Source organism: Melanerpes formicivorus, unplaced genomic scaffold (genome assembly GCF_026170545.1).
Source record: "Melanerpes formicivorus ecotype bairdi unplaced genomic scaffold, bMelFor1.0.p_v2 SCAF_14, whole genome shotgun sequence".
Taxonomy (NCBI): domain Eukaryota; kingdom Metazoa; phylum Chordata; class Aves; order Piciformes; family Picidae; genus Melanerpes; species Melanerpes formicivorus.
Window position 1 is genome coordinate 18,992,480 of NW_027142366.1, and position 114,598 is coordinate 19,107,077.

At 64.3% G+C, this 114,598-nt stretch overlaps 5 protein-coding genes across 10 annotated transcripts; 1 reads left to right on the plus strand and 4 right to left on the minus strand.

The window, feature by feature from the left end:
* Positions 1–10,132: 10,132 nt before the first annotated feature.
* UBN1 (ubinuclein 1) lies at positions 10,133–56,665 on the minus strand. Its single transcript, XM_068147281.1, is given in 19 exon segments — positions 10,133–10,352; positions 18,665–18,754; positions 19,062–19,314; positions 22,452–22,622; positions 22,624–23,670; positions 24,389–24,431; positions 25,685–25,735; positions 29,469–29,612; positions 30,854–30,976; positions 32,825–32,943; positions 34,202–34,331; positions 36,694–36,764; positions 46,294–46,726; positions 47,743–47,846; positions 49,512–49,646; positions 49,899–49,994; positions 52,175–52,261; positions 55,496–55,914; positions 56,589–56,665. Coding segments are annotated over 18 exon segments (3,393 nt in total). The 5' UTR covers positions 55,739–55,914; positions 56,589–56,665; the 3' UTR covers positions 10,133–10,299.
* Positions 56,666–59,675: 3,010 nt separating this feature from the next.
* NME3 (NME/NM23 nucleoside diphosphate kinase 3) lies at positions 59,676–68,370 on the minus strand. The gene is made up of 5 exons (XM_068147322.1): positions 68,292–68,370; positions 67,715–67,845; positions 67,221–67,322; positions 63,477–63,589; positions 59,676–61,798 (listed from the first exon to the last, which is right to left on the minus strand). The coding sequence occupies exons 1-5, from the start codon at positions 68,335–68,337 to the stop codon at positions 61,681–61,683; spliced, it is 510 nt and encodes a 169-aa protein (XP_068003423.1). The 5' UTR covers positions 68,338–68,370; the 3' UTR covers positions 59,676–61,680.
* Positions 68,371–71,463: 3,093 nt separating this feature from the next.
* SPSB3 (splA/ryanodine receptor domain and SOCS box containing 3) lies at positions 71,464–87,675 on the minus strand. 3 transcript variants are annotated; one of them, XM_068147308.1, is made up of 7 exons: positions 87,623–87,675; positions 84,319–84,461; positions 83,058–83,235; positions 78,999–79,186; positions 75,219–75,321; positions 74,421–74,546; positions 71,464–72,444 (listed from the first exon to the last, which is right to left on the minus strand). In XM_068147308.1, the coding sequence occupies exons 1-7, from the start codon at positions 87,672–87,674 to the stop codon at positions 72,107–72,109; spliced, it is 1,128 nt and encodes a 375-aa protein (XP_068003409.1). In that variant the 5' UTR covers position 87,675; the 3' UTR covers positions 71,464–72,106. The 3 variants fall into 3 exon arrangements, with proteins under 3 accessions (XP_068003409.1, XP_068003408.1, XP_068003407.1); XM_068147307.1 differs by having other exon boundaries at positions 87,566–87,669; XM_068147306.1 differs by lacking the exon at positions 87,623–87,675 and adding an exon at positions 85,047–86,158.
* A 65-nt stretch (positions 87,676–87,740) lies between these two features.
* NUBP2 (NUBP iron-sulfur cluster assembly factor 2, cytosolic) lies at positions 87,741–94,669 on the plus strand. 4 transcript variants are annotated; one of them, XM_068147318.1, is made up of 7 exons: positions 87,741–87,820; positions 89,313–89,431; positions 90,666–90,864; positions 91,308–91,462; positions 91,663–91,773; positions 93,306–93,375; positions 93,907–94,669. In XM_068147318.1, exons 3-7 carry the CDS (start codon positions 90,711–90,713, stop codon positions 94,050–94,052), a joined length of 636 nt encoding a protein of 211 aa, XP_068003419.1. In that variant the 5' UTR covers positions 87,741–87,820; positions 89,313–89,431; positions 90,666–90,710; the 3' UTR covers positions 94,053–94,669. The 4 variants fall into 4 exon arrangements, with proteins under 4 accessions (XP_068003419.1, XP_068003416.1, XP_068003417.1 ...); XM_068147315.1 differs by lacking the exon at positions 87,741–87,820 and adding an exon at positions 87,990–88,041; XM_068147317.1 differs by lacking the exon at positions 87,741–87,820 and adding an exon at positions 88,058–88,148.
* A 1,768-nt stretch (positions 94,670–96,437) lies between these two features.
* On the minus strand, positions 96,438–99,199 carry IGFALS (insulin like growth factor binding protein acid labile subunit). The gene is made up of 2 exons (XM_068147300.1): positions 99,081–99,199; positions 96,438–98,485 (listed from the first exon to the last, which is right to left on the minus strand). The coding sequence occupies exons 1-2, from the start codon at positions 99,094–99,096 to the stop codon at positions 96,672–96,674; spliced, it is 1,830 nt and encodes a 609-aa protein (XP_068003401.1). The 5' UTR covers positions 99,097–99,199; the 3' UTR covers positions 96,438–96,671.
* Positions 99,200–114,598: the final 15,399 nt, after the last annotated feature.

Consider the following 114,598-nt stretch of genomic DNA (forward strand, 5'->3'; position numbering starts at 1 on the left):
GACGAGTGGGGCAGGTGGCATTTGATGGCCTCAGCCCTGGACCTGGGCTGGAGGAGCATCCCCATGGCACAGAGGGCAGCGGGAAGTCCTTGAAGAGATTGGTCCAAGAGGGCAGAGTGAAGCAGGCAGCTGTGACCCACAGCAGAGAGCCTTCAAAACACAGCTTGCTCACCTGGTGGCTCCAAGCCATCCCTGCGGGTTTTCACTGGTGGGAGCTCCGTGGAGCTCCAGGGCTGCCTCCAGGGGGCGAGGGGTGGGCAGTGGAGGGGAATTCCATTTACAGCACCCAATAAAGGCACAGAGGGTCCGGGCAGCAGGTGGGAGACTCGTTATTGCTTGCAGCACCCTCCTGAGCCTTGCCTGGAGGAGGAGGAGGCCACCAAGATGATCCTAGAGGGCTGGAGAAGCTCCTCTGTGGGGACAGGCTGGGAGAGTTGGGGCTGTGCAGCCTGAAGAAAGGAAGGCTCCAGGGAGACCTCAGAGCAGCCTCCCAGTGCCTGAAGGGCTCCAGGAGAGCTGGGGAGGGACTTGGGACAAGGGCTGGGGGTGCCAGGACAGGGGTGATGGCTTCAGGCTTGAAGAAGGTGAATTGAAATGAGACATTGGGAAGAAATTCTTTGCAGTGAGGCTGGGGAGACTCTGGCACAGATGTTCAAGGCCAGGATGGATGAAGAGCAGAAGGCTCCAGGGGCTCCTCAGAGCTGCTGCCAGGAGCTGAAGGGATCCTGCAGGAAGGCTGCAGAGAAACTTTTGCTGAGGGGGTCTGAGGCAGGCCCAGGGGGAAGGGTTTGGAGCTGAGGCAGAGCAGGGGTAGAGTGGAGCTGAGGAAGAAGTTGTTGAGTGTGAGGCTGCTGAGGCTCTGGCCCAGGCTGCCCAGGTAGGCTGTGGCTGCCTCCTGCCTGGGGGTGTTCCAGGCCAGGCTGGATGAGGCCTTGAGCAGCTAACTCCAGCTGAGAGCTGTCCCTGCTCTTCACTGGGAGCTGAAATCATTCCCCAGTGGGCTCTGTGCCATGGCAGAGATCTCAGGTGGCATCCAGGGCCACACCAAACTTTGGTGTCTTGAGTTGTCAGCAGAGATGTGGTGACCAAGGTGAGTAGGAAGCTTCCTCCTTGGAGCTCCCAGGCAGTGTGTGAGCTGCTCCTGGGCTGAGTGGAGGCACACTTCCAGAGCAAGGGACTAACAGCAGCACATGCAGGGTGGTCAGGTTGCTTGGTCCAGCAGCCTGATGTGCCTCATGAGAACCTCCAGAGGGCCTCAAGAGTTGGCAGCTCCTGGATGCTTCTTGCAAGGAGGAATTCATTGATTCACAGAAGGGGTTGGAAGGGAGCTTCAGGATCATCCAGCTCCAAGCCCCTGCCATGGGCAGGGACCCCTCCCACCAGCACAGGCTGGTCCTGAACACCTCCAGGCAGGAGGCAGCCAAGCCTCCCTGAGCAGCCTGTGCTGGTGGGAGGGGTCCCTGCCCATGGCAGGGGGTTGGAGCTGGAGGAGCTTGAAGCTCCCTTCCAACCCAAACCAGCCTGGGCACTGTGGATTCAGAGCCAAGGCTAAGGAAGGAGCCTCCTGGCTTTGCCTGGTTGCTGTTTTCCAGGAGGAAAAAGGCTGGAGCAGTGCTGGGGCTGATGTGCAGCATGGGATGGGAGTGACCTGCACTGAAGTGACTGCAGCTGCAGGGAAACAGCAAATCATGCTGGGATGGTGCCAGGGGAGGCCATATCTGGAGCATGCTCAGTGCCTTCTTCCCAGATTTTGGCTGATGCCTGGATCCCAGGAAATCCTGACTCCAACAGCAGCTCTGAGCACTCCCTGGTACCCATCCTGGCCCTGGGGACTGGCACCAGCATTGCACCCTGGTGAGCAGCAGGATCCCACAGGGTCACACCATTGCTCCAGGGTGCCAAGGGGCAGGGCTGGGCACTAAATGAGTGCCAGATGCCCTCTGGGAGCCCTCTGCTTCCCAGGGGGAAGAGAAGGGCAGAGAGACTCATGGGGTGGGAAGGGAAGTGAACCAGCTGGGCTGGGAAGAAGAACAATGCCAGGGGAGGGAGACAGAGACACAAACCCATACAGAGCCCAAGCCCTGAGGGCACCACTGGCACCACTGATGCTGGGGGCAGGCACTGGGCAAGTCCCAGAAGGGATCCAGCACCAGATGGGAACCAGACTCAGGAGCTCCTGGGCTGGGCTCAAAGGCAGAGCATTCAGAGCCCTCCTGGGACACTGATCTCTGAAGAAGAGGCTTGGCCCTGGGGATCCCTCAGCTCTCTCCTGAGGATGCCCTCCACAGGCTGCAGTCCCTGGGTGGGCAGCTGAGGGTCCCTGTGCTGTCTGCTCCTCCCCACAGCTGCCACCTCCTGCCCCCCAAGGTGTGGCACAAGCTGTGGCAGTGCCCTTGGTGTGCCAGGAGCAAGTCTCAGGCAGAGCCCTTCTGCCCCCCAGGCCTTGGCAGGAGCTCTGCCCCTCAGCTCCTCCCTGCCAGCAGCAGCCCCTGGCTGTGCCAAGCTGCCCTGAGCTGCAGGAGCCTCAGTGAGCAGGGCCTGAGCTGGGCAGGGCCAGCCCTGAGCAGGATCAGCTCTGCTCTAGGTCAGGGCAGCACACAGGGCCTGTTCCTTCCAGCAGGGGCACAGGGAGTGAGGAGATGCAATTCTGCCCCCACAGCAGAGCCAGGGAATCATTCAGGTTGGAAAAGATCTTCAAGCTCATGGAGCCCAACCATCTACCCCACTCTACCAAGTCCACCACTGAGCCACAGCCTCAAGCTCCACAGGTTCACAGAACCATCACATTGGAAGGGACCTTCAAGATCACCCAGTTCCAAGCCCCTGCCCTGGGCAGGGACACCTCCCACCAGCCCAGGTGGCTCAAGGCCTCATCCAGCCTGGCCCTGAACACCTCCAGGCTGGATCTACACCTCCAAGGCTTTTAAACACGAGCAGGGATGGTGACTCAGCCTCCCTGCCACAGCTTGGAACCAGCTGTGGTTTGCTCCCCGTGCCAGAGCTTCCAGTGAAGACAGTCAAGAGCTCATTGCCTCCTCCCCAGGGGATGATCCCCCACAGCTGAAGCCACAACCAAGGCCATGGGAGCAGAGGGAAGGAGAGGGAGGAGAAGCAGTTCTGGAAACTGTGAAACCATTTATTCAGTTGCTTTGTACAAGGTGAAGAGTCCTCATCCCACCCCCCCCAGCCGCACAAGGCAGCCCCACCACACACCAGACCAAACCCACGGGGACCCAGCAGTGCAGGGCAGCTCTGACAGCCACAAGGACTGGGCCCAGGGCGGGAGGGGGATGTCCTCTGCTCCCCACACCACCACCAAGCTCCTGGGGGGGGGCAGAGGTGCCAGCTCCCAGCTCCTCAGCAAGCTGCTGCTGTGGCCCTGCCTTGCTGCCACTCCACCTCACTCACTCACTCCTTAGAGCACACAGAGACACCAGAGGAAAAGAAACAACAACCCCAAAGCAAACAAACATCCCACAGAATTCCCACCAAAGAAACGTTTCCCTGAGGCAAGAGGCTTTGCTAAACTCCTAGGAGGAGGGCATTCTGCTCTGGGTGCTGCCCAGCAGCAGCATTTCAAGTTGAAAGCAAAGAGAGGGAGGAGAAGCAGCGACCTCCAGTCACCCACTGGGAGTCCCCTGTCCTGCCAGGGCTTGGGAGGCTCTTGCTCAGCTACCACAGGCAAGGGGAAGGTTGCCAAGGACCCTCTGGAGGTCCTCAAAGCAGCCTCTCCTTTCCAGAAGACTACCATGGGCAAGGGGAAGGTTGCCAAGGACCCTTAGGAGGTCCTCAAAGCAGCCTCTCCTTTCCAGGAGAAGGTTGCCAAGGACCCTTTGGAGGTCCTCAAAGCAGCCTCTCCCTTCCAGGAGACTACCATGGGCAAGGGGAAGGTTGCCAAGGGCCCTTTGGAGGTCCTCAAAGCAGCCTCTCCCTGCCAGGAGACTACCATGGGCAAGGGGAAGGTTGCCAAGCACCCTTTGGAGGTCCCCAAAGCAGCCTCTCCCTTCCAGGAGACTACCATGGGCAAGGGGAAGGTTGCCAAGCACCCTTTGGAGGTCCTCAAAGCAGCCTCTCCCTGCCAGAAGACTACCACGGGCAAGGGGAAGGTTGCCAAGCACCCTTTGGAGGTCCTCAAAGCAGCCTCTGCCTCCCAGGAGACTACCATGGGCAAGGGGAAGGTTGCCAAGGACCCTTTGGAGGTCCTCAAAGCAGCCTCTCCCTGCCAGGAGAAGGTTGCCAAGGACCCTTTGGAGGTCCTCAAAGCAGCTTCTGCCTCCCAGGAGACTACCATGGGCAAGGGGAAGGTTGCCAAGGACCCTCTGGAGGTCCTCAAAGCAGCCTCTCCCTGCCAGGAGACTACCACGGGCAAGGGGAAGGTTGCCAAGGACCCTTTGGAGGCCTTCAAAGCAGCCTCTCCCTTCCAGGAGACTACCACAGGCAAGAGGAAGGTTGCCAAGGACCCTTTGGAGGTCCCCAAAGCAGCCTCTCCCTTCCAGGAGACTACCACGGGCAAGGGGGAGGTTGCCAAGGACCCTTTGGAGGTCTTCAAAGCAGCCTCTCCCTTCCAGGAGACTACCACAGGCAAGAGGAAGGTTGCCAAGGACCCTTTGGAGGTCCCCAAAGCAGCCTCTCCCTGCCAGGAGACCCCCACCCACTGCTGAGAGGCCACCAGTAACTGCTGTGCTGGGTTTCAGTACCACAAGTTCTGTCTTTGGCTCTTTTGCTACACCCTAGGGATTCATTTAGTGACTGACTTCTTTCTTTCTCTGTAAACAGAAGGTTGCAGCTGGGCTGCTTCCTTCAGAGGCCAAAAGCAAGGATCAAACACCAGAAAAGAAACCAAACCAGAATGCACTGGGCTTGGGAGATGATCATCTGGCAGCTCCCAGGCTGGGGGAGGGGAGGAACTGAAAGCAGCTCTTTGCTGGGAGGCTCAGGGGCAGCAGCAGCCTCCCCCCCAGGCAGCTCCTCCCTTGGATCACCAGGAAAGGCCACGAGGAGCAGGGCTGAAGCTGCCAGGCTGGGATGGGGTTTGGAGGAAGGGAGGCTCTGAGGACAGGCAGGATGGGGCTGGGGAAGAGCTGGAAAACCCAAATCAAAGCCCACAAGAGTCAGCTGGAAGCCAGCTCAGTGTGGTGGTGGTGGCCAGGGGGTGCTCAGGGGCAGTGCTTCAGGCCTAAGGGCTCAACAGCCACAGAGCACCCCCAGGGCTGGGTGGTCCCTGGTCCTTCAGCTGCCACAAGCACAGCACCCTGCTGCAGAGGTCAGCCAGGAGAGGGAGCCTGGGCTCTGGAATTCCTTCCCCTTGCTTCACCTAAATCCTTCCATCCTCTGAGGGTGTCAGGGAGGGATAGGACTGGGGGGGATGGAGCAGAACTAGAAGTGGGGAGATTGAGATTGGCTGTGAGGAAGAAGTTGTTGCCCAGGAGGGTGGTGAGAGCCTGGCACAGGCTGCCCAGGGAGGTGGTGGAAGCCTCCTGCCTGGAGGTGTTTGCAGCCAGGCTGGAGGTGGCTGTGAGCAACCTGCTGTGGTGTGAGGTGTTCCTGCCCATGGCTGAGCCTCAAGGCCCCCTCCAGCCCTGACCATTCTGTGACTCTCTGATTCCCTCTGCCCAGCACAGGGCTCCTGACTGATGGCCCTGGGAAAGAATGGCTTTAAGGGGAGGGTCTGGACCCCACCTGCACAAGCTGGGACAGGACTTGGTGCTCCTGCTGGATTTGGTGCTGTGTTGGCAGCCACCAAGACACCACTTGAAGTGCAGCCAAGTGCAGCTCTGCTGCTGGGTTTGTTGGTTGGGTTGGGTTTTTTTTTTTGCTGTGCAACCATCCAAAGCTCTGTTAAATAACCCAGGACACATCTTAAACACAGGAGGATTAAAAACCACACCAGCTTGAGGAGCACACCAAGGAGGGGCTGAAGGCTGTCCTCACTACAGGTCCATTCTTGCTCCACCAGGGAAAAAAAGGCACTGGGATTTTGTCTTCCTCTAGCTGTGGCATGCTGAGAAGTGTCCCCTGCAACCCACTGCACTGGATGGCAATGAGGGCAAAAGGGAGCAGGGAGGGGGGAGGGGGAACAAAGAAAGAAAGAAAATCATCCAAAAGAAGTCAAACTCTCCAAAAAGAAGTCAATGTCTGCATCGAAAAGGGTCACTCTGAAACGTCTCCTCTCCCCCTGAGGGGAACAGCAGGGGGCTGCCTCCAGCCAGCACACAGGAAATGGGAAGTCCTCCAATGAAGGGGAGCAGAGCCAGAGAGTACAAGAGAGCCAAATGCCTTCAGAGAGCACAGCCAGGGCTGGCAGCCCCCAGGTAAGACCCAAGCAGAAGCAGGAAGCCTCTTCCATCCCCACCACCGGGAGACCAAGCAGGTGCTCAGCCCTGAGCGGCTTGGCAGGTGCAGATCCGGATGGGATGGGATCAGTCCAAGCAGACAGAGCCCTCCTGAGTCTCCCAGCAAGCTGCAGGGGCTGCCAGTGCCAGGGAGAGCTCCAGGGGCTGCTCCAGGGGCTGCCAGTGCCAGGGAGAGCTCCAGGGGCTGCTCCAGGGGCTGCCAGTGCCAGGGAGAGCTCCAGGGGCTGCCAGTGCCAGGGAGAGCTCCAGGGGCTGCTCCAGGGGATGCCAGTGCCAGGGAGAGCTCCAGGGGCTGCTCCAGGGGCTGCCAGTGCCAGGCAGTGCTCCAGGGGCTGCTCCAGGGGCTGCCAGTGCCAGGCAGTGCTCCAGGGGCAGCAGCAGAACAAGGGTGCTACAGAATGCTTCTCTCCTTAGAACACAGCCCAAGATGCCTCTTGCTGTGCAGCTCAGCCCAGGCACGGCCCAAGGTGCCTCTTGCTGTGCAGCTCAGCCCAGACACAGCCCAAGGTGCCTCTTGGTGTGCAGCTCAGCCCAGGCACAGCCCAAGGTGCCTCTTGGCGTGCAGCTCAGCCCAGACACAGCCCAAGGTGCCTCTTGGTGTGCAGCTCAGCCCAGACACAGCCCAAGGTGCCTCTTGGTGTGCAGCTCAGCCCAGACACAGCCCAAGGTGCCTCTTGGCGTGCAGCTCAGCCCAGACACAGCCCAAGGTGCCTCTTGGTGTGCAGCTCAGCCCAGACACGGCCCAAGGTGCCTCTTGGTGTGCAGCTCAGCCCAGGCACGGCCCAAGGTGCCTCTTGGTGTGCAGCTCAGCCCAGGCACGGCCCAAGGTGCCTCTTGGCGTGCAGCTCAGCCCAGACACAGCCCAAGGTGCCTCTTGGTGTGCAGCTCAGCCCAGACACAGCCCAAGGTGCCTCTTGGTGTGCAGCTTAGCCCAGACACAGCCCAAGGTGCCTCTTGCTGTGCAGCTCAGCCCAGGCACGGCTCAAGGTGCCTCTTGGTGTGCAGCTCAGCCCAGACACAGCCCAAGGTGCCTCTTGGTGTGCAGCTCAGCCCAGACACAGCCCAAGGTGGCCTCTTAGTGTGCAGCTTAGCCCAGACACGGCTCAAGGTGGCCTCTTGGTGTGCAGCTTAGCCCAGACACGGCACAAGGTGGCCTCTTGGTGTGCAGCTCAGCCCAGACACGGCTCAAGGTGGCCTCTTGCTATCCAGCTCAGCCCAGACACGCCTCAAGGTGGCCTCTTGGTGTGCAGCTTAGCCCAGACACGGCACAAGGTGGCCTCTTGGTGTGCAGCTCAGCCCAGACACAGCACAAGGTGGCCTCTTGGTGTGCAGCTTAGCCCAGACACAGCCCAAGGTGCCTCTTGGTGTGCAGCTCAGCCCAGGTACAGCCCAAGGTGCCTCTTGGTGTGCAGCTCAGCCCAGACACAGCCCAAGGTGGCCTCTTGGTGTGCAGCTCAGCCCAGGCACGGTTCAAGGTGCCTCTTGGTGTGCAGCTCAGCCCAGGCACGGCTCAAGGTGGCCTCTTCGTGTGCAGCTCAGCCCAGACACAGCCCAAGGTGCCTCTTGGTGTGCAGCTTAGCCCAGACACGGCCCAAGGTGGCCTCTTGGTGTGCAGCTTAGCCCAGACACGGCTCAAGGTGGCCTCTTGCTATCCAGCTCAGCCCAGACACGGCTCAAGGTGGCCTCTTGCTATCCAGCTCAGCCCAGACACGCCTCAAGGTGGCCTCTTGGTGTACAGCTCAGCGTAGACAGAGCTCAAGGTGGCCTCTTGGTGTGGGGCTCAGCCTAGGCACAGCTCCAGGTGCCCCTCCCGGCATGGCTGTGCACTGCTGCTGCTGCTCCCCTCCTGGCCCGGCTCTGTGCTGCTGCTGCTGCTCCCCTCCTGGCCCGGCTGTGCGCTGCTGCTGCTGCTCCCCTCCTGGCCCGGCTCTGTGCTGCTGCTGCTGCTGCTCTGCTCCCAGGCCGCCTGTGTGCTGCTGCTGCTGCTGCTCCCCTCCCAGGCCGGCTGTGTGCTGCTGCTGCTGCTGCTCCCCTCCCAGGCCGGCTGTGTGCTGCTGCTGCTGCTCTGCTCCCAGGCCGGCTGTGTGCTGCTGCTGCTGCTGCTCCCCTCCCGGGCCGGCTGTGTGCTGCTGCTGCTGCTGCTCCCCTCCCGGGCCGGCTGTGTGCTGCTGCTGCTGCTGCTCCCCTCCCGGGCCGGCTGTGTGCTGCTGCTGCTGCTGCTCCCCTCCTGGCCCGGCTGTGTGCTGCTGCTGCTGCTGCTCCCCTCCCGGGCCGGCTGTGCGCTGCTGCTGCTGCTGCTCCCCTCCCGGGCCGGCTGTGTGCTGCTGCTGCTGCTCCCCTCCTGGCCCGGCTGTGTGCTGCTGCTGCTGCTCCCCTCCTGGCCCGGCTGTGTGCTGCTGCTGCTGCTCCCCTCCTGGCCCGGCTGTGTGCTGCTGCTGCAGCTCCCCTCCCAGGCCGGCTGTGTGCTGCTGCTGCTGCTGCTCCCCTCCTGGCCCGGCTGTGTGCTGCTGCTGCTGCTGCTCCCCTCCCGGGCCGGCTGTGTGCTGCTGCTGCTGCTGCTCCCCTCCTGGCCCGGCTGTGTGCTGCTGCTGCTGCTGCTCCCCTCCTGGCCCGGCTGTGTGCTGCTGCTGCTGCTGCTCCCCTCCCGGGCCGGCTGTGCACTGCTGCTGCTGCTGCTGCTCCCCTCCTGGCCCGGCTGTGTGCTGCTGCTGCTGCTGCTCCCCTCCCGGGCCGGCTGTGTGCTGCTGCTGCTGCTGCTCCCCTCCCGGGCCGGCTGTGTGCTGCTGCTGCTGCTCCCCTCCCGGGCCGGCTGTGCACTGCTGCTGCTGCTGCTGCTCCCCTCCTGGCCCGGCTGTGTGCTGCTGCTGCTGCTCCCCTCCTGGCCCGGCTGTGTGCTGCTGCTGCTCCCCTCCTGGCCCGGCTGTGTGCTGCTGCTGCTGCTGCTGCTCCCCTCCCGGGCCGGCTGTGTGCTGCTGCTGCTCCCCTCCCGGGCCGGCTGTGTGCTGCTGCTGCTGCTGCTCCCCTCCTGGCCCGGCTGTGTGCTGCTGCTGCTGCTGCTCCCCTCCTGGCCCGGCTGTGTGCTACTGCTGCTGCTGCTCCCCTCCCGGGCCGGCTGTGTGCTACTGCTGCTGCTGCTCCCCTCCCGGGCCGGCTGTGTGCTGCTGCTGCTGCTGCTCCCCTCCCGGGCCGGCTGTGTGCTGCTGCTGCTGCTGCTCCCCTCCCGGGCCTGCTGTGTGCTGCTGCTGCTGCTGCTCCCCTCCTGGCCCGGCTGTGCACTGCTGCTGCTGCTGCTCCCCTCCTGGCCCGGCTGTGTGCTACTGCTGCTGCTGCTCCCCTCCCGGGCCGGCTGTGTGCTGCTGCTGCTGCTGCTGCTCCCCTCCTGGCCCGGCTGTGTGCTGCTGCTGCTGCTGCTCCCCTCCTGGTCCGGCTGTGTGCTGCTGCTGCTGCTGCTCCCCTCCCGGGCCTGCTGTGTGCTGCTGCTGCTGCTCCCCTCCTGGCCCGGCTGTGTGCTGCTGCTGCTCCCCTCCCGGGCCGGCTGTGTGCTGCTGCTGCTGCTCCCCTCCTGGCCCGGCTGTGCGCTGCTGCTGCTGCTGCTCCCCTCCTGGCCTGGCTGTGTGCTGCTGCTGCTCCCCTCCTGGCCCGGCTGTGCACTGCTGCTGCTGCTGCTCCCCTCCTGGCCCGGCTGTGTGCTGCTGCTGCTGCTGCTGCTCCCCTCCTGGCCCGGCTGTGTGCTGCTGCTGCTGCTGCTCCCCTCCCGGGCCGGCTGTGTGCTGCTGCTGCTCCCCTCCTGGCCCGGCTGTGTGCTGCTGCTGCTGCTGCTCCCCTCCCGGGCCGGCTGTGTGCTGCTGCTGCTGCTCCCCTCCTGGCCTGGCTGTGTGCTGCTGCTGCTGCTGCTCCCCTCCCGGGCCTGCTGTGCGCTGCTGCTGCCCTCCCTGGCCGGCAGATGTCACAACTTGCGCTGCTGGGCGCCGGAGCCTTTGCCGTGCAGCTGAGGAGCGTCTGCAAGAAACCAAAAGCAAGTGGGAAGGGGTTTGGGGGGCTGCAGGCAGCTGCAGGGCCGGGGGCAAATCTCTCTGCTCCTCTCTTGCAGCACCAAGGGATCAGGGAGGAAGGGAGCTGATGGGAGACAGGGCTGGGAGCAGCCTGGCTTCTGCACCGAGAGGTAGGGAGTGAAGGGACAGGGGAAGCCTTGAGTTGGGTTTTACCCTGAAGAGGGAGGTGGTTCCCAGAGCAGGTGAGAAAGGGCCTGGAGTCTGAGCAGCCGAGGCAAGTTCTTCCCAGTGGGAAATGATTGAGTGCTGATGTGAAGACCTACAGGTTCATGTGCAAAGCTACACCAGAGAGAAAGCCACAGCAGCATCAGAGTGGCACTAGCAGAGAATGGTTTGGGCTGGAAAAGGCCTCCCAGAGCCTCCAGTCCAGCAACACCATGGCCACACCTTTCTGGAACACTTCTAGGCATGGGGACTCCACCACCTCCCTGGGCAGCCTCTGCCAGGCTCTGAGAACCCTTGCAGCAAAGACATTTGGCCTCCTCTCCAACCTCACCCTCCCCTGGCACAGTTTCAGGCCATTGCCTCTCCTTCTCTCCCCTGAGCCTAGGGAGCAGAGCCCAAGCCCCAGCTGGCTGCAGCCTCCTCTCAGGGAGCTGCAGAGAGCAAGGAGGTCTCCCTCAGCCTCCTCTGCTCCAGGCTCAACACCCCCAGCTCCCTCAGCTGCTCCTCCCCAGCCCTCTTCCCCAGACCCTTCCCCAGCTCTCTTGCCCTTCTCTGGCCCTGCTCCAGCTCCTCAATCTCCTTCCTGCAGTGAGGAGCCCAGAGCTGAACCCAGCACTCAAGCTGTGGCCTCCCCAGTGCCCAGCCCAGCGGCACAATCCCTGCCCTGCTCCTGCTGCCACCCCACTGCTGCTCCAGCCCAGGCTGCTGCTGCCCTTCTTGCCCCCCTGGGCACCCCCTGGCTCCTCTCCAGCTGCTGGCACCCAGCACCCCCAGGGCCTTCTCTGCTGGGCACTTTGCAGCCACTCTGCCCCCAGCCTGGAGCCTTCCTGGGGTTGTTGTGACCCAAGGGCTGGACCCAGCCCTTGGCCTTGTTGAACCTCATCCCCTTGGCCTCAGCCATGGCTGCAGCCTGTCCAGGGCCCTCTGCACAGCCTCCTGCCCTGCAGCAGATGGAATGGAATGGAATGGAATGGAATGGAATGGAATGGAATGGAATGGAATGGAATGGAATGGAATGGAATGGAATGGAATGGAATGGAATGGAATGGAATGGAATGGAACAGACCAGGTTGGAAGAGACCTTCAGGATCATCGTGTCCAACCCATCAACCAATCCAACACCACCTAAACAACTAACCCATGGCACCAAGCACCCCATTAAGTCTCCTCCTGAACACCTCCAGGGATGGTGACTCCACCACCCATTCCAGCCCATTCCAATGGGCAATCACTCTCTCTGTGTAGAATTTCCTCCTAACCTCCAGCCTAAACCTCCCCTGGCACAGCTTGAGCCTGTGTCCCCTTGTTCTAGTGCTGGTTGCCTGGGAGAAGAGCCCAACCCCCACCTGGCTCCAACCTCCCTTCAGGGAGTTGGAGAGAGTCTCCCCTGAGCCTCCTCTTCTCCAGGCTAAGCAACCCCAGCTCCCTCAGCCTCTCCTCACAGGACTGTGCTCCAGACCCCTCCCCAGCTTTGTTGCCCTTCTCTGGACTCATTCCAGCAAGTCAACCTCCTTCCTAAACTGAGGGGCCCAGAACTGGACACAGGACTCAAGGTGTGGCCTAACCAGTGCAGTGTACAGGGGCAGAATGACCTCCCTGCTCCTGCTGGCCACACTCTTCCTGATGCAGGCCAGGATGCCCTTGGCCTTCTTGGCCCCCTGGGCACACTGCTGGCTCCTGTTCAGCTGCTGCCAACCAGCACCCCCAGGTCCCTCTCTGCCTGGCTGCTCTCAGCCACTCTGCCCCCAGCCTGTAGCACTGCATGGGGTTGTTGTGGCCAAAGTGCAGCCCCTGGCACTTGGATGTGTTCAATCTCCTGCCCTTGGCCTCTGCCCATCTGTCCAGCCTGTCCAGGTCCCTCTGCAGAGCCTCTCTACCCTCCAGCAGATCAACTCCTGCCCCCAGCTTGGTGTTGTCTGCAAATTTACTGCTGGTGGACTCAATGCCCTCATCCAGATCATCAATGAAGATGTTAAAGAGCACAGGGCCCAGCACTGATCCTTGGGGCACACCACTGGGGCCTGGCTGCCAGCTGGATGTGGCACCATTCACCACCACTCTCTGGGCTCAGCCTCCAGCCAGTTCCTAACCCAATGCAGTGTGCTCCCATCCAAGCCAGGGGCTGACAGCTTGGCCAGCAGTTTGCTGTGGGGCACAGTGTCAAAGGCCTTGCTGAGGTCCAGGCAGACCACATCCACAGCCTGCCCCACATCCACCAGGCAGTCACCTGGGCTTGGAAGGAGCTCAGGTCGGTCAGGCAGGACCTGCCCTTCCTAAATCCCTGCTGGCTGGGCCTGATCCCTTGGCCATCCTCTAAGTGCTGTGTGATTGCACTCAGGATGTCCTGTTCCATGATCTTGCCTGGCACTGAGGTCCTGGCTCATCCAACTGGCCCTGCTTATGGATGGGCACCACACTGGCCAGCTTCCAGTCTTCTGGGACCTCTCCAGTGAGCCAGGACTGATGAAAAATGATGGAGAGTGGCTTGGCCAGCTCATCTGCCAGCTCTCTCAGCACCCTAGAATGGATCCCATCCGGTCCCATGGACTTGTGGGGATCCAAGCGGCTGAGGAGATCTCTAACTACCTGCTCCTGGATCAGAGGGAAACTATGCAGCTCCCTGGCTCCTTCTGCCAGCTCTGCAGGCCAGCGGTCTGGAAGACATTCTGTCCTGCTAGTAAAAATTGAGGCAAAGAAGGTGTTAAGTATCTCTGCCTTTTCCTCATCCTTTGATACAGTGTTCCCCTCCGTGTCCACCAAGGAGTGGAGGTTGTCCTTGCCCTTCTTCTATAAATATATTAATAGCAAGAAGGACTTTTTGTTGTCCTTCACAGCAGAGGCCAGGCTAAGCTCCAAATGTGCTTTTGCCTCCCTAATTTTCTTCCTACAAGACCTAGCAACATCCTTAAACATTCCATGGGTTGCCTCCCCTTTCTTCCAAAGATGATGCACCCTCTTTTTTTCCCTTAGTTCTATTAAGAGTTCATTGCCCATCCAGGCTGGCCGTCTGCCCTGGCGGCTCATCTTCCGGCACATTGGCACAGCCTGTCCCTGTGCCTTCAACAGTTCTTCCTTGAAGCAGGTCCAGCTCTCCTGGAGTCCTTTATTTTTAAGGGCTTTATCCCAAGGAACCCTCTGAATTAGTTCCTTGAGTAGCCTGAAGTCTGCCCTCTGGCAGTCCAGAGTGGAGGTCTTCTTGCTGTCCCTCTTGGCTTGGCTGCATATTGAACACTCAATTATCTCGTGGTCACTGGCCCCTAAGCACCCTCCGACCACCACATCCCCACCAGCCCTTCCCTGTTGGTGAAGAGGAGGTCAAGCAGAGCCTTGCCCCTGGTAGGCTCACACAGCACCTGGGATAAGAAGCTGTCCTCCATGCACTCTAAGAACCTCCTAGACTGCCGCCTCTCTGCTGTGTTGAGATCCCAGCAGATGTCAGGCAGGTTGAAGTCGCCCATGAGAACAAGGTCTGGAGATCTTGAGACAGCCCTAAGCTGCCTATAGAATGCTTCATCAACATCTTCCTCCTGGTTGGGTGGTCTACAACAGACTCCAACCAGGATGTCAGCCCTGCTGGCCTTCCCTCTAATTCTCACCTACAGGCACTCAACCTGATGGTCCCTGATCTCCAGCTCAATGGCATCTAGTGCCTCCCTGATGTCCAGGGCCACCCCTTCACCCCTTCTTCCTTGCCTGTCTCTCCTGAAGAGGCTGGAGCCGTCAATTGCAGCGCTCCAGTCATGTGAGTCATCCCACCACATCTCTGTGATGGTGACTACATCATAACCTTCCTGCTGCAGCAAGGCTTCCAGCTCCTCTTGCTTGTTGCCCATGCTTCGTGCATTAGTGTACATGCACTGCAGCTGGGCTGCCGGTTTCACCCCTGGCTCCAGCTTATCACCCCCAGACTCCTGTCTGGGGGGACTGGTTCCAGCCCCTTCCCCCTTCAAATCTGGTTTAAAGCCCTATCAATGAGACCTGCCAATTCCCTTCCTAGAATCTTTTTCCCCTTGAGGGATAGGCCATTCTTGTACACTCTGATCTTTCCCCTCCTCTGGGACAGATGTACTCCATCTGTTGCCAGCTGACCTGCTGCAGTAGAAAGTTCTTCAAGATCGAAAAACCCAAAATTCTTTTGACTGCCCCAGCCTCTGAGCCACTTGTTAACTCTAGCTGCTGACCTGTTCCTCATGGTGTTCCCTCCTGCAACTAAGGGTATTGATGAAAAAATTATTTGTGCCCCTGACCCCTCAACCAGGTCCCCCAGGGCCTTAAAGTCATTCTTGATAGCCCTGGGACCCCTGGTTGCAACATCATCATTCCCTAACTGCATAACTACTAAGGGATAGTAGTCAGAGGGCTGCACCAGGCTAGGCAGCCTTCTGGTAACATCATTAACTTGGGCTCCTGGGAGGCAGCAAACTTCCCTTTGAGAAGGGTCTGGCTGACATGGGCCCTTCTGTTCCCCTCAGGAGGGAATCACCAATAACAGTTACCCTCCTCTTTTTTTGGAGGGAGCAGGTCCTGATGCCAGGGGAAGGCTGTTTAACCGTAGGCTGTTTAACCTTAGGCTGTTTTGCCTTAGGCTGTTTAAGTGTAGGCTGTTTAGCCTTAGGCTGTTTAGCCTCAGGGAAAACCCCAGATGGTGTGTCCTCCGGCATCAGAATCACCTCACCCTCGACCTCCAATGCCCCATACTTGTTTTCCAAAGGCAGTGGGGGGGGTGAGGGGAGGCAAGGAGGTTTAACCTTGCGTCTTTTGAGAGGAACCTGCGCCCATTCCCCTCTGCTTTTTGGATAGCCAGCCTCTGCTGGGGGGGCCTGCAGAGCCTGCTTACTCAAGTTTGTCTCCCTTCTACAATCCCTTACATCTCTAAGTCTAGCAACCTTGTCCTTCAGTCTGGCCAGCAGGGCAAGTAGACAGTCGATCTGCTCACAGCTAATGCAGGAGTTGTCCCCGCTACCATCCATCCCAAGTGCCAGGCTCCAGCACTCTCTGCAGCCAGATGCCTGGACACCTACCTCTTGCTTATGACACCTACCTACCTGCTTATGTTCTGCCCCAGTCTGAGGCGAGACTGATGTTTTGAAGGAGTTATTGCGAGGAGTTACCACCATGCCCAGCCCTGCCCACGGGACCTAATGGACAAAGCTTTAGACAAAGCACAGCGCAGCCAAGAGAGAGCACAGGGGCTGGAACGGAACCGCCCACGAGGGGCCACTGGCTTTTAAACGTGCCGCCGGTGACGCGGCAAGCCCGAGCAATCCCCAGCAGCAAGCATGGGGAGAACGGCAAGCACCGATTCCAGCTGAGGGCTGAAAGACCGCACAGGGCCTGCTGTGCCTGTAAGCTGAAAAGGAAAGCAGTTGGTGCTCTCTGAGGCTGCTGGTCGCGGTGTGTTCCCGAGAGAGAGCACATGGGCTGGAACGGAACTGCCTGCGAGGTGCTGCTGGCTTTTAAACGTGCCGCCAGTGACACAGCGAGCCCGAGCGATCCCCAGCAGCAAGCATGTGGAGAACGGCAAGCGCCGATCCCAGCCAAGTGCCAAGAGACCGCGCGGGGCCTGCCGTTCCCGTAGGTTGGAAAGGAAAGCAGTTGGCACTCTCCAAGGCTGCTGGTCGCAGTGTGTTCCCAAGAGAGCTTCCCGCTGGAACGGAACCGCCTGCGAGGTGCCACCGGCTTTTAAACGTGCTGCCGGTGACACAGCGAGCCCGAGCGATCGCCAGCAGCAAGCACGTGGAGAACGGCAAGCGCCGATTCCAGCCGAGGGCCGAGAGACCACGCGGGGCCTGCCGGTCCCGTAGGCTGAAAGGAAAGCAGTTGGTGCTCTCCGAGGCTGCTGGTCGCGGTGTGCTCCCAAGAGAGCTTCCCGCTGAAACAGAACTCTGAGCAACTCAAGATCAAATCAATGGAACTCTGATCAACTCAAGGATCGACTCAATGGAACTCTGATCAACTCAATGGAACACTGATCAGCTCAAGATCAACTCAATGGAACGCTGATCCGCTCAAGATCAACTCAATGGAACGCTGATCCGCTCAAGATCAACTCAAGATCAACTCAATGGAACGCTGATCCACTCAAGATCAACTCAATGGAACACTGATCCGCTCAAGATCAACTCAATGGAACGCTGATCTGCTCAAGATCGACTCAATGGAATGCTGATCCGCTCAAGATCAACTCAAGATCAACTCAATGGAACGCTGATCCACTCAAGATCAACTCAAGATCAACTCAATGGAACGCTGATCCACTCAAGATCAACTCAAGATCAACTCAATGGAACGCTGATCCACTCAAGATCAACTCAAGATCAACTCAATGAAATGCTGATCCACTCAAGATCAACTCAAGATCAACTCAATGGAACGCTGATCCACTCAAGATCAACTCAAGATCAACTCAAGGGAACGCTGATCCACTCAAGATCAACTCAAGATCAACTCAAGGGAATGCTGATCCACTCAAGATCAACTCAAGATCAACTCAAGGGAATGCTGATCCACTCAAGATCAACTCAAGAACAACTCAAGGGAATGCTGATCCACTCAAGATCAACTCAAGATCAACTCAAGGGAATGCTGATCAACTCAAGATCAACTCAACAGAACTCGGATCAACTCAAGATCAACTCAACGAACTGATCAAATCAATGGAACTCTGATCAACCCATGGATCAACTCAATGGAACTCTGATCAACTCAATGGAACTCTGATCAACTCAAGATCAACTCTGGGACCCAGCTTAGTGCCATCTGCAGAAAGTCAGCACAAAATATCCTTTGTCCCATACAGGGCTGCTGGGAGCTCTCCTGCCATCGAAGAGAGGCCTTCAGCCCTGCCCTCCCTTCTCACTCTGCACAGCCCAGGGCCAGCTCCCCTGCAGCCTCCAGGGCCAAATCCCCTGCAGCCCTCAGGGCCAAATCCCCTGCAGCCTCCAGGGCCAGCTCCCCTGCAGCCCCCAGGGCCAGCTCCCCTGCAGCCCCCAGCTTAGTACCATCTGCAGGCTGCCCAAGGCTGCCTCCATGCCCTCACCCAGATCATTGCTGAAGGCATCAAAGAGAACTGTGCCCAGTGCTGAGCCCTGGGGAACACCACTGGGGAGTGGCCACCAGCTGGAGCTAACTTAGTTCCCCACTCTCTAGGCCCAGCCAACCAGTCTGGTTTTGTACCCAGTGAAATGTGCACCTAACCATGCCATGAGCAGCCAGCTTCATCCCCAGCCTGGGGGCCACCCCTCCCCAGCCTGGATGCTTCCTACCACAACACAGCCTGCAAAGCTGAGCACCTCCAGGAACCCACACTTGTGGTAGGCCCTGCTCATCATTCCCCAACACAGCAGTTTGGCCTGGTTGGCTTAACCACTACAGGACAGGGAGGGCTGCACCTCCCTGGGTACCTCAGGGAGGGCTTTAGTGACAGCCAAGGTTGGGCAGTGTGAACAATGATCTTGCTTTGCCTGCTCAAGGAAGAAGCACCTGGGGTGCACTAAGAGCAGTGTGGCCAGCAGGGCCAGGGAGGTTCTGCTCCCCCTCTGTCCTGCCCTGCTGAGACCACACCTGGGATATTGCATCCAGCTCTGGGCTCCCCAGCTCAGGAGGGACAGGGATCTGTTGGAGAGAGTCCAGGGGAGGCTATGAGGATGATGAAGGGGCTGGAACATCTCTGCTGTGAAGAAGGGCTGAGAGCCTTGGGGCTGCTTTTATCTGGAGAGGAGAAGACTGAGAGAGGATCTGATCAATGCCTATCAATAGCTGAGAGGTGGGGTCAAGAAGAGGCCTGGCTCTTTGCAGGGGTACCCAGTGACAGGTCAAGAGGCAGTGGGCACAAACTGGAACACAGGAAGTTCTACCTCAACATGAGGAGAAAGTTGTTTGGTGTGAGGGTGCTGGAGGCCTGGAGCAGGCTGCCCAGAGAGGTCTCCTTGTGAGGAGACTTTCAAGCCCCACCTGGATGTGCTCCTGTGTGACCTGCCCTGGGTGCCCCTGCCTTGGCGGCGGGGGGTGGACTGGATGCTCTCCAGAGGCCATTCTGCTGCTCCAGGGGACAAGTGAGAAGGCAAAGAGAGAGAGGGCTGAGTGGGAAGTTACCTGGCAGAGGCTGTGGTAAGTGAGTGGAGAGGGCAGGGTGTGGGAGCGGCGTGGCGTGGTGGGGGCTGGAGTGCAAGCCAGCCAGGAGACCTAGAGAGAGAAAACACAGAGAGAGGACAGGGGACAACAAAACAGGGGGGAAAATCCACATCAGGCACAGAACCTAGAGCAGAGCAGCTGCAGCAGTCAGCCTGTAGCTCAGCTTCCAGCCAGAGGGAATTCTGGGCTAGCTCTCAGGGCTGTGGCCAAGGTCTAAAGGTAGGAAGCAGAGCAGGAAGCAGGAGCAAGGGGGAGGGAGGTGGTGTGCAAGGGGTGAACACAGCACAGCCTTGGCAGGGTGGGGGCTGCCAGCACAGACACAGGCAGCACCCAGGGGGAGCAGCAGCAGGATACTCACTGTGGCCCAGGCCGTGGTGGAAAGTTCCTGGAGCAGGTCCTGTAACTATTGCATCCTTGGAGACTCCTGCCTTGGGGGAGGAGTCAGAGCTGAAGGAGATGACATGGAGAGGGAAGGAATGAATGGGAGAGATGATCCCCAAGGGGGTGGAGCTGAGGGCAGCTGGCAGCTTTGGGCTGTTGGACTTGTAGGATGGAGCCAGCACGCTCAAGGAGGAAGAGCTGGTCAGCAGCACAGCTCCACTGGTTACTTTCTGCAAAGCAATGGAACAGGGCAGTCAGGAGGGGGAAAATCAGAGTCTCTGGCACTGAAAGCTCTGCAGAGCAAGGAGAGCTCAGCAGTTCTGGCCTGGCAGCCCAGAGCCAGCTGAGTGCTGAGCTGCAGCCAGAGCAGGGAGAGCAGCACCACAGGGAGGGGATTCTGCCCCTCTGCTCTGCTCTGCTCAGCCCCCACCTGCAGCACTGCCTCCAGCTCTGAGCCCCCAGCACAGGAAGGACCTGGAGCTGCTGGAGAGGCTCCAGAGGAGGCCACAGAGATGAGCAGAGGCTGCAGAACCTCCCCTGTGGGGCCAGGCTGGGAGAGCTGGGGCTGTGCAGCCTGGAGAAGAGAAGGCTCCAGGGAGACCTCAGAGCAGCCTCCCAGTAGCTGAAGGGCTCCAGGAGAGCTGGGGAGGGACTTGGGACAAGGGCTGGGAGGGCCAGGCCCAGGGCCAATGGCTTTGAGCTGGGAGAGAGGAGACTGAGAGTGGAGAGGAGGAAGAAATCCTTTGCAGTGAGGCTGGGGAGACTCTGGCCCAGGCTGCCCAGGGAGGCTGTGGCTGCCTCCTGCCTGGAGGTGTTCAGGGCCAGGCTGGATGAGGCCTTGAGCAGCCTGTGCTGGTGGGAGGGGTCCCTGCCCATGGCAGGGGCTTGGAGCTGGATGATCCTGAAGCTCCCTTCCAACCCCTTCTGTGAATCAATGAATTCCTCCTTGCAAGAAGCATCCAGGAGCTGCCAACTCTTGAGGCCCTCTGGAGGTTCTCAGCACATCAGGCTGCTGGACCAAGCAACCTGACCACCCTGCATGTGCTGCTGTTAGTCCCTTGCTCTGGAAGTGTGCCTCCACTCAGCCCAGGAGCAGCTCACACACTGCCTGGGAGCTCCAAGGAGGAAGCTTCCTACTCACCTTGGTCACCACATCTCTGCTGACAACTCAAGACACCGAAGTTTGGTGTGGCCCTGGATGCCACCTGAGATCTCTGCCATGGCACAGAGCCCACTGGGGAATGATTTCAGCTCCCACCGACCAGCAGGGACACCTCTCAGCTGGACTTGGCTGCTTGAGGCCTCATCCAGCCTGGCCTTCAGCACCCCCAGGCAGGAGGCAGCCACAGCCTCCCTGGGCAGCCTGGGCCAGAGCCTCAGCAGCCTCACACTCAACAACTTCTTCCTCAGCTCCACTCTAACCCTGCTCTGCCTCAGCTCCAAACCCTTCCCACTGGGCCTGCCTCAGACCCCCTCAGCCAAAGTTCCTCTGCAGCCTTCCTGCAGGATCCCTTCAGCTCCTGGCAGCAGCTCTGAGGAGCCCCTGGAGCCTTCTCCTCTGCAGGCTGCACAGCCCCAGCTCCCTCAGCCTGTGCTCCCAGCAGAGCTGCTCCAGCCCTGGCAGCACCTTTGTGGCCTCCTCTGGCCTCTCTCCAGCAGCTCTGTGTCCTTCTGCTGCTGGGGAGAGCAGAGCTGGAGGCAGGATTGGAGGGGAGGGCTGAGCAGAGCAGAGCCCAGGGGCAGGATCCCCTCTGCTGCCCTCTGCCCAGCCTGCTCTGGCTGCAGCCCAGCACACAGCTGCCTGAGGGCTGCAGGAGGCTCTGCTGGCTCCTGGGGAGCTGCTCAGCACCCAGCACCCCCAAGGCTCTTTCTCCAGGGCTGCTCTCAACCCACACTGAGGGGCTCAGAGCCTCAGCTCCATGCTGTGTCCTTCAGCTGGGCTCCAGACATTACCTCAGGAGGTTACTAGAAACTGGGAGCAAGAGAAGGGAGTCAGAGAGAATCACCCAAGCAAGCAGGGCAGGAAGGTGGAGGCAACAACCTCCTGCAAGGGGTACTTGTTCCATAGTTCAGCTGTGGAGAAAAGGACTAACAGGCCTCTGGAATCACAGAAACACTGCAGCTGGCAAAGCCTTTCAAGCCCATCCAGCCCAACCATTCTCTAGCTGCACCAAGGCTGGGGCTGAGCCCTGGCCCTCAGCACCACAGCTCTGCCTCTGGGAAACACCTCCAGGGCTGGGGATTCAGCCACCCCCCTGGCAGCCTGGGCCAGGCACTGAGAACCCTTCCAGGGAAGAAGTTTCTTCTCATGTCCAACCTAAACCTTCCCAGAGGCAGCTTGAGGTCATTGACTCTTGTTCCTAGGGAGCAGAGCCCAAGCCCCAGCTGGCTGCAGCCTCCTCTCAGGGAGCTGCAGAGAGCAAGGAGGTCTCCCTCAGCCTCCTCTTCTCCAGGCTCAACCCCCCCAGCTCCCTCAGCTGCTCCTCCCCAGCCCTCTTCCCCAGACCCTTCCCCAGCTCTCTTGCCCTTCTCTGGCCCTGCTCCAGCCCTCAGTGTTCTTCCTGCAGTGAGGAGCCCAGAGCTGAACCCAGCACTCAAGCTGTGGCCTGCCCAGTGCCCAGCCCAGAGGCACAATCCCTGCCCTGCTCCTGCTGCCACCCCACTGCTGCTCCAGGCCAGGCTGCTGCTGCCCTTCTTGCCCCCCTGGGCACCCCCTGGCTCCTCTCCAGCTGCTGGCACCCAGCACCCCCAGGGCCTTCTCTGCTGGGCACTTTGCAGCCACTCTGCCCCCAGCCTGGAGCCTTCCTGGGGTAGTTGTAACCCAAGGGCAGGACCCAGACCTTGGCCTTGCTGAACCTCATCCCCTTGGCCACAGCCATGGCTCCAGCCTGGCTCCTCAATGTCCTTCTTGCAGTGAGGAGCCCAGAACTGAACCCAGCACTCAAGCTGTGGCCTGAGCAGTACTGATCCAAGGGCACAATCCCTGTCCTGCTGCTGCTGCCACCCCAGTGCTGCTCCAGGCCAGGCTGCTGTCAGTCTGGGCAGTGATTTTTAGCTCTCCTGCCAGCCTGCCCCACTGACCTCCCTCCTGCTGTGGCCATGTCACAAAGCCAGGGCAGGAGGCACCAAGCCCCACAGGCTGGCAGCTGCCCTGCCACGGCCATGGCTCCCAGCTGGCAAGGGAAGCTGGAATCTCAGAGCAGGACCCCATGGCCAAAGCCAGCACCTCCTGAGGGCCAACCAAGACTCTGAGGACACTGTTGTTGAAGCCCTCACTTCATGGCAGGTCTGGAGGGGTGAGGAGATGGCCTGGCACCACCCCACTCCTTTCCCCAGCGCCAGGCCAGGCCAGCACCCCGCTGCTTACCGGCACAGAGGTAGAAGAGGCAGTGCTGCTCACAACAGTTGGCTTTAGGGAGGAGGTCAGCAGCTTGGCCACCCCTTGAGTGCCCCCACTGGAATCTCCATTGGAACCTCCAGGAGGTGCCACCAGAGTCAGCTTCTGGGGGACAGGAGGCTTCTTCAGCGCGGCGCCGGGGGGCCGGGCGGCCAGGGGCCGGGGCAGGGGGCTGCACGGGGGGCAGCAGGCTCCCAGAGGAGCAGCCCTGGGCTGCAGCAGCTCCAGCTGAGGAGGAGCTGCTGGCAGAAGCTCCGTGCTTGGAGAGGGAACCAGCCACAAAGGGGGACTTGTAAGCCTGTCCTGAAGAGCTGGAGCCGCTCGAGTGCTTTCCTGCGTAGCCGAGGGACGAGGAGGAGGAGGAGGAGGAAGAGCCTGGGCTCTTGTGGGAGCTGCTGGAGTTCTGGGAGCTGCCTGAAGCTGAGGAGGAGGAGTGGAAGCTCTGAGCTTTGGCTGAGGACTTGACCTGGGGGAGCAGGGAGCGCTGGGGCAGGGGGGAGGAGGATTTGGGGCTCTGCAGCTTGACGAAGGGAGCAGGGGAGGCGAAGGCCTTCTGCAGCTGGCTGCCCGAGTGGAAGACCTTCACCTGAGGAGCTGCCACCGGGCTGGAGCTGGGCCTGGCCAGGCTGTGGTGCTTCTGCTTAGCCTGGTGGCCATCAGGGAGGGTTTTGCTGGGAGAGGCCTGGCAGGAGACCTCTTTGTAGTTGGAGCTCTCTGCCTTTTTGTCTTGAGAGGACTGGCCCAGTGCCAGGGCCTGCTCGGCCAGGAAGTTCAGAGGGGACTGGAGGGAGCCAGAGGATGGTGCAGGGGAAGGACTGGACTTTGGAAATGTCCTCTTCTCCTCTGAGGAGGCAAGGGGTGGGATCTTCTCGGGGGGGGCTTTTGGAGCTGCAGGAAGAGTGAAGTCAGGGCTGGCTGCTGCTCTGCTGTTCAGCACAGCCAGCTCCTTGGAGACTGCTTCCAGGGAGGAGGTTGGGTTCCGGATCAAATCCTCGTCCAGGGAGTCCTCCTTGAAGGTGGCAGGAGTGCTGCCTGCCTGGGCTGCCCCGAGGGACAGGAGCTCTCTGCCCTGGGCACTGATGCCCACAGCTGCCCCCTGGGGCTCTGAAGACAGAGCTAAGGAGCTGCTGGAGTGCACAGAAGGGACAGAAGCAGAGATCTTCTTGTCTGGCTTGGAGGAGGAAGAGTCCTGGAAGGAAACCATGGGAGAAGGCAGTCAGAGCAGAGGCAGTGTCTGGGGAGTGGCAGAAGGGAGGGCAGGCAAGGGGAGGAGGGAGGGCAGGCAAGGGGAGGAGGGAGGGCAGGCAAGGGGAGGAGGGAGGGCAGGCAAGGGGAGGAGGGAGGGCAGGCAAGGGGAGGAGGGAGGGCTGGCAAGGGGAGGAGGGAGGGCTGGCAAGGGAAGGAGGGAGGGCAGGCAAGGGGAGGAGGGAGGGCAGGCAAGGGGAGAAGGGAGGGCAGGCAAGGGGAGGAGGGAGGGCAGGCAAGGGGAGGAGGGAGGGCAGGCAAGGGGAGAAGGGAGGGCAGGCAAGGGGAGGAGGGAGGGCTGGCAAGGGGAGGAGGGAGGGCTGGCAAGGGGAGGAGGGAGGGCTGGCAAGGGGAGGAGGGAGGGCTGGCAAGGGGAGAAGGGAGGGCTGGCAAGGGGAGGAGGGAGGGCTGGCAAGGGGAGGAGGGAGGGCAGGCAAGGGGAGGAGGGAGGGCAGGCAAGGGGAGGAGGGCAGAATGCTGCCATCCATTCCAGCTGCAGTTCCAGCTGCAGTTCCAGCTGCAGTTCCAGCTGTTCTCCCCAGCCCAGCACTGCCTCCTCCACTGCACAGCTTCCTTGTGGTTGCAGAAGGAAAGGATTGCAGGTGGCAGCCACTTGCCCCTTGGCTTCTGTCAGCCAGGAGGAGCAGGGCTCAAGGACTCACCTTCACCTTCACCTTGGCAGGAGCCAGAGCTTTCTTCTTCACCCTGTTTGGAGGGAGACAAAAGGAACAGAGCTCACTGGGGGGCCCCAGGGAAGGCAGCAGTTAGGGAGCAGACTGCTGATGGTGATCCACTGAGTCTGTGCAAAGGACCCAGGGCAGAGAGGCAGCAACTCAGGTTGCTGGGATCCAAAACCATGCCACACTCAGCTGCTGCTCTGGGAAGCCCCAGCAGCCACCCAGGGGGAGTGGAGCAGAGGCTGGAAAGAGAGGCAGAGCAGGGAAGGCACTCAGCAGGCTGGGGAGCTGCCAGGGGAGCCCCACTGCCGACCCAAGCAGGGCAATACCCAGAGAGAAACCACCCCAGGGGCTGGCAGAAAAGCCCCAACACTTCTCCCAGGTCCTCAGAAGAAGTCCAGGCTGCAGCAGCATCTGCCAGAGGCACAGCTGAGATCCTTCAGCCTGCTCTGAGACAAATCCTGGAGTGCTGAGGCCGAGGTGAGGATGGCTCTGAGCTCTGGGTCCTACTCTCCCACACCTCACAGCTTGCCCTGGCCTGGCAGGGACCCTTCAAAGCTCATCCTGCCAGGGACACCTCCAGCTAGGTCAGGGCCCTTTCCTTTGCCCTCCTCTGCTCACCTGCAAGCATCCTGTCTGCAGTCACCTGTCTCAGAGACTCTTCTCACCAGGGGCTCTCAGGATGTGCTTTGCCCCAGGGAGCAGCAAGCCCCAGCCATGGCCATTACTGCTTTGGGTCTTGCCCTGGGCAGAGATGATCTCCTGGGCAACCTCAGCCCCTCTGGGGGCTTTGAGAAGTGCCCAGGTGACTGCCAATGCCCAGGGCAGGACCATCTGTGAGGCACCAGCCTGACCCTGCACCATCCAGCCCACAGCCAGGGGGATCCATGAGAGCCTCTGGCTGTGGAGCAGCTGCCCAGCTGCATCCTGCCAGCTCTCCTGCTCAGCCCCCCACAAGCCTGCTGCACCTATCTTCACCAGCCTGAGTTCACTGTGTCCCTCCTTTAAGCAGGCAACAAGAAAGAAGCAACCCAGAAGCCAGGGAGGAGCAAGTGAACCTGGCTGGCATCAGACTGCAGCCTGCTTCCAGCCTGGCTTCCCAGCTCTGAGCTCTCTGGAAGGCTAAAGCACCTCTGGAAGGCTGCTGTTGGGAGCTGTCCCCCACAGAGCTCCTCTCCCTGGAGCTCCCCAGGTGAAGCAGTGCTGAAGCAGCTGCTGGGAGCCAAGCTGGGGTGCTCCTGCCTGCTCCACCCAGCAGCTGTCAGGCCAGAGGATACTCACAGGGCTGGCGGGAGGGGTCCGTGTGCTCGCCTGCTCTCCTTAAACAGAGTCCTGAGAAGGGAAGAGAGCAATCAGAAGGGACACCCAGCAAGGCCCAGGAGAGCAGCTGGCATCACTGGAGACAAGAGCTGCCTGGGGCAGCAGGGGGCTTGGAAGTGGGAACCACAGAGAGCAAAGGAAGCCTGATCCCCTCCGCAGGAGGCGCCTCCTGAGCTCCCCCCAGGCAGTGCCCTCTGCTCAGAGGCACTGGGGAGGCCATGGAGGCAGCTGCTGGCACAGGGAGGGGGGAGAAGGCTCTGGAGGGGCAGGGAAGCAGCCCAGCTGGGTGCTGCTGCTGCTGCCAAGAGCTGGCAGCTCAGCCAAGAGCTATCCAAGGACTGGAGAGAGGAGAAAGGTGACCTCCCCCTGCCTCAAACACAGCAGCACAGAGGAGCAGCCTGGGCAGCTCACACCTCCCACACCATCAACCAGAGTGGAAAAGGCCTCAGAGATCAGCAAGTCCAACCTGTCACCCAGCACCTCCTGCCAGCTAAAGCATGGCTCCCAGTGCCACATCCAAGCCTTTCCTGTGCACCTCCCTGCCCCCAGCAAGCAGCTGAGGGGGCTTCTTCCCCCAGCAGCACAACCTCTCCTCTCACAGCTACCTAACCACAGGCAGAACCTCAGCCAAGGAAAGAAACCAAAGCTGTCACCCTGCTGCAGCTCAAGAGGCCTCCAGCTTCCAGGGCAGGGTGAGGAGGTGGCAGACACAGCTGCAGGGCTGGCTCCTGGCACACACTCCCCAGCAGCTGCACAAAGACTTCTGCCCCCCTCCTCCTCTGCCTTGTCTCCTCCTCAGGCACTGGGAGCCACCTTTCAGTGCTGCTTGAGAGAGCAGACTCAAGGCAGGAGCTCTCTGAACTCAGGCCCAAAGCTGGTGCTCTGCTCACCCAGCTGGATTGCTGTGGGCAGGGTGGCTGAACCAAGCTGAGTTGGCCATCAGTCTGCCTACAGCTCTGCCCCTGCTGTCAAGCCCTTCCTCCTCTGCTGTGGGCTGTCTTCTGCACCTTCAGCCTTTGAACCACACAAATCAGAGGATACTGCAGGGTGGGAGGGACCCATAATGATCAGAGAGTGCTCTGGGCTGGGAGGGAGCTCCAGAGCTCACCCAGCCCAAGCCCTGCACCCAGCAGGGACATCCTCCACCAGCTCAGGCTGCCCAGAGCCCTCTCCAGCCTCACCTTGAATCTCTCCAGGGCTGGAGCCTCAGCCACCTCCCTGGGCAGCCTGCTGCAGTGTTCCAGCAGCCTCCTGCTGCAGAACTTGTTCGTCACACCCAAGCTCAATCTGCTCTGCTCTAGCTTGAAGCCATTGCCCCTGGTGCTGTCCCTGCAGGCCTTTGGGAGCAGTCCCTCTGCAGCCTGCTTGTAGCCTTCTTCAGGTCCTGGCAGGCTGCTCTGAGGCCTCCCTGCAATCTTCTCCAGGCTGAAGACCCCCAGCTCCCTCAGCTTGTCCTCACAGCAGAGGCTCTGCAGCCCTCTCTGATCACCTTTGTGTCCTCCTCTGGAGCCTCTCCAGCAGGGCCAGGTCCTTCTTCCTTGGAGGGCTGCAGAGCTGGAGGCAGCACTCCAGGTGAGGCCTTACCAGAGATGATCTCAAAGACCATCAAATGCAACTCCACCAAGAGCCAGAGGGAAAAACCCTTGGGCCTGAGCCCCTGGCAAGCAAGCAGCAGGCCTGGCTCTGATGCAGCCACTCTGCAGCTGGCTGCACTGGAAGCCTCTCCTGCAGTGAGCCTTAGGGCCCCCTGCATGCCTCAGAACTGCTTCACCTAACACAGCAGGAGGGCAGACTTCCATTGCCTGCTGGCAAGCCCAGGCCCTCCAAAGCTGCTGAGGCCTTGATGAGCTCAGCAGGCAGCTGCAGCACCTCCTGATGGCATCATCCAAGCCCTGGACACCAGCACCATGCACTGCCACCTGCTCCCTCTGCACAGGCAGCAGCCACAGGCAGCCAGACACCTCTCCAAATGGAGCTGGGACCTGCTGCTCATACTCACCACTCCTCCAGGGCTGCCACCTCCTTCCTCCTTCATCAAACACACCCCCAAATAAACCCCAATTCAGCTCTTTAAATGCCAGAGAACAGCCCCCAGCAGTGGGGCTGCAGAGCTGAGCCTCCTTGCCAAAGCAAAACCTTGGTGGCAGTGCCAGGGAAGGACTCTCTGCACTTAGCAGCTCAGTGCCTTGGCTGATGGAGGGCATGGAAGAGCAGGAAACAGCAGGGAAGGCACCAGCTGAGGGCAGGAAAACCAACCCCCTGGGCCCCTGCAAGCTCCTGCCTTGCCTCCTTTGGGGAATGCTCCAGGCAAGACTTCCCAAAGGGCCTGAACTTTGTCAGACAGATCAAAGGGATCCTCTGGCAAACAAGATCCAGGGAGCCACAGGGCTGCCAGCCTCACCCCAGCCCCACCTCTGCCTTGTGCCTGCCCACTGCCAGAGGTCAGTGTGGGGCCAGGAGTGCTCAGCAGGGACATTCCCTACCTGGCTGACAGCACAGACTCCATGAGATTGAGGGGCAAGGGAAAGCAGAAGTAGGGAGAACACCCTGGAGGGCAGGGCTGGCACTGCCAGGGACCTTGGCAGGCTGCAGACAGGGGCTGGAGGGCAGGGCTGGCACTGCCAGGCTGCAGACAGGGGCTGGAGGGCAGGGCTGGCACTGTCAGGCTGCAGACAGGGGCTGGAGGGCAGGGCTGGCACTGCCAGGCTGCTGAAAGGGGCTGGAGGACAGGGCTGGCACTGCCAGGCTGCAGACAGGGGCTGGAGGGCAGGGCTGGCACTGCCAGGGACCTTGGCAAGCTGCTGAAAGGGGTTGGAGGGCAGGGCTGGCACTGCCAGGCTGCAGAAAGGGGCTGGAGGACAGGGCTGGCACTGCCAGGCTGCAGACAGGGGCTGGAGGACAGGGCTGGCACTGCCAGGCTGCAGACAGGGGCTGGAGGGCAGGGCTGGCACTGCCAGGCTGCAGACAGGGGCTGGAGGGCAGGGCTGGCAGTGCCAGGCTGCAGACAGGGGCTGGAGGGCAGGGCTGGCAGTGCCAGGGCCCTTGGCAGGCTGCAGAAAGAAGCCAGCACAAAGCCTGTGTGGCCCAACACCAAGGAAGGCAAAGCCCTGAGGCTGGGAGGGAAGCTCCTCACCCAGCAGCAGGGGCTGGGCACCCAGTGAGGTGCAGCAGCCTTGAGAGATGCAGCTGGGGGGCATGCTGGGCAAGGTGACCCCACACCAGGGCTGGGAGCTAAGAGACTGGCAGGAATTAACCAGAGCAGAGCTCAGGGGCTCTGTTCAGCGCTGGAGAGGTCACAGCTGGAGGCAGCAGCCAGTCCCAGGGTCCCCAGAGCAGAGAGGCAGCCCAGAGCCACCATGGAGGCTGAGCAAGAGGCCCACAGCACAGGCAAGGAAGGGCTGAGGGACCTGGGGAGGCTGAGCCTGGAAAATGAGAAGAGCAGAGAGGGATCTGAGAGCAGCCTTCCACCCCCTGAAGAGTGGGAGGGAGCTGGGAAGAAGATGGAAGCAAAAGCTTGGAGGTGCAGAGTGAAGAGCAAAGAGCTCAGCGCAGCAAGGGCAGCTGTGATGGGCAGGAAGGGGAAGAGGCTCCCTGAGGAGTGCCCAGGCCCCAGCACAGGGGCCTGGAGATGCTGTGGTGAGCTCCAGCCTGGGAGAGGACAAGGCCCTGAGCACTCTGACCTAGCCCTGCAGCAGGGGGAGGACCAAAGCCCTTCCAGGCCCCTCAGGACAAGGTTCTTGCTCACCTGGCCTGCATCCAGCCTTTTGGCCAAAGGGGCTTCACCTCTCCAGCTAGGAAGGTCTTCACATAATCCTCTAGAGACTGAGCCTGATTCCTGGCAAGGTCATAACCATCCAGCTTAATCTTCACCAAATGGCAAAGCAGCTCCCTGAAGACAGGAGAAGGTCAGAGAGGGTCATGTGGATCCCTTGCCCCAGCTGGAGGCCAGGCCCAGCTGCAGGCCAGGCTGGATCAGAGAGCCCTGCAGGAGCCCTCTGCTAACAGCCCTGAGCCTGCTCTGCCTCTGCAGGGCAAAGCAGGGCAGGCTGCTGGCACACACAGCAAAGTGCCAGCAGGGAAGTCTCCTCACCCCTTCCCATTTCAACCTCCTGAAGCAGCAGAGGAGGGGAAGCAGTGCCAGGACTCCAGGCAGAACTGAAGCACTCTGCAGGAGCTTCCTGCTGAGGCAAGGAGAAGACAGGAGGGGAAGCTTGCTCTGACCTAAAGGAACCATCTGTGGAGCAGCAGCCCAGCCTCTGATGGACCAAGGTGAAGAAGACAACAGGAGTGGCTCTCATTTTGCCCTCACCCCTTCTCCCCAGGCCCTGCTCCTTGTCAGAGCCCTGGGGGCCAGGGGCAGCAGCCCCCAGGAGTGTTAACTGCTCCCACAACCAGAAGCTGGCTTCATGGCTTCATAGAATGCTTGAGGTTGGAAGGGACCTTCAAGATCATCCAGTTCCTGGGCAGGGACCCCTCCCACCAGCACAGGCTGCTCAGGGCCTCATCCAGCCTGGTCCTGAACACCTCCAGGCAGGAGGCAGCCACAGCCTCCCTGGGCAGCCTGGGCCAGAGTCTCCCCAGCCTCACTGCCGAGGATTTCTTCCTCCTCTCCACTCTCAGTCTCCTCTCTCCCAGCTCAAAGCCATTGGCCCTGGGCCTGGCACTCCAAGTCTTTATCAGATGTCTCTGCCCAGCTCTCCTGGAGGCACCTTCAAACACTGCAAGGCTGCTTTAAGGCCTGAGCTGGGCAGCCCCCAGCCCCAGGTCCTGCCCAGCAGCAGGTTCTGACTCAGGAGTGGCAAACTGCAGGAGAGCAGCCTGGAGGTCCAGTCTGTAGGACCTGAGCAGTTCAGCTGACCTCCTCCTTTTCCCTTCCACCCAGCCCTCCCTTTTACACCCTGCAGAGAGCTTCAGGAGCTGCTCTCAGGGCTGGGCTGACACAGCCTGGTTTTGCTGAGCTGTCCCAGGTGCCAGAGCAGCCTCCACGGAGAGCAGAGCTGAGCCACAGAGCTCACTGCAGGCCACCCAACCGCTCTGCCTGCCAGGGCCTGACCCCAGAGGGCTCCTGCACTTCCAGCTGCACAGGAGGAGGCAGGGCCCAGGGGCTCTGAGGAGCTCAAGCCTGCAAACCTGATCTCATCATTCCACTGGAACTTCTTGCGTGGCCCTGCAGGGCGCTTCCCTCCCTTCTCCTCCTCCTCCTCCTCCTCGGAGCAGGCTCGCTCACGCTGCTCCTTCTCCTCCTCCAGCAGCCTGCAAGGAGACACACAGGGGACAGGAGGGTCACAGAGGCCCTCCCAGCAACTCCAGCCCAACCCTTCTGCAGCTCTGCCCAGGCTGGGGCTGAGCCCTGGCCCTCAGCACCACAGCTCTGCCCCTGGGAGACACCTCCAGGGCTGGGCACTCAGCCACCCCCTGGCAGCCTGGGCCAGGCACTGAGAACCCTTCCAGGGAAGAAGTTTCTTCTCATCTCCAACCTGAACCTTCCCTGGGGCAGCTTGAAGGCATTTCCCTCATCCTATTGCTTGCTCCTGGGGAGCAGAGCCCAAGCCCCAGCTGGCTCCAGCCTCCCCTCAGGGAGCTGCAGAGAGCAATGAGTTCTCCCTCAGCCTCCTCTGCTCCAGGCTCAGCACAGCTTCACAGCTTGCACCAGGTTGGAAGGGACACTCAAAGGTCATCTTGCCCAACCCCCCTGCACTCAGCAGGGACACAGAATCACAGAGCTGGCAGGGGGGAAGGGAGCTCAAGGAACCCCCTGCCATGGCCAGGGACACCTCACACCACAGCAGCTTGCTCACAGCCACCTCCAGCCTGGCTGCAAACACCTCCAGGCAGGAGGCTTCCACCACCTCTCTGGGCAGCCTGTGCCAGGCTCTCACCACCCTCCTGGGCAACAACTTCTTCCTCACAGCCAATCTCAATCTCCCCACTTCTAGTTCTGCTCCATCCCCCCCAGTCCTATCCTTCCCTGACCCCCTCCAAAGTCCCTCCCCAGCTTTCCTGGAGCCCCCTGCAGATCCTGGAAGGCCACAAGGAGGTCTCCTGGGAGCCTTCTCCTCTCCAGCCTGCACAACCCCAACTCTCTCAGGCTGTGCTCACAGCAGAGCAGCTCCAGCTCTCTGCTCCTCCTCCTGGCCCTGCTCTGGACACCTTCCAGCCCCTCCAGCTCCTTCCTGGCTCAGAGGCTCCAGCACTGGATGCAGGGCCCCCAGCTGCTCCTCCCCAGCCCTGTGCTCAGGGCCTTTCCCCAGCCTTGCTGCTCTCCTTAGATCCAGCCCTGGCCCAGGTCAGTGCAGTTCCCCTCCAGCACCAACACCCTGAGCTGGGTCAGGCTCCTGCCCTGCTTGAGGAGCTCCTGGCTACCCAGGCCCAGCTGCCCTGAAGCAAGGGCAGGGTTCAGAGGGCTGGGAGCTCTTGCTCTGGGTGTCTGAGCTCTTCCCAAGGGTTCCAGGGTAAGAATTCTCCCAGTTTTGTGTTAAAGGACCCAGGGGTTCAACCCAGCCCCCTTGCTCTCAGCCTGCCACCTTCCCCAAGCCAGGCCCACCCAGAAGAGGAAGGCCTCAGCCAAGCCCTGCTGCCATCAGTGCTGCTGCAGCTGGCATCACCAGAGGCAGCTCAGGCAGCTCAATCAGGCCAAGCAATCATGGAGTGGCTTGGAAAGGACCCTCAGGACCATCCAGCTCCAAGCCCCTGCCATGGGCAGGGACCCCTCCCACCAGCACAGGCTGCTCAGTGCCTCATCCAGCCTGGTCCTCAACACCTCCAGGCAGGAGGCAGCCACAGCCTCCCTGGGCAGCCTGGGCCAGAGTCTCCCCAGCCTCACTGCAAAGGATTTCTTCCTCCTCTCCACTCTCAGTCTCCTCTCTCCCAGCTCAAAGCCATTGGCCCTGGGCCTGGCACTCCCAGCCCTTGGCCCAAGTCCCTCCCCAGCTCTCCTGGAGCCACCTTCAAACACTGCAGGGCTGCTCTGAGGTCTCCTTGAAGGCTTTTCTCAGCTGAGCTGAACAGAGCCAACCCCCCCAGTGCCCACCAGCAGGGCTGGACTCAGAAGGAGGAGGCAGACTGCCTGGGAGCAGCCACCAGGGCAAACCAGAAGCTTACTTGGCAAACTTGGCCTGAGAATGGAGCTGGCACTCCTCCTGGTACCTGGCCAGCTGCTCGGGCATGGCTCTGCCAATGGCTTCCCTCAGCTTCTGCAGAGGCTCCTTCAGGCGACCGCCCTGCAGCAAGCACACCGCAGGCTGCCGCCCAGCTGCCCCCCAGCTGGCACACCCAGCTGGCACCCAGCTGGCACCTCCAGCCCTGCCCCCCAGCTGGCACACCCAGCCCTGACCCCCAGCTGGCACCCCCAGCCCTGACCCCCAGCTGGCACCTCCAGCCCTGACCCCCAGCTGAGACCCCCCTGAGACCCCCAGCCCTGACCCCCAGCTGAGACCCCCAGCCCTGACCCAAGCTGGCACCCCCAGCCCTGACCCCCAGCTGAGACCCCCCTGAGACCCCCAGCTGGCACCCCCCAGCCCTGCCCCCCAGCTGAGACCCCCCTGAGACCCCCAGCTGGCACCCAGCTGGCACCCCCAGCCCTGCCCCCCAGCTGGCACCCCCAGCTGGCACCCCCAGCCCTGACCCCCAGCCCTGACCCCCAGCTGGCACCCCCCCAACCCTGACCCCCCAGCTGACACCCCCCCTGAGACCCCCAGCTGAGACCCCCAGCCCTGACCCCCAGCTGAGACCCCCCTGAGACCCCCAGCCCTGACCCCAGCTGGCACCCCCCTGCGACCCCCAGCTGGCATCCCCCAGCCCTGACCCCCCAGCTGAGACCCCCCCAAGACCCCCAGCTGAGACCCCCAGCCCTGACCCCCCAGCTGAGACCCCCAGCCCTGACCCCAGCTGGCACCCCCCTGCGACCCCCAGCTGGCATCCCCCAGCCCTGACCCCCCAGCTGAGACCCCCCCAAGACCCCCAGCTGAGACCCCCAGCCCTGACCCCCCAGCTGAGACCCCCCTGAGACCCCCAGCTGGCATCCCCCAGCCCTGACCCCAGCTGGCACCCCCCCTGCGACCCCCAGCTGGCATCCCCCAGCCCTGCCCCCCAGCTGAGACCCCCCCGAGACCGCCAGCTGAGACCCCCAGCCCTGAACCCCCCCGAGACCCCCAACGCTGCCCCCCCAAGACCCTCGGCCCTGCCCCCCCCTGAGACCCCCAATCTTGCCCCCCTCCAAGACCCCCAACGCTGCCCCCCCCCGAGACCCCCGGCCCTGCCCCCTCCAGCCCTGCCCCCCAAGACCCCCAGCCCTGTCCCTCCTGAGACCCCCAGCCCTGCACCCCAGCTGAGACCCCCCTGAGACCCCCAGCTGAAACCCCCAGCTGGCATCCCCCAGCCCTGCCCCCCCTGAGACCCCCGACCCCCCCCCCGCCATGGGCAGAGAGCTGTGCCCTGGGGGCAGGGAGGGCCCTGGGCCCGGCCCCGGCTGGCACTGACCTGCTCCCAGAGGTGGAGCCTCCTGGCCCGCTTGAGCAGGGAGTCCTTGGTGCAGGGGAAGCAGGCAGCCAGGTGAGCATAGACCCCCGAGCGCAGCTGGCTGCTCAGCTCCCGTGTCTGCAGCTCCAGCCTGGGGCAGGGCAGACAGACACAGCACTCAGCAGGGCCTGCAGCCCCCCCTGACAGCAGGGACCTGCAGCCCTCCCCTGACAGCAGGGACCTGCAGCCCTCCCCTGACAGCAGGGACCTGCAGCCCCCCCTGCCCAGCAGGGCCTGCAGCCCTCCCCCTGACAGCAGGCAGCTGCAGCCCTCCCCTGCCCAGCAGGCACCTGCAGCCCTCCCCTGCCCAGCAGGCATCTGCAGCCCTCCCCTGCCAGCAGGCACCTGCAGCCCTCCCCTGACAGCAGGGACCTGCAGCCCTCCCCTGCCAGCAGGCACCTGCAGCCCTCCCCTGACAGCAGGGCCTGCAGCCCTCCCCTGCCCAGCAGGCATCTGCAGCCCTCCCCTGCCAGCAGGCACCTGCAGCCCTCCCCTGACAGCAGGGCCTGCAGCCCTCCCCTGACCAGCAGGCACCTGCAGCCCTCCCCTGCCAGCAGGAACCTGCAGCCCCCCCCCTGCCCAGCAGGCACCTGCAGCCCTCCCCTGCCCAGCAGGGACCTGCAGCCCTCCCCTGACAGCAGGGACCTGCAGCCCTCCCCTGCCAGCAGGGACCTGCAGCCCTCCCCTGCCAACAGGGCCTGCAGCCCTCCCCTGCCCAGCTGCAAGGCCACCCAGCTGCAGCCTGGGCAGCTGCAGGACACAGCCACGGAGGCCAGGCTGGGAGGGTTGGGGTTGTGCAGCCTGCAGAGGAGAAGGCTCCAGGGAGACCTCCTGGGGGCCTTGCAGAGCTTCAAGAGGCCAGAAGAGACCTGGGGACAGACTGCTGAGCAGGGCCTGTTGGGCCAGGCCAAGGGGGGATGGTTTGAAGGGCAAGAGGGAGGCTGAGAGTGGAGAGAAGGAGAAATGTTTGGTGCTGAGGGTGGGGAGAGCCTGTGCCAGGCTGCCCAGAGAGGTGGAGCTGCCCCATGGCTGGCAGCAGTGCAGGGCAGGTTGGTTGGGGCTGGGAGCAGCCTGCTGTGGCTGCAGCTGTCCCTGCTGGCTGCAGGGCTTGCCCTGGGTGAGCTCTAAAGGCCTCCTGCAACCCAAACCTGTCCATCCCTTCATGATTCCTTACATTCAGCAGACTCAAACCCTTTATCCCCAGCCAGAGCAGGCTGCCCAGGGACACAGCCAGGCTGAGCTTCAATGGCTCCAGGGATGGAGCCTGCACCACCTCCCTGGGCAGCCTGTGCCAGAGTCTCCCCAGCCTCCCTCTGCAGAGCTCCCTCCTGGTGTCCAACCTAACTCTGCCCTGCTCCAGTTCCAAACCATTGCCTCTGGGCCTATCCCCACAGCCCCTTCTGAGCAGTCCCTCCCCAGCTGCCTGCAGCTGCCCTGCAGATACTGAACTGCAGCTCTGAGGTCTGCCTGCAGCCTTCTCCTCTCCAGGCTGCACAGCCCCAGCTCTCCCAGCCTGGCCCCACAGGGGAGGTTCTGCAGCCTCTGATCATCTCTGTGGCCTCCTCTGGCCCCTCTCCAGCAGCTCCAGGTCCCTCTTGTGCTGGGGGTCCCATACCTGGCCCCAGCCCTGCAGGGGAGGTCTCCCCAGAGCAGAGGGCAGGATCCTCTCACAGCTCTGGCAATGGGCACTGGCAGCACAGGAGGCCAAGGGCAGCCCCAGGCTGTGCTGCCAGTGCCCATTGCTGGCTCCTGCCCAGCTCCTCCCCCCCAGCACCCCCAGGGCCTTCCCTGCAGGGCTGCTCTCAGTCTCATCCCCCCCTAGCCTGGGTTGATGTCAAGGACTGCAGGACCTTGCAGTTGGCCTTGTTGCACCTCCTGAGGCTCTCCTCAGCCACCCCTGCAGCCTGCCCAGGTCCCTCTGGCTGCCTTCCCCTCCCTCAGCCTCACCAACAGCACTCAGCCTGCTGTGCCCTGCAGACTCCAGGGTGCCTCAGGCTCTGTGGCACTGAGGGAGATGCTGCACAGCTCTGGTCCCAGTGCAGGCCCCTGAGGGTCACCTCCTGTCCCCCATCCCCATCTGAGGGTCACCTCCTGTCCCCCATCCCCATCTCAGGACACCATTTGTCCCCTGCATGACCATGGCTGACACCTGCCAGGGAGAGACCTCCTCTCCTGTATCAAGCTGCAGTCCCTGCTCAGGAGCCCAACCCTGAGTGCATGGAGATGAAGCTTGAGAAGAGGAGGCCTGGATGTGTCCCCTCCATGCTCCTCCTACTCCAGTGAACCATCAGAGCTCCACTGCAGGCATCTGCAGGAGGCCTTCCTGCTGCCCTGGCCATGCTCTGTGGGGAGAAGCTGCACAGGGACAGCCTCCCAGCTCCTCCTCCCAGCTCCTCCTCAGCTGCCCAAAGCTGCTCAGCCTCAGCAGCTCCTCCCCTGCTGGGGGCACTTACTCCAGGATGATGTTGTTGATGTCCTGAGTGAAGAATCTCTGCTTGCCTTCCCCCTCTGCAGCTCTGGCAGCCTGGAAAGGGAGCAGAGAACACAACTCACCAGCAGCACCACACAGGCACCAGGGGTAAAGCACTCCACAGACATCACAAACCAAGGGCCAGCCTCCCTCCACCCAGACTCCCTCCACCCAGCCCCAGCCTCCTCCCACCATCTCCAGCCTTCCTCCACCCAGCCCCAGGCCTCTTCCTGCTGCAGCTGGGCTCACAGCAGCCACCTGGGGGATTGTGTCCTCTCCTCTTACACCTCCTCAGCTCCAGCCCAGCCTCCCCCCTGAGCTGGTGAGACCCTGTCCTGCCCATTGACCTTCCCCTGTGGACTCTCCTGCTGAGTCCCTTGGACTTCCTGCACTGAGTACTCCACACCTAAGGGGGCCAAGGAGCTCCTGGGGGGGCCATGGGGTGCTTTGAGCTGGGGAGAGGGCCAGGTGTGGGGCACAGGTTCAACCTCACAGTGGAGCTGAGCCAGAAGAGAGCCTGGAGCAGCCCAGCTCAGCCCCAGCCCTGCAGTGAGGGGCAGGCAGGCTTCTCAGCAGGCTGCCAAGACCAGTGTGGACACCAAGCCAAGAGCAGCAGCCCCAGGGGCTGGGTCAGTCCCAGCCAGCACCATGGAAACCAGGAGGGGCAAAAAAAACAACCAGGAAGCTTCCTGAGGCATGACTGCAGCACACAGAGTGCTGCCCAAGGCCTCCCCCCAGGAGAAGTGTCCAGCAGGAAGAGAGCTCCAGGAGAAGACAACTGCCAAGGGCTGTCAGTGTCTGCTGGCTGGGGAGGGAACCAAGGCTGGGATTCACCAGCAGGCACCACAGCAGGAGAGAGGTTCCCTGTGTGGGGAAGGGGAGCAGGAGAAGGCCATTAAGGCTGCTCTGCCCTGCTCAGGCCACAGCTGGAGTCCTCCTGGGGCCAGCCCTGGGCTCCCCAGTTCCAGAGGGACAGAAAACTGCTGGAGAGAGCCCAGGGCAGGCTGCAGAGCTGCTGAGGGGCCTGGAGCAGCTCTGGCAGCAGCAAAGGCTGAGAGCCCTGGGGCTGAGAGCCTGCAGAAGAGCAGCCCCAGAGGGCAGCTGAGCAATGCTCAGCAAGAGCTAAAGGAGCTGTGGGGGGCAAGAGGCTGGGGCCAGGCTCTGCTGAGTGCTGCCCAGGGCCAGCAGAAGGGACAGCAAGGGGCAGAAAGTGTCAGGCAGGAGGTTGGAGCTGAGCAGGAGGAGAAAGTTGTTTGGGGTGAGGCTGCTGGAGGCCTGGAGCAGGCTGCCCAGAGAGGTTGTGGAGTCTGCTGGTGTGGAGAGCTTCCAACCCCCCTGGGCACTGTGCTGCTGGGCAGGGTGCTGGGGGTGCCCTGCTGGAGCAGGGCTGGGCTGGGGGAATTCCAGAGCTCCCTTCCAGCCCTGCTGGGGCTGTTTGTGATTCTGTCACCCTGCCATCCCCTCTCAGGGCAGAAGCTGCCTCCACCCCTGCCAGCAGAGCTGCTGACATGGGAGGGTGAAAGGAAGACACTGCAGAGAATCCTGAACAGCAAAGTCCTTTGAGGGAGGGGAGGATAAAGTCAAATTAGTTCAGAGAGCCTCCATCTAACCCAGGAGATGCTCCCAGCTCTGGGATCACAGACCCACAGAGTGCTCTGGGCTGGAAGGGAGCTGCACAGCTCACCCAGCCCAAGCCCTGCACCCAGCAGGGACATCCTCCACCAGCTCAGGGTGCCCAGAGCCCTCTCCAGCCTCACCTGGAATCTCTCCAGGGCTGGAGCCTCAGCCACCTCCCTGGGCAGCCTGCTGCAGTGTCCAGCAGCCTCCTGCTGCAGAACTTACTCCTCACACCCAGACCTGGTCTCTGGAAGCCTTCAGTCCTCCCTGCCACAGAGCTCATGCCCCAGCTGGTTACACCTGCTGCTCCTCCTGCTCCACCTCTGCCCTTCCCACCCACAGCCCAGCAGCAGGAGCCAGAGCAGCAGGAGGATCTGTGGGCAGGCTGCTCCTGCCCAACCTTGTAGCAACATAAGCCTGGAGCTGGCACCATGGCAGCCTCCAGAACCCTCTGCTTTAGCTCACAGCTGCCCAGGGCCTGCTGGGAACAGCAGGGAGACAACCATGGAGAGCCCCTTCCCTTCATCAGCTGCAGCTCCTCCTCCATCTGCTGCTCCCCCCACACCTCACACTGCTCAGCAGCACTCAGACATCTCTAGCAGAAGCTCTCCTTCAGCACCAGGAGTCAGGAAGCAAGAGCTGCTCCAGTGAGAAGTGAACTGTTGTGCCCAGGAGGCAGAACACAAACCAGCAGCAGAGCTCCAAGGGCTGATGGCTTCAGGTCCTAGGTTCATAGAACCCCAGCAGGGGTTGGGCTGGAAGGGAGCTCCAAGATCATCCAGCTCCAACCCCCCTGCCATGGGCAGGGACCCCTCCCACCAGCACAGGCTGCTCAGGGCCTCATCCAGCCTGGTCCTGAACACCTCCAGGCAGGAGGCAGCCACAGCCTCCCTGGGCAGCCTGTGCCAGAGTCTCCCCAGCCTCACTGCAAACAATTTCTTCCTCCTCTCCACTCTCAGTCTCCTCTCTCCCAGCTCAAAGCCATTGGCCCTGGGCCTGGCACTCCCAGCCCTTGGCCCAAGTCCCTCCCCAGCTCTCCTGGAGCCCTTCAGGTACTGGGAGGCTGCTCTGAGGTCTCCCTGGAGCCTTCTCCTCTCCAGGCTGCACAGCCCCAGCTCTCCCAGCCTGCCCCACAGGGGAGGTTCTGCAGTCTCCATCTGCCCTCCTCAAGCTTCAATGTTTAAACCAAGATGTGCCCCAAGACACTGCTGCTCCTCCTTCACTGCTTCCCTCTGCCTTCCTTGGTTGGTCTTGATGCTCTCAAAGGCCTTTTCCAACCTAAATGACCCTATGAAGAGCAGCCAAGGGACCCAGTGATGTTCAGCCTTCAGAAGAGGAGGCTGAGGGAGACCTCATTGCTCTCTGCAGCTCCCTGAGAGGAGGCTGCAGCCAGCTGGGGCTTGGGCTCTGCTCCCTAGGAACAAGGGACAGGACAAGAGTACACAGCCTCAGGTTGCCCCAGGGCAGGTTCAGGTTGGACAAGAGGAACAATTTCTTCCCAGCAAGGGTTCTCAGGCCCTGTCCCAGGCTGCCCAGGGAGGTGGTGGAGTCCCCATCTGGGGGAGGAGGTTTGGTGGCAGTGGCTGAGCAGCAGTGCTGGGCTGTGAGCTCTGGGTGAGTGTTGGGCTGGATGGGCTCCAAGGTCCCTTCCATCCCAACACCTTCCATCAATCTCAGGGCTTTCCACTCCTCCTCACACTTTGGGTCATGCTTTCTGCCTGCACCCAGTTCTCCTCCACACAGAAGCCTCCCTGCCCCCTCACAGGCTCTGTCCTGGCCCCTGTGACACATCCAGAGCACTGTGGTGGCCTTTGGCCTTCAGGCTGCTCAGTTCCCACTTCAACCCCATTCACACTGCAGTGGCTTTGGAAACCACCTGCCTCACACCTGCACTCAGCCAGGAGAGGTCAGGAAGCCATCCCAAGAGCTGTGACCCTGTGGCACTCAGGAGATGGAAGGACTCTGAGCCTCCCTGGCACCCAGCTCTGCCCCAGCTGGGAGGCAGAACTTGGTGACACCAGAGAGGGATCCCACATGGCACCATGAGGCTCCCCTGCTCCTGCCTGCCCTGGCTGAGGCTCCCCTGCTCCAGCCTGCCCTGGCTGAGGCTCCCCTGCACCTGCCTGCCCTGGCTGAGGCTCCCCTGCTCCTGCCTGCCCTAGGGGAGGCTCCCCTGCTCCTGCCTGTCCTGGGCTGAGGCTCCCCTGCACCTGCCTGCCCTGGGGGAGGCTCCCCTGCACCTGCCTGCCCTGGCTGAGGCTCCCCTGCTCCTGCCTGCCCTGGCTGAGGCTCCCCTGCACCTGCCTGCCCTGGCTGAGGCTCCCCTGCTCCTGCCTGCCCTGGGCTGAGGCTCCCCTGCACCTGCCTGCCCTGGCTGAGGCTCCCCTGCACCTGCCTGCCCTGGCTGAGGCTCCCCTGCTCCTGCCTGCCCTGGGCTGAGGCTCCCCTGCTCCTGCCTGCCCTGGCTGAGGCTCCCCTGCACCTGCCTGCCCTGGCTGAGGCTCCCCTGCACCTGCCTGCCCTGGCTGAGGCTCCCCTGCTCCTGCCTGCCCTGGCTGAGGCTCCCCTGCTCCTGCCTGCCCTGGGGGAGGCTCCCCTGCTCCTGCCTGCCCTGGCTGAGGCTCCCCTGCACCTGCCTGCCCTGGCTGAGGCTCCCCTGCTCCAGCCTGCCCTGGCTGAGGCTCCCCTGCTCCTGCCTGCCCTGGGCTGAGGCTCCCCTGCTCCTGCCTGCCCTGGGGGAGGCTCCCCTGCTCCTGCCTGCCCTGGCTGAGGCTCCCCTGCTCCTGCCTGCCCTGGCTGAGGCTCCCCTGCTCCTGCCTGCCCTGGCTGAGGCTCCCCTGCACCTGCCTGCCCTGGGGGAGGCTCCCCTGCTCCTGCCTGCCCTGGGCTGAGGCTCCCCTGCTCCTGCCTGCCCTGGCTGAGGCTCCCCTGCACCTGCCTGCCCTGGCTGAGGCTCCCCTGCTCCAGCCTGCCCTGGCTGAGGCTCCCCTGCTCCTGCCTGCCCTGGGCTGAGGCTCCCCTGCTCCTGCCTGCCCTGGGGGAGGCTCCCCTGCTCCTGCCTGCCCTGGCTGAAGCTCCCCTGCTCCTGCCTGCCCTGGGTGGAGCTCCCCTGCTCCTGCCTGCCCTGGCTGAGGCTCCCCTGCTCCTGCCTGCCCTGGGTGGAGCTCCCCTGCTCCTGCCTGCCCTGGCTGAGGCTCCCCTGCTCCTGCCTGCCCTGGCTGAGGCTCCCCTGCTCCTGCCTGCCCTGGCTGAGGCTCCCCTGCTCCTGCCTGTCCTGGGTGGAGCTCCCCTGCTCCTGCCTGCCCTGGGGGAGGCTCCCCTGCTCCTGCCTGCCCTGGCTGAGGCTCCCCTGCTCCTGCCTGCCCTGGGCTGAGGCTCCCCTGCTCCTGCCTGCCCTGGGGGAGGCTCCCCTGCTCCTGCCTGCCCTGGGTGGAGCTCCCCTGCTCCTGCCTGCCCTGGGGGAGGCTCCCCTGCTCCTGCCTGCCCTGGCTGAGGCTCCCCTGCTCCTGCCTGCCCTGGGTGGAGCTCCCCTGCTCCTGCCTGCCCTGGCTGAGGCTCCCCTGCTCCTGCCTGCCCTGGCTGAGGCTCCCCTGCTCCTGCCTGCCCTGGGCTGAGGCTCCCCTGCTCCTGCCTGCCCTGGGGGAGGCTCCCCTGCTCCTGCCTGCCCTGGGGGAGGCTCCCCTGCTCCTGCCTGCCCTGGCTGAGGCTCCCCTGCTCCTGCCTGCCCTGGGGGAGGCTCCCCTGCTCCTGCCTGCCCTGGCTGAGGCTCCCCTGCTCCTGCCTGCCCTGGGGGAGGCTCCCCTGCTCCTGCCTGCCCTGGCTGAGGCTCCCCTGCTCCTGCCTGCCCTGGGGGAGGCTCCCCTGCTCCTGCCTGCCCTGGGGGAGGCTCCCCTGCTCCTGCCTGCCCTGGCTGAGGCTCCCCTGCTCCTGCCTGCCCCGGGTGAATCTCCCCTGCTCCTGCCTGCCCTGGCTGAGGCTCCCCTGCTCCTGCCTGCCCTGGCTGAGGCTCCCCTGCTCCTGCCTGCCCTGGGGGAGGCTCCCCTGCTCCAGCCTGCCCTGGCTGAGGCTCCCCTGCTCCTGCCTGCCCTGGGGGAGGCTCCCCTGCTCCTGCCTGCCCCGGGTGAATCTCCCCTGCTCCTGCCTGCCCTGGGGGAGGCTCCCCTGCTCCTGCCTGCCCTGGCTGAGGCTCCCCTGCTCCTGCCTGCCCTGGGGGAGGCTCCCCTGCTCCTGCCTGCCCTGGCTGAGGCTCCCCTGCTCCTGCCTGCCCTGGCTGAGGCTCCCCTGCTCCTGCCTGCCCCGGGTGAATCTCCCCTGCTCCTGCCTGCCCTGGCTGAGGCTCCCCTGCTCCTGCCTGCCCTGGCTGAGGCTCCCCTGCTCCTGCCTGCCCTGGGTGGAGCTCCCCTGCTCCTGCCTGCCCTGGCTGAGGCTCCCCTGCACCTGCCTGCCCTGGCTGAGGCTCCCCTGCTCCTGCCTGTCCTGGGTGGAGCTCCCCTGCTCCTGCCTGCCCTGGGGGAGGCTCCCCTGCTCCTGCCTGCCCTGGCTGAGGCTCCCCTGCTCCTGCCTGTCCTGGGTGGAGCTCCCCTGCTCCTGCCTGCCCTCGGGGAGGCTCCCCTGCTCCTGCCTGCCCTGGGGGAGGCTCCCCTGCTCCTGCCTGCCCTGGGGGAGGCTCCCCTGCTCCTGCCTGCCCTGGGGGAGGCTCCCCTGCTCCTGCCTGCCCTGGCTGAGGCTCCCCTGCTCCTGCCTGCCCTGGGGGAGGCTCCCCTGCTCCTGCCTGCCCTGGCTGAGGCTCCCCTGCTCCTGCCTGCCCTGGGGGAGGCTCCCCTGCTCCTGCCTGCCCTGGGGGAGGCTCCCCTGCTCCTGCCTGCCCTGGGGGAGGCTCCCCTGCTCCTGCCTGCCCTGGCTGAGGCTCCCCTGCTCCTGCCTGCCCTGGGGGAGGCTCCCCTGCTCCTGCCTGCCCTGGCTGAGGCTCCCCTGCTCCTGCCTGCCCTGGCTGAGGCTCCCCTGCTCCTGCCTGCCCCGGGTGAATCTCCCCTGCTCCTGCCTGCCCTGGCTGAGGCTCCCCTGCTCCTGCCTGCCCTGGCTGAGGCTCCCCTGCTCCTGCCTGCCCTGGCTGAGGCTCCCCTGCTCCTGCCTGCCCTGGCTGAGGCTCCCCTGCTCCTGCCTGCCCTGGGTGGAGCTCCCCTGCTCCTGCCTGCCCTGGGGGAGGCTCCCCTGCTCCTGCCTGCCCTGGGTGGAGCTCCCCTGCTCCTGCCTGCCCTGGGGGAGGCTCCCCTGCTCCTGCCTGCCCTGGCTGAGGCTCCCCTGCTCCTGCCTGCCCTGGGGGAGGCTCCCCTGCTCCTGCCTGCCCTGGCTGAGGCTCCCCTGCTCCTGCCTGCCCTGGCTGAGGCTCCCCTGCTCCAGCCTGCCCTGGGGGAGGCTCCCCTGCTCCTGCCTGCCCTGGCTGAGGCTCCCCTGCTCCTGCCTGCCCTGGCTGAGGCTCCCCTGCTCCAGCCTGCCCTGGCTGAGGCTCCCCTGCTCCTGCCTGCCCTGGCTGAGGCTCCCCTGCTCCTGCCTGCCCTGGCTGAGGCTCCCCTGCTCCTGCCTGCCCTGGGTGGAGCTCCCCTGCTCCTGCCTGTCCTGGGTGGAGCTCCCCTGCTCCTGCCTGCCCTGGGCTGAGGCTCCCCTGCTCCTGCCTGCCCTGGGGGAGGCTCCACAAGCCCTGCAGAGCTGTGCCCACACCAGCAATCTGCTGGAGGGACACACAGCTGGGTACCAGCAGCATGCCAGGATGCTCCTGGAATGCAGAGGTGACAACTTCCTCCTCCAAGTGGAGGAGGAACCAAGGAGAAAAGGCTGTGCTGGACCTTGTGCTCACCAACAGGGAAGGGCTGGTGAGGCTCAGGGACAGCCTTGGCTGCAGTGACCATGAAGCAAAAGCATTTCAGATCCAGGAAGGGGCTGCTGGAATGCTCTGACACAGAGGCCACTACTGACAGCTGGGAGGATGGTTCCCACGACTGGAAGGCAGGGATGGGTACAGGCTCTCTAGGAAGGACAGGCAGGGCAGGAGGGGAGGAGCTGTTGCTCTCTGCATCAGTGACCAGCTGGGATCAGTGGAGCTCCACCTGGGCAAGCATGAAGAGCTGGTGGGGAGCATGGGGGTGAAGCTGAAGGGGAAGCCAGGGGAAGGTGATGTGACTGTAGGGCTCTGCTACAGGCCCCCTGAGCAGCAGAACCAAGCAGAGGAGGCACGCCCCGGGCAAACAGAAGAGGCTCCAGGGTCACAGGGCCCTGCTCCTCGTGGGGGATTTCAACCACCCTGACCTCCGCTGGAGGGACAACGCAGCCAGGTACCAGCAGGGACAGTGCAGCCAGGCACCAGCGGGGACAGCGAGGCCGGGTACCAGCGGGGACAGCGAGGCCGGGTACCAGCGGGGACAGCACAGCTGGGCACCAGCGGGGACAGCGAGGCCGGGTACCAGCGGGGACAGCACAGCTGGGCACCAGCGGGGACAGCGAGGCCGGGTACCAGCGGGGACTGTGCAGCCAGGCACCAGCGGGGACAGCGAGGCCGGGTACCAGCGGGGACAGCGCAGCTGGGTACCAGCAGCCGGGCACCAGCAGGGACAGTGCAGCCGGGTGGGGACAGTACGGCCAGGTACCAGCAGCTGGGTACCGGCAGGGACGGCACGGCAGGGCACCAGCAGGGACAGTGCAGCCAGGTACCAGTGGGGACGGCACGGCCAGGCACCAGCAGCTGGGTACCAGCGGGGACGGTGCGGCCGGACACCAGCAGGGACAGCGCGGCCAGGTAGCAGCAGGGACAGCGCGGCCGGGTAGCAGCAGCCGGGCACCAGCAGGGACAGTGCAGCTGGGTACCAGAGGGGACAGCACGGCCGGGTACCAGCAGCCGGGCACCAGCGGAGACAGTGCAGCTGGGTACCAGAGGGGACAGCACGGCCAGGCACCAGCAGCCGGGCACCAGCGGGGACAGCGCAGCTGGGTACCAGCAGGGACAGCACGGCCAGGTACCAGCAGCCAGGCACCAGTGGGGACAGCGCAGCTGGGTACCAGCAGCCGGGCACCAGCGGGGACAGTGCAGCCGGGTGGGGACAGCACAGCCGGGTACCAGCAGCCGGGAACCACCAGGGACAGCGCGGCCAGGCGCCAGCAGAGATGGCACAGGCGGGCACCAGCAGCTGGGTACCAGCAGGGACGGTGCAGTGGGGCACCAGCAGCCAGGCACCAGTGGGGACATCGCAGCCAGGTACCAGCAGGCACAGTGCGGCTGGGTACCAGCAGCCGGGAACCACCAGGGACAGCGCGGCCAGGTGCCAGCAGAGATGGCATAGGCGGGCACCAGCAGCTGGGTACCAGCAGGGACGGTGCAGTGGGGCACCAGCAGCCAGGCACCAGTGGGGACATCGCAGCCAGGTACCAGCAGGCACAGTGCGGCTGGGTACCAGCAGCTGGGCACCAGCGGGGACAGCGCGGCCGGGTACCAGCAGGCACAGTGCGGCCGGGTACCAGCGGGGACATCGCAGCTGGGTACCAGCAGCCGGGCACCAGCGGGGACAGCGCGGCCGGGCACCAGCAGCTGGGTACCAGCAGGGACAGCGTGGTCAGGTACTAGCGGGGACGGTGCAGCCGGGTCCCAGGGGGGACGGCGTGGCCAGGCACCAGCAGCCGGGCACCAGCGGGCACAATGCGGCCAAGTCCCAGCAGCGGGGTCCCAGGGGGGATGGCGCGGCTGGGCACCAGCATGCCAGGATGCTCCTGGAATGCAGAGGTGACAACTTCCTCCTCCATGTGGTGGAGGAACCAAGGAGAAAAGGCTGTGCTGGACTTCGTGCTCACCAACAGGCAAGGGCTGGTGAGGCTCAGGGACAGCCTTGGCTGCAGTGACCACGAAGCAAAACATTTCAGATGCTCAGGGCAACCAGGAGGACGTAAGGCAAGCTTGCAGCCAGGGCTGCAGGGGCCATACCTGGGCCAGCTCCTTGATGCGCTTCTCCAGGGGGGCCGGCAGCCCCTCGGGCAGGGAGGGAGGCTGCCGGAACTCCTGCTCCGGCCCCGCCGGATCGCTGCCGTCCTCCGCCTCCGCAAACGGACTGCCCTCGGGGGACTCGCTGAGGAGCCTCTCCAGGTCCAGCTCAGTTAAGGAGTCCATGGCTGTGGCTGCCTGAAGCAGGTCACTGTCACTGGCGTGGCCAAAGAGCGAGAGCAGAGGGTCGGGCACGGCCTCTGCCTCCCTGGGGGCTGGAGGCTCTGCTGGCGAGGGAGTCGCCGCCTTCTGCTCCTCATCCTTTTTCTTCTGAGCATCCTTCTCCTTCTGAAACTTCTTCAGCATCTCCTTGACACTAAGAGCCCCAGAGTATTTCTTCTTCTTCTTCTCCTTGCTTGCATTTAATGCTGTAAAGCTGCAAACAGAGGGATGGTGGAGGAAAGGCAACGGAAGTGAGTCCAGGAGGAAGGGACGAGGATGCCTTCACCCCAGCTCACTGCAGCCACGGCTTGCAGCCTGCTAAGCCTTAGCTCCTTGGCCAGTTACGGCAGGAAGACTCCTCCATGGTCTCTTCAGCTCTCTTATGCTTGTGCTCCTTGCTCAGGCTGGAGGAGAGGCTGACCTCCCTCACTGCTGGAGCTCAAAAGTGCCTCCAGCAAGTTCTGCTCTTGGTCAGCCACCTGCACTTCTCCTGCAAGGAAGGTTGGGCAATGCACCAAGCAGAGCAGATTAGGAGGAGACCTCCTTGTGGCCTTCCAGGATGTGCAGGGGGCTCCAGGAAAGCTGGGGAGGGACTTTGGAGGGGGTCAGGGAGGGATGGGACTGGGGGGGATGGAGCAGAACTAGAAGTGGGGAGATTGAGATTGGCTGTGAGGAAGAAGTTGTTGCCCATAGAGGGTGGTGAGAGCCTGGCCCAGGCTGCCCAGGGAGGTGGTGGAAGCCTCCTGCCTGGAGGTGTTTGCAGCCAGGCTGGAGGTGGCTCTGAGCAACCTGCTGTAGTGTGAGGTGTCCCTGCCCATGGCAGGGGGTTGGAACTGGCTGAGCCTTGAGCTCCCTTCCAGCCCTGTTCAATGATTCCAACTGAGGCAAGGCAGAGCTTGCATGACAGCAGCTGGAAGCTCTTTGCCTGTTGGAGCCAGGAGAGCAAATTCCTTTCCCATCTCTTCAGGCTCTCCAATAACTGCCTCCATCATGGGGGCACAAACAGAGCTCCAACAGTGGGGCCAGCCCTGCCCCTCCTCCCCTTGCTGTGGAGCTCTGCTCCTTCCCTAACCCCCAGCTGCCTTTGTTCTCCCTCTTCACAAGCCAGAGGGGTTGGTCCCCTGGGGTTTCTGCAGCACACCCTCAAGCCAGCCTCCCCTGGCAGCAGCTCTGACAAATGCCAGCTGTGAGCCCAAGAGGAGGCAGTCAGCATTCCCTCCCCCTCCTTACCCAGCCTTTGGAAACTTGGACTTCTTGGATTTCTTTTCCTTGTCATAGGAATCATCTTTCTTCTTCTTCTTGACTTTTTCACCTCCATCTTTCAACTTCCTCTTCTGGAGAGAGGTCACAAAGCAAAATCACCACCAGAGCACCACCACAGCACCTCCTGCAGCACTGCCTCTGGGCCCTCTACCCACTGCACACAGGAGCCCCCAGCCAGCTGTCTGTGCCCATGGCTCTGGCACACAGAGCCTGCTTCAATTCACAGCAGTGCTGGTGCCACCCAGAAAGCTGATGCCACCTCCTGACACCCAGCCTTGAGTGCTGCTCAGCACTGCTCAGATCCCCTGCTCCCATCCTCCTGACACCCAGCCTTGAGTGCTGCTCAGCACTGATCAGATCCCCTGCTCCCATCCTCCTGACACCCTCCCTTGAGTGCTGCTCAGCACTGCTCAGACCCCCTGCTCCCATCCTCCTGACACCCTCGAGTGCTGCTCAGCACTGATCAGATCCCCTGCTCCCATCCTCCTGGCACCCAGCCTTGAGTGCTGCTCAGCACTGATCAGATCCCCTGCTCCCATCCTGCTAACACCCAGCCTTGAGTGCTGCTCAGCACTGATCAGATCCCCTGCTCCCATCCTCCTGGTACCCAGCCTTGAGTGCTGCTCAGCACTGCTCAGACTCCCTGCTCCCATCCTCCTGACACCAACCCTTGAGTGCTGCTCAGCACTGATCAGATCCCCTGCTCCCATCCTCCTGACACCCTCCCTTGAGTGCTGCTCAGCACTGCTCAGATCCCCTGCTCCCATCCTCCTAACACCCAGCCTTGAGTGCTGCTCAGCACTGCTCAGATCCCCTGCTCCCATCCTCCTAACACCCAGCCTTGAGTGCTGCTCAGCACTGCTCAGATCCCCTGCTCCCATCCTCCTGACACCCTCCCTTGAGTGCTGCTCAGTACTGCTCAGACTCCCTGCTCCCATCCTCCTGACACCAACCCTTGAGTGCTGCTCAGCACTGATCAGATCCCCTGCTCCCATCCTCCTGGCATCCTCCCTTGAGTGCTGCTCAGCACTGATCAGATCCCCTGCTCCCATCCTCCTAACACCCTCCCTTGAGTGCTGCTCAGCACTGCTCAGATGCCCTCTCAGGCTGCTCTCCTCCAGCCCCAAGCCTCTCAGCCTTTCCCTCCAAGGGAGGTTAATTCCCAGCAGGCTCCCAGGGATCTCAGGACAAAGTAAATTCACTTCTAGGCCTTTTCCCATGGAAGCCCAGCCTGGTGCAGCCCAATGGAGCAGAGGCTGAGCTGCCAGCCAGGCTGGCTCTGTGTCTCCAGAGGTGATGCTGGATGAGGTCTGCAGGGATGCCCAGGGGCTGCTGCTGCCTCCCCTTTGAGCCACTTCCCTGCAGCACCACACAAACAAGGCTGGCTCCAGCAGAGATTGCCACCAAAGGGCAGAACCTGATCTCCCAGCAGGGTCCCCAGCACCACTCAGGTGAGGAAGAGAAGGATCCTGGAACAAACCTTCCCCCCCCCATGATGCTAAGTGGCTTTTCAGGGTGGCAAGCAGCTCTGGCCCCTCTGCTCCAGGAAGCAGGCAGTGCCACCACAGCCTCTTCTGTGGCAGCCATGCTCCACTCCCCAGCCCTGGGACAGGAGGACATTTCTGTCCACACCAAGTCCCAGGTCTCTCTCTGCCTCCCATGGCAAGCCATCTTTCATGCCTCAACCCCACTGAGCTGCAGGAGAGGGAGGAAGAGAGGCCAGCTGGCTCGCTGACCTTGGGGCACTTCTTCTTCTTCTCCTTCACGTAGTCGTCTTCCGACTCGGAGGCCTGCCGGAACTGCAGCGTCCCTGAGTTGATGTAGAAGCCTCCATACTTGGTGGTGAGAGAAGCTGGCACCAGCTCATCATACTGCAAACAACAGAGAACACCTCACTGGGAGGGAGAGCTGTGATGCTCCACCCTGGGGGGCAGCTGCACAGGGAGTGGAGAGGGAGTTGTGCTCCCCCAGGAGCGAGGCAGGGCCACGGACACTGCCGCTAACCATGCTCCTGCCCTGAGCTCGCCCCAGGAGCCCTCATTCCCCAGCCCTGCAGGCTGCTGGCTCTCCCCCAGCTCAGGCTGTCCCCAGGCAGCTGTTTGTGAGCTGCTGCCAGGACTCACAGCTTCGGAGTTGTCGATGAAGGAGTCGGACTCGTCGTAGCCGTAGCCCATGTCGATCAGGTCCTGGATGCGGTCCTTGCGGCGCCTCTTCCCGCCCTGAGCGACACAACAGGGACCTCCCTCAGCTGCTCCTCCTCTGACCAGGGGGGCAGCCCTGGCACAGGGCCCTGGCACTGCCCCTGCACAGAAAGGGGGCTGAGATCTTTCAGCTCCCAGCAGCAGCAGCGGACCCTGAGCAGTGCTGACACAGAGCGGCAGGGGCTGGAAGGGACCTCTGGAGAGCAACCGCTCCAAGCCCTGCCAGAGCAGCACCAGGAGCTCACCCAGGGACACAGCCAGGGGGCTGTGGGAAGTCTCCAGGGAAGGAGACCCCACCACCCCTCTGGGCAGTCTGCTCCAGGGCTCCAGTGAAAGCAGTTCCTCCTCAGGATCAGATGCAGCTTCTGTTCCAGTTTGTTCTCACTGCCCCTGGCCCTGGCACTGCCCCTGGGCACCACTGACCCTCTGCTCCCATTCTCCTGACACCCTCCCTTGAGTGCTGCTCAGCACTGATCAGATCCCCTGCTCCCATCCTCCTGACACCCAGCCTTGAGTGCTGCTCAGCACTGCTCAGATCCCCTGCTCCCATCCTCCTGACACCCAGCCTTGAGTGCTGCTCAGCACAGCTCAGATCCCCTGCTCCCATCCTCCTGGCAACCTCCCTTGAGTGCTGCTCAGCACTGCTCAGATCCCCTGCTCCCATCCTCCTGGCAACCTCCCTTGAGTGCTGCTCAGCACAGCTCAGATCCCCTGCTCCCATCCTCCTGGCAACCTCCCTTGAGTGCTGCTCAGCTCTGATCAGATTCCCTGCTCCCATCCTCCTGGCAACCTCCCTTGAGTGCTGCTCAGCTCTGATCAGATCCCCTGCTCCCATCCTCCTGGCAACCTCCCTTGAGTGCTGCTCAGCTCTGATCAGATCCCCTGCTCCCATCCTCCTGGCAACCTCCCTTGAGTGCTGCTCAGCACTGATCAGATCCCCTGCTCCCATCCTCCTGGCAACCTCCCTTGAGTGCTGCTCAGCACTGATCAGATCCCCTGCTCCCATCCTCCTGGCAACCTCCCTTGAGTGCTGCTCAGCTCTGATCAGATCCCCTGCTCCCATCCTCCTGGCAACCTCCCTTGAGTGCTGCTCAGCTCTGATCAGATCCCCTGCTCCCATCCTCCTGGCAACCTCCCTTGAGTGCTGCTCAGCTCTGATCAGATCCCCTGCTCCCATCCTCCTGACACCCTCCCTTGAGTGCTGCTCAGCTCTGATCAGATCCCCTGCTCCCATCCTCCTGACACCCAGCCTTGAGTGCTGCTCAGCACTGCTCAGATCCCCTGCTCCCATCCTCCTGGCACCCAGCCTTGAGTGCTGCTCAGCTCTGATCAGATCCCCTGCTCCCATCGTCCTGACACCCTCCCTTGAGTGCCCAGTGCCCAGCCCAGAGGCACAATCCCTGCCCTGCTCCTGCTGCCACCCCACTGCTGCTCCAGCCCAGGCTGCTGCTGCCCTTCTTGCCCCCCTGGGCACCCCCTGGCTCCTCTCCAGCTGCTGGCACCCAGCACCCCCAGGGCCTTCTCTGCTGGGCACTTTGCAGCCACTCTGCCCCCAGCCTGGAGCCTTCCTGGGGTGATTGCGACCCAAGGGCAGGACCCAGCCCTTGGCCTTTCAAGCCTGCTGCCAGTGCAGGGGAGGATTGCTCTGCACAGCTGCTACATGGTCACTACAAACTCTTCCCTCCATGCCCCACACACAAACCCAGAGCATGAAGGAGACCCAGAGGTCAAATCCTTATCATAAGGCAGGACACCAACCCAGCCTCCAGAGGTGCCCATGGCCAAACCTCACAGAGCTGCTTTGCTGCCTGTGGAAATCAAGAGACTGAGGCAGAGCAGTGCCCCTGCCCCTGCCTGTCCCCAGGGCTCAGGCTGCTGGCAGAGTCCATGGCCTCCACATCAACTCTGGCTGCAGAAAATGAAGGGCTGCAAATGACAGCAACTTCTGTGGCAGCCCAGTGAGAGGAGCACTGCCCTCCAGCAGACTCCTCTGACCCAAGGGCACAGCTGAGCCCTTTGCATGGCCCCACTGCCTCCAGGTGGGAAAGGAAGAGAGAAACCAGCACCTTCCAGCGAGGATAAAGGACTGAGAGCGAGAAAGCAAAGCCCAAGGGCAGCAGCTGGTGCTGGCTGAGCTGATCAGCAGTGCCTCTGCCAGGGGCTGGGGCAGAACCAGAGGCACTGCAAGACAAACTCACATATTTTTCTTCAAACTTCCTAGCAAGAGCTTCCACTTTATGCCTCTCCTTCTCCTCATCATTGAAGGGATCAGCAGGGTCTTTCTTCTGGGGAAACAAGAGAGGCAAACACAAGTCAAAGGCAGTTCTGTCACCTTCCCAATCAGCAGGGCTGCAGCAGCCAGGCAGCAGCTCAGAGTGACCAAAATCTTCACCAGTGACACAAGGCAGAGGATCACAGTCTCACAGTCTCAGAGTCTCACTAAGGTTAGAAGAGACCTCGAGGATCACCAAGTCCAAGCTGTCACCACAGACCTCATGGCTAACCCATGGCTCCAAGTGCCACATCCAATCCCCTCTGGAACACCTCCAGAGATGGGGACTCCACCACCTCCCTGGGCAGCACAGCCCAATGGCCAACAACTCTCTCTGTGTAGAACTTCCTCCTCACCTCCAGCCTGAACCTCCCCTGGCACAGCTTGAGACTGTGTCCTCTTGTTCTGCTGCTGGCTGCCTGGGAGCAGAGCCCAACCCCCACCTGGCTCCAACCTCCCTGCAGGGAGTTGCAGAGAGCAAGAAGGTCTCCCCTGAGCCTCCTCTTCTCCAGGCTAAGCAACCCCAGCTCCCTCAGCCTCTCCTCACAGGGCTGTGCTCCAGACCCCTCCCCAGCTCTGTTGCCCTTCTCTGGACACCTTCAAGTCTCTCAATGTCCTTCTTGAGCTGAGGAGCCCAGAGCTGGACACAGGACTCAAGGGGTGGCCTGAGCAGTGCTGAGCACAGGGCACAAGGACTTCCCTGCTCCTGCTGGCCACACTCTTCCTGATGCAGGCCAGGATGCCCTTGGCCTTCTTGGCCCCCTGGGCACACTGCTGGCTCATGTTCAGGCAGCTGTCAATCAGCACCCCCAGGTCCCTCTCTGCCTGGCTGCTCTCAGCCACTCTGACCCCAGCCTGTAGCTCTGCCTGGGGTTGCTGTGGCCAGAGGGCAGCCCCTGGCACTTGGACTTGTTGAATGCCATCCTGTTGGCCTCTGCCCATCTGTCCAGCCTGGCAAGGTCGCTGCCAGCTGGCTGTGGCACCATTCACCACTACTCTCTGGGCTCAGCCTCCAGCCAGTTCCTCACCCAGCTCAGAGAGCTGCTGTCCCAGCCAGGGGCTGACAGCTTGGCCAGGAGTTTGCTGTGGGGGATGGTGGCAAAGGCCTTGCTGCAGTCCAGGCAGACCACATCCACAGCCTGCCCCACAGTCACCAGGCAGTCACCTGGGCATGGAAGGAGCTCAGGTTGGTCAGGCAGGACCTGCCCCTCCTAACTCCATGCTGGCTGGGCCTGAGCCCTTGGCCATCCTTCAGGTGTGCAGTGATTGCCCCCAGGATAATCTGCTCCATCACTTTCCCTGGCACTGAGGTCAGGCTGCCAGGCCTGGAGCTTCCATCCGACCCTTCTCGTGCATGGGGACCACCTTGGCCAGTTTCAGTCACCTGGGACCTCTCCAGTGAGCCAGGACTGGAGGAAAGTGATGGAGAGCAGCTTGGCAGCTCATCTGCCAGCCAAGGCAGCCTCAGCACATCTGCAGATGACCCCCAGCTGAGTGATGCAGCTGATGTGCCTGAGGGGCAGGATCCATCCAGAGGGCCCTGGAGAAGCAGGGCCCTGTGAGCTCTGATCAGAGAGCTGGGGACTGAGTTTTGAGCAGGGCCTGCTGGGACAGGCCAAAGGGGCTTGGCTGGACTCAGAGAGGGAGATTGAGGGTGGAGAGAAGGGAGAAATGTTTGACACTGAGGGTGAGGAGAGCCTGGCCCAGGCTGCCCTGAGAGGTGGGAGCTGCCCTGCCCTTGGAGGCATTCAAGCTGAAGCTTGATAGGGCTCTGAGCAACCTGCTCTGGCTGCAGGGGTGGGACTGGATGAGCTTCAAAGGTCCCTTCCAACCCAAGCAGTCCATGACTCTGAGAGCTTCTGTGCTTCAGGGGCTCTCCCAGCTGCTTTGGTACTTCTGCCTCTGCTTCTCCTGACTCCAAACAACAACACAAAGCCTCAGCTGACCTCTCAACCCCTGGGACAGTCAAACATCAGCAGAGGCCAACCAGCTTCCTCTTGAGAGCAAACCAGCCCTGGCACAGAGCTCAGATGTGACAGCAGCTGGGATGCCACTGTACCCTGTACAGCCAAGCAGCTCTGGCAGCAGCCCACACAGCACTGAGGGGGAAATGTTGAGCTGCAGCAGAGCAAGGGCCACATGCTGCAGGAGCATCTCTCCTTCTGATGCTCTTTGGCAGAGAGCCCCTGGGAAAGGTCTCCTCACCACTGCCAGGTACCAAACACCACTTCAGATCCAGCACTTGCAAACTAAACAAGCTGCACAGCCCACCCCTGCCACCAACCCTCCCTGCTGATGTGCAATTCCACCCAGGGCACATCACAGAACCACAGAATGCAGCAGGGTGGAAGGGACCTTCAAAGCTCATCCTGTCCCTGCCCCCTGCAGGCAGCAGGGACATCTCCAACTGGAGCAGGTTGCTCAGAGCCACATCAAGCCTGACCTTGAGGGTCTTCAGCACCTCCCTGGGCAGCCTGTGCCAGAGTCTCCCCAGCCTCCCTGTGCAGAGCTTCCCCCTGATGCCCAACCTAACCCAGCCCTGCTCCAGGTCCAAACCATTGCCTCTGGCCCTGTCACTGCAAGCTCTGAGTGAGACAGCATGGCCCTGACAAGAAGAACCCCTGCCTGGATGCCACTCTTCTTGCCCAGGGGATGCCACATCACTCTCCTTCCACCTCTCAGCCCCTCACAACCAGCTCCCAAACCAGCAATGGAACAGCAACCCTGGAGAAGCCTTTGGAACAGACTCACAGCATGGTCTGGGCTGGAAGGGAGCTCCAAAGCTCACCCAGCCCAACCCCCTGCACCCAGCAGGGACATCCTCCACCAGCTCAGCTTGCCCAGAGCCCTCTCCAGCCTCACCTTCAATGTCTCCAGGGCTGGAGCCTCAGCCACCTCCCTGGGCAGCCTGCTGCAGTGTTCCAGCAGCCTCCTGCTGCAGAACTTGTTCCTCACATCCAATCTCAATCTGCTCTGCTCTCATCTCAAACCATTGCCCCTGGTGCTGTCCCTGCAGCCCTTTGGGAACAGTCTCTCTCCATCCTTCTTGTAGCCTCCTTCAGGTCCTGGCAGGCTGCTCTGAGGTCTGCCTGGAGCCTTCTCTTCCCCAGGCTGAACACCCCCAGCCCCCTCAGCCTGTCCTTGTGGCAGAGCTGCTCCAGCCCCCCAGATGCATTCATGACACTGAGCTACAACACAGGCTGCCCAGGGGGACACCCAGCTTGTCCCCTGCAGAGCCACCACCCACCTTGTCCCCTGCAGAGCCACCACCCTTCCCTCTGCCTCGAGAGCTCTTCAGCAGGTCTGGGTAGAAGAACTCTGGGCAGCGCTTGTGGTCGGGCTCGAAGAGGGTGAGGGTGATGCGCACGGCCGTGGCCGCCGGCTCCGCCTCCGGGGGCTGCTCTCCGTCCTCCTTCCGAGACCTCTTCAGGAAGCTGCTGCTGAGCGGGCCGTGGAGGGTGGTGAAGGGAACCCTGTGGGGCTCCGCCATGGCTGCGCTCCAGTCTTACCAGTCCTCATGGCACAGTTCCCATCGCATCGGACCGGCTGGGCCCCGGGTGCGCAGCCGCGGACTTCCCCTGCGGGCTACGGGAGAGCCGGGGCCCGCGGCAGGGGTTGGAGTCCGGGGCTCTGCCGGGAAACGACAAAGGGCTGCGCTGCCAGCGCCTGTGCAACCAGCAGAGAAAGAAAGAAAGGAGAAAGGAAGTCAGACAGCCAGGCCTGGGGCCGGCAGCCCCCGCCAGGCCGGCAGCCCCCCAGCCAGGCCGGCAGCCCCCCAGCCAGGCCGGCAGCCCCCCCCGCCAGGCCGGCAGCCCCCCAGCCAGGCCGGCAGCCCCCCGCGCTGTCACTGCTCTCCACCCCCGGGGCTCTGTCTTTGTACCGCAGGCTGCACGGCCGCGGGCAGTACAGCTACCGCAGAAAGCAAGCGGCCCCGCCGGACTCGCCGGGACGCGGCCAGCAGCCCCGGGGCAGGGCTCCGCTCCCCCCGGCAGGCTCCGCCGCTGCACCGCGGCCCGGACACCCCTGTCCCGGGCAAAGCGACCCGGCTGCCGGCCCCCGCGGGGCGCCGAGGGGAACCCACGGGCCCGGCCGAGCTTTGGAGGGAGCTTCGGCCGCGGGGCTGTGGGGAAGCGGAGCCGCGGGGCGGAGAGGGAGACGGGGGCCGCGGAGAGACAGAGGCCGGGCGCGCCGAGGGGAGCGGGCCGCGGGGCTGAGGGGAACCGGGCCGGCGCCAGGGCCGCAAGGGGAGCGCGGAGCGGCGGTGGCCGGGCAGGGCCGGTGGCGGAGCGGCGGGCAGGGGCCGGGGCAGGGGCCGGGGCCGGCGCCGGGGCCGCACTCACCGCTGCCGCCGGCGCTGCGGGACGCGGCCGCCGCCGGCTGAGTCCCGGCCCGACTCCGGGCCCCGCTCCCGCGTCACGTGCAGGGGGCGCTGCCCTCGCGCGCCGGAGCCGCGCGCCCCGCGCCCAATCGGCGCCGCCGCCGCGGTCACGCCCCGGGGGAGCGGCGCCCTGACGGCCGACCCGGACCACGTGACGAAGGCCGACCTATCCCCGCAGCCGCCGGCGGCACATCCCGGCAGCCCCCGCGCGGCTGTGGCGGGTCAAGATGGCGGCGTGTGAGGACCCGGGGGGACGGTCTGGCGCTAAGGGACGGCCACGGGCCCGCGCAGCCTTGGGGGGCTCTTGGGAAGAGCCTGGGGAGGTGCGCCGCGGGCAGGCACTGGAGGTTGAGAGGTAGCAGGCGGTGGCTTGTTGGGGCTGTCAGGAGCGGCTGCCTGCGGCCACGGCGTTCCTAGAGCAGCGTTCGTTGGAGCCTGGGAGACATTAAGGAGGTGAACGCCGCTGGCCGCGGGAAGTCAGCGCTCCTCCTGCCCCGGCTGGGCCCGGGAGCGCTTATCAGAGAGCTCAGATTTGTATCGGGGAATTAACTGCAGGAGCGTCGCTAACAATGAGGGGCACCAGAAGGGGGAAAAGGTTCAGGGTCAGGTTGTTTCGGGCCCTGAGCAGCCTGCGGCGGTTGCAGATGTCCCTGCTGGGGGTGGGCTACCTGACCTTTAACGGCTGCTGTCAGCTCGAAGCAGGCTATGAAAGCCTATGGAAGTTTGAGGCACTGAGCCCTGCACTGGATGACTCTGGGAGGGATCAACTCCCAGCTGCCCCTGAACTTGCTTGGATTCATCTGTTGGAGCTGGAGGCATATCGAGCTGGGAGTCACGACAGGATCCATCCCAAGGCGCTGGAGGAGTTTGTGAAGTGTCAGCATGGGACTTGGGAGTGTGGAGAGGTCTCCAGCAGCTGGAAACCACCCCAATTTTCAAGCAGAATAACGAAAGAAGAGCCTGGTAATTAAAGGCTTGACATTCTCACCTCCTTGCCTGCTAAAATCCTGGAGAAGGTTACCCTGGGAGCCACTGAAAAGCACTTGGGAGACAACTCAGTTCCTGGTCACAGTCCTGCTTAACCAAGTTAATTCCTTCTAATGGCCAGCTCACCCCTCAGGCTGACCCAAGGGAGGGTTTTAGCAGCACTTTTGCTGTTGGTTTTAACAGCATCCTCCTGGACAGGGTGAGGGAAGTCCATCGTGCATCGAGTGGAGGTGGTGAGGGAGCTGAGCGAGGAGTTGGAAGATGGAGGATCTCAGAACCACTGCTGGACCAAAGCCTGGGGGGGATTCTCCCTTTTGGGGTCCCTCTCAGGAGGCCCCCACCTCAGGCTGAGCATGCCCTGGTACCACCCTGTACAATTATTTACTGCTAGGAGGTTACCAGCCTGCTAACTCTGCTTGGAGGCACAGGGGGCTGGGGCTGTAGAGTGACTGACACCAGACACCAGGACCTGACTGTGCTGCTTTAACGTGGGGCATGGCCCCGCGCCAGGGCTGTGCTCTGCCTGCAGCTGTCCTGGTGCAGCGAGGCCTGGGCAGCCCTGTCCCTGCCCCGGGCCGTGCAGGGCACATCCTCTCCCTGCCCCACCTGAAATACCGTTCGACCAGCGAGCCCTGGAGTGGGCGGTGGGGCCGGCCTGGGGGGCAGCCCGCGCCCCCTCGGGGCTGCCTCTGGGGGCCCCGGCAGCCGCGGGGGAGTGGAGCAGCCAGCAGAAGGGGCGCGGGGGGTGCTCTGCGCTCATCGCCGCCGGCCTGCAGGGGGCGCTGCGTTCGCGCGCAAGTCGGCAGCGTCACAGGGCGGCGAGCGCGAAGGCCGCCGGGCGGCACCACGTGACCCGGGCGGCCTATCCCCGCTGGGCGCGTGCGCGGTCTCGCGCGGAGGTGGGAGGGGGAAGGGGAAGGGGAAGGAGGAGCCAGCGGCAGAGGGGGGGCGGAGCCAGGGCGGAGCCGGGACCGGGACCGGGACCGCGCCGGGAGCCTCAGCACCGCAGCTCTGCCTCTGGGAAACGCCTCCAGGCAGGAGCAGTCACTGCCCCTCACCCCGGGCAGCCTGGGCCTGAGAAGGCTTTCAGTGGGGAGGTTCCTTATGACCAACCTGCACCTCCCCTGGCACCGCTTCAGCTCATTGCCTCTTGTCCTGTCCCTTGCTCCTGGGAGCAGAGCCCAAGCCCCAGCTGGCTGCAGCCTCCTCTGCAGAGAGCAAGGAGGTCTCCCTCAGCCTCCTCTTCTCCAGGCTCAACACCCCCAGCTCCCTCAGCTGCTCCTCCCCAGCCCTCTTCCCCAGACCCTTCCCCAGCTCTCTTGCCCTTCTCTGGCCCTGCTCCAGCTCCTCAAGGTCCTTCCTGCAGTGAGGAGCCCAGAGCTGAGCCCAGCACTCAAGCTGTGGCCTCCCCAGTGCCCAGCCCAGAGGCACAATCCCTGCCCTGCTCCTGCTGCCACCCCACTGCTGCTCCAGGCCAGGCTGCTGCTGCCCTTCTTGCCCCCCTGGGCACCCCCTGGCTCCTCTCCAGCTGCTGGCACCCAGCACCCCCAGGGCCTTCTCTGCTGGGCACTTTGCAGCCACTCTGCCCCCAGCCTGGAGCCTTCCTGGGCTGGTTGTGACCCAAGGGCAGGACCCAGCCCTTGGCCCTGTTGAACCTCATCCCCTTGGCCTCAGCCATGGCTGCAGCCTGGCCAGGGCCCCCTGCACAGCCTCCTGCCCTGCAGCAGATCAGCTCTGGCACCCAATGGGATCACTGATGGTGCTTCAGTTCCCTCACCCAGATCATTGGTAAAGACACTGAGGAGAACTGGCCCAGCCCTGAGCCCTGGGGATCACCACCAACTGCAGTTAACTCTCTTCTCCTCCACTCTTTGGACTCAACCTTCAGCCAGTTTTTTATCCAGGCAACCATCCACCCCCCCAGCCCTGAGCAGCCAGCTGCTGCAGGAGGCTGCTGTGGGAGGCAGGGGTGGCAGGCAGGGACAGGTGAAGACTGCATCCACCTCACATACCAAAAGCCACCCAGGCAGTGCCTGGGGAAACCAAGCAGCAGGAGAGAGGCTGGCACTGCAGAGTTTATTCACAGCCCCAGCAAAGGGAGGCATTCTGGGAAGAAAGGGAATCTCTCCTCTCCCTGGGGCTGTGAACAGCCACCTGGAGAAGGGCCTGCAGGCAGGAGCAGCCTGGGCAGCTGGGGGAACCCAAGGTCTCCCTCCATCCCCAGCACCCATTGCTGTGTCACTGGGGGTAGGTCCCTGCTCAGCCACACCACACTCAGGGCCAGCCTGCAGCAGGGAGCCAGGGCAAGCTTCCTGTGTCCCCAGAGAGCTGCAGCTGTTCCCCAGCAGCTGTCACTGCCAGCAGCTCTCACTGGGGATCCAGAGGGAGGACTCGGGAATGGTTGAGCATTTTGCTCTACCTGCCCTGGCAGACCTTGGTGCCCAGGTCCAGTGGTGCCCCTGGCCCATGGCAGGAAGCCACATCCCTGCCTGGCAAGGCTGCCCAGGCAGTTCAGGCACCACCTGAGTCTGATGGCCCAAGGCAAGCTCACAGCAGGTTCAAGGTGGCAGCAAAGGGGGGGTCCCAGAAACACCCCCAGCAGAGCAGCTCCACCAGCAGCCAAGAAGCATCTCAGGGTCTCCCAGAGCTGTGCCCTGGGCTGGGGAGCCCTCCCCAGCCTGCCCTGTGCACCAGAGAGGATTGAAGAGCCCTCCCCAGTCCTTCCTGAGCCCCAGAGCTAGAAGCCCTTCCCAGCTCCCCCTTCTGCTGCTGTGCTTGGCCCAGGGCTGCTGCTTCCCACCCCTGGGCTCCTCACAGCACGGGAGGGACTGTGCTATGGTGGCCAAGAGCCCTGCAGCCCCCCTGGAGCCCTGCAGAGAGCCAGAGCAGGCCTGGAGAAGCTGCTTCCCTGCAGGTCACAGCACCTGGTGAACCTCCCTCCCATGGCCTCCTCCAGCTGGAGCTGGGGAGCCTGGGGCAGCCCTGACAGGCAGAGCTCCCAGCAAGAGGCAGAGCAGAGAGTCCTCCCCTTCAGGCCTTAGAAGGGACTCTTAGCCCAGGAGGACCTTTCCCTTTTGTCCCACAGCAGCTTGGTGCTTTTAAAAGCTTTGCTGAAGACCTTCCAGATGCACAGAGAAATTTTATCCACCACACAGTCATGGGATGGGTCAGGAGGGACCTTGGCTCATCCAGCTCCAGCCCCTGCCATGGGCAGGGACCCCTCCCACCAGCACAGGCTGCTCAGGGCCTCATCCAGCCTGGTCCTGAACACCTCCAGGCAGGAGGCAGCCACAGCCTCCCTGGGCAGCCTGGGCCAGAGTCTCCCCAGCCTCACTGCCAAGGATTTCTTCCTCCTCTCCACTCTCAGTCTCCTCTCTCCCAGCTCAAAGCCATTGGCCCTGGGCCTGGCACTCCCAGCGCTTGGCCCAAGTCCCTCCCCAGCTCTCCTGGAGCCCTCCAGGCACTGGGAGGCTGCTCTGAGGTCTGCCTGGAGCCTTCTCCAAGTTCAGCAGCCCCCACTCTCTCAGCTTGTGCCCATAGCAGAGGTCCTGCAGCCTCTGATCATCTCTGTGGCCTCCTCTGGAGCCTCTCCAGCAGCTCCAGGTCCTTCCTGTGCTGGGGGCCCAGAGCTGGAGGCAGTGCTGCAGGTGGGGGCAGGACAGAGCAGAGGCAGAATCCCCTCAGACCTCCATGCAGTGAGCAGAGCATCCCCCAGCAGCAGGGAGCAGAGCATCCCCCAGCAGCAGGGAGCTCATCTGCTGCTGTCCCAGGCAGGGCTGAGCAGACACAGGAGGAGGCACAGAGCCTCCCACAGATCCCCCTGAGCCACCTGGGGTTTCAGGTGCTGCAGCAGAGAGGGACAGCAGAGAGCAGGCAGCAGAGCAGGGGGAAGCAGCTGCTATTGCAGGGAGCTGAGCTGCAGGGCTGCAGCACACAGCAGCTGCCCCAGGCAGAGCAGGAGCCACACAGAGCTGCCCCTGCAGCAGGCCCCGGCCCAGGCAGCCAGGATGCAGTGGGTGGGAAGTCCTGGTGCCCAGGGGGGAAGGGAGCTCCCTGCAGGCTGCTCCTCAGGCATAGATCCAGTGCTCAGCTGTGTCCTGCCAGCAGGTCAGCTCCTCCGGGTGGAACCAGAGAGAGATCTCCTGCTGGGCACTCTCCACCGAGTCGCTGCCGTGGATGACGTTCCTGCAGGGGGAGGGGAGCAGAGGATCAGCTGGCAGCCAGCAGGGAGAGGAGGCAGAGGGAAGCTGCAGCCTGGAGAGGGCTCCTCAGCCGAGTCAGTTACAGCAGTGTGCAGCTGTCTGGGTTGGAAAAGGCTTTGGAGAGCTTTGAGCCCAACTTCAGCACACCCAGAGGAGGCCACAGAGATGCTCAGAGGCTGCAGAACCTCCCCTGTGGGGCCAGGCTGGGAGAGCTGGGGCTGTGCAGCCTGCAGAAGAGAAGGCTCCAGGCAGACCTCAGAGCAGCCTCCCAGCACCTGAAGGGCTCCAGGAGAGCTGGGGAGGGACTTGGGCCAAGGGCTGGGAGTGCCAGGCCCAGGGCCAATGGCTTTGAGCTGGGAGAGAGGAGACTTGAGAGTGGAGAGGAGGAAGAAATCCTTTGCAGTGAGGCTGGGGAGACTCTGGCCCAGGCTGCCCAGGGAGGCTGTGGCTGCCTCCTGCCTGGAGGTGTTCAGGACCAGGCTGGATGAGGCCCTGAGCAGGCTGTGCTGGTGGGAGGGGTCCCTGCCCATGGCAGGGGGTGGGTTAGATGAGCTCTGAGGTCCCTTGCAGCCCAGGCCATGACTCTATGATCAGCCCAGCAGTGCCAGGGCACCATGGATCCATATCCTGCAGCTGCAGAGGTTTGAAACCCCTCCAGGCATGGGCACTCCACCACCACTCTGGGCCAGGCTTTAGCAACCCTCTCAGGGAAGAAATTGTTCCTCATGTCCAACCCAAACCTCCCTTGGTGCAGCTTGAGGCCACCTCCTCTTCTCCCAGGGAAGAAGTGACAGGACAAGAGCCCAGCCCCCTCCTGGCTTCCAGGAGCTGCAGTGAGGCAGGAGGTCTCCCTTCAGCCTCCTCTCCCCCAGGCTACACAAAGACTCCTCAGCTGCTGCTCACCAGCCCTGCTCTCCAGAGCCTTCACAGCTCCACTGCCCTCCTCTGCACCTGCTCCAGCCCCACTTGAGTCAATGGAGCCAGCTCCATCCTATAATACTCTTTCCCATCACAGAGCCCTCCCCCTTCCAGCTCAGGGGCTGCTCCTGGGCACCCCCAGCCTGGCTCAGGGGCTGCCAGTTCCCCTCCTTCCTCTTCTGCTGCTGCCATTGGCCGTGGGTCTGTGATGTGCTTTGGGTCCACAGCAGGAATCTGAGTTTTGCCTCCAGCTTTCTCCAGCCAGGGGAGGTCCTGCAGAGCAGGTTGGGCATCAGACAGCACAGACCAGGAGGGGCTCAGCAAGGGTCCACCCAAGGTTGGCTTCTTCAGCAGTGAAGAGCCCCAGCCCAGGCAGAGCTCCCACCTGGCCTCCATCCCAGAGCTGCCCGAGGGAGCTGCAGCAGCTCTCCAGGTGCCCTGCTCCACCAGGCAAGCACTGGGAGGGCTTCTCCCTCCCTCTTCACCCCCTGGCCAGTCCTGGCTCTCCAGGGGCAAGGGCAAGCAAACCCCAGCTGCTCTCAAGAGAAAGCTTCAGAGGGCAGGAAAGACAAAGCCAGGTTCCTCCTGCTGGCAAAACCAACCCCAGGGGGCAGAGGGCAGCTCGTCCTGCCAGGGCTGCCAGAGGGGCAGCTCTGCCCTGGGGATGCAGGCTGCTGTGGCTCAGGCAGGCCTGGCACAGGAGTCCCTGGACAAGCAAGGGAAGGGAAAGGCAAAGGCCTCACTTGCTGACTTCCAGGCAGAGGTCCCCCCGGATGGTGCCAGGCCTGGCCTCCGCCGGGTCGGTCTCCCCGATCATGGTGCGAACCGTCTTGACCACATCCAGCCCCTGCCAGACCTGCAGGGCAGCAAAGCAAGGGTCAGCTCCCACCAGGGCCCCAGGAGGGCATCTTCCCTTCTCCCCACTCCCAGCCTGATGGCCCTGGCCCTCCCTCAGGAGCCTTCGGGAGGCGAGGCCGGGAGCAGTGGGAGCGGTGAGCCGCAGGAACCATCGCTGCAGCTCGGCACAGCCTCGGGAGGGGCTCTGAGAAGAGAGGTCACCTGCTCTCCATCACACCACAGCCACACACCGGCAGGGCTGCTCCAGGGGGCTCCAAACCCCCCTCCCCCCTCCCCACCAGCAGAGGTTGGAATGGGGGAAGACAAAGGCTCGAAATTGCCTTCCCCTCCCACTGGGGGCACAGGCCCAAGGCTGCATCCTTCCCACCAGGAGCTGAAGCCCCTCACATGCCTTCACCTGTGGGGTTTGGAGCTGGGCTGGGCTGGGCTCTTCGTGCCCAGGATGCATTGGCACTGGACACACTGTCTAGGGAGAGTGACCAGAAAGCAGCCTGGGCTCAGGTTTGGCCTCACTCTGCATTCGTGGTGGAATCAGAAAGATCAGCCCTGGGCCCTGGCTTCTCCCTGGCCCTGCCTGCCCTGGGGTCCTGCTGCCTGCCTGCTGCTGGAGTCCTGCTCCCTGCCTGCTGCTGGAGGCACCCTGCCTGCTGCTGGGGTCCTGCTCCCTGCCTGCTGCTGGAGGCACCCTGCCTGCCCTGGGGTCCTGCTCCCTGCCTGCTGCTGGAGGCACCCTGCCTGCCCTGGGGTCCTGCTCCCTGCCTGCTGCTGGAGGCACCCTGCCTGCCCTGGGGTCCTGCTCCCTGCCTGCTGCTGGAGGCACCCTGCCTGCCCTGGGGTCCTGCTCCCTGCCTGCTGCTGGAGGCACCCTGCCTGCCCTGGGGTCCTGCTCCCTGCCTGCTGCTGGAGGCACCCTGCCTGCCCTGGGGTCCTGCTCCCTGCCTGCTGCTGGAGGCACCCTGCCTGCCTGCCCTGGGGTCCTGCTCCCTGCCAGCTGCTGGAGGCACCCTGCCTGCCCTGGGGTCCTGCTCCCTGCCTGCCCTGGGGTCCTGCTCCCTGCCAGCTGCTGGAGGCACCCTGCCTGCCCTGGGGTCCTGCTCCCTGCCTGCTGCTGGGGTCCTGCTCCCTGCCTGCTGCTGGGGGCACCCTGCCTGCCCTGGGGTCCTGCTCCCTGCCTGCTGCTGGAGGCACCCTGCCTGCTGCTGGGGTCCTGTTCCCTGCCTGCTGCTGGAGGCACCCTGCCTGCCCTGGGGTCCTGCTCCCTGCCTGCCCTGGGGTCCTGTTCCCTGCCTGCTGCTGGAGGCACCCTGCCTGCCCTGGGGTCCTGCTCCCTGCCTGCTGCTGGAGGCACCCTGCCTGCCCTGGGGTCCTGCTCCCTGCCTGCCCTGGGGTCCTGCTCCCTGCCTGCTGCTGGGGGCACCCTGCCTGCCACCACACTGCAGCTGTTGGCTGGCACAGGCTGGCAGTGAGGCTTCCCTGGCACTGCTCAGACAGTGCTGCTGCAGGAGTTCTGCCTGGGGGCAGCTCTGCCCAGGGACACTTGGGGCCCGAGGGGGGGCAGCTCTGCCCAGGGACACTTGGGGCCCGAGGGGGGGGCAGCTCTGCCCAGGGACACTTGGGGGCCCCGGGGGAGGGCAGCTCTGCCCAGGGACACTTGGGGGCCCCGGGGGAGGGCAGCTCTGCCCAGGGACACTTGGGGGCCCCGGGGGGGGGCAGCTCTGCCCAGGGACACTTGGGGGCCCCGGGGGGGGGGCAGCTCTGCCCAGGGACACTTGGGGGCCCCGGGCGGGGGGCAGCTCTGCCCAGGGACACTTGGGGGCCCCGGGGGGGGGGGCAGCTCTGCCCAGGGACACTTGGGGGCCCCGGGGGGGGGGGCAGCTCTGCCCAGGGACACTTGGGGGCCCCGGGGGGGGCAGCTCCCTTTTCCTTCGGGTTTGTGCCACTCCATCCACACCTTGGCTCATAACCCTGTGTCCTGGTTTGAGGCCACGCAGATCGTCTCTCACCCCTGAGAGGGGCAGGAGGATGCCACTCCTCACACCACTGGATTGCAGGAGGGATGGAAAGCAGTCAGTGTTGTACAGGAGCTACAAAGCAGTGACCAAAGAATGCCCTGCAGCACGCCCCAAAGCCTCCCAGCACTCCCCTTCTCCCCACCTGAGGGGGTACCCAAACCCCCCAGGGCTCTTTCTTCCCTCCCCCCACTGCTAGGCTGCTCTCAGCTGGCCAGGTCTGAGACTGCCTCCCCCCTTCTCCTCCTGGCATTAGGCCTGGCCAGGCCTAGGAGGCCTTGAGACACTCCCCCAGCATTACCTGACAGGGAGCATCTCCCACGGGAGCAGAGAGGGAAGGAAGAGGCAGAGAAGGACTTTGCAGAGGGATTTATAGGGCACAGGATATTATGGGTATGAAACAGGCTGTTTCCTGTGTCCACCTCCTGGGCTGCACACTCAGGCTACTGGAGGTGTGACTGATGTGGCAGGAACAGGAGGCAGCTCAGCCTAAACTGCCACAACCTGCAGTTGTGCAGCCTGCCACCACAGAGGGACCTGGGGACCATCTCCCAGGCCCTGCTCCAGCCCCCTGAGTACAACCTGCCCTCTCAGCTTCCCCTGGGGGCCTGGCTTCCCTCCATTTATAAGTGGGGTGAAGCTACTTTGTGGCTTCCTGAAGTCCCTGAATTGTACTAAGGTTGCCCAGAAGCATCCTGGTAGAATCACAGCTGAGTAGAACCTGTCAGAGGACACCAAGCTGGGGCAGGAGAGCTCTGCAGAGGGACCTGGACAGGCTGGGCAGATGGGCAGAGCCCAAGGGCAGGAGACTGAACACATCCAAGTGCCAGGGGCTGCACATTGGCCACAACAACCCCAGGCAGAGCTACAGGCTGGGGGCAGAGTGGCTGAGAGCAGCCAGGTAGAAAGGGACCTGGGGGTGCTGGTTGGCAGCAGCTGAACAGGAGCCAGCAGTGTGCCCAGGGGGCCAAGAAGGCCAAGGGCATCCTGGCCTGCAGCAGGAAGAGTGTGGCCAGCAGGAGCAGGGAAGTCCTTGTGCCCTGTGCTCAGCACTGCTCAGGCCACCCCTTGAGTCCTGTGTCCAGCTCTGGGCTCCTCAGCTCAAGAAGGACATTGAGAGACTTGAAGGTGTCCAGAGAAGGGCAACAAAGCTGGGGAGGGGTCTGGGGCACAGCCCTGTGAGGAGAGGCTGAGGGAGCTGGGGTTGCTTAGCCTGGAGAAGAGGAGGCTCAGGGGAGACCTTCTTGCTCTCTGCAACTCCCTGCAGGGAGGTTGGAGCCAGTGGGGGTTGGGCTCTGCTCCCAGGCAGCCAGCAGCAGAACAAGAGGACACAGTCTCAAGCTGTGCCAGGTGAGTTTCAGGCTGGAGGTGAGGAGAAAGTTCTTCCCAGCCAGAGAGATTGGCCACTGGGATGTGCTGCCCAGGGAGGTGGTGGAGTCCCCATCCCTGGAGGTGTTCAGGAGGGGATTGGATGTGGCCCTTGGAGCCATGGGTTAGCTGTCAGGAGGTGTTGGGTGGCATCTGGGACTGGATGACCTCTGAGGTCCTTTCCAGCCTTGCTGACTCTATGAGCTGTGCAGCCACGTTGTGAAGGCAGAGCCCAGCGCTGCCCCGACTCACCATGGCCACCACGGGCCCGGAGCTCATGTACTTGACCAGGCGGCTGTAGAAGGGTCTGTCCCGGAGGGCGCCGTAGTGCTGCTTCAGCAGCTCCTCTGAGGCCTGGGCACAAAGAGCACACAGCTGAGGCTGCTCTGAGCACAGCCCAGCTCGGGGGCCGAGGGGCAGGGCAGGCTGGGGGCTGCGCCTGGAGCTGCTGCAGGGACAGGCAGATGGCTGCGAGCCAGACCTGCCAGCTCCCCACAGCCCTGTGCCAGGGGCAGCCAAGGGCAGGCAGCCTCCCCCCGGCACAGCCAGCCCTCCGCTGGCACCCGGCTGCCAACACCGCCCTCCCACCCGAGCGGGTTTGGTGCCCAGGTGGCCACAGCAGGCTGCAGAAGCCGTGAGGCAGGCGGAACCCCCTCCCCCGCCCCGGCATTCACCGGCAGAGGTAAGGCCAGCAGGACCCCAGGGGACTCGCTCCAGCCCCACGGGCCCCCCACGCCATGGTTCACCTGCAGGAGCTTCAGCCCCACCAGCTGCAGCCCCTTCCTCTCGAAGCGCCGGATGATCTCCCCGACCAGGTGCCGCTGGACCCCGTCCGGTTTGATGGCCACGAAGGTTCGCTCGTTGGCGCCGCTGCAGGCTGCGAGGAGAGGACAGAGTCAGCCCAGGATGGGGGAGACAGACCGCGGCCCCTCAGCCGCGGGGGGCGCGGGGCAGGAGCGTCCTGGCCACGGGGTCCCACGGGGAGTGGGGGGTCCCTCGTGGGGCCAGCAGCCGCGGGGGGTGCCGAGCTCTCAGCCCCGGGGGGTGCCGAGCCTTCAGCCCCGGGGGCACGGCGGCAGCGGAGTCCTGGGCCCTTAGCCGAGGGGACACGGAGGAACCTGACCCCAGGACCCAAGCCGCAGGGATAGAGGGGGTGCGGGGCTCGGCCCCGCAGCTGCAGGGGCACAGGGAGAGCGAGACCCGGCCCTGCGGCCGCGGGGACGCGCAGAGCACGGGAACGCGCAGCGCACCGGGACCCGGCGCCGGCCCTGCGGCCATAGCGGGAGAGGGGAGCGAGGCATAACATGCAGGGGGGGCCCGCACCGCTGTGGAAGAGGCTGGCGAAGACTCCCAGCACCAGGCAGATCATGGCGGCGCCGCTCTTGACAGGTCCCAGAGCACCCCCCCCCCGCTCCCGGCACCGCCCCCTCCCCCGCTCCCGGCACCGCCTCCCCCCCCGCTCCCGGCACCGCCTCCCCGCTCCCGGCACCGCCCCCCCCCCGCTCCGGGCACCGCCTCCCCCCTGCTCCCGGCACCGCCTCCCCCCCCCGCTCCCGGCACCGCCTCCCCCCCGCTCCCGGCACCGCCTCCCCGCTCCCGGCACCGCCCCCTCGCTCCCGGCACCGCCCCCTCGCTCCCGGCACCGCCCCCCCAGCTCCCGGCACCGCCCCCTCCCCGCTCCCGGCACCGCCTCCCCCCCCCCCGCTCCCGGCACCGCCCCCTCGCTCCCGGCACCGCCCCCCCAGCTCCCGGCACCGCCCCCTCCGCTCCCGGCACCGCCCCCCCCGCTCCCGGCACCGCCCTCCCCGCTCCCGGCACCGCCCCCTCCACGCTCCCGGCACCGCCCCCCTCCCCGCTCCCGGCACCGCCTCCCCGCTCCCGGCACCGCCCCCTCCCCGCTCCCGGCACCGCCTCCCTCCCGGCACCGCCTCCCCCCCGCTCCCGGCACCGCCTCCCCCCCGCTCCCGGCACCGCCTCCTCCCCGCTCCCGGCACCGCCCCTCCCCTCTCCCGGCGCCGCCCTCCCCCCCAGCTCCCGGCGCCGCCGCAGGCGGAACCACGTGTCGGGGAGCGGCGGGAGCTCTGGAGCGCAGCGCCGCCGCCCGTCCCATGGCAGGGGGGGTGGGGGATGGAGCTGGCGCTCTGCCGCCGCCAGCTTCGCTGTGCCAGAGTCACGGAGCCGCTGCGGCTGGACAAGCCTTCAAGCCCATCCCGTCCGACCCTTCCGGAGCTCGCTAAGGCCCTCAGCACCACAGCTCTGCCGCCCGAAAGCGCCTCCCGCGCTGGGCATTCAGCCACCCCGCCGGGCGGCCTGGGCCGGGCTTGGAGAAACCTTTTGCTGTAGAAGTTCTCCCTCGTGCCCAAGCTAAACCTCCCCTGGGGCAGCTTGAGACCATTTCCTTGTCCTGTCCCTTGCTCCTAGGGAGCAGAGCCCAAGGCCCAGCTGGCTGCAGCCTCCTCTCAGGGAGCTGCAGAGAGCAATGAGGTTTCCCTCAGCCTCCTCTTCTCCAGGCTCAACACCCCCAGCTCCCTCAGCTGCTCCTCCCCAGCCCTCTTCTCCAGACCCTTCCCCAGCTCTCTTGCCCTCCTCTGGCCCTGCTCCAGCTCCTCAGTGTCCTTACAGCAAAGGGTCCAGAACTGAACTCGGTGCTCGAGCTGTGGCCTCCCCAGTGCTGAGTGCAGAGGCACCATCCCTGCCCAGCTTGGTCACCCCAAGTCCTGCACAGAGCTGCTCTCCAGCCTGGGTCTGTGCTTGGGGTTGCCCTGACACAGGTGCAGGACCTTGCCCTTGGCCTTGCTGAACCTCATGAGGATCATGAGCTGCCCACTCCCCAAGCCTGTCCTGGTCCCAGCTCTGGGTGGGTTGAGCCTGGCCTGGTCCTCTTCACCAGGCAGCAGCCCTGAGGTGTGAGTGTAGAGGCTGTGTGTGAGTGGTGTACCCTGCTTGTAGGTGCAGGCAGGAGCAGGCCAGGCAGCAGAGCCCCAGCTGCCACTGGCTGTGACTCAGGAGGAGATAATGGAGGGAAAACTTCATACAGCCCTTGAGGTTTCACGTTGCCTGTGGCTGTGCTGGGTGGAAAGGGCTGCTGCTGCTGAGCTCCTGTGTGCATGGACACTTTGCCAGGGCAGGTGGTGGCAGGCTTGGCTCAGGTGGCATCTCCACACTCTCCTTCGCCCTGGCTAGCAATGGAAAGGGGCTGCAGGCCTCAGGGCAGCGTTTGGAGCCTCCTGCTCTTTACCCTGAGGGGGATGAGGCACTGGAGCAGGCTGCCTGGAGAAGCTGTGGAGGCTCCAAGCCTGGAAGTGCTCAAAGCCAGGTTGGATGAGGCCTTGAGCAGCCTGGGCTCGTAAGAGACATCCCTGCCCATGGCAGCAGGGGGGGGAGAACTGAATGATCCTTAAGGTCCTTTCCAACCCAAGCCCTGCTGTGATCCCTGAGACCATGGTTCAGAGGTGACCTCCCCAGCCCCACCAGGAGCTGCTCAGGGAGCTGTGGTTGTCACTCAGGTCTCTGCCTTGCAGAGCGTGTCCCACAGCACTGCTCCCTGGGATGCCACAGCAGCCACAAACTAGGTCAAACACCATCTAAAGCCTTGCTTGATAGCCCTTGGACTGAACTGCTGCCCTGCCTGAGGGGGGCTGTGACTCACTGGCTTACAGGGAGCTAAGAGGGATGAGCAGGCTTTGCTGTGCTGCTGTGTAAACACAGCCAGCACCACCCCAGCCCCAGCCCAGCTTCATCCTGCCAGGGCTGTGTCCTGCCCCTCTCAGTCACTTTGGTCACTGCAGCTGACCCCAGGGCTCCTGCCTGGAAGTGGGCAAGGGTGAGGCCTCTGCTTGGCCTGCCTCACAGTGGCCCAGCCCAGCCTGCCCTTGTCCCACTGCTCAGCCTGCTGGCTGCTTGTCACTTCATAGTATAGTATCATAGTATCAGTCAGGGTTGGAAGGGACCACAAGGATCATCCAGTTCCAACCCCCCTGCCATGGGCAGGGACACCCCACACTAGATCAGCCTGGCCAGAACCTCATCCAGCCTGGGCTGAAACACCTCCAGGGACGGGGCCCCAACCACCTCCCTGGACAACCCATTCACTTCTCCTCCAGGTGCTGCTGCAGCTGTGGGGTGACATCCAAGGGCTGCTCCTAGCCCTGTGGCAGTCACTCACCAGCTCCTCCTCTCTGGCCCTCCTCAGCAGTCAGAACATTCTGGCCTCTCTTTGCCAGTTGTGCAGACCCAGAACTTGCTGCCTCCTGCAGCCTGCTATGGTCCTGCTGTTGGCCACCAGGCAGCACAGATGCCCAGGGGCAGCAGGAGGTGCTTCACTCCCAGGTGGCAGGAAAGCAGGGCCCAGCACACCTGGGAGACTCTGCTCTGCTCTGTCAACCCATGCCTGCTGATCCCTGCCCTGGTCCTGCTGGCCACACCCCTGCTGGTCTGAGCCAGGATGCTGCTGGCCTTTTCTTGGCCAACTTCAAGGGCCTGGAGAGGAACAAAAGCCACTTTCTACTTTTATTCTTACAGCTGGATACAGTCTTTATGGTACAGCAGAAGCAGCAGGAGCCAACATGCAAAGCAATTAAAGTCATCAGACTGGAGGAAGATCACCAACAGCTCAACCCCACCTCAGGAACTGTGCCACAGAGGCTTCTCTGGAGCCCCTTCCCCTGTGTGCTGCTGCTCAGTCATGCCCCACAGCGTGAGGAGTCCATGGCAGGCACCCAAGCAACACCCAACAGGCAGCAGGAGAGGACTGCTCCTGCATTTTGTCTCTTGAGGAGTCCAAGTCAGTTCCCTGACCGGAGCCTGGCACGCCCTGGAGCCAGGAGGCCACCTCACACCTTGTCTGTGCTGACAGAGAGAAAAGAGCTGCTTGAGGAGGAGGTGCTGGCAAGGCAGGGGCAGCTGAAGCTCAGGTGGGTTTTGGCTGCTTCACAGGGCTGGGATCTCTTGGGCTCAGCAGCTCCCCACCCAACGCAGGCCCAAAGATCTCTGAGAGCCCGAAGAGAAATCTTGGCCAAGCAGCAGAAATGGAAGTCCCCATGAAGAGCAGAGGAGCTGCAGGCCTGGCTGCCCCTCACAGCTGGGGAGGGGAAGACCACCCCCAGCCCAGCTGCCCCCCAGCAGTCCGGCTGCAGACACTATGTCCTCCTGCACCTCTTCCTTTGGCAGGCCTCTGCGTCCGAGCCCTCTGAGTCGCTTCCCGAGGAGGAGGAGGAGGAAGGCTTCGAGGTGCTATAGTTCATGCTCAAGACCCACCCCAGTTTGTTGTGGAGCACCTGCTTGAGGCCCGGGGGCAGGGGCAGGACCTCCAGCGTGTCGACGCAGGCGGGGAGGAGCTGGCGCAGGCGGAAGCAGCAGAGGTACTGCAGGGAGGTGCAGCTGGCGCAGGAGCGAATCACCTTCATGCTGCTCTTGGCCGCCGTGGAGCACACCATGGGGTAGAACCTCTTGTTCTGCAGCTTGGTGGCTGCAACTCCTGAGGGGGGAGAGCAGCAGGGCATCACACAAACAGCCAGGTGGGAAGGGAGCCTCAGGAGCACCCAGTCCGACCCAGAGCCCTGCTCTGCAAGGCTCAGCCCTAAACCACAGCCCCAAGCACCACAGCCCCAAGCACCACAGCCAAACCACCCTGAAACACAGCCAGGCCTGGGGGCTCCACCACCTCCCTGGGCAGCACAGTCCAGTCCCTGACCACTCTTGCCCTGAAGAAATGTTTCCTACTGCCCAGTCTAAACCTCCCCAGGGGCAGCTTGAGGCTGCTCCCTCTTGTTCCATCACTGGGAGCAGAGACCAGCAGCAGCCTCTCCACAGCCTCCTTTCAGGGAGCTGTAGGCAGCCAGGAGGTCTCCCCTCAGCCTCCTCTCTTTCACACTAACCATCCCCAGCTCCTTCAGTCTCTCTCCATCAGATTTCTTCTCCAGGCCCTTCCCAGCTTCCTTGCCCTGCTCTGCCCTGGCTCCAGCACCTCCACAGCTCTCTGGCATTGAGCTGCCCAGAATTGGACACAAGCCTCCAGGTGTGGCCTGCCCAGAGCTGAGTCCCAGGGCACAATCCCCTCCCTGCTCCTCTGGACACAGCATTGCTGACCCCAACCAGGAGGCCTTTGGCTTTCTTGGCCCCCTGGGCACACTGCTGCCTCCTGTTCAGCTGCTTGTCCATCAGCACCCCCAGGTCCCATCCTGCCAGCAGCTTTCCAGCCACACTGCCCCAGGCCTGGAGCCTTGCTTGGGGTTGTTCTGCCCCAAGGGCAGGCCCTGGCACTAGGCCTTGCTGAAGCTCCTCCTGGGAACCTTGGCCATGGATCCAACCTGTCCAAGTGCCTCTGCAGAGCCTCCCTGCCCTGGTGCAGATCAACCCTGCCACCACCTTGGGGTCACCTGTGGCCTCACTGCTGACACACTCTGTGCCTTCATCGAGGTCATCAGCACAGGTGTGAACCAGGAGCAGGCACACCACTGGGGCCTGGCCACCAGCTGGGTGAGGTGAGCTTGCTCCTCCCAGCTGCCTGGAGCTCAGGAACTGCAGGGATGATGGAAAGCAGCTCCTGGGAATCCCAACAGATGGCACAGCCAGAGGAACCTTCCTCCCCCTGCCTGCACTCCCCTGGAGGACAGGAGGAGATGGCCTCCAACTGCCCCAGGGGAGGCTCAGGTTGGACAGGAGAAGAAACTTCTTCACTGAGAAGGTTCTCAAGCCCTGGCCCAGGCTGCCAGGGGGGTGGCTGAATCCCCACCCCTGGAGGGGAGTTCCCAGAGCTGTGGTGCTGAGGGCCAGGGCTCAGCCCCAGCCTGGGCTGAGTTGGAGAATGGTTGTGCTGGAGGCTCTGCAAGGGCTCAGCCAGCCAGAGCCACTCTGACTCACAGCTTGCTGCTCTGCTTTGCTAGGGCTGTCTGCTCCAGCCAGGCCTGAGCTCAGGCAGCCCTGCCCTGCTCCTCCGAGGTACTGCCCTGCTGCCCCCAGCCCCAGCCCCTGCCCTGCTCCCCCAGCCCCTGCCCTGCTCCCCCAGGCCCTGCCCCCCACCAGCCCAGGCCCTGCTGCCCCCCAGCCCAGCCCCTGCCCTGCTGCCCCCCAGGCCCAGGCCCTGCCCTGCTGCCCCCCAGGCCCTGCCCTGCTGCCCCCCAGGCCCAGGCCCTGCCCTGCTGCCCCCCAGGCCCAGGCCCTGCTCCCCCAGCCCCTGCCCTGCCGTCCCCCAGCCCAGGCCCTGCCCTGCTGCCCCCCAACCCCACCCCCTGCCCTGCTGCCCCCCAGCCCCAGGCCCTGCTGCCCCCCAGCCCCAGCCGCTGCCCCCAGGCCCTGCCCTGCTCCCCAGCCCAGCCCCTGCCCTGCCCTGCTCCCCCCCAGCCCAGGCACTGCCCTGCTGCTGCCCAGCCCCAGGCCCTGCCCTGCTCCCCCCAGCCCCAGCCCCTGCCCTGCTGCCCCCAGCCCCTGCCCTGCTGCCCCTGCCCTGCTGACCGATGCACTTTCTGTTCTTGAAGAAGGTGAGGGTGCCGTGCCAGGTGTCCAGGTGCACCCCGATGATGGAGCCCTGCCCGAAGCGGGAGGAGAAGCTCATCTTGTCCCCCTTGTGGTGCAGCAGGCCTGCAGGACACAGCCCAGCAGCTGGGGGAAGCCAGGGCTGCTCAAACCCCCCCAGGGCTGCTCAAATCCCACCCAGGGCTGCTCTGACCCTCCCCAGGGCTGCTCCCATCCCCCCAGGGCTGCTCCCATCCCCCCCAGGGCTGCTCCCATCCCCCCCAGGGCTGCTCCAACCCTCCCCAGGGCTCCACAAAATCCACCCCAGGGCTCCACAAATGTCTGCCACCCGAGGCCCCCCTGTACAGCCTCACTCCCTGCCCAGTGGCAGGCCAGAGCAGGCAGTGGGAAGGGGAATGTTGAGGCTGTGCAGTGCCAGGGCACAGCCAGCAGCACTGACCCCCACGGGTGATGTCCCAGCACAGCCCTGGTGCCCTGAACGCTCACCCAGAGCTTCTGAGGGCTCTGCCAAGCCAGGCAGGATGCTCCCAGAGGCAAGAGCTGCAGCCAGCCCCTGCTGCTGCCTTTCCTGAGGGCCAGGCTGGCTGAGGCCTTGAGCAGCCAGGTGCAGGGGGAGGAGTCCCTGCCCAGGGCAGAGGCTGGGGGCTCCCTCCCGACCCAGCCAGGCTGCGAAGGGGCTGGGCTCTGCTGGCCCTCCCAGCCTCAGCTGCAGGCAGCTGCTGCAGCTCCCGAGGCAGCAGCTGTGCCCCTGCAGGCCCTGCAGCCAGGCTGTGGTACCTGTGTAGGAGAGCCCCCAGCTGTCCTCGTCCTTGCCCAGCAGGCTGCAGAAGCTGTGCCGGTACTTGTCCAGGTTCACCTCCGAGGTGCCGATGCCGACCATCTGGGGGCAAGGCCAGGGAGAGCAGGGCTTGGGGGCCTGGCAGGCACCAAACCACCACCAACAGCACCCCCCCAGCTCTCCCCCCCCCCACCTCCTGAAACAGAGGTTTTGCTGAAGCCACAGCAGAGCTCTCAGGCCAGAGCTGAAGCCTCCCCAGCTCCGGTTCCCCAAGAGCAAGGCCCAGCTGGCCCTCTGGAGCAGCTCTGCTCTGCAGGGAGCCAAGGCCTGGATAGGGCTGGAAGGGACCTGCCCAGCTCCCCCAGCCCGAGCCCTGCAGCCACAGCAGGCTGCTCCCAGCCCCAACCAACCTGCCCTGCACTGCTGCCAGCCATGGGGCAGCTCCACCTCTCTGGGCAGCCTGGCACAGGCTCTCCCCACCCTCAGCACCAAACATTTCTCCTTCTCTCCACTCTCAGCCTCCCTCTTGCACTTCAAACCATCCCCCCTTGGCCTGGCCCAACAGGCCCTGCTCAGCACTCTGTCCCCAGCTCTCTTCTGGCCTCTTGAAGCTCTGCCAGGCCAGCAGGAGGTCTCCCTGGAGCCTTCTCCTCTGCAGGCTGCACAAGCCCAACCTTCCCAGCCTGGCCTCCCAGCAGAGGGCTTCCAGCCTCCCAGCACTGCTGTGGCCTTCTCTGGCCCTGCTCCAGCAGCTCCCTGCTTGTGCTGTGCTGAGGGCTCCAGAGCTGCCCCAGCCCTGCAGGGAGGTCTCAGCAGGCACAGCAGAGGGGCAGAATCCCCTCCCTGCCCCTGCTCCCCCTCTGCTCAGCTCTGGGGAGACCCCACCTGGAGTACTGCCTCCAGTCTGGAGCCCCTAGCACAAGAGGGATCTGGAGGTGCTGGAAGGTGTCCAGAGCAGGGCCAGGAGGATGAGCAGAGGGCTGGAGCACCTCTCCTGTGAGGACAGACTGAAGGAGTTGGGGCTGTTCAGTCTGCAGAAGAGAAGGCTCCCAGGTGACCTCATTGTGGCCTTCCAGGATCTGCAGGGGGCTACAGGAAGGCTGGGGAGGGACTGCTCAGGATCTCAGGCAGTGATAGGACTAGGGGGGGTGGAATGAAGCTGGAGGTGGGGAGATTCAGGCTGGAGGGGAGGAGGAAGTTCTTCCCCAGGAGAGTGGTGAAGCCCTGGAATGGGTTGTGCAGGGAGGTGGTTGGGGCCCTGTCCCTGGAGGTGTTTAAGGCCAGGCTGGATGAGGCTCTGGGCAGCCTGATCTAGTGTGGGGTGTCCCTGCCCATGGCAGGGGGGTTGGAACTGGATGATCCTTGTGGTCCCTTCCAACCCTGACTGATTCTATGATCCTATCCTGTGGTCCTGGCAGGCACAGAGGTGGCACTGAGCAGCCCTGCCCCTCCCTGGGGCCTCCCTTTCAAAAGCGGTTCTCAAGTTTCCCTTCCCCAGCCCCTGGCAACTTCTCTGCACTGCCAAAACAGCTCAGAGATGCTCAGCTGCTTCATCCACCACTCCCCTCAGGCCCCATGGATGCATCTCAGCAGGTCCCATGGACGTGGGCACTGTCAGGTGTACCTTTAGGACAAGAGGCAATGGCCTCAAGCTGCCCCAGGGGAGGTTCAGGTTGGAGATGAGAAGAAACTTCTTCCCTGGAAGGGTTCTCAGGGCCTGGCCCAGGCTGCCAGGGGGTTTCTGAGTGCCCAGCCCTGGAGGTGTTTCCCAGAGGCAGAGCTGTGGTGCTGAGGGCCATGGCTCAGCCCCAGAGGTAGAGAAGGGTTGGACTGGAGGAGCTGAAAGGGCTTTGCCAGCCAGAGGAATCCTAAAGCTCTCTCAATTGAAGTTCCTTAGGTGGCCTCAAGTTTGATCATCTGTGGTGGGCAGCTCTGGCTTCTCCCAGCCCCTGCTCAGAGCCCCAGACTTCTGAGGAGGAAGTTGTTCAGCAGCAGGGTGGTGGTGAGACACTGGAACAGGCTGCCCAGAGGCTCTGGATGCCTCCTTTGTGGGGGTGGTCAAGGCCAGGTTGGGTGAAGCCTGGAGCAGCCAAGTCTGCTTGAGAGAGAAAGAGCTGCTGGGCAGCAAGATCTGCATGGCACAGCAGAGTGCCCTTGGGGCCAGGAGGGGCAGTGGGATCTGGGGGGGCAGCAAGAACAGTGTGGCCAGCAGGGCTGGGGAGGGTCTGCTGCCCCTCTGCTCTGCCCTGCTGGAGTACTGCATCCAGTGCTGGGCTCCCCAGCTCAGGGCAGACAGAGACCTGCTGGGGAGAGCCCAAGGCAGAGCCAATAGGATGCTCAGGGGACTTGAGCATCAACCCTGGGAAGGGAGGCTGAGAGCCCTGGGGCTGGTTAGTCTGGAGAGGAGAAGGCTGAGAGGGATCTGATCAATGCCTGTCAATAGAATAGAATAGAATAGATCATGTTGGAAGAGACCTTCAAGATCATCCAGTCCAACCTATCATCCAACACCACCTAATCAACTAACCCATGGCACCAAGCACCCTGTCAAGTCTCCTCCTGAACACCTCCAGGGATGGGGACTCCACCACCTCCCTGGGCAGCACATCCCAGTGGCCAATCTCTCTTGCTGGGAAGAACTTTATCCTCACCTCCAGCCTGAACCTCCCCTGGCACAGCTTGAGACTGTGTCCTCTTGTTCTGCTGCTGGCTGCCTGGGAGCAGAGCCCAACCCCCAGCTGGCTCCAACCTCCCTGCAGGGAGTTGCAGAGAGCAAGAAGGTCTCCCCTGAGCCTCCTCTTCTGCAGGCTAAGCAACCCCAGCTCCCTCAGCCTCTCCTCACAGGGCTGTGCCCCAGACCCCTCCCCAGCTTTGTTGCCCTTCTCTGGACACCTTCAAGTCTCTCAATGTCCTTCTTGAGCTGAGGAGCCCAGAGCTGGACACAGGACTCAAGGGGTGGCCTGAGCAGTGCTGAGCACAGGGCACAAGGACTTCCCTGCTCCTGCTGGCCACACTCTTCCTGCTGCAGGCCAGGATGCCCTTGGCCTTCTTGGCCCCCTGGGCACACTGCAGGCTCATGTTCAGCCTACCATTGACCAGTACCCCCAGGTCCCTCTCTGCCTGGCTGCTCTAAGCCACTCTGACCCCAGCCTGTAGCTCTGCCTGGGGTTGCTGTGGCCAATGTGCAGCCCCTGGCACTTGGATGTGTTCAGTCTCCTGCCCTTGGCCTCTGCCCATCTGCCCAGCCTGGCCAGGTCCCTCTGCAGAGCTCTCCTACCCTCTAACAGCTCAACTCCTGCCCCCAGCTTGGTGTCAACTGCACATTTACTGCTGATGGACTCAATGCCCTCATCCAGATCATCAATAGCTGAGGGCTGGAGCGGGCCAAGCTCTTTGGGTGGTGTGCAGTGGTAAGCCAAGGACCAAGGGGAGTGGGCTAAGGTCTTTGGGTAGTGTGCAGTGATAAGTCAAGGACCAATGGGTTCAAGCTGGAACAGAGAAGTTTTCAGCTCAACATGAAGAGAAACTATTTTGTTGTGAGGCTGACAGAGCCCTGGAGCAGGCTGCCCAGGGGGGTTTGTGGAGCCTCCTTCCCTGGACACATTCAACCCCCCCTGGATGCATTCCTGTGCAGACTGCCCTGGGTGCTGCTGCTCTGGCAGGGAGCTTGGACCCAAAGGGCTCTGGAGGTCCCTGCCAGCCTCTGCTGCTTGACAGGGGAGTCTCTGAGGAGCAAATCCCTGCTGCCTGTGTGCCCACAACCCCTCTGGGCCACCTACCATGTCTGTGCCATAGACTGGAGAGGTCATCTTGATCTCCCAGAAGTGCTGCCCCTCGGCCAGCTCCTTGGTGCCGCGGACGGCGGCGGTGCCGCAGCTGTACTCCGTGTGGAAGTTCACCTTGCGGTTGTCGCAGCTCAGCTGCGTGGCCGTGGACTTGTGCAGCTCGTCCCACACCCACTCAAAGTCTGCTCAGGGGGCACAGAGAGTACAGGGCTGGGCAGAGGGCCTGGGGCAGCCAGCCCCCCAGCAGGCACCTGCCCTGCTGCCAGGGTTAAGGGGTTCAGGGGGAGCGGACAGGAGGAGCGAGGCCGAGTGGCGCGCCGCCGGCAGCGAGGGGAGGCAGGGAGCAGCCTGCAGGGCCCCCAGGGCTCTGGGCACACACTGCAGGCACTGCAGGGCTCTGCATACACACTGCCGGCACTGCAGGGCCCTGCACACACACTGCCGGCACTGCAGGGCCCCCAGGGCTCTGCACACACACTGCCAGCACTGCAGGGCTCTGCACACACACTGCCGGCACTGCAGGGCTCTGCGCACACACTGCCGGCACTGCAGGGCTCTGCGCACACACTGCCGGCGCCGCAGGACTCTGCACACACACTGCCGGCACCGCAGGGCTCTGCACACACACTGCAGGCACTGCAGAGCCCCCCAGGGCTCTGCGCACACACTGCCGGCACTGCAGGGCTCTGCGCACACACTGCAGGCACTGCAGAGCCCCCCAGGGCTCTGCACACACACTGCCAGCGCCGCAGGGCTCTGCGCACACACTGCCAGCGCCGCAGGGCTCTGCGCACACACTGCCGGCGCCGCAGGGCTCTGCGCACACACTGCAGGCACTGCAGGGCTCTGCGCACACACTGCCGGCACTGCAGGGCTCTGCGCACACACTGCCAGCGCCGCAGGGCTCTGCACACACACTGCCGGCACCGCAGGGCTCTGCACACACACTGCCGGCACCGCAGGGCTCTGCACACACACTGCCGGCACCGCAGGGCTCTGCACACACACTGCCGGCGCCGCAGGGCTCTGCGCACACACTGCAGGCACCGCAGGGCTCTGCGCACACACTGCCGGCGCCGCAGGGCTCTGCGCACACACTGCAGGCACTGCAGGGCTCTGCGCACACACTGCCGGCGCCGCAGGGCTCTGCGCACACACTGCAGGCACCGCAGGGCTCTGCACACACACTGCCGGCACTGCAGAGCCCCCCAGGGCTCTGCGCACACACTGCAGGCACTGCAGAGCCCCCCAGGGCTCTGCGCACACACTGCCGGCACTGCAGGGCTCTGCGCACACACTGCCGGCACTGCAGGGCTCTGCACACACACTGCCGGCACTGCAGGGCTCTGCGCACACACTGCCGGCGCCGCAGGGCTCTGCGCACACACTGCAGAGCCCCCCAGGGCTCTGCACACACACTGCCGGCGCCGCAGGGCTCTGCGCACACACTGCAGGCACTGCAGGGCTCTGCACACACACTGCCAGCGCCGCAGGGCTCTGCACACACACTGCCGGCACTGCAGGGCTCTGCGCACACACTGCCGGCACTGCAGGGCTCTGCACACACACTGCCAGCGCCGCAGGGCTCTGCACACACACTGCCGGCACCGCAGGGCTCTGCACACACACTGCCGGCACCGCAGGGCTCTGCACACACACTGCCGGCGCCGCAGGGCTCTGCGCACACACTGCAGGCACCGCAGGGCTCTGCGCACACACTGCCGGCGCCGCAGGGCTCTGCGCACACACTGCAGGCACTGCAGGGCTCTGCGCACACACTGCCGGCGCCGCAGGGCTCTGCGCACACACTGCAGGCACCGCAGGGCTCTGCACACACACTGCCGGCACTGCAGAGCCCCCCAGGGCTCTGCGCACACACTGCAGGCACTGCAGAGCCCCCCAGGGCTCTGCACACACACTGCCGGCGCCGCAGGGCTCTGCGCACACACTGCAGGCACTGCAGGGCTCTGCGCACACACTGCCGGCGCCGCAGGGCTCTGCGCACACACTGCAGGCACTGCAGGGCTCTGCGCACACACTGCCGGCGCCGCAGGGCTCTGCGCACACACTGCAGGCACTGCAGGGCTCTGCGCACACACTGCCGGCACCGCAGGGCTCTGGGCACACACTGCCGGCACCGCAGGGCTCTGGGCACACACTGCCGGCGCCGCAGGGCTCTGGGCACACACTGCCGGCACCGCAGGGCTCTGGGCACACACTGCCGGCACCGCAGGGCTCTGGGCACACACTGCCGGCACTGCAGGGCTCTGGGCACACACTGCCGGCACTGCAGGGCTCTGCGCACACACTGCCGGCACCGCAGGGCTCTGCGCACACACTGCCAGCACCGCAGGGCTCTGCGCACACACTGCCAGCACTGCAGGGCTCTGCGCACACACTGCCAGCACTGCAGGGCTCTGCGCACACACTGCCGGCACTGCAGGGCCCCCCAGGGCTCTGCACACACACTGCCGGCACTGCAGGGCTCTGCGCACACACTGCCGGCACTGCAGGGCTCTGCGCACACACTGCCGGCACTGCAGGGCCCCCCAGGGCTCTGCACACACACTGCTGGCACTGCAGGGCTCTGCGCACACACTGCCGGCACTGCAGGGCTCTGCACACACACTGCAGGCACTGCAGGGCTCTGCACACACACTGCCGGCACTGCAGGGCTCTGCGCACACACTGCCGGCACTGCAGGGCTCTGCGCACACACTGCCGGCACTGCAGGGCTCTGCGCACACACTGCCGGCACTGCAGGGCTCTGCGCACACACTGCAGGCACTGCAGGGCTCTGCACACACACTGCCGGCACTGCAGGGCTCTGCGCACACACTGCCGGCACTGCAGGGCCCCCCAGGGCTCTGCACACACACTGCCGGCACTGCAGGGCTCTGCGCACACACTGCCGGCACTGCAGGGCCCCCCAGGGCTCTGCACACACACTGCCGGCACTGCAGGGCTCTGCGCACACACTGCCAGCACTGCAGGGCCCCCCAGGGCTCTGCGCACACACTGCCGGCACTGCAGGGCTCTGCGCACACACTGCCGGCACTGCAGGGCTCTGCGCACACACTGCCGGCACTGCAGGGCTCTGCGCACACACTGCCGGCACTGCAGGGCCCCCCAGGGCTCTGCGCACACACTGCCGGCACTGCAGGGCTCTGCGCACACACTGCCGGCACTGCAGGGCTCTGCGCACACACTGCCGGCACTGCAGGGCTCTGCGCACACACTGCCGGCACTGCAGGGCTCTGCGCACACACTGCCGGCACTGCAGGGCTCTGCACACACACTTGCAGGCACCGCAGGCCCCCCCCCAGGGCTCTGCACACAAAGTGTCAGCACTGCCCAGGGCCCAGCCTCCCTAGGAGGAGCCACAGAGCTGCTGTGGTAGATTCATGGAATCATCTGGGTTGGAAGAGACCTTTAAGGTCACCCAGTCCAAGCCTGACCCCAGCACTGCCAGGGCAGCACTAAGCCCTGGCCCTCAGCACCACTGAGCCCTGGCCCTCAGCACCACTGAGCCTTGGCCCTCAGCACCACAGCCACACAGCTCTGGAACCCCTCCAGGGATGGGGACTCCACCACTGCCACTTCAAAGGGAGAAAATTGTTCCCCATGTCCAAACTCACCTTGTGCTGAAGGGATTCTTAGTGCTAAAGGGACAGGAGGTGGTCAGCCCTGCCCCTGCTGAAAGGATGGCCTGCTGGAAAGTTAGCTCAGAGGGCTCAGGACCTTGTCCTGGGGGGTTCTGGAAGCGTCCAAGGGTGGGGATGCAACAGGACAAAAGGAAACAGCCCCAAGCTGCCCCAGGAAAGGTTTAGGTTGGCCATGAGGAACAATTTCCTCCCCTTTAGGTTTGTGAGATCCTGGCCCAGGCTGCCCAGGGAGGTGGTGGAGTCGCCATGCCTGGGGGTGCTGCAGAGCCCTGTGGCCATGGCAGCTGGGGCCAGGGCTTGGTGGCCATGGTGGGGGGGGGGGTCAGAGCTGCAGTGGGTGGTGTCAGGGTCAGGGCTCCAGCCCAGAGCAGGGTCCCCCAGGCCTTACCCTGGTCCTCCTCGCCGCAGCGGCAGTCCTTGAGGCGGTGCAGGCCGTGCAGGCCGGGGCAGTAGGGCGCCTGGCTCCGGCTCTCGCAGTCGCAGAAGGACTCCCCGGTGACCGGCACGGCGCTGGGGATGGAGGCCGGCAGCGGCGCCGGCTCCGCCTCCGAGTCCGAGTCGCTGTGCTGCGGGGGGAGCGGAGCGGAGCGCAGCTCACTGAGGTCTGCCCTGGCACCGAGCTGCGCCCAGCCCCGGGGCTCACACCACAGCCTGGCTGACAAAGCCATCACGGCCCCTCCGGCCCAACCCTCCTCCCACTCTGCCCAGGCTGGGGCTGAGCCCTGGCCCTCAGCACCACAGCTCTGCCCCCGGGAAACACCTCCGGGGTGGTGGTTCAGCCACCCCCTGGCAGCCTGGGGCAGGGCTTGAGAACCCTTTCAGGGAAGAAGTTTCTTCTCATGCCCAACCTGAACCTTCCCTGCTGTAACCTGAGGCCATCTCCTCTTCTCCTATCACGTGCAGCAGAGCCCAGCCCCCAGCTGGCTGCAGCCTCCTCTCAGGGAGCTGCAGAGAGCAATGAGGTCTCCCTCAGCCTCCTCTGCTCCAGGCTCAACACCCCCAGCTCCCTCAGCTGCTCCTCCCCAGCCCTCTTCTCCAGACCCTTCCCCAGCTCTCTTGCCCTTCCCTGGCCCTGCTCCAGCTCCTCAGTGTCATGACAGAGCTGGAGGCAGGAGGGCTGCACCCTGCCCACTGCCCAGAGCTGTGCCAGTCACACCCCCAGAGACTGCTCGGGGCTGGAAGGGACTTTCAAACCCATCTGGTCCAACCCCCTGCAGTCAGCAGGGACATCTGCCCGTGGGGCAGGGTGCAGGGAGAGCCCCCCTGGGGGCAGGGGGCCGGGAGAGAGCCCCCCCGGGGGGCGGGGTGCAGGAACCCCCAGGGTAGGAGGCTGAGAGCCCCCCGGGGGCAGGGTGCCGGGAGAGCTCCCCTGGGGGCAGGGAGCCCCCGGGGCAGGGTGCCCGAAGCCCCGCCGGGGACAGGGTGCTGGGAGAGCCCCCCCGGGGAGCAGGGGGCCGGGAGAGACCCCCCGGGGAGCACGGTGCAGGAACCCCCGGGGTAGGAGGCTGAGAGCCCCCCGGGGGCAGGGTGCCGAGAGCCCCCCCCGGGGCGCAGGGTGCCAGGAGCGCCCCCTGGGGGCAGGGTGCAGGAAGCCCCCCGGGGCGGGGTGTCCCCGTTGCCCCCCCGAGGCTGCCCAGCCCCAGCCCTACCTGTCCGTCGGAGTCGTAGCCCCAGGGGCGCTGTGCCAGGCTGCCCGCCCGGCCCTCGGCCTCCCGCCGCACGCCGCTCAGCACGAAGCGCCAGGCCCTGCTGCTGCGCGCCCGCCGCGCCATGCCGCTGCCGCGCAGGTAGGCTGGGGAGAAGGCAAGGGGGTTACGCGCTGTGCCCACCCCCTGCCCACGCCCCCCTCTCAACGGCCATCCCCACCCCCCATCCCGTGCCAGCTCACCACAGACTGCCCTGGCACAAAGCACAGCCCACAGGCTCCAGGGATGGGTGAGTGGCACAGGTGAGCGGTCACAGCAGGGGTTGGGCTGGAAGGGAGCTCCAAGACCATCCAGTGGCCTGGGCAGGGACCCCTCCCACCAGCACAGGCTGCTCAGGGCCTCATCCAGCCTGGCCTTCAGCACCCCCAGGCAGGAGGCAGCCACAGCCACCCTGGGCAGCCTGGGCCAGAGTCTCCCCAGCCTCACTGCCAAGAATTTCTTCCTCCTCTCCACCCTCAGTCTCCTCTCTCCCAGCTCAAAGCCATTGGCCCTGGGCCTGGCACTCCCAGCCCTTGGCCCAAGTCCCTCCCCAGCTCTCCTGGAGCCCTTCAGGTACTGGGAGGCTGCTCTGAGGTCTGCCTGCAGCCTTCTCTTCTCCAGGCTGATGAGAATGCTCCAGGAAGACCTTAGAGCTGCCTTAGGGTTATGGTTAGGGTTGCAAAGTTCCTCACCATGAGCCTCTGTGACCTTCAAGCTCTTTTTCCACACAGAGAAGACTTCTCCCCAAGCCCAGGCCTTTAACTGCCCCTCAGAAACTCCCCCAAGCCCCTGGTGCCCCTTCCACAGAGCACAGCTCCAGCACCCAGCCCTCCCCCCTGGCCTGGGGAGCGTCAGGGACCGAGGCAGGGCCTCCCCCGTGCCTGCTCTGGCCACCTGCCATGCCATGGCCACCCCTGCGCTCCTCGACTGCAGGAGAGGCTGTGTGATCAGCTGCCCACCACAGGACGACCTTGTTCTCAGCGTCTGGGGCTGGGGAGAGACCACTTTGTGTCTGACTGAGCTAAAAGCAGCCTTTGGATGGCCGCTTCCCAACTTGCCCCGAGGCCAGCAGCCCGACACAGAGCAGCTGCCTGCCTCCCAGCTGAAGCAGGGACCGATTGCCACAGGCTCCTGACAGACCACACCAGCTCCCAGCCAGCCCCTGGGTGCAGGGAGGGGACAGGGGAACCTCAACGCCCAGCCTCACTTGCCCTGAAGTCTCTCTCTGCAGAAAGCAACTCCCCACCCAGAGGCCCCTGCAGGGCTGAAAGCCTCCTGCCACCCCTGAGACCTGCTCCCCCTCTCAGCTGCTCTGCACACCCACAGCTGCTCTGCTGCTTCCCTGACCGGCAGCAGCTCTGCCCCAAGCACAAATCCTGCATCATCCTGCCCTATGCCCCCATCCCCCTTCCTCCTCCACCTCTGCTCCCCTGGAAAAGCAGGAGGAACTCAGCCACAACCACTTGTGCAGGTGTCCATGGATGCTCTGAAGGGCTGGGGGCATCCCACCTGCCGAGATCACCCAACCACGGAGTCGTTTCAGTGGGAAAAGACCTCTCAGACCATCGAGTCCGACAGCCAGCCTCAGGCCACCGCGGCCGCCAGCCACCTCCCGCAGCGCCAGGGCCACGTTTCCAAGCGCAGCCGCGCTGGCAAAGCACCAAACGCCACAGCAGACCGCCCCTCGTCCTGCTCTGAGCAGCACCCACGGCGCCAAACTCAGAGCTGCTCTCCCCGCAGGCCGCTGCGGCCGGGGCTCTCGGGGGACAGCCGCCACCGGCGGCGCCGCGGGCAGAGCCAGGCCCTCTCCCCAGACAGCACCCGGGGCTGCTGAGCCCCCTGCTGGGTCTGGAGCGCCTGGCTGCAGGCCCCGGGCTGCACACTGCCCCGGCCAGCCGCCTCCTCCCCGCTGCTGCGCACCCGGGCCCGGGGCTGCGGAGCTGCGCCCGAAGGCAAGCCGGGCACTGCCGGGACAGCGCTGCGCGCCCGCAGCCGGAGCTGCGCCCGAAGGCAAGCCGGGCACTGCCGGGACAGCGCTGCGCGCCCGCAGCCGGAGCTGCGCCCGCGCCCGCAGGCAAGCCGGGCACTGCCGGGACAGCGCTGCGCGCCCGCAGCCGGAGCTGCGCCCGCAGGCAAGCCGGGCACTGCCGGGACAGCGCTGCGCGCCCGGGCCCGGGGCTGCGCCCGAAGGCAAGCCGGGCACTGCCGGGACAGCGCTGCGCGCCCGCAGCCGGAGCTGCGCCCGAAGGCAAGCCGGGCACTGCCGGGACAGCGCTGCGCGCCCGCAGCCGGAGCTGCGCCCGAAGGCAAGCCGGGCACTGCCGGGACAGCGCTGCGCGCCCGCAGCCGGAGCTGCGCCCGAAGGCAAGCCGGGCACTGCCGGGACAGCGCTGCGCGCCCGCAGCCGGAGCTGCGCCCGAAGGCAAGCCGGGCACTGCCGGGACAGCGCTGCGCGCCCGCAGCCGGAGCTGCGCCCGAAGGCAAGCCGGGCACTGCCGGGACAGCGCTGCGCGCCCGCAGCCGGAGCTGCGCCCGAAGGCAAGCCGGGCACTGCCGGGACAGCGCTGCGCGCCCGCAGCCGGAGCTGCGCCCGAAGGCAAGCCGGGCACTGCCGGGACAGCGCTGCGCGCCCGCAGCCGGAGCTGCGCCCGAAGGCAAGCCGGGCACTGCCGGGACAGCGCTGCGCGCCCGGGCCCGGGGCTGCGCCCGAAGGCAAGCCGGGCACTGCCGGGACAGCGCTGCGCGCCCGCAGCCGGAGCTGCGCCCGAAGGCAAGCCGGGCACTGCCGGGACAGCGCTGCGCGCCCGCAGCCGGAGCTGCGCCCGAAGGCAAGCCGGGCACTGCCGGGACAGCGCTGCGCTCCCGGGCCCGGAGCTGCGCCCGCAGGCAAGCCGGGCACTGCCGGGACAGCGCTGCGCGCCCGGGCCCGGAGCTGCGCCCGTAGCCGAGCAGGGCTTCCCCAGGCGCCGAGCGGCACACGGCGCGGCGGGATCCGGGCGGCCCGAGACGGGGGCGGCCCAGGCCCGCTCTCCCGGCCCGGCCCCATTTGCGGCTCGGCCGGAAGGCAGGCACCGGAGCTCCGCGGTCCCTCGCCTGAGACGCGGCCGGACTAGGCCTGGCCTGGCCTGGCCTGGCCGCCGCGCTTAGTCCGCGCGACCCCCGCAACCCACTGCGGCCCTCGGCTCCCACCCGCGCCCCGGACCCGGCCCACCTGCCCGGCCCTGCCAAGCCCGGCCTGGCCCGGCCCCGCCGCCGCGCTCTGACCTACTTTCCCCTCCCGGGACATAAACAATCCTCTCTCGATACCACCCCGCAGCCATCTATTGGCTGCGTCTGCGCCGCATCCCTTTCCCATTGGCTGAGCGCCCCGAGGAGAAGGGGAGGTGCCTGAGGGGACCGCAGCACCACTGGCTACGCTGTACGTCAATCTTCAGGGAGCCGCGCCGCTTGGGGGGCACTGTGAGGGGTGAGCGCGGGTCGCGGAGGCATAACACTCATCCTATTGGCTGGTGGGGAGGGGTGTCAGAGGGCTGGCTTTGCCGCGGAGCCCTGAGGGGGCGGTGCTCTCGGTGAGCGCTCCGCTCGCGATTGGAGATAGCGCCTGCCAGTCAGCGGGGGCGGGACCCTAACCGGGTGGAAGGCGGAAGCGGATGGAGCCCGGCGGCAGCATGGAGGAGGTGGCTGGGGGTGAGCGGCAATGGGGTTGTGGCCACGCGGTTTCCCGGGGCCGCCGGGCTGGAACCAGCGGGGAATCGGTCCTCTGTGGGGAGGGAGGATCCCCAGGTGACCTCAAGGTGCGGGGCATGGTGGAGGGCCCCGGCACACATTGCTGGGGAAGTCCCACCCGCGGTGTCCGGTCCTGACGGTGGGTCGGGACCGGTTCCTGGGGAGTTCTGAGGTGGCAGGGCCCGGACGGGTGATGCAGTGATGGGCCCTGGCTCCTGCTGGGGAAGCTCCGCAGTATCCTGGCCAGGCTGGGATTCTGAGGCGAGGGGGCCTGGTTACCGGAGCGGGCGTCCCGATGGTCGCTGCTAGCGGCCTGGGCTGGGCTCCAGCTGCGGCGAGCGCCGAGTGGCCGGGCCTGGCGGGGGGCTGCCGCTGTCACCGGGCCCATATCCTGTGAGCACCTTGCCACGGAGCTCCATCTGCCCCTCCCCGGCTCCCCTTCTTCCCTCCCTCCCTGTTCTCGGGGCCGAGAATCGTTACCGTCCGTGGAGGTGCGGATGAGATCTGCCAAGCTGCGGGTGGGCTCCATGCCGCCGGTGCCGGTCCCGGTGCCGGTGTGATGCCGGAGCGACGCGGGGGCGGGCAAGCTCTGGCGTGGTGAGTCAGTGACCGGTGGTGACGGGGAGCCCGGGAACGCGGCCCCGGTGGGTGGGTGCTGTTTGTTCGCCTGCGGCTGGAACGCCCTCTCCTCTCTGCCGCCGCCGCCGCAGCCCCGGGCCGAGGATAGCGGCCCCGTGCGGCCCCCGCGCTCGGCTCTGCGCTGGCTGAGCCCGAAGTGGAGCCCCGAGCAGCGCTGACAGCACAGCAGGGAACGGCTCGGAGGCTGGGCAGGAGCTGGCACCGTGGGGAGATGACTCTGTGTCCGGGAGAGAGGAAACGCCAAGGGCCTGACCTCACCGGGAGCCTCCCAGCCGTTCCCTGGCAGCGCTCAGGCCAAGCCTGGCACAGTCACTGCGTGATGGGATCCCGTGGGTGGTTATTGCTCTGCTGCCCAGGTGTCACTTAGGTCATCAGGACAAAGCCTTTCCTTCCTGCACACTGCTCACTGCCCTTTCTCTTCTCGTCCTTCTTCTGATGGCCAGAGCACTGTGGCACATCCTCCTCTGCTGTCCCTCACCCGCCTGCTCAGAGCCACCGTGGCCCTCAGAGGAGCCCCCTGGCTCTGTGCTGACCTGGGGTGTGCTGCTGCCTTGCCTCAGAGGGGACTTCTGATGCCTCTTTATTTCCCCCAGAGAGAAACAACCTGGCCGGGGTGCAGCACATCCTGCTGGTGCTGTCGGGGAAGGGCGGCGTTGGGAAGAGCACCATCTGCACCCAGCTGGCTCTGGCCCTCAGGCACTCTGGCAAGAAGGTCAGTGAGGGGCTCTGAGGTGGCCAGCTCCATCTTCCTCACCTCCAGCTGGCCTGGGGTTTGCTCGTCCTTTATGTGTGTGTGCCCTGTGTGGCTTCTCTGTGTGAAGACTCTGCTGCTGCTGGTTCCAGTGGCTCTTTATCTCTGTGCCTGCTTGATGCAGGGCAAGGAGCTGCAGCTGGTTTCCCTTTCAGCCAAGAGATTAAAATCCTCCAGGATTTGTTGTTGGTTTGGAAATGAGCACTTAGGCCCTGGCTGGTTTGTGGTGCAACACAGCTCCCGTGCTGGGGTGAAGTGGGTGAGCTAGAGGGTGAAGAGGGCACAGTGTGGGTATGAATGGGGCTGAACTGCTATGCCACTGGGATTTTGGCCTGGGTTGGGCTGGAAGGACCTTCCAAGCTCACCCAGGGCAAGCCCTGCAGCCAGCAGGGACAGCTGCAGCCACAGCAGGCTGCTCCCAGCCCCAACCAACCTGCCCTGCACTGCTGCCAGCCATGGGGCAGCTCCACCTCTCTGGGCAGCCTGGCACAGGCTCTCCCCACCCTCAGCAACAAACATTTCTCCTTCTCTCCACTCTCAGCCTCCCTCTTGCACTTCAAACCATCCCCCCTTGGCCTGGCCCAACAGGCCCTGCTCAGCACTCTGTCCCCAGCTCTCTTCTGGCCTCTTGAAGCCCTGCAAGGCCAGCAGGAGGTCTCCCTGGAGCCTTCTCCTCTGCAGGCTGCACAACCCCAACCCTCCCAGCCTGGCCTCCCAGCAGAGGGCTTCCAGCCTCCCAGCACTGCTGTGGCCTCCTCTGGCCCTGCTCCAGCAGCTCCCTGCCTGTGCTGTGCTGAGGGCTCCAGAGCTGCCCCAGCCCTGCAGGGAGGTCTCAGCAGGCACAGCAGAGGGGCAGAATCCCCTCCCTGCCCCTGCTGCCCACACTGCTGGGGAGCAGCCCAGGCCAGGCTGGGGCTGTCCCACTCTTTTCTGTAGGGCCTTTAAGCACTGAAAAGCTTCAAGCAGCTCTCCCCTGAGTTAATAAAAGAAAGAGATCTCCCTGGAGGTAGCCTGGAGGTGCTCTTTGAAGGGCAGGAGACCCAGGAGGGTGTGAGAGTTGAAAGCAGTTCTTTGTGTTTCTCATCTGGCTGCTGAAGTGCTGGGAGCAGCTGGAAGCCCGAGGCAGGGAAGGTTCCCAGCTGGGTGCTGCTGCTGTGCTCACTGCATCTGAGGGGCTCTGGCTCTTGGCCCACAGGTGGGGATCCTGGACGTGGACCTGTGTGGGCCCAGCATCCCCCACATGCTGGGGGTGCAGGACAGGGATGTGCACCAGTGTGACAGTGGCTGGGTCCCTGTCTTTGTGGACCAGGACAGGAGCATCTCCCTCATGTCCATTGGCTTCCTGCTGGAGAGGCCAGATGATGCTGTGGTGTGGAGAGGACCCAAGAAAAATGGTATGCTTGGCTTCTGCCCTTGGCCCCCTTCCACCTGCTGGGAGCACCCCCAGGGGTGGAGCTGGCTGCTGGCTCCTGCCTGGGCCCAGGCTCTTCAGTGTGAGGAACCTGCTGGAAGCCCTCCCAGGGGTGGAGCTGGCTGCTGGCTCCTGCCTGGGCCCAGGCTCTTCAGTGTGAGGAACCTGCTGGGAGCCCTCCCAGGGGTGGAGCTGGCTGCTGGCTCCTGCCTGGGCCCAGGCTCTGCTGGGCAGGTCATTCCTTGGAGGAAGAAGGCTGCTGGTGTGCAGGAGTGTGTTCAGGTCACTTGGCACAGCACATGTGGTGCTGACAGATAGCTCTGGGCCCTTGTCACCCAAGGTGGCTCCAGCCCCCTGCCCCACCTCTCTCTCCACCTGCTGAAGCATGCTGTGGGTTTTTTCCCCCTGCCCTTTTTCTTCCTGCAGCTCTGATCAAACAGTTTGTTGCTGATGTGGCCTGGGGGGACCTGGACTTCCTGCTGGTGGACACCCCCCCGGGCACGTCGGACGAGCACATCTCCACCGTGGAGGCCCTGAGGCCCTACAGGCCCCTGGGAGCACTCCTGGTCACGACCCCCCAGGTAGGGCAGCTGCCTGGGGCTCAGCTGGAGCTCCTGGGCAGGCTTCTGCCTCCAGGCACGGCTCAGTGGGGGGGATCTGGACCCCAGGGGGGTGTTTGGTGTTTGTCCATGCCTGCCCACGGCTCCTCGCTCTAGAGGTCTGCCTGTCCTCTGCAGCCCCCCAGCTGGGCTCCCCCAACCTCTGCTGGTGTCTGCTGCAGGCTGTGTCTGTGGGAGATGTGAGGAGGGAGCTGACCTTCTGCAGGAAGACAGGGCTGCAGGTGCTGGGCATCGTGGAGAACATGAGCGGCTTCGTGTGCCCACACTGCTCGGTGAGGGCCTGGGGGGCTGCTGGTGTCCGGGGGCTGCTGGTGTCCGGGGGCTGCTGGGGTCCGGGGACTGCTGGGGCCACGGGGGCTGCAGGGGCCGGGGGCTGCTGGGGCTGCTCGCGGGGGCCAGGGGCTGCTGGGGTTCAGGTCTGCTGGTGTGCGGGGGCAGCCGGGGGGCAGCTGGGGGCTGCGGGGGCGCCTGGGGCTGCGGGGCCAGGGGGGCTGTGGAGGCTGTGGGGGCTGCTGGGCCGGGGGCTGCTGGGGTCCGGGGGGCTGCTGGGTGGCCGGGGGCTGCTGGGGCTGCTCCTGGGGTCCAGGGGCTGCTGGGGTCCGGGTCTGCTGGGGTGCCTAGGGCTTCTGGGGCTGCAGGGGCTGCTGGGGTCCGGGGACTGCTGGGGCCGTGGGGGCTGCTGGGGCCGGGGGCTGCTGGGGCTGCTCGCGGGGGCCAGGGGCTGCTGGGGTTCAGGTCTGCTGGTGTGCGGGGGCGGCCAGGGGGCAGCTGGGGGCTGCTGGGGCGCCGGGGGCTGTGGAGGCTGTGGGGGCTGCTGGGCCGGGGGCTGCTGGGGCTGCTGGGGCGCCTGGGGGCTGCGGGGGCCAGGGCTGCGGGGCCCGGGGGCTGCTGGCCTGGGGCTGCAGGGGGCCGGGGGGCGGCTGGGGCTGCTGGGCCGGGGCAGGCTCCTCAGCACCAGCTGCTGCAGGATGTGTGCCTGGGGTGGCAGGGCAGCGGTGCTGGGCGGATGGGAAGCTGGATGTGTGCCTGGGGTGGCAGGGCAGCGGTGCTGGGCAGATGGGAAGCTGGATGTGTGCCTGGGGTGGCAGGGCAGCGGTGCTGGGCAGATGGGAAGCTGGATGTGTGCCTGGGGTGGCAGGGCAGCGGTGCTGGGCGGATGGGAAGCTGGATGCATGCCTGGGGTGGCAGGGCAGCGGTGCTGGGTGGATGGGAAGCTGGATGTGTGCCTGGGGTGGCAGGGCAGCGGTGCTGGGCGGATGGGAAGCTGGATGTGTGCCTGGGGTGGCAGGGCAGCGGTGCTGGGCAGATGGGAAGCTGGATGTGTGCCTGGGGTGGCAGGGCAGCGGTGCTGGGCAGATGGGAAGCTGGATGTGTGCCTGGGGTGGCAGGGCAGCGGTGCTGGGCGGATGGGAAGCTGGATGCATGCCTGGGGTGGCAGGGCAGCGGTGCTGGGTGGATGGGAAGCTGGATGTGTGCCTGGGGTGGCAGGGCAGTGGTGCTGGGCAGATGGGAAGCTGGATGTGTGCCTGGGGTGGCAGGGCAGCGGTGCTGGGTGGATGGGAAGCTGGATGTGTGCCTGGGGTGGCAGGGCAGCGGTGCTGGGCGGATGGGAAGCTGGATGTGTGCCTGGGGTGGCAGGGCAGCGGTGCTGGGCAGATGGGAAGCTGCTGGCTGTCAGCTGCTGCCCTGCAGAGCTGGAGGAGGGCAGGGGCAGCGCCCTGGGGCTGGAGGCTGGATGGGAGCTGCCCTGTGCAGCAGGGCTGCCTGGGTTAGGACTCAGCAGCTTCTGCTCTTCCTCCTTCAGGAGTGCACAAACATCTTTTCCAAGGGGGGAGGTGAGGAGCTGGCCAGGCACGCAGGGGTCCCCTTCCTGGGTGAGTTGGCTGCTGAGCAGAGCTCTCTGTGCTCGGAGCTGGGGCTGGAGTGCACAGCTGCAGCACCACAGGGCAGCTGGGCTGGGCTCTGCTCCCCATGAGCCCCTGGCAGCTGCTCAGAGGGGAGCTGGGGCTCTTGCTTTGTTTCTCTGCCATCCAAAACTGCTCAGAGGGCATCTGGCCCTGCTGGGGCAGAGGTGGGGGTAGCCAGCAGCCTGCTGGCGTGGGGGTGACAGGGCAAGCAGGCCTGGAGCTGCAGGAGAGCCTCCCTGAAATGCCTCCCTGAGAAGCTGGGGGGTGAGGGCTGAACCCTGCCCTCCAGACAGGGCTGGGCTCAGGGGCAGAGTCTCTCATGAAGCTCTGTGGTGAGGTCTTGGGCCCAGAGGAAGCAACTGCAGGCAATGGGTAGCTCCTGGGGAGCTCAGTGAGGGCAGGGGGTGCTCCACTACCTCCCACTTCTCCTGGGGGGTGCCTGGCAGGGTGCCTCTTTGCACTGACCACTCCATCTCCCCATTCCTCCTTGTTCCACAGGCTGTGTTCCCCTGGACCCCCAACTCAGCCACAGCTTGGAAGAAGGCAGAGACTTCATCCAAGAGTTTCCCAAGAGCGCTGCCTTCTCTGCCTTGGCTCACATTGCTCAGCAGGTCTTGGGTAGGGCATCACAGCAGAGCTCCTGAGGAGGCTGTGGAGCTGGCCCTGCCCACCTGAGCCCACTCCAGCAGGGAAGGGGACTCCAGGAGCTGTTGAACTACGACACAATCACAGGGAGGGCTGATGGAGGGTGAGGGAAGCACAGCAGTGGTGCTGCTCACGGTGACCCCAGAAGGGAAGGGCTGCTCCACCCCCCTGCACCTGCAGAGCTCCTGTGTGGGTGCTGCTGCCTGCACAGCCTCTGCCTTCCCAGCCTGGTGCTGCTCAGCCCAGTGCAGCTGCTCTGCACCTCCCTCCCCAGCCAGCTCTTGTGTGGCTGTTTGATGACCCCCAGGTTGTGCCCACGCTGTCGCAGCCCCTGCAGCGCTCCCGGAGGTCACCTGCAGGGTGGCTTCCTGTGCTGCTGCCTTCCCCTGCCACAGCCTTTGGGTCAGGGGTGGGCTGGTGCCTGCTTCAGCAGCTGCTGCTGCCCTGCTGGGGAGCCAGGGCAGGCCAGCTGGCTGTGCCAGCTCAGTCACTGCTGCTGCTGGGCTGGTGAGGAGGCAGGCTGGGTGCTTCCCAGCAGACAAAGCCTCTCTGGGCTGCTGGGGATTAGCACTCAGGAATGTTTGGAGGTTTCAGGCAGTAAACATTTTCCAATCCAGGTCTGTGGGCTGTGTTGTTCTGTGGCTTCGTGCCTCTGAGGAGCTCTGAGCCTTGGCCCTTCACTGGGGGTTTGCTGCTTCTCCTTGCTGGGTTCAGCCAAGGCTTCCCTCCCTCCCCAGCAGCTTCCAGCTCCAGCCAGTCCCTTGCCTCGCTGAAAGCTGGTCCCAGCCCGTGCCAGATGCTTTGCCACTGCTGCTCTCCACAGCCCTGCCACGCCTTGGGCTCCTCTCTGTCCCCTGGTGGTTCCTGCCTGCTTGCTCCAAGTGTCCCATTCCCAGGGATCCTCTTTGCCACAAGCTGCTGCTCCTGTGGGCCCTGCCCTCCCCCTGCAGGGAGGGATTCAGCTGGGGAAGCAGGGGGAGGTGGTGTCTCCTTGCATCTTATCTCCCTCCCTTCTGGACTCTGAGCCCCTCCTGCCCTCCTTCATGCTCAGGGCTCACCCTCACAGGGCTGTTTTGGGGAGGGGAGGGTGCAGGGCCAGAGGGGAAGCTCAAATTCCTGGTAACCAAAGTGGGTTAGAGCTGGAGCAGAGCAGGAGGAGCATCTGTCCCTGCTGCTCCTGCTGCACCTGCAGCACAGACACCAAGAGGGTTCCCTCCCTCCCCCCCCCCCCAGTGCAGCTTTCCTGACCTTTGGTCACTCCTCTGGGATCTGGAGGGCTGGACAGAGGTGCTGGAGCCTGAGCAGGCTGTTGGGACAGCTGAGGAACCTCTCCCTCCCTCCCTGGGCACACACACGACCCCTCCCCCTCCCCAACCAGGGCTTGCAGACAACTCTGCAAGCTGCCCCAGCAGCACCCCGAGGAGCCTGAGCCCCTCACCCTCTGCCTGCTGCAGGCCCTGAGGGGCTCTGCCTGGTGTCTCCCCCCAGCCTGTGCTTTGGAACAAAGATAACTGCCAGGAGGGGTTGCAAGAGCTCCAAAGGTTTATTTGTCTGCTGCCATTTATCAGTGACGTGGGAGCAGCTTTCTGCTCCCTGCTGGCACCTGCTACTGCAAGAATCCAGCACAGCAACTCAGCTGCTCCCTTCCCTACCCCTACCCAAGGGGCTTTGAGGGCTTCTTGGGTGCTCTGTGGCAGGAAGATGCTTTGGCTTTCTCCTGCTGATCAGTCCTGGGCCCCAGCAGGGCTGTCCCACCAGGCTGGGGTGCAGCTTGTGCTCACCCTCTGGCTTCACCTGCAGGAACTGTGCCCAGCTCTGGGCTCCCCAGCTCAAGAAGGACAACTGCTGGGGAGAGTCCAGCACAGGGACACTGAGCTGCTGAGGGCACTGCAGCAGCTCTGAGGAGAGGCTGAGGGAGCTGGGGCTGGGCAGCCTGGAGAAGAGGAGGCTGAGGGGGGTCTTGTAAATGCTTGCAGATATCTGAGGGGTGGGTGGCAGGAGCCTGGGGCCAGACTCCTCTCAGTGGTGCCCAGGGACAGGACAAGAGGCACTGAGCACAAGTTTGACCATAGGAAGTTCCATCTGAACATGAGGAGGAACTTCTGCCCTGTGAGGGTGGCAGAGCCCTGGAGCAGGCTGCCCACAGAGGCTGTGGAGTCTCCCCTGGAGAGCTTCCAACCCCCCTGGCTGTGTTCCTGAGTGATCTGCCTCAGGTGAATCTTCCTTGGCAGGGGGATTGGACTCCTTGGTCTTCAGAGGTCCCTTCCAACCCCTCCCCTTCTGGGCTCCTGGAGGCTGAAGAGCTGCTGATGCTCCTGCTGGGATCCTGGAGCAGCCATGCAGCTCCTGGGGCAGCTCTTTAAATGTCTGAGGGCTAAACCGTTCCGGTTTGAGGCGTGGGGAGCTGGTGCCCACCAGCGCTGTCCAGGCACACCTCCCCTTGCTGCAGCACCACCCCGGGTGGGCAGCTGGAGCTGGTGGCTAACTGAGCTGGGGTGGGGTGGCCGTAAAGCTCCTGCTGCTGCTGCTGCCGCCCTGGGGGACCCAGGGCCAGGGAGGTGGCAGGTGGAGAGTCCACAGCAGGGAAAGAAACGTCCCCAGGCAGGGCCAAGAGCGCCTCAGCAGTGAGCGAAGCTGTCCTCGGCGGTGTCCCGCAGGTCCAGGCCCGCCAGGGCCGGGGGGTGGCGGCAGGTGAGGTTGTTGTAGGTGTAGACGGGGGGGTGGGCGTCGTCGCCCTCGGCCAGCGCCTGCACGAAGCGGGGCACCACCGCCGCGTGCCGCAGCGAGAACTCCCGCAGGCCCCTCAGCGAGCAGTCGCAGCGCCAGTTGTTGCCCCCCAGCCACAGCTGCTCCAGGGTGAAGGAGGGGCAGAGGAAGCCCACCGAGAAGGTCTCCAGGGAGTTATTGCTGAGGCTGAGGTAGCGCAGGTTGGCCAGGGGGGAGATGACTTCGTTGTCCAGCGCCTGCAGCCGGTTGTGGGAGAGGTCGAGCCAGAAGAGCCTCTGCAGAGGCCTGAAGGCGTCCCGGGAGACCTCGAGGAGCTGGTTGGAGGAGAGGAAGAGGTACTCCAGGTTGCCGAGCCCCTGGAAGAGCTGCGGGGCCAGGCGGCTGAGCCGGTTGTGCTTGAGGTCCAGCTCCAGCAGCTCGCGCAGGTCGCCGAAGCTCTGCTCCTCGATGGCGGCGATGGAGTTGTGCTGCAGGAAGAGCCGCCGCAGCCCCCGCAGCCCCGAGAACGTCTTGGCCCTCACCCTGCCCAGGCAGCTGCGCTCCAGGTGGAGGCTGTGCAGCTTGGTGACCCCCTTGAAGACGTGGTCGGGGAGGGCCTCGATGCAGTTGGCGGAGAGGTGCATGACGGCCACGTTGTGCAGCCCCAGGAAGGCTCCGGCCCTGACGTCCTGCAGCTGGTTGTGGTTGAGGCTCAGCACCTCCAGCTGGCCCAGCCCCTCGAAGGTCCTTTCCGCCAGGCTCTGGATCCTGTTGTGCCCCAGCTGCAGCTCCTCCAGGAACTGGAGGTCCCTGAAGGTCCTGGGCCTGAGGCTGGCGATGGAGTTGGCGGAGAGGCGCAGGACGTGCAGGCTGAGGAGGCCCAGGAAGGTGTCCTCGAAGAGGGAGACCAGCCTGTTGTGGGAGAGGTCCAGCCAGCGCAGGGCCTTCATGCCCATGAAGGCACGGGGGGCGATGGCGGTGATCTGGTTGTGGTTCAGGTAGAGCTTCTGCAGCTTCTGCAGCTTGACGAAGACGTTGAGCTTGATGCCCTTCAGCGCGTTGCCGCTCAGGTCCAGCTCCTTCAGCTCGGTGAGGCTGCAGAAGAGCTGCTGCTGCAGGTAGGGCAGCTTGTTCCCCGCCAGGATCAGCTCCCTCAGGTTGGGCAGGTCGTGGAAGACCTTGTCGGGCAGGACCACCAGGGAGTTCCAGCCCAGGTTGAGGTACCAGAGGTTGGAGAGGCCGGCGAAGAGCCCTTCCTCCACCTTGCTGAAGTGGTTGTTGTTGAGGCTGAGGGAGACCAGGTTCTGGGTGTGCAGGAAGGTGTGGGGGGCCAGGTGCTTGAGGCGGTTGCGCTCCAGGTGGAGGTGGAAGAGGCTGCGGAGCCCGTGGAAGGCGTGCTGCTCCACCCCGGCCAGCTGGCAGCCCTGCAGGTCCAGGAAGTCCAGCCCCGAGAGGTTCCTGAAGGCGGCGGCCGGCAGCAGGGTGAAGTTGTTGCCGTCCAGCCACAGGGCTTTGGCGTTGGGCGGCAGGTCCGCGGGCAGCCGCGACAGGTTGCGGCCGCTGCAGAAGACGTTGAGCTCCTCGCTGTACTCGTCCAGGCTGCAGGCGCAGGCGCCGGGGCAGCGAGGGGGCTCAGCCTCCCCCTGCTCCTTCGGCGCCTCCCCGCCGGGGGCTTGGGAGGCGGCGGCCAGCAGCAGGGCCAGGGCGAGCAGGAGGGCGATGCCCGCTGCGGGGTGTAGAGGAAAGGGGAGGCGGTCAGTGGGGGGAGGGAAGGGGGGGGGCCGTGGCTGCTCTTTGGGGACCCTTCTGGGCCCCCCTGCCCGGGTGCCTGCACCGCTGGGAGGGGGGCGGGGAGGAGGGGTCGATCCAGCGTGCTGCAGGCAAGCTGTGGGAGGTGTTAGGTGCCGGATCTGCCCTTGGGAGAGGGGGTGGGATTTGGGATCGCCCCTAACTCCTGCCGCAGCTCAGGCACACCCCCCCACACACACCCCCCACACCCCCCCAAAATTCATCATCTCTGGCGGCAGCTTCCACGGGGAAAGCTCCCAAGCCCCTCTCCTCCTTCCGCCCCAGCCACCCCCCAGGAAGCCGCTCTTGAGGGAAGGGCTCTTGCTGCCCCAGCCCCTGCAGCCCCCCGGCTAGCTCCGGTGCCTCCCCGGGGGACCTCCCCGGAACGTCTGGCGAGCGGAGGAAGTGCCCCTTCCTCAGAGCACAGGGCTGAGTCGGTGGCGAAGCTCCCGCGGAGGTTTGCCGTCTCCTCCGTGCCCGTGTCCAGCCTGCCCCTGCAGGGCTGGGGCAGCAGGCAGGGTCCCCAGGCTTACCTTTGCCTGTGCTCATGGTGGCAGGCAGGGCCGAGCTCCCTCTGGGCTCTCCGGGCCCCGCCGACTGCGCAGGGATGGAGCAACCACCTTGCCGCCTGGCCGGCCGCCCGCCCGCCCTTAACCCCAGCGCTGCTGGCGGGGGACACAGCCTGGCCCCCCGGACGGGCTCCTGCCTTCCCCCGCCTGCCCTGGCCCTGCCTTCGCCGCAGCCTGGGCGGGGGAGGCGCCCGGGACAGGCTGCGCTGGGCACGGTGCCCTCAGGCGGGGTGGTCCTGCCCGGGGGGGGCTCCGGGCTTTGTGTGAGCAGTGAGCAGGGAGGGAGGGAAGGAGGGAGGGAGGGAGCAGCCTCCTGGTACAGCTTTGCCCTGCCTTCATGGAGGTCCTTGAGGATCGGCTCTGACCCTTCCCTGGTTGTCCTCATCCTGCATTGGGACACGACCCCCACCCCCTAAAAAAACCCCGCAGGCTTGGGGCACCTCCATGGCACAGAGAGGTAGTGGTGGGGGTGGGAGGGGGAGGCTGAGCCAGGGGCTGTGGTGAGGGGAGGGGGAGGGAAGGTGGGAAATGGGGACCAAGCTCTTCTCAGGGTGGCGCTGGAAGCCTCGGGGCTGAACTTGCAGCCCTCTCCTGGGGGTGTCTCCGACTTGGAGGGGGGGTGGGGGTGGTGCTGGGAGCACCACAGGCTGCTCAGCTCTGTGCTTTTGAGCCCAAGCAGAGAGCAGAGCCTGGATCCCACCAGCGAGCTGACAACCGGCTCCTCCCCCAGCCCCCCCCGGAGGGTGGGATGGTGGTGCCTGATGCTGCAGGGCTGGTGGATCATCAGCCTCTCTCTGCCCCTGGCAGCTCATCAGAACCACCCCGGGGGAGGCTGGTGACCTCACTCTGTGTCCCAGGTCGTTTCCCTGGCCCTGTCCAACGTGGCTTCTGCAGAATCTTTTACCAACTTCTAGGAAAGGAAAAAAGGGGAAAAAGAAAACAATAAATAAACCTCACTGCTGCCCCGGGGCCAGCAGGAGCCTGGGGACCAGCAGAAGCCTGGGTACCAGCAGGAGCCTGGGGGCCAGCAGGAGCCTGGGGGCCAGCAGCTGCTGGCTCAACAAAGCCGTGGCCAACCCCTCGTGGTGATGTCCTGGTGGCCCTGCTCCTCCCTGAAGCTGCACCAACCCTTCCTGATGCTGTCACAGAATCACAGAGCTGGCAGGGCTGGAAGGGAGCTCAAGGCTCAGCCAGCTCCAACCCCCTGCCATGGCCAGGGACACCTCACACCACAGCAGGTTGCTCACAGCCACCTCCAGCCTGGCTGCAAACACCTCCAGGCAGGAGGCTTCCACCACCTCCCTGGGCAGCCTGTGCCAGGCTCTCACCACCCTCCTGGGCAACAACTTCTTCCTCACAGCCAATCTCAATCTCCCCACTTCTAGTTCTGCTCCATCCCCCCCAGTCCTGTCACTCCCTGACCCACTCCAAAGTCCCTCCCCAGCTTTCCTGGAGCCCCCTGCAGATCCTGGAAGGCCATAAGGAGGTCTCCTGGGAGCCTTCTCCTCTCCAGCCTGCACAACCCCAACTCTCTCAGGCTGTGCTCACAGCAGAGCAGCTCCAGCCCTCTGCTCCTCCTCCTGGCCCTGCTCTGGACACCTTCCAGCCCCTCCAGCTCCTTCCTGGCACAGAGGCTGCAGATGTCCTGGTAGCCCTTTGCTTCCTTTTAGCTGCACCAACCCTTCCTGATGATATCTTGGTAGCTCTGTTCCTCCTTCAAGCTGCACCAGGACAGGGCTGGCACCCTCCACACCTCCAGGGCTGAGCATCTCCTGCTGCTGCTGAAGCTCTTCCCAGCATTTCTTCCCCACATGCTGGACCCTGAGGTGGAGCAGGGATGTCCACCACCACCACCAGCAGCAGTAGCAGCCTCAAGCCATGGGCACCTCTACCATGTTCTCACTTCCTCCATCCCCTTGGCATCTCCAGAGGTCTTCTGTCAGCTCTTCACCACCTAACTTGGGCACCTTTAAGCCAACCTTCTCAGTGGCCAGGGGAGGAGGTGGGAGAGGCAGCCCAACTTTCCCACAAGCACAGCTTTCTCCCTGGCTTTTCTGGCCCTGGGTGGCCCTCTCCTCCCCCTCTATTTTTATCCTCTCTTCTGGGAAGTTCTGGGTCAGGAGCTGGATCTGCAGGACACATATTGACACAAGGCCGAATCAATCTGCAGGCTAAAAGAGCTGAACCAGCAGGGCCTGGCCAGCCAGAACCCAACCCTCCTCCTGGGGAAGCCTCAGCCAGCCCCCACCTGCAGCTGGGAGCAGCCCTGGGCTGCCTGTCCTAGGGGTGGGAGATGAACCAGGGAGGTCTCTGTGGCCCACCAGCTTCCCTGGCTCCAGCAGCCCTGGCAGGGTCAGCAGCACAGGACCCTCCCTGGCTCCAGCAGCCCTGGCAGGGTCAGCAGCACAGGACCCTCCCTGGCTCCAGCAGCCCTGGCAGGGTCACCACCATGGCTTGTCCCTGCCTCCAGCAGCCCTGGCAGGGTCAGCAGCACAGGACCCTCCCTGGCTCCAGCAGCCCTGGCAGGGTCACCAGCACAGGACCCTCCTTGGCTCCAGCAGCCCTGGCAGGGTCACCACCATGGCTTGTCCCTGCCCCCAGCAGCCTTCTTTGAGGGCAAATCTCACCTGGGTGGAGGACCAAAGAAGGGGGAAAAGCCAAATCCTTTCCCAGCATAGCTGCAGTGCAGAGCAGGAGCAAGGCTGGCTCTACAGCTCCACCTCTGAACCTGCTTGGAGGCCTCTCCTCCAGACACATCTCACGGGGCAAGCTCAGCCCCCAGCACTGCTGCTTGGAGCCTCACAGCTGCTCAGTGCACTGCAGCACTGCAGCCACCCTGGGGACAGCAGTCTGGGCTCTGTGCTGGGAGCTGTGCTGTTCAACAGTTGTGTCACTGCTAGAGGCAGCAGGATCCAGGCAGCAGCAGCAGGGTGCAGATGGCACCAGGCTGAGTGGTGCTGTCCATACCCCAGAGGGACAGGAGGGCATCCAGAGGGACCTGGGCAGGCTGCAGAGGTGGTGCCCAGGGGAAGCTGCTGAGGCTCAACAAGAGCAAGGGCAGGTCCTGCACCTCCTCACTGGCAGCACAGGCTGGGGGAGGAGGGGAGAGAAAGCAGCCCTGAGGAGAAGGCCTTGGGGGTGCTGGAGGTGAGAAGCTGGCCAGGAGCAGGCAGTGGGAGATGCAGCACAGAAGGCCAAGGGCAGCCTGGGCTGCACCCAAAGCAGTGCTGCCAGCAGAGCCAGAGAGGAGATTCTGGCACTTTGCTCTGCTCTGGGCAGACCTCCCCTGCAGGGCTGGGTGCAGGGCTGGAGCCCTCAGCACAGGGAGGACCTGGAGCTGGTGGAGAGGCTCCAGAGGAGGCCATGAGAATGCTCAGGGGATTGGAGCAGCTCTGCTGTGGGGACAGGCTGAGGGAGCTGGGGGTGTTCAGCCTGGAGAGGAGAAGGCTCCAGGGAGACCTCAGAGCAGCCTGCCAGGACCTGAAGGGAGCTACAGGAAGGATGGAGACTGTTTGCAGAGGCCTGCAGGGCCAGGCCCAGGGGCAATGGCTTCAGACTAGAGCAGAGCAGATTGAGATTGGATGTGAGGAGCAAGCTCTGCAGCAGGAGGCTGCTGGAACCCTGCAGCAGGCTGCCCAGGGAGGTTGCTGAGGCTCCAGCCCTGGAGGTGTTCAAGGTGAGGCTGGAGAGGGCTCTGGGCACCCTGAGCTGGTGGAGGATGTCCCTGCTGGGTGCAGGGCTTGGGCTGGGTGAGCTCTGGAGCTCTCTCCCAACTCAACCCATTCTATCTCCTCTTCCCACCAGAGCCCCAGCCAGTGTGGCCCTCCCCAGCTGATCCTCCCCCATTCCAGCTCTGGTAGCTCTTCTCCTTGGCTGGGACCAAGGTCTGAGCAGCCTCCCTTGGCTGCCACGGGGAGGGCTGCCCTGGTGCTAGAGGGAGGCCTCTCCTGGGCTCTGAGGAGCCACCAGCTGGGCCAGCTGCCCTCCCATGCCTGCAGGGCCCTCCCCAGGCAGCTGCCCTGCTCCCATCCTGCTGGGGAAATGCCCCCAGCTGAACCTGGCACTGCTCCTGCCCCAGCTCTGGGGGCTGCCCCAGACAGGGAGGGTCCTGTGCCAGGGTTACCCCAGACAGGGAGGGTCCTGTGCCAGGGTTGCCCCAGACAGGGAGGGTCCTGTGCTGGTGGCCCTGCCAGAGGTGCTGGAGCCGAGGTTGGTTGGACATGAGGAGCTCCCTGCTCCATTGCCTCCATCTTGGGTGGGTGTCTCAGGCCAGCACTGACCCATCCTGAGCCCCTGGGGGGCAGGGCTGTGGCAGGAGGGGACAGGGCTGTGGCAGCAGGGGACAGGGCTGTGGCAGGGCTGTGGCAGCAGGGGACAGGGCTGTGGCAGGAGGGGACAGGGCTGTGGCAGGGCTGTGGCAGGGCTGTGGCAGCAGGGGACAGGGCTGTGGCAGGGCTGTGGCAGGGCTGTGGCAGCAGGGGACAGGGCTGTGGCAGGGCTGTGGCAGGGCTGTGGCAGGGCTGTGGCAGGAGGTGGCAGGGCTGTGGCAGGGCTGTGGCAGGAGGTGGCAGGGCTGTGGCAGCAGGGGACAGGGCTGTGGCAGGGCTTTGGCAGCAGTGCTGTTGTCACAGCTCAGGAAGTATTTTTAGCAGCTCTTGCCAAACGTGGTCCCTGTCTGGAGGAGAACTTCTCTCATTGCCAAGGCAACCAGCACTGCTGCTCCTCATCCTGGGCCCAAATGTGCCAACCCTGCTGCTGCTGCTGCAGCCCAGCAGAACCAGGATGGGTGACAGCAGCAGCCCAGAGCTGTGCTGCAGCACCCAGGCTGCCTCCTGGAAGGCCTCTGCTGGGGGAGATGGTCTTTGCCTGGTGCTCACTGCCCCTCTGCCCATCCTGGTGCTCAGCTGCTGAGCTGCTTGATCCCTCCCCCGTGCTGTAGCTGGGGGCCTGGCAGTGGTTGGGCAGCTCCTGGTGAAGGGGTGCTGGCTGGTGAGGCTGTGAGAGAGGCATCCAGGGAGCCAGCAGCTCCTGGGGGTGGTAATTGCCATGGCACACGTGGCCATGTGAAGCTGTGCCACCACCACTCTGGCCAGGCTGGCTGGGCTGGGGAGGTGAGGACAGCCCTGAGCCGTGACTCAGCACCACCAGGACCACTGCTGGAGGCATGGATGGGACAAGTCCCCAGCCCTGAGCTTTGGGGGGAAAGGAAGAGGCTCCAGGAGCGAGGGGCCTGAGCTGCCTGGGCGCAGCAGGGGAGCCTGTGGGTGGTGGGGGGAGCAGCCTGGTGCCCAGCTGGTGGCTGGGGGAGGCTTTTTCCTGCCAGAAGCTGCATGGCCATGACCCTCTGTGCTGCTTCTGCCAGGGCCTCCCTGCCTGCCCCCCCTCCCCCCAGCCCTCCTCAGCCCCACGGGGAAGCAGCTGAAGGTGCTTGGGGGATGACAAATGGGACATGAGGCAGCAGTGACTTCAGCAAGGCCACCATCTCCTGAGCTGCACCACAGGCAGAGTGCTGAGCAGGGCAAGGGAGGTGAAGCTCCCCTTTGACTCTGGCCAGACCTCCCCCCCCGAGCACACATCCAGCTGCAGGGGCCCAGCACCTTGGCCCTGCCAGAGTGGGTCCAAATGGGACCATGGAAATGGGCAGGGGCTTGGGAAAGCCTCTCCTGTGGAGGAAGGCTGAAAGAGTTGGAGTTCTGCAGCCTGGGGAGGACCTTACAGCCTGTCAGTGTGTCAGGGGGCTTGAAAGAGCCATGGAGAGAGGAGTCATCAGGATCTGGTCAGAGAAGGGGTGATGGGTTTAGAGTCAGAGACTGCTCTGGCTGGAAGGGACCTTCCAAGCTCACCCAGGGCAAGCCCTGCAGCCAGCAGGGACAGCTGCAGCCACAGCAGGCTGCTCCCAGCCCCAACCAACCTGCCCTGCACTGCTGCCAGCCATGGGGCAGCTCCACCTCTCTGGGCAGCCTGGCACAGGCTCTCCCCACCCTCAGCACCAAACATTTCTCCTTCTCTCCACTCTCAGCCTCCCTCTTGCACTTCAAACCATCCCCCCTTGGCCTGGCCCAACAGGCCCTGCTCAGCACTCTGTCCCCAGCTCTCTTCTGGCCTCTTGAAGCTCTGCCAGGCCAGCAGGAGGTCTCCCTGGAGCCTTCTCCTCTGCAGGCTGCACAAGCCCAACCCTCCCAGCCTGGCCTCCCAGCAGAGGGCTTCCAGCCTCCCAGCACTGCTGTGGCCTCCTCTGGCCCTGCTCCAGCAGGAGCCACAAGGTCCCCAGGCAGAGGCTGGGCAGGAGGCAGCAGCATGGGGGAGGGCAATGGGAGGCTGGGGCAGGGTCCCGGGGGGGGCTGTGGGTGCTGATCCCTGGAGGCTGGGGCAGGGTCCCGGGGGGGCTGTGGGTGCTGATCCCTGGAGGCTGGGGCAGGGTCCCAGGGGGGCTGTGGGTGCTGATCCCTGGAGGCTGGGGCAGGGTCCCGGGGGGGCTGTGGGTGCTGATCCCTGGAGGCTGGGGCAGGGTCCCGGGGGGGCTGTGGGTGCTGATCCCTGGAGGCTGGGGCAGGGTCCCTGGGGGGCTGTGGGTGCCGATCCCTGAGGAGCTCCGGGCGCCGCGCGGCCTCCCGCCGCCAGGGGGCGCTGTCTACACGCAGCTCCTTACAGGAGGTGCCCAGGTGGGACCGGGACCAGGTCCGGGACCGGGACCAGGCTCAGCCACAGCCTGAGGCGGGGGCCGCGGGGTCCAGTTCCGCACCGGGTTCGGGACGGAGGGCATCAGGGAGGATCCGGAGGTCTGAGCTGCCCCTGCCACGCCTGGCCTGCTCCCGGGATTCGGCCCAGTGCCGCCGGTGCCGCCTGGGTCGGGGTCGCGCCTGGGTCAGGGTCGCGCAGGCCACGGCCGCTGCAGCTCTGCCGCGGGCCGGCCGCCCCGCAGCGGTGTGCTGGAGCCGGGGGGGACGGAAACGCACTGTGCCGGCGCTAGAGCTGGAGAGGATGGAAACGCACTGTGCCGGCGCTGGAGAGGATGGAAACGCACTGTGCCGGTGCTGGAGCCGGAGAGGATGGAAACGCACTGTGCCAGCGCTGGAGCCGGAGAGGATGGAAACGCACTGTGCCGGCGCTGGAGCCGGAGAGGATGGAAACGCACTGTGCCGGCGCTGGAGAGGATGGAAACGCACTGTGCCGGTGCTGGAGCCGGGGAGGATGGAAACGCACTGTGCCTGCGCTGGAGCTGGGAGAGGATGGAAACGCACTGTGCCAGCGCTGGAGAGGATGGAAATGCACTGTGCCAGCGCTGGAGCCGGGGAGGATGGAAACGCACTGTGCCGGCGCTGGAGCCGGGGAGGATGGAAACGCACTGTGCCAGCGCTGGAGCTGGGAGAGGATGGAAACACACTGTGCCGGCGCTGGAGGCGGAGAGGATGGAAACGCACTGTGCCGGTGCTGGAGCCGGAGAGGATGGAAACGCACTGTGCCGGCGCTGGAGCCGGAGAGGATGGAAACGCACTGTGCCGGCGCTGGAGAGGATGGAAACGCACTGTGCCGGCGCTGGAGCTGGAGAGGATGGAAACGCACTGTGCCGGCGCTGGAGAGGATGGAAACGCACTGTGCCGGTGCTGGAGCCGGGGAGGATGGAAACGCACTGTGCCGGCGCTGGAGCCGGAGAGGATGGAAACGCACTGTGCCAGCGCTGGAGAGGATGGAAACGCACTGTGCCGGCGCTGGAGCCGGAGAGGATGGAAACGCACTGTGCCGGCGCTGGAGAGGATGGAAACGCACTGTGCCGGTGCTGGAGCCGGGGAGGATGGAAACGCACTGTGCCGGCGCTGGAGAGGATCGAAACGCACTGTGCCGGTGCTGGAGCCGGGGAAGATGGAAACGCACTGTGCCGGCGCTGGAGCCGGAGAGGATGGAAACGCACTGTGCCAGCGCTGGAGAGGATGGAAACGCACTGTGCCGGCGCTGGAGAGGATGGAAACGCACTGTGCCGGCACTGGAGAGGATGGAAACGCACTGTGCCGGCGCTGGAGCCGGAGAGGATGGAAACGCACTGTGCCAGCGCTGGAGAGGATGGAAACGCACTGTGCCGGTGCTGGAGCCGGAGAGGATGGAAACGCACTGTGCCAGCGCTGGAGCCGGAGAGGATGGAAACGCACTGTGCCGGCGCTGGAGCCGGAGAGGATGGAAACGCACTGTGCCAGCGCTGGAGAGGATGGAAACGCACTGTGCCGGCGCTGGAGAGGATGAAAACGCACTGTGCCTGCGCTGGAGCTGGGAGAGGATGGAAACGCACTGTGCCAGCGCTGGAGAGGATGGAAACGCACTGTGCCGGTGCTGGAGCCGGGGAGGATGGAAACGCACTGTGCCAGCGCTGGAGCTGGGAGAGGATGGAAACGCACTGTGCCAGCGCTGGAGAGGATGGAAACGCACTGTGCCGGCGCTGGAGAGGATGAAAACGCACTGTGCCTGCGCTGGAGCTGGGAGAGGATGGAAACGCACTGTGCCAGCGCTGGAGCTGGGAGAGGATGGAAACGCACTGTGCCGGCGCTGGAGCCGGGGAGGATGGAAACGCACTGTGCCGGCGCTGGAGCCGGTGAGGATGGAAACGCACTGTGCCGGCGCTAGAGAGGATGGAAACGCACTGTGCCGGCGCTGGAGAGGATGGAAACGCACTGTGCCAGCGCTGGAGCCGGGGAGGATGGAAACGCACTGTGCCAGCGCTGGAGTCGGGGAGGATGGAAACGCACTGTGCCGGTGCTGGAGCTGGGAGAGGATGGAAACGCACTGTGCCGGCGCTGGAGCCGGAGAGGATGGAAACGCACTGTGCCGGCGCTGGAGCCGGAGAGGATGGAAACGCACTGTGCCAGCGCTGGAGAGGATGGAAACGCACTGTGCCGGCGCTGGAGAGGATGGAAACGCACTGTGCCGGCACTGGAGAGGATGGCAACGCACTGTGCCGGCGCTGGAGCCGGAGAGGATGGAAACGCACTGTGCCAGCGCTGGAGAGGATGGAAACGCACTGTGCCGGTGCTGGAGCCGGAGAGGATGGAAACGCACTGTGCCAGCGCTGGAGCCGGAGAGGATGGAAACACACTGTGCCGGCGCTGGAGCCGGAGAGGATGGAAACGCACTGTGCCAGCGCTGGAGAGGATGGAAACGCACTGTGCCGGTGCTGGAGCCGGGGAGGATGGAAACGCACTGTGCCTGCGCTGGAGCTGGGAGAGGATGGAAACGCACTGTGCCAGCGCTGGAGAGGATGGAAACGCACTGTGCCGGCGCTGGAGAGGATGAAAACGCACTGTGCCTGCGCTGGAGCTGGGAGAGGATGGAAACGCACTGTGCCAGCGCTGGAGCTGGGAGAGGATGGAAACGCACTGTGCCGGCGCTGGAGCCGGGGAGGATGGAAACGCACTGTGCCTGCGCTGGAGCTGGGAGACGATGGAAACGCACTGTGCCGGCGCTGGAGAGGATGGAAACGCACTGTGCCGGCGCTGGAGAGGATGGAAACGCACTGTGCCGGTCCTGGAGCCGGGGAGGATGGAAACGCACTGTGCCAGCGCTGGAGCTGGGAGAGGATGGAAACGCACTGTGCCTGCGCTGGAGCCGTGAGAGATGGAAACGCACTGTGCCTGCGCTGGAGCCGGGGAGGATGGAAACGCACTGTGCCGGCGCTGGAGCCGGGGAGGATGGAAACGCACTGTGCCGGCGCTGGAGCTGGGAGACGATGGAAACGCACTGTGCCGGCGCTGGAGCCGGGGAGGATGGAAACGCACTGTGCCGGCGCTGGAGCTGGGAGACGATGGAAACGCACTGTGCCGGCGCTGGAGAGGATGGAAACGCACTGTGCCGGCGCTGGAGAGGATGGAAACGCACTGTGCCAGCGCTAGAGCTGGAGAGGATGGAAACGCACTGTGCCGGCGCTGGAGAGGATGGAAACGCACTGTGCCGGTGCTGGAGCCGGAGAGGATGGAAACGCACTGTGCCAGCGCTGGAGCCGGAGAGGATGGAAACGCACTGTGCCGGCGCTGGAGCCGGAGAGGATGGAAACGCACTGTGCCGGCGCTGGAGAGGATGGAAACGCACTGTGCCGGTGCTGGAGCCGGGGAGGATGGAAACGCACTGTGCCTGCGCTGGAGCTGGGAGAGGATGGAAACGCACTGTGCCAGCGCTGGAGAGGATGGAAATGCACTGTGCCAGCGCTGGAGCCGGGGAGGATGGAAACACACTGTGCCTGCGCTGGAGCCGGGGAGGATGGAAACACACTGTGCCGGCGCTGGAGCCGGGGAGGATGGAAACGCACTGTGCCAGCGCTGGAGCTGGGAGAGGATGGAAACACACTGTGCCGGCGCTGGAGGCGGAGAGGATGGAAACGCACTGTGCCGGCGCTGGAGAGGATGGAAACGCACTGTGCCGGCGCTGGAGAGGATGGAAACGCACTGTGCCGGCGCTGGAGCTGGAGAGGATGGAAACGCACTGTGCTGGCGCTGGAGCCGGAGAGGATGGAAACGCACTGTGCCGGCGCTGGAGCCGGAGAGGATGGAAACGCACTGTGCCAGTGCTGGAGCTGGAGAGGATGGAAACGCACTGTGCCGGCGCTGGAGCTGGAGAGGATGGAAACGCACTGTGCCGGTGCTGGAGAGGATGGAAACGCACTGTGCCGGCGCTGGAGCCGGAGAGGATGGAAACGCACTGTGCCGGCGCTGGAGCCGGAGAGGATGGAAACGCACTGTGCCTGCGCTGGAGAGGATGGAAACGCACTGTGCCAGCGCTGGAGAGGATGGAAACGCACTGTGCCGGTGCTGGAGCCGGAGAGGATGGAAACGCACTGTGCCTGCGCTGGAGAGGATGGAAACGCACTGTGCCGGTGCTGGAGCCGGAGAGGATGGAAACGCACTGTGCCGGCGCTGGAGAGGATGGAAACGCACTGTGCCGGTGCTGGAGCCGGAGAGGATGGAAACGCACTGTGCCAGCGCTGGAGCTGGGAGAGGATGGAAACGCACTGTGCCGGCGCTGGAGAGGATGGAAACGCACTGTGCCGGCGCTGGAGCCGGAGAGGATGGAAACGCACTGTGCCGGCGCTGGAGAGGATGGAAACGCACTGTGCCGGTGCTGGAGCCGGAGAGGATGGAAACGCACTGTGCCTGCGCTGGAGAGGATGGAAACGCACTGTGCCGATACTGGAGCCGGAGAGGATGGAAACGCACTGTGCCGGCGCTGGAGCCGGAGAGGATGGAAACGCACTGTGCCGGCGCTGGAGCCGGAGAGGATGGAAACGCACTGTGCCGGTGCTGGAGCCGGAGAGGATGGAAACGCACTGTGCCGGCGCTGGAGCCGGAGAGGATGGAAACGCACTGTGCCGGCGCTGGAGCCGGAGAGGATGGAAACGCACTGTGCCAGCGCTGGAGCCGGAGAGGATGGAAACGCACTGTGCCGGCGCTGGAGCCGGGGGGAATGGAAACGCACTGTGCCGGAGCTGGAGCCGGGAGAGGATGGAAACGCACTGTGCCGGCGCTGGAGCCAGGAGAGGATGGAAACGCACTGTGCCGGCGCTGGAGCCGGAGAGGATGGAAACGCACTGTGCCTGCGCTGGAGAGGATGGAAACGCACTGTGCCAGCGCTGGAGAGGATGGAAACGCACTGTGCCGGTGCTGGAGCCGGAGAGGATGGAAACGCACTGTGCCTGCGCTGGAGAGGATGGAAACGCACTGTGCCGGTGCTGGAGCCGGAGAGGATGGAAACGCACTGTGCCGGCGCTGGAGAGGATGGAAACGCACTGTGCCGGTGCTGGAGCCGGAGAGGATGGAAACGCACTGTGCCAGCGCTGGAGCTGGGAGAGGATGGAAACGCACTGTGCCGGCGCTGGAGAGGATGGAAACGCACTGTGCCGGCGCTGGAGCCGGAGAGGATGGAAACGCACTGTGCCGGCGCTGGAGAGGATGGAAACGCACTGTGCCGGTGCTGGAGCCGGAGAGGATGGAAACGCACTGTGCCTGCGCTGGAGAGGATGGAAACGCACTGTGCCGATACTGGAGCCGGAGAGGATGGAAACGCACTGTGCCGGCGCTGGAGCCGGAGAGGATGGAAACGCACTGTGCCGGCGCTGGAGCCGGAGAGGATGGAAACGCACTGTGCCGGTGCTGGAGCCGGAGAGGATGGAAACGCACTGTGCCGGCGCTGGAGCCGGAGAGGATGGAAACGCACTGTGCCGGCGCTGGAGCCGGAGAGGATGGAAACGCACTGTGCCAGCGCTGGAGCCGGAGAGGATGGAAACGCACTGTGCCGGCGCTGGAGCCGGGGGGAATGGAAACGCACTGTGCCGGAGCTGGAGCCGGGAGAGGATGGAAACGCACTGTGCCGGCGCTGGAGCCAGGAGAGGATGGAAACGCACTGTGCCGGCCCTGGAGCCGGGGAGGATGGAAACGCACTGTGCCGGTGCTGGAGCCGGGGAGGATGGAAACGCACTGTGCCAGTGCTGGAGCCGGGGAGGATGGAAACGCACTGTGCCGGTGCTGGAGCCGGGGAGGATGGAAACGCACTGTGCCGGCCCTGGAGCCAGGAGAGGATGGAAACGCACTGTGCCGGCGCTGGAGCCGGGCGAGGATGGAAACGCACTGTGCCAGCACTGGAGCCGGGGAGGGGATGGAAACGCACTGTGCCGACGCTGGAGCCGGGAGAGGATGGAAACGCACTGTGCCGGCGCTGGAGCCGGGGGGAATGGAAACGCACTGTGCCAGTGCTGGAGCCGGGGAGGATGGAAACGCACTGTGCCGGTGCTGGAGCCGGGGAGGATGGAAACGCACTGTGCCGGCCCTGGAGCCAGGAGAGGATGGAAACGCACTGTGCCGGCGCTGGAGCCGGGAGAGGATGGAAACGCACTGTGCCGGCGCTGGAGCCGGGGGGAATGGAAACGCACTGTGCCAGTGCTGGAGCCGGGGAGGATGGAAACGCACTGTGCCGGTGCTGGAGCCGGGGAGGATGGAAACGCACTGTGCCGGCCCTGGAGCCGGGCGAGGATGGAAACACACTGTGCCTGCGCTGGAGCCAGGAGAGGATGGAAACACACTGTGCCGGCACTGGAGCCGGGGAGGATGGAAATGCACTGTGCCGGTGCTGGAGCCGGGAGAGGATGGAAACGCACTGTGCCGGTGCTGGAGCCGGGAGAGGATGGAAACGCACTGTGCCGGCACTGGAGCAGGGAGGGGATGGAAACGCACTGTGCCTGCGCTGGAGCTGGGAGAGGATGGAAACGCACTGTGCTGGCTCTGGTGCCAGGGAGAGGATGGAAACGCACTGTGCCGGCGCTGGAGCCGGGAGAGGATGGAAACGCACTGTGCCAGCACTGGAGCAGGGAGGGCATGGAAACGCACTGTGCCGACGCTGGAGCCGGGAGAGGATGGAAACGCACTGTGCCGGTGCTAGAGCCAGGGAGGATGGAAACGCACTGTGCTGGCGCTGGAGCCGGGCGAGGATGGAAACGCACTGTGCCAGCACTGGAGCCGGGGAGGGGATGGAAACGCACTGTGCCGACGCTGGAGCCGGGAGAGGATGGAAACGCACTGTGCCGGCGCTGGAGCCGGGGGGAATGGAAACGCACTGTGCCAGTGCTGGAGCCGGGGAGGATGGAAACGCACTGTGCCGGTGCTGGAGCCAGGGGGGATGGAAACGCACTGTGCCGGTGCTGGAGCCGGGGAGGATGGAAACGCACTGTGCCGGCGCTGGAGCCGGGAGAGGATGGAAACGCACTGTGCCGGTGCTGGAGTCAGGGAGGATGGAAACGCACTGTGCTGGAGCTGGAGCCGGGAGAGGATGGAAACGCACTGTGCCGGTGCTGGAGTCAGGGAGGATGGAAACGCACTGTGCCGGTGCTGGAGCCGGGGAGGATGGAAACGCACTGTGCCGGCCCTGGAGCCAGGAGAGGATGGAAACGCACTGTGCCGGCGCTGGAGCCGGGGAGGGTGGAAATGCACTGTGCCGGCGCAGGAGCCGGGGAGGGTGGAAATGCACTGTGCCGGTGCTGGAGCCGGGGAGGATGGAAACGCACTGTGCCGGCACTGGAGCCGGGAGAGGATGGAAACGCACTGTGCCGGTGCTGGAGCCAGGAGAGGATGGAAACGCACTGTGCCAGCGCTGGAGCCGATGGGGATGGAAACGCACTGTGCCGGCGCTGGAGCCGGAGAGGATGGAAACGCACTGTGCCGGTGCTGGAGCCAGAGACGATGGAAATGCACTGTGCCGGTGCTGGAGCCAGGGAGAGGATGGAAACGCACTGTGCCGGTGCTGGAGCCAGGGAGAGAATTGAAACGCACTGTGCCGGTGCTGGAGCCAGGGAGGATGGAAACGCACTGTGCCGGTGCTGGAGCCGGGAGAGGATGGAAACGCACTGTGCCGGCCCTGGAGCTGGGGAGGATGGAAACACACTGTGCCGGCACCGGTGCCGTGGAGGATGGAAACGCACTGTGCCGGCGCTGGAGCCGGGGGGGATGGAAACGCACTGTGCCGGCGCTGGAAGCCAGGTGGAGCCAGTAGCTGTGCCCAGCCCTGCCGCAGGCTCCTGGGGGGGCAGCGGCTCCATTCCGGGCTGGCCCTGGGGGCCAGGGCAGAGGCAGGGTGAAGCCTGCGGCCTGCCCTGTGCTGCCTGCTGCTGGGGGGGAGGCGTGCTGGGCTGCCGGCTCCTCAGCTGCTTCCCTCCTCAGCCTCTCTGTGCCTGGGCAGCGTTTCCATGTGGTAGAGCTGCGTCCCGGTGAGGGTTCCCTACCGCGGAGCTCCCCGGTGGCCCAGCGGCAGTTCTGTCAGCGTGATGAGCAGAGGGAATGAACACCTGAGGGGAGGCCTCCTCCCTGCCTGCAGCGCCCTGAAAGCTGGAGCCGGCTGGGGCTGGGGCTGGGCTCTTCTCCCGTGGGGCAAGGGGGAGAACAGGCAGCAGCAGCCTCGGGATGCCCCCCGGCAGGTTCAGGCTCATCGTGAGGAACAATTCCTTCCCCAAAAGGGGTCTCAAGGCCTGGCCCAGGCTGCCCAGGGCAGTGGCAGAGTCCTCATCCCTGGAGGGGTTTCAGAGCTGTGCAGATGTGGTGCTGAGGCTCATTGGTGACCTGGCAGAGCTGGGTTCATCAGCATCACTGAATGGTCCAGGCCAGAAGGGAGCTCCAGAGCTCACCCAGCCCAGCCCCCTGCACCCAGCAGGGACATCCTCCACCAGCTCAGGGTGCCCACAGCCCTCTCCAGCCTCACCTTGAACATCTCCAGGGCTGGAGCCTCAGCCACCTCCCTGGGCAGCCTGCTGCAGGGTTCCAGCAGCCTCCTGGGGCAGAATTTGTTCCTCACATCCAATCTCAATCTGCTCTGCTCTAACGTGAAGCCATGCTTGGACTCCAGGTGATTAAACCATCCCCAGATTCAGCACAGTCTGTACTGAGCTGGCAGTGCAGCTCTTGCTGGGGGTAACAAAACAGATCCTCTCTGTTTGGCTTCACTCTGGAGCAGTGGTGGAGACTTGG

Excerpts from the sequence above, each read along its gene's own strand:
- NME3 (XM_068147322.1), bottom strand. The coding sequence starts at position 68,337 with ATGATCTGCCTGGTGCTGGGAGTCTTCGCCAGCCTCTTCCACAGCG. Across the intron at positions 63,590-67,220 it reads CCGGGCCCGTGGTGGCCATG|GTCTGGCAGGGGCTGGATGT; the intron begins GTGAGTCGGGGC and ends GCTGCCCTGCAG. Across the intron at positions 61,799-63,476 it reads CTCTGCCTGGAAGTCAGCAA|GAACGTCATCCACGGCAGCG; the intron begins GTGAGGCCTTTG and ends CTCCCCCTGCAG.
- SPSB3 (XM_068147306.1), bottom strand. The coding sequence starts at position 85,260 with ATGGCATGGCAGGTGGCCAGAGCAGGCACGGGGGAGGCCCTGCCTCGG. Across the intron at positions 83,236-84,318 it reads GCTACGACTCCGACGGACAG|CACAGCGACTCGGACTCGGA; the intron begins GTAGGGCTGGGG and ends CTCCCCCCGCAG. Across the intron at positions 79,187-83,057 it reads CTGCGGCGAGGAGGACCAGG|ACTTTGAGTGGGTGTGGGAC; the intron begins GTAAGGCCTGGG and ends CCCCCTGAGCAG.
- NUBP2 (XM_068147315.1), top strand. The coding sequence starts at position 88,005 with ATGGAGCCCGGCGGCAGCATGGAGGAGGTGGCTGGGG. Across the intron at positions 88,042-89,312 it reads CATGGAGGAGGTGGCTGGGG|AGAGAAACAACCTGGCCGGG; the intron begins GTGAGCGGCAAT and ends TATTTCCCCCAG. Across the intron at positions 89,432-90,665 it reads TCAGGCACTCTGGCAAGAAG|GTGGGGATCCTGGACGTGGA; the intron begins GTCAGTGAGGGG and ends CTTGGCCCACAG.